This window comes from Rattus norvegicus, chromosome 19 (assembly GCF_021556685.1).
Source record: "Rattus norvegicus strain SHRSP/BbbUtx chromosome 19, alternate assembly SHRSP_T2T, whole genome shotgun sequence".
Lineage (NCBI taxonomy): Eukaryota > Metazoa > Chordata > Mammalia > Rodentia > Muridae > Rattus > Rattus norvegicus.
In genome coordinates, this window is record NC_141552.1 from 31,700,965 (window position 1) to 31,845,143 (window position 144,179).

Consider the following 144,179-nt stretch of genomic DNA (forward strand, 5'->3'; position numbering starts at 1 on the left):
AGGGTAGTCTGGGGATGCCCAGTGAACAGTGCACAAAGACTTTAGAGACTCCCACTCGAGCATGACACACCTGCACACACGTGCTCACACCCTTCGCTGGCTAGAGAAGCCACAAATCCGTGCCCGTGTTGCAGGAGGCAGGAAGCATAGCCACACCACCCTTTTATATTTAGCACTGGGCATTGTGCTTGCTGTTCTCCTGCTGTATAAGTCATTATTCTATAGATGAAAGACACCATGACCGAGGCAACACTTATAAAAGAAATTATTTAATTGGTAGTGGCTTACAGTTTCAGAGGCACAGTCAATTATCATCATGGCAGGCAGCATGGCAGCAGGTGCTGGAGAGGTAACTGAGAAATGCGCTACATTCTCATCTGGATAGAGAGGGGAGTGTTTGAGTGTTTTACAAGGCTACACCTCCTAATCCTTCTTAAACAGTGCTACTCCCTGATGACAAAGCATTCAAATGGATGAACCTTTGGGGACCATTTTTATCCAAACCATCACATCGTCCTTTCATTCTTTATCCCACTGCCTTTATTTAGGAGACCACTGTCCTCTTCAGGGTATACCCCATTCAGCATTGCTAAGCTTATATATAGTAAGGCAACATTCTGCAACTGGGTTAAATTCCCATTGCAGACAATTATAGCAGCATATACACATGTAAAATTTGCCATCATTACAATTCCATGAGTTGTTGGTTAATATCTATCTCCCACACAAGACTATGAAAATGATGGACATGTTGGTTTTGCTTATCCGTGTAAAGACACAACAGTTTAGCATCATTTCCGTGGTGTCAGGCAGGGCGCCCACTATTCTGCATAGTATCATTCACAGTGCTTACAAAAGTCATTTCCCTAGGTATCATCATGGCCACATTTTACGGGGATGGGGGGCACAGGGGATGAAAGCACAAACCCTTTCTAAATTCATGTAGTTAGCAAATATTGGAAAGCCAGGATTCATCCTGAAGCCTTTTGCCACCAGAAACATGCTGTCATCCAGACTGGTGTTGTTCACCACCTGTTATCAGAACGGGTGCTCAGGAAATACTTCCTGAAGTAAACCTGAATTGAATAGCACACACTTGGGGAAAGACTTTTATGAAGTCTTTCTCTGGCAGGTCAAAGATGACGGTGTCTTCAACAAACCAGGCTCATGTGGTCCTACCACCATTGCTTACCGAGTGGTAAAGTACTTCTCTGTGTCAGATTAGTATAGAGTCACTTTTTGTGTCATCCTTGGGAAGGAGTGGATGTGCTTTTCATATCTCAGGGTCATCCATGCTCCCCTTCATAAGCAATGAGGTAAGAAATGGGGCCCACAAGGATCCTTACCCATAGATGACTGGGGCTTATTTTTATGAATAGCCAAGTCCTGGGAGTGTGGTATGTCTTCCAGTCCTCTCTCTGTTCTGAAATTAGCTTTCTGGGGTCAGAAAGAAATGCCAACGGTGTTGAAATCCCCTCGGCTACACACAGTTGATATTAGTAGTGAGTCATTGTTTGGAATGGAAATGGCAACAGAAGCTGACATCGGGAGAGCAAATGACTCACTGAACTGTACAAACCCCACTGCCAGTTAACATTTCCTTGAAGGTTTGCAATCAGAGACCCACATAAAAACCCAGAGGGTGGTGGGAAATTATGAATCTGTCTACCAGGGTAGCTGGCTCATTGGGATTTCCAGGGAGGGCTGCAGGTCGAGCGTCATGCCATCTGTTCATCTTCCAGAGGTGTGATGTACCTCACATAGAAGAAAACACTCCAACCATCACCTTGATAATTCTTTTTGCCCTCAGGACTACAGAGAGCAATCTCAATTGCCCAGACTCCCTGAAAAGGAGGGAGATGGATAAAAAGTTTCGTTCAAATGCTTCTAAATGGCAGACTCATGCAGATGCAGGGTGGGAGGAAATACCTTTGAGGCTGAGACTTCTTTCCCCCAAGGAGAGAAGATCTAGCTCACAAGAGGCACCCTGTAATTACCCAGATGAACAAGAGTTGTGCCCATGGCAGCCAAGCATCCTTCCACACAAATGAAAATTTATTGAACCAAAGCCTGATGAGAAGGGTGGGGAGGAAGTGGGTCCCAGGGCATCTGGGGACACATCTGGAAGAGGGCCTCCCAGGAGGCTAGGAGCCTATTTCAACACTCCTCATCTTGATGTTCTATCCTCAAAAAGGCCCATGTTTAGACTTTCCATGTTGACGTCAATAGACTTCAATGTTAGGTGATTTGCTACCTGGAAATCAGTGGAGTTCAGTTCTCACCACAGCAATAGGGACAGGTCACCAGAGAAGAAAGCTATGGCTTGAGGCTGGAAAGTATTAATCTTCACCTCACCATGTGCCCTATTCCTGACATCTCTTTTTGTCTTTGATTCTGAACACCTGAGTGTTTGGAGACCATGTGGTGGGTGACTTCAGTGGGTGGCTGAGTGAAGAGTAGAAACAGTGAAGCAGAAGGCAGCACAGGGATCATTGTGGGGAGCCTAGTGTATGGTCAGTAATCTAGGACCAGTGTCCTTGACTGCAGGCTGTAGACAAACATTATTCATTTTCATTGCCTAATACATAGAGATCTCATTGCCTGACTTCCCAGTCTCCAGCACATTTGTGAATTCCTTCAATACACACTTATTTTATGCATATTGGCCAGATAAATTGTGTACTGTGCTTAAGAGGACACAGTGGTGAGTGTCCAGTCTCTGATCCTTAGAGGCACCTAAGCTTGGCCTAGAATGAATGAGGAAAGTCAGAAAATTCCTCAGTTGTCTAGAACATCAAGGAAATAGCTACCCTCAGGAACCCCCTACGTCAAAGCTGAGGTAAGTTCAGAGTCTCTTTTCAGGTCTGTGTCGTGGTTTGAATATAAATAATCCTCTGTCTCACATGTTAACTAATCGGTGGTGCTGCTCTAAGAGGTTTGAAAGCTTTAGGAAATGAGGTCAAAGTGGAAGGACTAACTTGGAGAGGAGGATGGGTCTTTAGAGTCTATTTCCTACCCCTGCTTGCCCTTTTCTGGACCCTCTGAAACCATGAGCCCAAACAAATCCCTCCTCCCTTTAATTGTTTATGTCATATATTTTGGTCACAGCAACGAAGAGTAACCAATATAGTCTGTGCTAGGGCTCCTTCCTCCTGGAAAGCCATTACACCATCATGTTACTAACAATGCCATAGCTGATAACTGAGCCTCTTAGTAAGCAGGTCAACATCTTCCACTTGATGCCCCTCCCTCATCCTGGAATAGGGCAGTTCTTCTCCAAGGATACTTCAGTTTTTGACCTTGTCATTTCTGAAGACGTGAGGATTCTTTCCTCCAGAAAAAGATGGTTCTCTTAATCCATAATATGGCTGCATAAGCTAGAAAGACACCTCTACACATGACTAACACAAACAAATTAGAAAATTATAGTGGAATGGATGAATGGGGAGCTATCTTCATCCACAATGGTAGGGCCAAGTGATTAGTTTCTGTGACTTGAGCAAGGACCACAACAAGGACAAGGGTAAATAAAAAAGGCACATGTGTTGTCCCTTTGCTGAGTTTGGACAACAGAAAGGTGAAGTATGATCTTTTAGATGCATCCAAGGTCTGGTGCAAAACAGACATTCTTTTGAGGCTAAAATGTGAGTTCATCCTCTGAAAGGCTTGGTCTCAGATCTGGGAAGTGGAACAAAGCTGAACAATCCTATTAAAGGGACAAGATCAAAAGTGAAGGAGCAATAACAACCAGAATTTTCTGAGTGCTTTTTTTCCCATCTGGCTCTACATGGAACTTGCCAGTTACTCAGATGGCCAAACTCTGAAAATACCTCAAACCACTTGCTTTACAAACAAGAAAACGGAAGCCTTGGAGGCATAAGACATTTTCTAAGCCATAACAGCAAGGGGGTAATGCTAAGTTTCCACGGTAGGGTTTGGTGATGATGCCAGGTCTACACTCTAAGGACTTTGGGCTGTGTCATCATGAAGAACCCTCATGGTGGGTATGGGAAGGACCTTGTACTTGACTCCAAGTCTGGTCTTCTCTCTCTGTTTTGGTTTTCACATTATAGCCTCCACCTTCCCAATGCTAACCTAGAAGAAGAGAGTCTGAAGAGACTTCTCCTTTAATGAGGGTGGCTGATGGGTATGACATCTAAGATACTCTCCATCAACTTAAGAGAATTATTGGGGTAAGAACTTGACTATCATAGGTAAGACCCCAATTCACTTGAATTTCCTGGTCTCATCTAAGAACTAAGAATCAGGAGGTTGATTGGGCAAAGACCATGCATTTAAAGATGCAGGTCCTGAGCTGGAGGAATAGCTCAGTAGGGGAGTGCCATCAGCATCATAGTACAAGCAATTAAATAAAGATGTACATTCTTCTGTAACCAGAGAGGGGGTCCTTAAGTACTCTGCTGGGTAATCAATAGACATCAGCGTTGGGGAATTGTAAGTTACCAATGAAGTATATTGACAGCATCAAGCTAAGTATTCTCTTTTTCATCTAAAAGGTAAAGACACTGAGGTACCTGAGGTATGACACAGGTCACACAGCTAAGGAGGCCCTCTGGGCTTTACACTTCATTTCTATGGTGACTGGAATCCTGTTGCCATTAGTTACCTGCTATTCCTGCCAGAATTTGAAAGGGAGCATCTCACTGTGGCTCAGAGTCCTGAACAAGCAATAAGAGAAGAAAGGCAGGGAGGATATAGATGGGAAGCAAGTCAGCTCTGAGATGCTGATGCCGATGTCCACTAGGGTATTTAATGCTTATTCTCAAGCCAGAATCACAAATGAACCAGATGCATTTGTGGAGGGGAGAGCAAATCTATGAGTTACTTTTCTATTGGTGAACCATCTGCTCTCATAATGGGCACTTGCTAACTCACTTGGAATTTGAATGTTGCAGGTTGAAAAGGCACAATTATTTGAAATTTTCCCTCTTATTGAATAGACCTATGTAAATATGTACATATCAATGCATTTTTGCTCGAGCCATGTGGGTGCTCCGATTCTGTTTGATTTTTCTAATTGCCAGAGTGTCTTGCTTCTACTGAGATCAATAATAATAAAGATGAAAGGCGTAAAAACGTGTAATCACTTTCTGCTTCTAGCTTCTATTTTACGAATAAAACATTGATGCACTCTTTAAGTTGGCCATCACTCATCTGGTAGGTTTTGCAGACAATAACAGTTCATTAGTAATATCTGGTGGGGAAGATGTATGATGCTGTAAATATTTAAAATCAAATTTGAAAAAGAAGACAGAGATGAATGCCTAGGATGGTGGCGAGGGTTGAAAACAGTGCCTGGGGCTATGGTTTTCATAGATACTTCCACTGGGCTCCTGTAGCTATTTTCTCATATAAGTCTCATGGAGGGAGACCTAGTCATGTAGCTGCCCAGAAGGAACAAGATGGTTGTCTTAGTTAAGGTTTCTATTGCTCTAAGAGACACCATAACCAAGGCAACTCTTTTAAAGGAAGACATTTAATTGGGGCTGGCTTACAGTTTCAGAGGTTCAGTCCATTATCTTCATGGTGGAAAGCATGGGGGCATAGGCAGACATGGTGTGGAGAAGTAGCTTAGAGTTCTATATCCAGATCATTAGGCAGTAGGGAGAATAAGACTATTACTGTATCGGAGTAACCAGGCTTAGCACTCTAAACCTGAAAGCCCAATCCCAGTGTCTTAGTTGGAGTTTTATTACTGTGACTAGACACCATGACCAAGGCAACTCTTATAAAGGACAACATTGAATTGGGGCTGGCTTACAGGGTCAGAAATTCAGTCAGTTATCATCAAGGCAGGGGCATGGCAGCATCCAGACAGACATGGGGCTGAAGGAGCTGAGAGTTGCACTGCTTATTCCAAAGGCAGCTAGGAGAAGACTGCTTCCGGGCAGCTAGCAAAGGGGTCTTAAAGTCTGACACACCTACTCCAACAATGCCATACTTCTAATAATGGCACCCCCTGCGCTAAGCACATAAAAATCATTACACCCAGTGACGCACATCCTTCAACAAGGATCCACACCTACTCCAATTAAGGCCACAGCTGCTAATCGCACCACTCTCTATGAGCTGGGAGCTATTTTTATTCAAACCACCACAATGGTCAATGCAGAGTTGAATACGTGCATGAAGCTGCTATCCTTCTAAACGTAGTTGCCTAGATAGAGACGTAGGTTCCATAAACTTAGTTCAAGGAAAACTCATGACAGCAACATGAAAGCTTAAAGGCTCATGCTAGAAAAGAGAAAGCTAAATGAAGATATATTGTTGATAAGTCATTGCTTGGGATAAGTGGACCCAGAGGAAGACCTTTGAGAAACTCAAGGGAACCCAAGGAACCTGGAAGCTGCAAGGTATCTTTTATTTCACTGGGAGCACTGTCCCTGAACTTGTGTTAATATTGACATTCTAGGGTGGTCCCAAACTCAGGTCTAAATTGACCTATAGAATGCCTGGTGCATATAGAAACTTCTCTGTGTCTATTCCCAGACAGGTCCTGAGTGGAACCTTGAGGAGGGCAGAAATTTGTATATTTTTCCATGCCATCTATGGTCTGGATCAAATTAGAACGTTAGATGTTCAGCTCTCATGGGTGAGAGGTGATCCTGGAATGGCCTTGTTGAGGTAGAACGGGTCAGCCAACTCAGAGTCTAGCTCCCTGCCAAACTACTTGATCTGGAACACGTAACCATGTCACTCCACTGAGAAGACCTTGACACAGTCACAGAGCATAAAATCCTAGAATTCTCCATGCTAATGAGAAATCTAGATAGGCCTCAAGTGTTCAGCCAATGAACTTCCCTTTCTGGGTATTCCTTCCTGTAAAAGGTGTTTAATCCCTGGTTCACCCTGAGTAAGGTGTACGCAATTACATCCACCATCAAATAAAACAGTTTGGACAAGCGATAACCATCTCCTTCATGAAGGACTACCTCAGGGGCCACACAAAAATCCCCTGAAGAAGGCCTTCCCTCTTCCAGCCCCTCTACTCTCAACACTTACTCAGAACCAAATTGGATTCTATCCCCATCTCGGGCTCAGCCTTCCCCTTCCTGCTTGGCCCAAAGATTCCCCGAAGTGTGAACCCTCCCTATTGCCCTCCCCAACCTTATTCCCAATTCCCAGTGGTAGTCCAGTGGCCTCTGGATACACAGGAGAATTGGAACCACAGCATCTGTTTCAGACTCCACTGTTTCTCACCCAAGGAAGCACCCTATTACAGAATGTGTTCTGTCTCCCCTGAGTGGCTTAGATTGGCACCCCAGTGGTGAGGCGGACATACAGCCTAGGACTACCAGGTGACAGAACTCAGTCAAGGAAGAAATTGTTTTTAAAAATGGTGTCTACCTAAGACTGTGAAGGCGTAGCCAGGAAAAGCCTTCAAGATGTCCCTTGTCTATTCACTTCCTCTTGGATATCTTTGAAGAACTAGGAGATTGACTGTGGATCGTCCTACCCAATCCTTTGTTTCTTGGAGCTGACCCAGTTCTTCAGCTCAGGCTAGCCCTTACCTCCTTTCTATTCTAAACTTTGTCTGAACATGTTTTACTTCCTGGAAACCTTACCTTCTACCAAAATATGAACCTGTGCCCTATGTTATTAACCAAGAATGGTGTGTGTGTGTGTGTGTGTGTGTGTGTGTGTGTGTGTGTGTGTGTGTGTGTGTGTGTGTTGGGGGGGTACATATTTTGATGGTGGACTCCAGAAGTCAAACTGTTTTAGCTAAAGGGATGAATTTCTATGGTCTCATCCAGCTCCAACCACTGAGTCTATAAAGTCACACAATGTCAGTCCATGAGGAGGTCAAGCCATCTAATTCAATGTCCTTGATTGGTGAAGTTTCAAACCGTGTCTCAGAGATAGAAACCTTGAGGTCATGAGAATGTTGACTTGCTATAGACTGGTAAAGGGAGATGGTGGCATAGTTTCTAAAAGATGTTAGAGCTGGAACAGAACCTGGGCATATCTGCTTAATACAGGGTACCAGACTGGGAACTTCTGGGACATACTCCCAGCCAGGCAGGGCAGAGCCAGCATAGACATATTCAGCACAGTTGTCTTTGTTAAGGGGGCCTGGGACAAGTCTCCATTAGACCATAAACACACTGCTGGCAGCATAGGCTCCATCTTTCTCCTATGCCAAGAAAGACATGCTCAAAAACATGGGGCATAAGCAGTCATCCTTTCTGTTTAAATGTTCCTAGTGGTGAGATGTTTATGAATGTCAAAGATAGATCATTCAGTTTTCTCATGGTTCTCACCCTCGGTTATCTTTTTATTTGTTTGTGGATAAACCCATTGACCTTTGCCCTCAGAGCTGAGTTTAGAGGCACCTTCCATGGTGAACTTTAACATTTGATTCCTACTGGACCTCACACATCTCTCACAGTATTGAGTCTATTCTTTTGTCCTTACTTTCCTCTGTCAGGGTGCTCGTTTGACCTTTTAGAATAAGGACTCAGAAATGATTATGTGATTCTGAGACAGTGGTCTGACAAACAATGAATGACCATTAGAAAGTCATTTAACCTTTGCATATCATCTGATATAAACTCAGTAGTCTTAGTGAACTCATGACACAAACTTGCATTAACTCAGAGGACAAGCATAATCTTTTCTTCTGTTATTTTGAAGTGAGTTTCTAGACAGGTCTCAGACTTGGGTTATGAGAGCAGGAGTCCCATTTTTGTCAGTATTTATCCATTTATTTTACATAATAGATTATTATATGGTAGCTTCATAACAATGCACTTACTACATTTAGATATCTAATGGTGTTGAGCAATAAGACTTGTTGAATCAGCATATAATCAAAATAAAAAATATATAATGGAGGAGTTATATTTTCATACAGAATCCTCCAGAACACACTGATGTTATTGTGGTATAGGATAATCAATAGATAGGGTGGAGTAGAAGGGTTGCAAACTTACTTTTCTCCTGTTGGTTGGAAATCAGGTCACCTGGTGTGTAGACTAAAAGTGTCAATGGAGTCTTTGAATAAATGATGAAATAAATCTGTAAAGAGCCAAACAAGAGTCTGGAAAATGCCAGGTCTAAAGATGACCTCTGAAGGGAAGGTTTCTTAGTCACTATTCTGTTGCTATGAAGAGAAACCATGAAAGGCAACTATTATAAAAGAAAGCATTTAATTGGGGCTTTCTTACAGTTTTAGAGGTTTATAGTCTAACATCATCTCAGCAAGCATGCAGGTAGGTTCTGGACAGTAGCTGAGAGCTACATTTTGACCTGTAGATAGAAAGAAAGATTCTTGGCTTGGCATGAACTATTGAAATCTCAAAGCCCACATCCTGTGACAAACTTCCTCAAACAAGGCCACACCTGCTAATCCTTATAATTATTTCAAATAATACCAATCCTTGGTGACTAAGAACTTATGAAAGACATCTTTATTCAAACCACCATATTCCATTCCCTTGCCCCTGGAGGCTTGTAACTATATCATAATGCAAAAATATATTCAGTCCAAATTCAAATTTCCCCATAGTTTATTACAGGGTTGATACTGTTTATAGGTCCAAAGTTCAAATTCTCTTCTGAGACATATAGCAATTTCTTAATTGTAACTGTAAAATAAAAATCAAAAGCAGACCACATATTTCCAATATATAATGACACAGATTATATACTAACCATCTAAAATGAAGGAAAGGGAGCATAACGGGGAAATGCTACATCAAAATAAGACCAAAAACCAGAAAAGAAAACTCAAAATTCTGCATCTTCATGTCTGATACCAAACAATTCTTTAGAACTTCCACCTGCTTCCAGCTTTGTTGGCCTCTCTCTCTCTCTCTCTCTCTCTCTCTCTCTCTCTCTCTCTCTCTCTCTCTCTTTATCTCTTTGTTGGCAGAAATTCCATGACTCTGTAATCTCCAACACACTGAGGTTTCCAACATAATCTAGGCTGCAGCATCACACAATGGCTTCTCTTGGTCTCCATGCAGGGACACCTCTGACAAACGTCTGGCCTTAGTGGTTTTCCTTAGAGACAGAAGAAAATTCTACAACCTCTCTCTCATTTTCTTGAGTCTAAAGGCAGAAACGTGTGGCAAAGCTACAATATTCTACTGCTTGATAGGTCTGGAACATGGCCCCTTCTTTATATTACATTTACATCGGATTTCTGTTATGGATTATTTCCTTCGCTGCTTAAGTTTTCCTTAATGCCCTTTTACAAGTTGGAAACTTAGCTGGGTAAGGTCTTGCCCTGAGGCTATCTCTCTTTTCATTCCATTTAGCATCAAGCTTTTCATTAAACTTGTATCTCCTTGAGCATAGGACTTAGCTCCATTATACTTCTGGTGCTCTTTTTCTCCTCAAAGTGTACAGTTTATATTTCTCTTTGTCTAGCTTGCTTCTTTTTTTATTAGATATATTTTTTACTTACATTTCAGATGTTATTCCCTTTCCCTGTTTCCTGTCCATAAGCCCCCCATCCCATCCCCTCCCATCCCCCATAAGGGTGTTTCCCCCACCCATCCCCCTACTGCCCCCTCCACATTCCCCTGCACTGGGGGTCCAACCTTGGCAGAACCAAGGGGTGCCCCTTCCTCTGGTGCCCCACCAAGGCTATTCTCTGCTACATATGCAGTTGGAGCCCTGGGTCAGTCCACGTGTAGTCTTTTGGTAGTGGTTTAATCCCTGGAAGCTCTGGTTGCTTGGCATTGTTGTTCTTATGGGGTTGCAAGCTCCTTCAGCTCTTTTAATCCTTCCTCTAATTCTCCCCAAGGCAGTCCTGTTCTCAGTTCAGCGGTTTGCTGCTAACAGTGACCTCTGTATTCTTTTTAATATAGATCTGCATAAAGTGATTACTAGTAACCACACAACAGAATCAATACTAGGCTGTCTTGAAATACCCTCCCCCAATGTTATTAATTCAAAACTCTTCAATATAGCCTCAAACATATTTTAATTCAAGAGCAAAAATCAGCAACATTTTTTGTCAAAATATCCCAAGAATGGTCTCTAGACCCTTTGCCAATATCTTTCCCCTATGAAATTTACTAATCTTTGTCCTTACAGTTCAAAGTGCTCTCAACACCACCTTTCATGTTCCTACTTTTATTGTCCATTAAGCCCTGCTTAAAGGATTCAACTACTTTGTTAGTCCAAACTCCTGAAGTATTCCATACTCTTCCAATAAAAACCATGGCCAGGCCTGTCAGCAATACCCTACTCCCTAGTACCAACTTCTGTCTTATTCACTGTTCTTTTTCTATGGAAAGAAACAATGAACAAGGAAACTATTGTAAAAGAAGCATCTAATGGAGGTCTTGTTTAAAGTTTCCGAGGTTTAGTCCACTATCATTATGGCAGGATGCATGGTGGCATACAGGCAGGCCCTGGAGCATTAGCTGAGAGTTACACCCTAATCTGTAGGCTTAATATGGGCTTTTGAAACCTCAAAGCTCACCTGTAGGGACATACTTCCTCCAACAAGGCCACACCCCTTAACCCTTCCAATCCTTTCAAATAGTGCCACTCTGTGGTGACAAAGCATTCAAATATATGAACCTAAAGATGCCATTCTTAGTCAATCTACCCCCACCAGTTAGGTGAAGAGTGATTGGCTGTCTCTGGGAATGATGCACATTAGATGCATGTGCGCGTGTGCGCAAACACACACACACACACACACACACACACACACACTCAGAATTGTGGTTTCTCTGGCAACATCCTCATATAGTCACCTAAGCCTCTTCCTTTATAAATGACCCCAACCACATGTGGTAAATGTTACTATAGACTGTTCACTTTTCAATTTACCTTCTTTTTAGAATCTGAAACTTATCATTCACTGACTTTGTTATTTTCTATGGGCTATTTAGAAATGACAATAAACTTGTACTTATAGGAGTGTCTCATTCCAAGTCATTGCTTACCAGAACTGAGACAAATCTGGTGACACCAAAATAAAGTATTCCTGTTCTGAAATTATGACTGGGTTGAAATTCTTCTAAACCATAGCCTTTACCAAAAGAAATCATTATTGAGTTCAACACAACTAAAGAAAATGTGTATTGCTTTTCTTCATCCCTGTGGAGAATTTTTTTGTTATTATTGACTACATTACAACATATAAATATTTCCTGAGCCCAGTGTATGCACTTAGGAAGATTCTAGAACTGGGATTGGGTACACATGGAAATTAAAAGCCTGTCATTATTTATGGCACATAGTACATAAGCAGAGTAACAGCAATGAGAGAAATGACCTAAACCATGTTGCTCATAATGCCCATTTTTATGTTTGGGGTCTCCCAGAGGAGACAAGAAGAATGTGTGAGGTGGAATAGATGGGAACATTTTCATGGGAATGAATGGGAAGAGGCAAAAATGCCAGCTCTTGACCGAAGGCCTCTGAAAACATTCCTTACCCAAGGGCCTGAGCTATAGAAAGAAATAGCAGTATAAATGAAGATAGCCTTTGTTCACTAGACTCATTGAAAATAGATGAAGCTTGAAATGTTAGTATAATTCTCATGATGCAGCTGGATTTTAGGTCAGAGCATTGAGTCCATATAGTCACATCTAAATGCAACACCTAATATTTGAAAGGCAAATGAATAGTGGGATTTTGTTAGTGTTGTTTTTGTTGCTGTTTCTGTTGGTGGTGGTAATAGTTGTAGGGGGGGCAGGGTATAACTGTGTACTGTATTCTAGTGCATGTTCATACATCATGTCACCTGAGTAGGAATTAGAGTAAGATTTCAGGTATCATTCCTCACCTTTCATTTTGTTTGAGCCAAGCTCTCTCTTGTTTGCTGAGACTGGCAGGCCCAACAGCTTCTGGAGATCCTCTATCTCAATGTTCCATCTCGCCATAGTAACACTGTGATTATAGACTGGTGGTACCATGCTCAGCTTGTCCTGAGTTGAGGAAATTCAAACTTAGGCCCTCCAACTTGCAGAACAAGTGCACTCCTCACTGAGCTATGTCAACAGTTGCCATGGGAAATTCCATCTTGACTGTCATCTCAGTCACTGTTCTATTGCTGCGAATAGACACCATGGCCAAGGCAATTATTATAAAAGAAATCATTTAATTGGTGGCTTGCTTGCAATTCCAGAGTCTTAGATTATTACCATCATGATGGGGAGCATGGTGGCACCCATAGTGCTGGAACAGTAGCTGAGAGCTACACCTTGATCCTCAGGCATCAGGCAGAGAAGGAGAGGAGTTTAATGTGGGCCTTTTGGAACCTTAAATTATACTTTCAGTTACATACTTCCTTCAACAAAGCCATACCTCTTCCAAAAAAAAGGATCTTCTGATCCTTCTAATCCTTTCAAACAGCTTCAATTTTCATTCAAATATATGAGCTTATGAGGGCTATTCTTATTCAAACCACTACAGTGGTCAAGACTTCCTGGCAGATGAGTCTCCTGGGTGCCCTAGAAGCTATTATTCTATGCCTAATTCAATATAAATGGCTTTTTGCCTGAAGTATTAGACAACTATAACTTGAGCTTCCTACTCTTGGTTGTGAGACCAACCTTAAAGTTCTGAGCCATCTCTTCAACCTTGGACTTCCCCTCTTACAATGACCTTTCATTTCTTCCATACTGGATTGGAAAAAAGAACAGATATACTCTAAGGGATATTTGCTTTTTGTCTGTGCTTCTGTTTGCTTGTGTTTCTGGGTAAAATCTCGTTCACTGTGAAAGAAAATTGATCTTCATTCTTAGTTTCAGCCTTGGAACTAGAAGCAAACTAAGTAAGTAATATGATTTCCCCTATTCCTTTGGAATATATCTCTGAGGGATCTCAACCCAAGTGTTTCCATACTTAGCATCTCTAAATCAACTCCCCACTTACCAGCCATCTTCTGTCAATCTGCTTTATCACTTTGGGGGCTGAATCTTAGCAAAAAGAAATGAGAAATCTGAGGTGGGTTAAGTCCTGTTGAGGACTGGTATATGGTGCAGTGAATGGGTGTTGGAATGTGGAATTCCCTGGAAGGTCAAGAAATACTTGCTGGAAAGGAGGCAGGACTATTGATCCTCAAGGTCATTTCCACAGAAGCAGAGTAAGGAACCAAGAACCAGAAAGAAAAGTCCAGGAAGTTACCTACAGAAGGCTGAGAGCATTGTTGGAGTTCATTAAATGTTCACTATTTTAGAGTCCCATTGTTGTATCAACCCTTCCAGAAACAGCACTTGCCCTAGAATGACAAACTCTACTAAATTCATAAGGTAAAATTAAAATATAAGTATGATTTGTAAATAAATCATGATCCTTCAGTTCTGTATAACTGTTAGGATAGGATGAGATAGTAATGTGGGCACCGTTGTTGAAGGAATTTCAAAAGCAAACTATACAGTACAGAAAGACATGTATACTTTGATCCTATGATCACATTAACTTCTCTTACACCCCAAAGCTCCATGCAAGATGGAGCTACCAGTATTGTGCTAAGAGTTTGTATCCCCTTCCTGCAGTCACTCTGCTGTGATGTGAGAGATGCCATCAAAGCACTTCACAGCATAAACATTTGAGGTTTTGGGTGGTCACACAATTCCCATTGTCATTCCAGAGCATATTATAGCAACCAGTTCATAGGTCAACGGTTCATACCTGGAAAATCTTATTCTCCTCACACAGCTTTATACATGGGGGGTGGCAACACAGGAAAGGGAGAGGGGGAGATAGGAGGTTTGATTTTATTGTAAATTTACATATTTCTCTATGTACTTGAAACAAATTATATATATATATATATATGTTTATAATTTTATAGATATAAAGATGTCCCTGGCATAAAAGAGAGTATATTAAATGGCCCTACCTATACAATAACTAAAGTAGGCAAGTCATGGAAACTAGAAGTAGATTAGAGACCTGGGAGCTGATTGCTCAGTTGATACAGAGTCTCTCTTTGGACTGTTGAGAAAGTTAGCATGAGGATTCTATGGTATTTAGAATATAATTTTATCTCTAAATTTTAAAAATATTTATTTAATTTCATTTTATATACATGAGTGTATTGCTTGCATGTATGTATGTGTACTATGTGTGTTCCTATCACCTCACAAGCCAGATAGGGTTCTGGGTTCCTTAGAATTAGAAATAATGATGGATCTAAGCCTCTGTGTGAGTGTGACCTGAACACCGGTCCTCTGTAAGAACAGTAAGTGCTCCTAACCACTGTACTATCTCTCCAGCACCAGGTTTCTGAATTTTTAAAAGGTTAGAGTAGCACATTTTATGAAAATGTTACTAGAAATAGTAGAAAGAAGGGAATGGGGGAGGAAGAAGGGAAGGAGGAAGAGGAGGAGTTAGATTAATTGAATTGGTTTGGATTCTGATAAACTAATATTCCTACTCTTCTTTCTCTTAGTGTTGGCCCATGGTCACACTGCTATTTAAGGTGTCCAAGGATAATCTGAGGTCCTGAGAAATGGCAGGCAGAAATCAACAAAATTATGGAAGATATCTTATATCTTTCCAAAAGCTGAGGATGAGATATGCTCTGAGGATTAATATACACAGAGCAGATCTTCAGATAAAGAATTAGAGACCCAGTCAACTACTCTATCCATCCATCTGTCCATTCACCTATTCATCCCTGTGTCCATTCTGTTGGTCATCAGTGGTGAGCCAGACCTCCATGTAAATTGAAGTAGTCACATTTCTCATTAGATTCAATCAGTATGGGATCCTGTCATTCTATAAGAAGTTAAAATAAGGCATGGAGAATCATGGCTACTTTTTACATCATTTTCGCCATGTGACTTTGGATATATTTCTTCTTTCTCTGAGTTTATAACATGACCTCAAAGATGACCCTTACTCAAATTTATTCATTCTATCCATAGAATTACTATCTGAATACCCATAAACACTTTAAAATAAGCCCAGAAGCCTATGGAAGATACAAATTTTCAAAATCAGAGGAATTTGTCCTCATGTTTGCACCAACAGAAAGGAATGGAGTTGTACCTGTCTCAGCCAGAACTTGGTGTTTAATGTCAGTGAGGACCATAGCAAGGCAAACCATCAAGGGAGCCTGTGATTATGATTCAGGGAAGTAAAACAAAGCATAGTTCTTCCAACAAAAAGGCTTTACAAGCACCAATGGAAAACCACCTCTGCCATGAAAGAGTGCCTAATAAAGGGGAAACAGGCTTTCCTGTACTGTGTGTATCTTTAACAAATATTGACCTGTCCATTAGTGTTTTATTTTAACATGTGAGTAAATCAAAATAAGGTGTCTTTTATGGGACTCTCTTGTTTTATTATCTGTCATTTAATTTTTAATACCTAAGAGACACCTGATGTATTACCTAATCAAAAGAAGAGAATTATACATTGCACATAATCAGTTATTTTTGCCATATCACCAAAATTAGACTAACAGATGAGGAAAATAAATAAGATGAACTTTAAAAATGAAAATGCTTAGCCTTTGGAATTTTAGTTGACAGCTTTTGAAAATTAAATTATAAGTCAAGTTCTGATAGGTTTGATATCTTCCTTGCAGCTTTGCCTGTGATGTATGGCAGTCCTAATGGAATATCATTTATCATCTGATAATAACAGATGTAGTATTTCTGAGCTTGTCATCTCTTCTGTGATGACAAATAGTCCAACTTGTAGCGGTGATAATGGAATTTTATAATGATCTGTCCTAAACTGACTCTGCTGAAGCCCAGCTATTTTTCTTAAATCTCATAATGCCAATTGCACAGAGATTATAACACTCTGTGCCTCCTGCTGAAGCATAAGAGCCAATCAGTGAATCCAGATTTTAGGCAAACAGCCTGGAAATATAGAACAATATTTACTCGTTTATTAAAATTACCCTGCTTAAGCTAATAAGAGAGCCTGCCAGATGCCGCCAGGAGTGAAGGACTGTAAACCTAGAGGAGAAATGGGAGAAGGAAACTGTTTATCTCTTAACCAATGGCAGAATATTTGGTCTGCGATCGCACTTATCCAATCTATCATTTTATAGTGACTTGTTTAATGAAGGCCAGTGTTCAGAAAATGAGTTAGAAAGCACAGTCACCCTTCCACTTTATCTTGTGGCAGGATTTGTTCTACGATGTAATCTGGGCCTGTCTGATAGGATCATCTTGTTGCATCTGTCCATTTCGAGGTCCAAGTCATTTGCCCTTGTAAAAAATTTTTTCTCAAAATTTCTCCACAGGTTGAGGCATCATAAAAAGGGTAGGTTTGGAGGACAGGAGCTTTTTGAAATGTTCCACTGTATGTGGGCATCCCTAATGCAGCCGTGACACTCCCTGTACAGTCAGGAACCAGTGCCAGAGTGCAAAATTCCCATCACAAATTGAATTTTCACTTCACAACCATAGCAGGCCAGTATGGGACAAAGAGACAAGCATTACTGTGAAGACATCAGTTTTGACATAAGAGGTATAAGAATTTACCAGAATAAAGGACAAAGTATATTCTATTAGTGGTAGAGACTCATGCAAATCGATACCTGCCAAGCGCAAAGTAGTCCCTTGTAGGGATGCAAAATATTATGGAAGGCATGATATTAAGATGCCCCTGAAGTCACAGCCACTCAGTGCTGTGTTTCAGTGTTACCTTTCATTCCATGAATCTTGCTTTTCCTTCTAAAGGAGTTTCACACTAGGTCCAACTAAAACATTTGGTGCCGTCTTTCATATTCACAGTTTTATGCAGAACTTCATTCTGCTGTGAAAGGGCTCTCAATGTCATCCCCTGCAAACTGAGTGATGCCTTCTGTTCCTGGATGACTGTGGTGATATGCAAAGAAGGTTTGTGAATTTAGATGCAACTGGAGAGTTCCATGGGGCTTAAGGTCTAGACCTTATCTTAGAAACGTGCCAACCAACCATTAACCAGTGGCCAAGCTAATCACTGGCTTCAGTTCAATCAGAAGTTTTCTATACCAATCATTGGTTTAGCCAATCATTATCCAGATCTGGTCCCTGGTTGACTTGAGTAAGTGTGAATCCAAAATGCTACATAATCTAGCTGGTAGTTTGATTGCATTAGACCTAATCAAATGAGTGTTTGATCAGATGTGTGGTTTGTTCTAATCCACAACCTATTTTTTGATCAATGACTCATCTAAATTACTGTTGGTCTCTACATGACTGATCTACCTAGTCAATAGAGGATCTAGAGTCGTTTATCTCTGCAGTCATTGACCTACTCAGCAACGACCTGATTAGCATTTAATCAGAGCAGCTGTTAGCATAGAAAGAAAACAATAGGTACAATCAGGAGCTTTAATGCAGTCAGGTGGATCTGAGGTGGGATCTAAGACTACATAGTGAAAATGTTAGATGATGGTGGAAAATAGTAGTGGCAATGGCTGATAACAGCAGCTTGAGGTGTACTCTGAGAAATACATAAATGACACCATATAAGATCCTTGGCACAGGACTATTCAAGGGCTCAATAGTAAACGGCCCCCTACACACAACAAAGATGCTCTGTCCTCATCCATGATTGCACTGATATCATGGCTTAATTCTTCCCCTTACTTTTTACTACCTCCTTCTACTCCACAATGGGGTTCCTACAAGATGAAAGGTCATCTCCTCCATAAGATGTAATTTAAGAACCGAGAGTCCACCCTGCTCTAGGGCAAAATATACTCCCCAGCTGGTTTAGCACCATGAATGAGCTCATTTGGGTTCATTCTGAATTCAGTGTTGCCCATCCTTGGGTTATCATTGGTCACCTAGGATGTTCAGCTAATGTCCTTCCTTGATCTACCAATGCACTGCTTCCTAGGTCCTATCCTGGCCCAGTGGGAAGTCCTTGAAAGACACATGCTCTTAACCTCAATCTAGACACTAGATAAATAGATGTCTAGATTCTACATCTTTGCTGTTAGAAGCTTCCACCTTGGCCACTCTTGGGCATTCTTCCCCTGAGTCAGAGACTATACTGGTTTTAGAAGATGCTCAAAGGTTAGCTTTGACCCCCACAAAGCTCTCAATGTGACATGTCCCTTATAGATGGGGAAAAACCCTACCTGTGGGCTCTAACTTCAGGAGACCCATTCTTTGAGTGTTATGATGGAAACATTCGAAGTACCTGCAGCCCATACCTATCCTGGCAGTGCATAGTGGGTCAGAATTTTCATGGTTCAATCTAGTCTCTTCCTCCATCTTTTCTTTGCTAAGGCCCCCAAGTGGATTCAGTCAACAGTGTTGCTTCCCCAAGAGTAGCCATGAAACAAACAAACAAAAAAACAAACAAACTAACTTGATTGCTCCTACAACAGTTGTGGTTTGGAATCATTGAATCACGTAAGATCCTACAGCTTGTATCAACACCCTTCAATTGGGTGGCAGCCAGATCAAACAGAAGATGTATGTCTAGCTACCCTGTCTCCTATGAAATCCTTGACCTTATCTCTCCACGTACACCACATCCAGATTTTCTACCATCCATGCTATTACTGAAGTGGTCCCTTGAGTCTCCTGCTACTCAGGAAGGCAGGCTTCGACCCTCACACCTAGGTTGGTCACCTACCATTTTTCCCACCACATTTCAGGGCTACCCCCACTTAGCTCCATCAAGGTCTCTATTGATTGTTGCTAAACTCAGGGATTTCCTATCTCCCACTCTTTTGCCTGGGTGGGCGTGGCAAAGATATGCCATTTTTAAGCAACCATAGAAAAGAAGCAGCCAGGCTTTGTGATGAAGTAACTTCTTATTGTCCTTGCGCTGGCATAGACATTTATCTTCTACCATGGTCTGAACACAGGTTCCACCCCAAATTTCTCATCATCCTATGCCTTCCATCATTTTAGAATGCTATCAACAAGAAGACTCTTGCCAGATGCAGCCACTTGAGTTCAAACCAGAATCATACTACAAATTCTTCTTCTACACAGGCTACCTGCAAAATCATTTGATGCATGTAACCTCCGTGAGAGAGTGGTGGAAGATCCTGGCAGAGGGAGTTAATATGAAAATGTACTCACAGTAATAATGATCTGTGATGTTCTCAAGAAGACATAAGGGAAAGATGTGTTGTTCTGCTCTTCACCTATAAAACTGAGGACAGAAAGGTTACAAGGTTAGAACAGTAACCACAGCAGACTTTCTGAGTATTTTGATAAGATTAATATTGATGGTAGCTGTTAACCAAGAACAGGGAGACTTACTGGATTTGTGTGAGGCACATGGGTTATGCAATATCACCATTTTAATGTTGAAAGTCATGTTAACAGATGGTGTGACAGGACAGTACCAAGCAAAGACCCATATTCTTTCAACTCAACAAGAAATGGAAGGAACCACTGCACTGTGAGCAATTCACCTTCTATGGTCTTTAAACATGGATGTACTGTTTCTGCTTAATTTCAAACCTTTGTTGCAAGGACAAGGTCACAACACAAGGTGTGAGCAAGTGGGAGGAAACAGTGCATCCATGTTTAAGACCATAGAAAGCTTCTGAGTGGGAAGAAAATCATAACAGGAAGAGCTGGTGCCCCTCACTACTGAGAAAGCTCATGTGTACAATCCCTTTCCTGCTGACTGATTATGGGTCTTCCCCAACAAGCCACTGTGGTAGTATTCCCTTCCCCACTGTTGATACCGTCTAAGTGGACATCCAAAACAGCAGTTAGCACCAGGCTCTCCTACAGTACTGTTTCTCCTGGGACACAGTAATAAGACAGAATAACCATAAAGTATAATATGGTGTACTACAAAAACTATCTAAAACTTACATCTAATTTTTGGAATTTTCATTTAATATAGTTGGGTAGTGGTTGACTGAATCTCCTGAAAGCAAAAATCATGCATATTTCACAAGAGCCTGAAAAATGTATAAAATTTTTTTAAAAGTCAAATGAATTTTATGGAGACCCTGAGAAGAAATTTGTCTGATGCCCCTTTGAAGTGGGGCCTGTCCTGGGATAAACACCAGTAGCTTATGCCAACTGGTCTTCCTGAAGAATGAAGAGACTTCCTCTCTCTCTAAAGGATTTTCCTCTGTTCAAATGGTGTTGGTGTTCTTCCCAAATGGACCTCTCTTGGCCAAACCCAATAAAAGACTGTGCCACAGCAAAACACCTGAGATTGCCAATGCTGCCACTTGACTTGATGTCAACTAACTGCCAGGTTTAGTTCTCATAGCAATCTTTGTTAATGGAGGCAGAAGTCCTAAGGATCTGTGTAGATGAGTGACCATGGCCAAGCTCAATAAGAAGTAGGTTTCTGTAGGTTTTACGACTAATAGGATCAAAGTCCTCAACAGACTCCCCTGGACCCCCACTGCAGTGCCTGTGAGTTCCAGAGGAGAAAGTATGGTCCAGCTTCAGAACTCTCTACATGTCAGTCCACAGAAAAGTATAAGCATCATTGCCAGGGGCCATTCGATCTCCTCATCTCAGGTGCCTGTCAGACCTACTGAAGCAGTGTGAATTGTAACCTAGTTGAAGGAACTTTCACAAGTTGATTAGAGGAAGAATACTAGTGTCCAGGGAGAGGATAGGATATAAGTACAGAGGCCCAGGCCCTCGCCCTGCCTGTATTATTTTTCCGACAGGGGGGTTTCTGAAACTTATTTTGTTTGGCATTCAGCACCACTGCTATTCACTGTTTCAGTTATCCACTGGGAAGAATTTAACAATCCAAGAAGCAGCACCGAAGAGTCAGTTAAAAAGTCTGGACCACAAACTTGGAACGTCTCTGTTACTTCCAATGGACGCTACCTTGGCTAAAGCAGATATGTAATAGGTATGAGTGCAGTGAGTGGACCTGACCCAAACCGTGAGAGCTGGTTTCTTTCATTCATTAACTAACCACTAGAGGTCAAACTAAAGGCAGTGTGAGCAACAGTTACCATTCACGGAACCCACTGTCTCACACGCTTTCCCCTGTGTTTTCAGGCATGGTGCATTGTGGTGACTCAGACAGACAAGGTCTTTTACTTGGTTGAACCTTCCTCATTGCTGTCTAGTTTACCCAAGGTCGGCTTCACTTGTACAGGTGTAGTTCTGGGCAAGAGGAGGTGGGGTTCAATAACCTGGAACTTTGTACATTTTCAAATCAGCTATCATTGAAGAGTCACAGAGATCCAATGTTCTCCCTCTTTTCCTTTTCTTTTCTTTTCTTTTCTTTTCTTTTCTTTTCTTTTCTTTTCTTTTCCTTTTTGAGCTTTTTAAAAAGAAAACAGTATGTTTGTTGAGCTGCTTCTACAGGAGGGCACTATCTGGCCAAAATGTAATACCCACAATTCCGGTACTTGGCTTTTTGGCCACTGCCCTAACATAGAAGGAACTTGGCTTTCCCTGTTTTAGGCCTCTTGGACCTGGAATATCTCTTCCTAGTCCTTAATGGTGTCTGTAATTTCCACTATTAGCACTGTATTTCATTACCTGGTGAAGCAGCTCTTGGCCCTCCGATGTGCATGCACGACCACATGATGGAACATATTGAGCCAGGGCAGTCTGAACATCTTGCTTTGTGCTTCCTAAGAGTAAGCTATGTCATGGGTGATGGCTGAGGCCATTCAGGGTCAAGCACCTTGGGAGCTAAGGCAGGGAAGTCAAACGTCTTCCATTCACATCTGTAATGTGAAACTTCTTGGTTTACTAGTATAACATTTGCTTATGTGTTATAATGAGGCTGGATCTCACTGATATACATTTTATCATGTACATTTAGTGCTTAAACTAAAGCTCCTATTCATTAGTTTTAATTAAATATTAATATTCGCTGAGCTTTGATTCTGCCAATATCATCCGTGCTATTTTTCCAGTGCTGTCATGAGAGCTTTGAGTGTTTTAATAGGTATGAATAATAAAAATGTCATGCACATATAAATCATTGGAAACATGAGTTAAGGAATAACCACATTTAAATTGGTTTTGAATTAAACCCCATTTATGATTCAGCTCTGAACATTTCTAAAGTTCCCAGTTTCGGTACTTTTTCTTTCTAAATCACAAGTATAACAGTTACTTTTCTGTTGCTAAAAAAAAAAAAAAGAACAAAAAAAATTTAATGAAGAAAGGGTTTATGTGAACTATGGTTCAAGAGGAATAAAAGTCCATCATGGTAGGGAAATATGGTGCCAAGCATCAGGTATAGTAGTAAGAGCCAAGCTAAGAGACCACGTCTTCAACAGCACACACCAAGCAAAGGAATCACCAAGAGTGACTGGAGGCTTTAGGCCCTCAAAGCCCACCCTCAGTGATGTTCTTCCTTCAGCAAGGCCGTGCCTTCTAAACCTCTCCAAACTGTGTCACCAACTGGAAACCAGCTGTTCGGATATCTGAGCCACTGGGGGAGATTCTCATTCAATTCTCAGTCACCACAGCAACTTAGACATATGATTTATAATGAATTAAAAGCAAATACTTAAGCCAGAGAGATACCCCAGTGGATAAAAGCACCAGTCATGCAAATTCCAGGGGACAGACCAGTTCAATCCCAAAAACCTACATTAAAAAAAGCTCACCGGCTACCATATGCATTCCCGGCACTACTACCCTGAGACAGAAGGCAGAGGCAGGGAGACAGCCAGCTAGACTAAACCCCTCTGCAGCTGAAATAATTGGGACCCTGCCTTAACAAAGTAGAAGACAAAAACTGAGCCTTGAAAGGTTTATTGTGAGCTCAATATGTGACAGCATGTATGAGTATGGATGCTCGCACATATATGTAAATTTAATATATACCACATTATAATAGTATTAACATATTGTAATATATTATAATAATATATATTAAATATTGTTTATGTAACTCTTTACATTACCCCAGGCAGCATGTGGCATGAGGGTATTGCCTTGACACCTAGAAAATACAGTCTTCATCAAGATACTCTCTTAGAAGTTGAGCTCCTTTTAAAAACGTATGTGTATAGAAGGGTATCATTAGGTGAAAGAGATGGACTGGGATCCTAAGAAACTTGGGCTTTATCCAAGCTCTGCTAAAAACCCGTGTGACTTTGGTCGGATCCCTTCCCCGTCTCTGGGCCTCAGTTTCTCTACCTGCTCATTGCAGGAGGAGGTGGAGACCTTAAGACTTTGAGTCTGTGCTCCAGATTGCTTATTCCCCTGCAGTTGACTCAAATGTGTTTAAGTAAGCAAGCCACCTCCTGCCAGCCTCATCGGCCTCTTATCTTAATAAGTAATGAGTGTGCCAAGGGCTGACAATGACATATTTTGAAAATAGTTTTAATGCATGGCTGGCAGAGGACCTGTTGGGCGTTGACAAATTACACAAACAGATGATGAGGAGCATCAAATATTAACAGCTCTGGGCCCAAGCGGTAATGGAGAGCCTACCTGTGTCTTACATAAGCCTGTTCATGTTCGACCCAGACAGGCATTTTTTCAGCCTACCCAGGCAACCACATATATAGCTTTCAGGGAATCGAAGCAGCCAAACTTATGTCTTGTTGGGTGACTTTTGCCTTTAGTCCAATTTATTCTGGGAGGATATTTGAAAGCCAAGCTCTTTTAAATGGGCCCCTTAATTCCTTGTATAAAGAACACAGATTGGAATCCTTTCTTGGGTGCGATTCCCATCTTGAGGGTTCAAATGTTGCTGAGAAAAGAATTTAAATGAATACAGTTTCACACACGCCCGCGTCACCATGTGCCTGTGATATGTTCCTCAATGTTTTAATGCACAACAGGAAAGCAACTTGTGTGGATTTCCAACCCAGGCTTGATGAGCATCAACTCCTTAAGTATTAGTACTATAAAATTTAAGTCATTTTCTTATGACTGTTTAATTAGTCTTTGTCACTCCAAGTTCCTTTCAACGGAGTTCAAATTTAAAGTGAAGGTTTCTAGAATGATCTCTGTTGATTTGATTTGTAGTGATAGAAATACTTTGCTTTAATCCGTATCTCTTGCTCGTCCATGTTAATGAGATATTGATGGGTTTTTACTGTGAGTAAATGATTGCACTTTAATCTAAATAGGGTGGCCAGATTTGCCAATAAGAATACAGGATGCTGGTAAAGGCTCTTGTCACGAAGCTCCAGACCTGAGTTCTATTCTGAAACCCACATAGTGGATGGTAAAAATTCCTTCAAGCTGTCCTCTGATCACAACACACACTCTCTCTCTCTCTCTCTCTCTCTCTCTCTCTCTCTCTCTCTCTCTCTCCCTCCCTCTCTCTCTCTCTCTCTCTCTCTCTCCACACACACACACACACACACTCACTCACACACACATAAGCACACTCACACACATACTCATATACACATATATAATTAATTTTTAAAGACATCTCTGCTCTTCTGAAATACAATTTAAATTACTTTTAGTTTAAGCATATTCTATACTATTCATTCTTAATTAGTTAGTTAACTAAGTCCATGTGCTGTGGCACGTGTGGTGGTCAGAAAAGAACTTGTTGGATCCAATCATGTCCTACCTTCCTGGTTCTGGAGATCAAACTCAGGACGAGAGGGTCATCAGCAGGTGTCATACTCACTAACCCACATCCACGACTGCGCTTTTCCTTCACATATTTTTTTCTTAAGGTTTTGGAGACATACTAAAATACTTGTTATTCGCTCTATGTAAAAATTCAATTGGGTGACTTATATTTTATCAAGAGACCTTGATTCCAAGGGTTGGCAACCTTCCCTTTAACTAACGTATAATTTAGGCTTTGTGGGCTAGAAATACCTGCCTGGCTGGAGTATATTCTGTTGCAGTGAACAAGTGGGTGGCGGCTGACTTTCAAACTGCCAAAACTGAATTCCATTCCATTCTCCTGTGTACGAAACAAGCTTTAAAAACCCCTCTAATCCTTCAAAAGTGTGAAAGCACCGTAGCTTCCAAGTCTCTACAAAATACTCAGTGGCCTGGCCGTGGTCTAGGGTACTGGTCAGCCATTCCTCTGACACATCTAAAGACACAGCCCACTTGGAGAAGGCCACCCACCCTTCGGAACTCCTCTGCCCCTGGGTGGACAGGGTTTGCTATCCTGTCCTGTGGCTGCCGAGCATCTGACGTGTGATTGGTCAGAATTGAGAAGCGCTGTCTTCTCGACACATTTCTAAGACTTTGCATTCATGAGAACAAAGGAAGGGACAGCGCTGCCTCACTAATCTTTGTTTTACATTGACTGCTGCTGAAATGACGATATTGTGGTGATAGACACAAAAATAGACACAAAAATACTCAAGTCCAATGGCTGAAACGAATTTTTCTCTTTTTCCCTTTTCCTTTTTAAATGTGTTTGCTAAACGATGTGGGATACCATGCACAACTCTCTTCTGTATACCTTCCACCCTGCTTTTGGTCAAGAGCTCGTCAGAACCTTCTCAGTACAAACCATAGCCCGATCCTCTCTTGTTCAAGCCTTCCTGCCCCGAATGTTCTTGCCGTGGAGGACATGAGAAAAAGAAAGACATGGTTTATACTCCCTGGTCACTTGTTCTCTAGTATCAACCGACCACATAAGCTGAGTGAAAACCCTAACTATGAGAATCAAGGGAGGGAGTCGGTGCTCTTAGAGTCTTAAGTAGGAGACCAACCTGGGAGGGCTGCAAAGAGAAAGTTACCAATGGTCGAACTTCTGAAAGAGCAGCAATGGACAGAAGGGCATACTTAAGGGTAGGGCAACTCCAAAGAGGCAATGATAATGGGGGAGGGAGGAGGAATGGGGGAAGGGAGGAGTTGGAGGACGGCCATGAGGCTACAACATTGGGGTACTATATTGCAGTGGAGAGGAGGCTTGATGGGAGCTGAAGCCAACTACTTTTTCCCCCTGTATTCCAGAGGACCAATGAGAAGCCACTGAGGATTTCAGTCACTGGATGGAGATGGTAGTAAAGACATCACAAGATTTGCATTCCATTGGCTTCTGTCTGCACGATTCTCTGACTCTTGGGAAGGTGGATTGCAGACAGGTTGCTGTGTGTGTGACGCCTCAAATCAATAAACTCCCTCATGACGGTCTTTAGGGGATGGCAAGATAAAGGCAATGCCTGTTCAAGTACTGTGTCCTCTTTTCTCAGCATGCTTGAGATCTCACCCCTGAGTGTGTGGTCTGTGAAGCCTTTGTGGTAGAAATCTTTAGCAGTCCAGAAATTGGAAAAACAAAACAAAACAGAATGCCAACAGAGAAATGTGTCAGGGTCACTTCATGATGGCCATGGTTGCTTCATGATGGCCTTGTCAGAGCTGGGTGGGAAGCAGGAAATCTAGGAGGTGGAAGCTTTAGATAACTGTAGACTATGTATGAAGTAGCTCAAATGGTATTCTGGAAGTTTCCACCCTAAGCAAGCCCAGGAAGAAACTTCAGATGGTAGATTAACCATATCACAACTTCACCTTCTACAATTTTTTCCCTTTGTAGCAAGTTAGACATCCCCCCCCCCCTTACCACATGGGACCTGACCTGGTTTGTGGGTAGGACCTTGTGTTCCATGACTCCTGCACTGAATACAGCAGTGGCAGTGACCAGGGAAATGATACATAAATAACAACTTTAGACTTTTTCCTAAATGCAGTTGATTTTGTCACTGGGATATCCTCACGGTGTGGACCATGTGTTCCCATGGTACCAAGAGTCGCTGCAGTGAGCCAGTGTTCTTAGAATTCTGTAGGCTATGATCTTATCTTCCTGTGACAGGTACTGTGGCCTTCTTATGTGTTTCATGAGGAGAAGTTCTCTTAAGTCATTCATAGTCACGGGCACTTTTCAGAGACCACAGCCAAGATCTCTGTGGAACCAACTTTTGCCGGAATGATGCTGTTAGAGAGGTCCAGGAAGCCACAGATGATTCTTCTTTAAAATGATAGACATGGAAAACACATGGAGAATTCTAGCAGCAGCTGAGCTGAAAGTTTTCACATGAACTGTATGTATAAGAAGTCTGGATGGAGCGAGACTGAAGTCTGCTCATCTGTGACCTGCCTCGTTTTTCTGTGATGTTGAATCCAGTGGGGCATACACTGAGAGGCCTATGAGTATCCAGGAGCCTCAAGGTAAGGTGAGCATGTTTCTTTTCCGTGTGCATAGATAGTTCTGAGACTATCTAGAACCTTTTCAACTAAGTAAAACAAAATCACTAATAAGGAATAACAGTCATATGGACCTGTGTTTTAGCACCTGATACATATCCATATCCATATATGTATACATATCCATGTACATATACATATCATCATCATATACATATACATCATCATATACCTATATATCATCATATACATGTACATATACATATACATCATCATATACCTATATATCATCATATACATGTACATATACATATACATCATCATATGCATCATCATATACATACATATACATATATACTTATACATCATCATATACATAATCATATACATACATATACATATATACTTATACATCATCATATACATATACATACACACATTTATGTATATATATGTATATACATATGTTTTTTGAACTCTCAAAGGTCCTATCTTCTTACGTACCTGGAATGTAAGAGACCCAGCAATAATATTAGTGGAAAATTAAGGCAAGCAAATGTAAGGGTGCTCCCTTAGTGCCCAGCACACATTGTCTATTAAACAAATGTTCTTTCTCTTCGAAAACAAATTTTCTTTAAAAATTATTTTTATTGATTAATTTTATGTGTGTGACTATTTCACCTACATGTATAACTCTGTACCACGAGTGTCCAAGCCTGGTGCCCACCTCCTCAGGGAGGCCAGAAGAGGGTGTCAAATCCCCTGAAACTAGAGAGCGGTGAGCTGCTGTGCGAGTGCTGGAAATTGAACCCAAGTCCTCTGGAATAACGGCAAGTGCTCTTAACCACTGAGACATCTCTCCAGCCTCCAAATGCTCTTTCTAATCAGAACACAGATAGCTTCCATCTTCCTTGCTCAATGGGAAAAAGGAGAAACAAACAAGTTTTATTTAGGATCATTTAGATTTGTAGCAGGGTTTTAAAGTAGACACAGACATTCCCAAGTTCCCTTTAGTTGATGTCTCCTCATGTTGGGTTCTTACAGAACATGGTGCGTTTAATATAAGTGAGATACACACATTGCGGTATTGCTGTTCACTTAAATCCTGGCCCTCTGTTAGTGACCCTTTCTGTATCAGGAGCCTGTATATTCCACTGCATTAGTCACTGTGTCCCCTTTCAGCTTGTGACAGTTTCCAGTCTTGTTCGTTTGATTTTGGCTTCTCTCAGACATCTGTCTTCTCTGGAAAGCATGGTTTTTATGATGCTCCCATGCTCTAAATGACAGGAGGCCACTGAAGGGTGTGTCTGCCCTGTCACTACCCGGGCACGTTCTGAATGCTGCCATGTAGCATCCTCAGTCCATGTACGATCCCTCCATCTGCAACCACTTCCCTTCTCACCCTTATCCTCTTAGAACTTCCAGTTTCCATTCCCAGTCCCACCCACACCCTAAGGTAAGTGCCCACTTATCCAGCTGTCTACTCGAGGTCTCCTTTTGAGTACCCAAAAGACTTTCCCAAAGACATGTGGTCAAAACCTAACTTTTCCTAACCTCCCCAACTCGCTTGTCTACACAACGGAATCCTTTCCCTATAATAAATGACATCACCATTAATTCAGATACTTTCTGGGGGTTTCTGAGCTTTTTTACTCTCACACCCTCAAACAATACCATCTACCCTTCCTTCAGAACAACCAGCCTCTAGGACCCCCTTGTGGGGCGCTCACTTGGATCCTGGCCACTTCCTGTCTTAGGTGGACAGTCCTAGAGGATTTCAAATCCTCTCCTTGTTCCCAGTTCTCTCCTGCAGTATAATCTCATCACAAGTCGTGGCAGGCTGCTGTCTTGTCCAGATTTTCTATGGCCCATACACTCTATGCCCAGGACACCTTGGCAGCACGGTCTCACTGCCTGCTAGCCTCCTGCTCTTGGGACATTGAAGTTGCTTGGCTGTTCCTCCGATAAACCAAACACACTCTTTTCTTAGAGGATATGAGTATGTAATACTTTCTGGATGAAAGTCTCTTTCCCGAGATGTTCATATGGCTTGCTTTCTCTTATTTCATTTATGATTCTTAAAATGGAGTCACCACTCAGAGTCCATGAGGATGCAGTTCACGATCCCTCAAAGATACCTGAATCCTCAGATGCTTACGTTCATTAGATAAAATAACTTAGTATCTGAATATTATTTTTTCATAGAATTATATTATTCTGAGGCTATTGGTGATACCAAACACAATGGCAGTGTTCTGTAAATAATTGTTACATTGTATGTGGTGTGGATGAGAATGGCTTGGTCTCCATTTGTTGGAAGTATTTGGGAAGGACTAGGAGGATTTGTTAGAAAAAAAAATGTGTCATTAGGGATGGGCTTTGAGGTGTCAAAAGCTCAATCCATTCTCAGCCAGCTTTTTCTGCCTCATGCTTCTGGATCACTATGTGGTCTCAGTACTGCTCCAGCACCATATCTTCCTGCCCGCTACCATGCTTCCTGCTACGATCATAATAGACTTTTACTATTTGAAAGTGTGAGCCCACAAGAAACCCTTCCCCCTATAAATGGCCTTGGTCATGGTGTCTTATCACAGAGATAGTAAGGTAATTAAAACATAGTATATTGTTCAGTAATAATGATAAGAAAGAAATCTGAATGTCAATTACAGATGCAACCATTGTACTATGTTTTCAGCCTCAGTTGAGAACATGTCTGGAAGCTACATATACAGGTTGTCTGTCTGTCAATCTATCACTTACACCCTTCCCATTTGCCTTTACCACATAGTGCATTGTGAAATTGTATTTGTTTAGAGTCTGTCTTTTCAACTTTTTAACTGTCTATAAGTCCTTTTAAACCAGGAAATGATGGAGGTCTTTTTCTTATGGCACATATAAACACACACAATTGAGTGAAGAGGCCACTGTACATCGCTAGAGGAATAGTCCTGGTCTAAACATGTACTATGCCCACAGGCTCATGTAGGACCTTGGCTATCTGCACACAAGCTTTGGAAGAATGGTTAGATCCTGAGAGTCTGACCTACCCAGTGGGTTGATTCCTTGATGGTATCATAATAAAAGGCATTATTGGAGTTGTGAAAGTAGGACATAGGCCTGATTGGAGGAAGTGTGCTTTGGGGAGGAGAGTGTGTCTTTGACCAGTGTTTTCTTCAGGCTTCCTCTTATGTGTCCCTTTCTCTATGTCCTGCTCATCCTGAAGCAAGCCACTTAACTGCCCCACATCACCCCACCAGGATTTGTATTTTACCATGCACGGGCTCATAGGCAACAGAACCAAATGGCTATAGGAAAAAACCTCTGAAACCATGACCCCAAATAAATTCTTCCTCCTTAAGTTGCTTATGTAATGTACTTGTGACAATTAAGAAAAAAGGCAAACATGGTAGGCCGTAGAGCAGGTAGAAGTCAGGGAGGCTGGTAAGAAGCCTGCGGTGCACAGGGAAGCTCCCACTTAACAAACCACATGTCCCTACTGTCAACAGTGCAGAGGGTAAAGAGCCCCAATTTGGCATGCAAGTTCCTTGCGCTCATATATTTGGATGCTTAGTCTCCAGTTGGCAAAATTGTTAGAGAATGTGGCCTTGTTAGGGAATGTGTGTCACAGAGAGGTAGACTTTGAGGCCTTAAAAGCCCAGCTGAGTCCCAGCCTCTCTTTTTAAACCTCCTGCTTATGGATAAGATGTGAGCCCTCAGCTATCACTCCAGCACTGTGCCTGTCTGTATGCTGCCAATGCCTCCTGCCATGATGATCATGAACTTGCTCTCTGAAGCTATAAGCAACCCCTAGTTAATTAAATGTTTTCTTTTATAAGTTGCCTTAGTCATGGTATTTCTCCATAGCAGTAGAACAGTGGCTAAGGCAGTAGTTCCGAAGAATTGTTTTTGCTATAGCAATAGCACAGTGGTTAAGAGAGCAGTTCTGCAGAATTATATGTTTGTTTGTATGGACACATACAATATTAAGTAGCTTACTGTCAAGATCGCCCTTCGTGATTCACAAGAACTGACAATTTCAAAATTAAAGTTAAGGGGTTGGGGATTTAGCTCAGTGGTAGAGTGCTTGCCTAGCAAGCGCAAGGCCCTGGGTTTGGTCCCTGACTCCAAAAAAAAAAAAAGAACCAAAAAAAAAAAAAAAAAAAAAAAACCAAAAAAAAAAAAAAAACCCAAAAATAAAGTTAAGCCTGCCATCTTTGGACATAATTTCTTCTTTTCCGGGGGAATGTGCTTTCCTCCAAGGCCTCTGAATGAGACCCTTTTAGCTTATGAAGGGGAACCTCCACTGAGTAAAATTAAATGACCACCCATTGCCACAACTACACAAGTACCTTCCTAGGAGTACTTACACTCGTGTCTCATCAAATAACTACTGTGGACTAGCCGAGTTCTACATGTAATTATTACATTTAATAAATGGCAGACTCGGAATTTAAGTCATGTTTTCTCTCTTTGATACATTTATTTGTTTGCAGCTGGCAGATGACATTCTTCCAGAGAGGGCGAAGGCAGGCCCTCCAGTAGGCAAGGCCACCCTGACATACACCTCTCACTGAGCACCTGATTTCTAAAGGCCTGAATCATGGAGTGGGTGCTTCAGGGTGGAACTGAAGCAGTTTCAAGAGCTAGCTTTGAAAACCACACTGTCACAGCTCAGAGAGCAGCATATCATCTGACCCTCACCTTCAGAGGAGGAATGCTTGAGGTCCAAGCTCCACACAGTGTGACCCTGATCCAGAAAACTCAGAGAGAGAACTCTTTGTACCTCCGGTCCCAGCTGGCCCTGTTGTTCCCGGAGGCCATTCCTCAGAAGCCAGCTGTTGTGAGTGAGAAGAAAGGTGTCAGTTCTATTCACTGCTAACTTCCAGGAGGCAGTCTTCTTTTGCTTTCTCTCTTCCAGAGAAACTGCTTTTCTGACAGGGGATACCATCTTCCCAGTCCCCAGGTAGACAGAAGAGATTCCTTAATGAGGAGAGAATCTTCTGCTCCAGGTTCACAAGTGACACTGTTCTGCTTTTCACGGGTTCAGACGCTACGAACTCCCCACAGAGGGCAAGAAAAAATGGCATCAAGTCAGCCTGAAGGCCCAAAAGAGGCTCACTGAGTCACCAAAGAAACCTGGTGGAGTTGCAGAAGGAGAATGTGAGGGGACTTCCCGGAGGGAAGAGGTGCCTTCTGTTTAGAAGCAGAATTCCAGAGGCTTTTACTACTGCTGCGTGCAATCCGCCTTGCAAGTCTCCTTCCTTCGTCTGGGTGTGTGTGATTTACTACAACTCCAAACACTGTGTTTCATGACAGACCTTTCTTCATCCAGATTCTGCGTCCACCTCCTCTTCGCCGTTGCCTTCCGAGGTGGGGGCGGCATCATCTATAAGCCATGCCTTGTCTCCATCCAAGGAAACAGGGGCATGGGGTGGGGTTGACCTCCTCTGGTTCGCGCTGATTGAAGGCCCCATGCATGGTGGCACATGCGCCTTTAGAAGAAAGTTCTTAGTAGCGTATTATTAATAATAAAGCAGAGATTGTAGGCATGGGGGATCTGAACAGATTTTTAAAAATAACAAACGCGTGTGTGTGTGTGTGTGTGTGTGTGTGTGTGTGTGTGTGTGTGTGTGTGCAACTGCCTGTAGGGAGGGAACAAAACTTTGGACTTAACAGCAATTCTAAATTATTAATGGCTCAGCATACTTCCTTTTATTAGAAAAAAATACTTAAACACATTTACCAAGGATGACTGGAAGGTCATGGTTAAGCATGAGAGAACACAACATAGCCACTTTATAACGTGTTTAGTTATACTACTGGACAAAATAAAGTTTTTGAAGGCTCAGGTTAGCAAGAAAGGCAATCTGTTTTAGGAGGGGAAAAAAGTCACCTTTCCCAGACGGTAGAATCAATCCACAGGAGGCTTACATTTTAAGATACACCTGACAGGAGAGCCTGCTTGTGTTTCTTCCGTGATTAATTGGCAAACATTACATTTGTTCATTTCCTTAATGAGCGTGTTTTGAACACTTACTGTGAGCCAGGAGACGTCTGGCAGCTGGGGAGGGAGCAGAGCCACTAAACCAAAAGCAAGCGCCACACTGAAGGGCTTGGAATCCTAACCTAGGTGTATTCCTTTACATTTAAGTCTGAAGCTTTCTGAGAAAGGAGCATGCGCGCTGCCTTCAACTATGGAGTCCAGCGGATCAGGAGGGGAAAGGAAATCCTCAGGGGTGGGGGAGGAGTGGCTGGCGGAGGAGCACTTGATTAAAATATTCCGCTCACAAAACGAATTTTCGGGAGGCTTGGTGGTGGAGCTGGTTAAGTCCCTAGAACTGAAGGAAAGCGTGTGCAAGGCTACCACTGCCACACATTCCTACTGGGCAGGATGTAACGCTTGTTGAGTCAAAGGTCAACAAAAAGCTCGGACTAGGAAGGAACTCATCACTGATTCCGTTTCCAAATTCAGGGTTTGTCAAATTCTGTGAACTTTAAGGAGGAAGAGGAGGAGGCACTCACCGAGTGAGGCGAGAGGGCACTCGAGAAGGACACACTAGTCGTTCAGGCTGAGCTGAGCTCTGAGAAGTGAGCCCAGTTCTTTCAGGCTTACTGAACAGCGAAAATGTTTTTCCTGCTCGTATGACATAGCTGTCCTGGAACGGCGTTGTGTTTGCATTCCAGCTTCTTCGTTTTAGAATCTGCTGAACAAGAGGCTCTTGTCCGGAACAGGCTGGGTCCTTTGGCAGGAAAAGGAAAGACTAGTGGACCATCGCTTTCAAAGCTCTCGCTTGGCAATAGCATCCGCTGTTTCTGCCCAAGTTTGTTGGTTAAGACCAAGACAGACATCCAGACTTGTATCAGTGCACTTAGAAAGCATTTTTTTTCCTCCAAGGAATAGAAAAAAAATATGTTAATTAATGATGTCTCTTTTGTTATGGGGTTCAGCAGTTACCAGCCCCCCACCCCAGCTTCAACCAGTGCTGCCCTGTAAGAGACCGTTTTACGTGTTGGTACTTGGTACCACAAGTGTGGTGGCTTGGTAAAGTTGTGGCAAAGGATAGCACTTATTTGCTGAGGTCTGTTCTGTGTACTCTTGCCCCTACATCTAGGTGTGGCTGTGAGTCTAATCCCTACCAACTGTCCTCATCACTTTCTGGCCATGACTTTGAAGCAGCATGCGGGAGGTTTCTCTGCTGTACACAGCAAGGTGTGGAGAGCGTAAGAGTCCAGGCGACGGCTGCAGGGTGGAGGGAGCCATGTAGGTCTGGCCTAATTAAATTAACTAACCATAATGACTTCATAAAGTCCGTGATTTGGCTTTCAGGTATTAGGCCACTTGCTGATGTCATTGCAAATTATTATGAAAGTGTATCCCAGAGCTACTGCTATGATGAAAAACATTTAATTCCTGTTTTAACGCTATCCTGGGTGGTGGTGGTAGGGTGACAAGATGGCTCAGTGGGTAGAGGGGCTTGCTGCCAAGCTTTCCAACCTGAGGTGTTTATCCTCTGACCTCCACAAATGAGCGCCCAGCACCCACACACAGATAAAACTGAGTAAACGCTACCCTACCCCTCATCATACCTGTTAGAAGACTGGTTTGTGAATTATAGATGCAGAAGCAAGATGGCCTTCAGAGGCATCAAAGGTCAATGGTTAGTGCTGATAATCTTCCTCCAAACAATAAGTTAGCTCATGGAAGAAGTCAGAGGCTCCATGAGCCAATTGCCTCTCAGTAATGGCCCACTAGCTTACTAACCTTTAGCACATGAGCCCTTTAGGAGAGACACTTCATGCTCAAATCTTTTCAACTACCTTCTCAGCTTGTGAGGGATCAGTTTGTAAGTCAAGCACAAGCCATAGTCACCCTTCACCCCTGCTGTGCTGCTGTGTACTCAATAATTTTTCTTTAACGCAACTAAAAATTTGCAGTTTTATTGTCACTTAAAATTATCATCCCCTTGCATCTAAGAAGTGTTAGGACGCAAACATTCTTAAATATCTCCGTCTATCTTTGATATCCTGGAATATAACATTCTTATAGCTCTAAAGGAACTATTCTGAGCCATTACCTAAATTCCTTTGGGCCCAGTCTCCTCAGCAAAGTCGTTGAACACTGGAGAAGCCTGAAGCTTTTGTCTCAAAGGTACCTTAGAGGCTGTAGTTGATTCCTAGGTAAATTCTTAGAAAATAGTTGGCGACTGTGCCACTGTGACAACTCCCCCAAGGGATCTGACCTGGGTGCCTGCCTCCTTGTTATTTATATTTACGACTTCGAATGTTCTATGTACATTTGTGGCATGATACAAGTCTGAATGCTTTATACCACACGCTTGGGGCTGAAAAAGAAACGAAGGCAAGGTTTTCCAATTGCCCACTAGAGGGCGGCAGAGTAACGGGAATCGGGATGCTCCCGGGCTTCAGAGTAGACGTGTTGACATGTGATTTCGCAATTGAATAATTTTTGATACTGTCCTGACACATAAACACCTAGAAGCAGGTTTTCAAAGGTTATTTGCACACTAAAACAGGAATTAAGAAAACGAACTTGCATGCCAAAAGTCATTTTCAATATTCTACAAAGCACTGCGGCCTCGTTATGAGATTGCTTACACAGACTATTCAGCTAAGTCAAAGACGAACGGCAAGTACACGCGTTCAAGATAAATTAGGCTGAGTGGACTCAAGAACATAGATCCAATGGCTAGTAAAACTTTCTCTGGGACTTGGGGACCAGCCAATTTGCACCCCTCCTCCCCATAAAAAGAAACTGGGTTTTACGTGATTTTGTTTACCCCCAAGTCTCCCAGACCTTGGGATCCCCAGACTCAGGGAATTGCGGTAAAACCACTGTCCACGTGCTCTCTGGTTGAAGTTTACTTTCGTGGAGATTTACTTTTAAGCCATTGCCATACACTGGCCATGAGAAGTCAGCAGAAGATCCCACGTTTATTCTGTTGACATCCTCTAACCTTGAGAAATAGCCCATTTATATTATCACGCTTTGATGTATTTCCCATTTGCGGAGCTTCTTTGGTGAGTCGGCATTTTAATTTAATTATACTTTTTACTAATGGTCTTTATTTTTCAGTGTCTGAGTGCAAAACGCCCGTAGGTTTGATTATCTGGCCCCCTCTTCCTGGTGCAGAGGCGCCGTGCAAATTTATAAACTGACAAAATGCAGTGTAAAACTCGGGGAGGTGAAGTTAGGAATCTGTATGGAAAGCCTATTTGAAAACTGAGGCTTTTCTTTGCTTGCAGGGTGTAGCCCCTCTCTCCCCCCCACACCCCGCTCCCCACACATAGCTCAGTCTCTGGTCCCGCTGTCCTTAATAACAACAGCATCACAGTTGTAGCTCAGAGAGCGTCAAGGACTAAAAGGAGCTCGGGTACTCAGCGGCTCTCTTCTGAGCCTCTGCAGACATAAAATCAGTCACTACAGTATTTATTTTTCTTCTTCAGCGCCCTCCCTGAACTGAGGATCAGACTAGAGTCTTGAGCTTGCTAGGCAAGCCCTCCTCTACCCCGAGCCACCCCTCCCCCAAGCAAAAGCTTGACATGAGCTCTAGCTGTGTTTAGGTGCGTGTTGTAGGGAGCTGACTCTCTGAGGACGTTGTCAAAGTCTCTCCCAAAGGCTCTCCCAGGACCTCGGAGCTGTGCTACTGTGCCTTTCACAGCAGAGAGGAACCAATGATCGGCTATCCCCAGAGACATAGCTGTACACACCCGTGGTCACATTTCACGAAAGTGTGCTCCCTCTCTCCTGGATCCTAAGACACCGCTGACTGAGATGCACACCAGTGATTCAGCGATAGCCTTTCAAGAAGAAAAGAAGGCGGGGCGTGGGGAAGAGAAGAAAGAAAACTTCCGGGTTAATCGTTTGGAGGGTACATTCTAGTTTCGGAAGGCTGAAAGGGAAAACGCAGAATCTCATTTTAAAATCGGAAATCCAGTCAACACCAGTAAGAGGTGTATTTTAAGATCAAGTTCACAGGTCCTGATTCTTCCTGCCCATTCTTAGGGATGGGGCAGATAGTGATGTGTGTGGTGGCATTCTGGGAGAATGGTGGATTTCGTTTTTATAACCCGCTGGCATGAGCTGTCTTTTTCTTCTTTTACTCAGCCTGAGGTCCACCTGTCCTATTACCCTTGTCTCTATGTCCCTGTTCCATTCACATGGATGTGGTTTGCCTAATGGTGGTGAAGCCACGGCTGGCCCGTGTTATTTGCTGGAAGTCTGGGTGAGAATGTGGCAGACACAGGAGAGAGGACACAACAGAATGGTGGAGGGCTCTCCTAAATCAGAGAGTGGGGCAACAGGGAGAGGGATATGAAGGCCCCAGGAATTTGCCAAGTACATGGACAAGTTTCTAGCCATGGGACCCATTGGATCCATCTCCATCAGGAAGGAGAGAAAGGAACACGGAGTGAAAAGAGTGCTAATTACCTTCCTCTGGGGATCTTAGAAATGGGATGTGGGTGGAAATTGCCACGATGAATATGATTACTGCAGGATCTAATTTCCCTGCTGAGGAGCAAAGGGAAGGAGACAGGGACTCTTTGATCTTCTTCTCTCCTGCCACCTTCCATGTAACTGCCTGCCTTCTCCACGGCTAGCCTAGTTAGGGGTAGCACTGCCCCTCAACCCCCAGCCCCCATCTCTAAGTACATTTTCTCCTCAGTTCCTTGAATTCGTGAAATCTTTTTGCATCATGAGAGAGAGGGTGTCAAGTCAGAGCGCAAACAGGAACTGGCTCTTTGGCCGGGGGTGGGGTGGGGTCTAGGATCTCACCCTGGCAATGTGAGTTAGGGGCACAGGAAGGCAGTAGGAAATAGAGAAATTTAGGGGTGGGGTTGGGGGAGGGAACATATACCAAAGGCCTGGAGGAGGAGGACATCTAAATTAGGGGCTTGATATGATGTTGACAGTAGCGGCAGGAAAGGGTTGACCTGAAATTTTGCCCTGAGCAGACAGAAAAATGAGGCTGTGATTTTTTTAAATATAATAAGGATATTTATTTTTACATCAATAATTTCTTTCGCAGAGGCAGGTGCGGAATCCAGGACCTCATGCACGCTGACCAAGCGCCACTTCTCAGGTATACACTTGGCAAGTTCATTTTTTCTTAAATGAACGGGCTTAATTTTGTGCTAGTCAAAGAGGAAAGAAGGAGACGCCGTGACAGAATAAGGCTGAGCAGCAAAAAGCCAACCAGAACTGTAGAAAAGACGTGGGGAGAGAAACTGAAATGAAGAACCAAATACCGAGAGATTCAAGTCCTCCAACAGACTCCAGGCTGGGCAGCAGGTGGGATTAATGCTAACCAGGAAGGACATGTTTGCTTAATTACCTAATTGTCTTCAGGTTTGCATTATCTTCCTGAGCTGGAAGCTTCTTTCTGGACTCTGATGTGAATTGCTTTTCAGGGAACACTCCCTACGTGGCTGGAAGGAAGATGCGAGCCCCATGCGGGAGGAGCATGGATAGAACCTTTCCTGTTTGTTCACTCCCTTCTGCCTTTTCAGCTTCTGAGGGACGTGTCTCTCCCACCCATGCAGCACCCTAGATTCTCACTCACCTGGCTGGTCTGGTACAGAGGGTCTCTTGGATAAGAGAGTGGTACAGGTTTCCCAGTGAACAGCTTAGCCTTGGGGGAGGGATGTACCTTGGTGGAAATGAACAGGACGAATTCCCAGGATCAGTTCCACAAAGAGAAACAAACTGGAGTTAAATGAACAAAACAGATGTTAGCCTCAAATCCTTGGCACCTTAAAGAAAAGAGACGGGCGATGGCGGTGGGTGCAGCTCAGGACTCTAGGTTCTTTTGTGGTGTCTGAAGGGGCTATATTCAGGAACTTACGGGTGGCAGATGGGACATTAGAATTTCCTGTTACATGAGACATTGGAACAGTTTGCAAACTAAGAGAAAGCCCATGTCACCCCCTTCCCCCCATTCCTCAACCCCTGTGTTTCCTCTCACAAATCCACTGGTGGAGATGGCTACAGAGACTGATGGCATTCACTTAAGCAGAAGTATTGTCTGCCCAGGGTTTGCTCACTTTAAGGGCCAAACCCAAACAGTGGCACTCTCCTGGAATCAACTTCCTTGTTTGCTCCACACACCCAGGACCCTGTCATCCAACGGCTGGTCAGATGGTCTAGGTTTTGTGCATGAAGACAAGAACAGCCCTCCTAGATCCCCAAACAAAGCAAATGCCCTCTACAGGAAGAGTGCTTTCCCAGGGCCAAGTAAGGGCTAAGCATGGCTTTGCTGTAGCCCCTGTGCCACCACTTTGTACCTTCTTGGGTACTTTACTGCTCTCGTGCACCGAGGCAGCAGCTCTCGATGCACACACACAGTCTCTAGGAGTCTAGCACTGGCTGTAGAGTACAAGCTGGCTTCAAACCTAAAGTGATCCCGTTGCTTCTGCTTCTCCAATGCTGTGATTTCAATGCCTAACTGTGGTGAGTCCTGAATGGGAAATGTTCTATAAAACATGGCAAATGCATGGAAGCCAGGAGCTGGCTTTGTGTAGTTGCTCTTCTAAAATAGACATCGAATGGCAATCCATATGAAGAAAAAAACATGCGTTACCAGAAATGGACAAGTGCATTTTTTATTTGGTATGTGCTTCTGTGAGCTGTACATACATGTACATGGGAGGGACATGCCCATACATCCCCATCACTCTCTCTTTCATTTCCTTGAGACAAGATCTCTCGATTCACTTAGACTAGCAGCCAGCTAAGCCCTAGTGACCCTCCTGTCTCTGCCCCTAATCTAGCATTGGGGTTACAGGCATAGACTGGCCTGAGTCATCTTTGTAACCCATTGTTTTACATACTTTGGTTGTGTGCATTGGACTTAAATCTTGGCTCATCCACATGACCGTGTAGAAGTCCCTTAAATGCTTGTGACTTGTTTTCTCAATTCAGAAACTGAGCGGAAGTATAGTGCCCATCTCCAAGTGTCAGCGAAAACTAGAAATTATAATGTAATCACAGGGGGTATAGAAAGAGTTCAGCATTCGGTGGCATCCTGCCGTCATGGATGTGGTAGTGACACTGTCATGGCCACCCAGTGTTGACGTGGTCATAATGTTGCCATGGCTGAATGTCCAAACTCAGAGAAGTGTTTGAATTTTACTCTTGAAGAAAGACCTGCTGGGGAAACAAAAGAAAACTCATAGAACATGGATGAGAGAAAAGTCCAGGTGAGACAGAGCGGTAATGGCGGGCAATGGTGTGAAGCCTTGAGCTCTTCTCTGTGGTAAGAGGAGCTGGTACGAACCACAAAGCTGCAATCCTGAGCATTTGATGTCTTTTACCCACTGTCCTTTCTGCTGGTCCAGGAGGCTGATGTTGGATGCTTTTCTCTTTGTGCCTAGTAACAATTGTCTGCAGGAGGGAATTCCAAAGGGCCAGACTCCTTTGCTGCTAGAACAATCTAGAGCCAATGCTGTGTTGCAGGAGTCCCAAGTGTGCAGTCTATGTGAAAGAAATGGAAGAGAAGGCAGAAGGAACAGAAAGCCCATGCTCTTTATACCCTCTCTCCTCACTAAAACATGCCGTAGAGCAGCAGTTCTCAATCTGTGGGTTGTGACCCCCACAGGGGTCACATATCAGATATCCTGTATATTGTATATTTACATTAAGAGTCATAACAGTATCAAAGTCACAGTTATGAAGCAGCAGTGAAATAATTCTATATTTGAGGGTTACCAACACATGAGGGACCATATTCAGGGGTCACAGCATTAGGAAGGTTGAGAACCATTGTCTTAGCGTATCTGGATCCACCATTATGGGTTTAATTATTGCCCTTCCCAAATAATACATTAAAATTCAAGCATCCAAATTAACAGAGTCTCACTTTCCTGGAGATAGGGTCTAAAACAGATTAAGGGATTTGGGGACAAGATCTTATCGAGCTAAATTTAGACCCAGGCTTGGTGGTACACACCTTTAATCCCAGGAGACAAAGCCAAACAGATATCTGAGTTCAAGGCCAGCCTGGGACAAAGCAGGTTTTCCGTGAAGGAAAGTTTAAATCCAGGCATGATTGTACACGCCTTTAATCCCAGCATTACAGGAGACAGAGCCATACAGATTTCTGAGTTCAAGGTCAAATTACAGAGCAAGTTCCAGGACGGGCAAGCTTAGGCAGAGAGGGAGTTGGAAAACAGAAAACTGGCAAGAGAATATGGAGTGGGTGGGGGAGTGTGTTCCAGCCCCAGGAAACAGCACAACAGGACAGCTTTGGCCATGTGGCTCGGGCCAAGGGACTACTGGGACAATTGATACTGTCTAGCTGGAACTAAGAATTCAGTGATTAAGAAGAGACCAGCTTATCACTGAGGTGAAATCTTCTGGGAAATGTTTTCTGAGAGCTCAAAGAAGCTGTGTTCCAGAGATGGCCAAGGGTTTATAACTCACGCCGCAGCTGTACTTGGTAATGTCAGACTCACCCAGGTGGTACTGGTTGTGAAGGCCTGAAGGGATCATGAAGAGCAGCTGAGGCTTGACACTGTGAGAGGCCACAGAAGGCCACTGGTGAAGGTGCAACCTCAGAGGCAGTTGATAGCCCAGGACTGACGGGGTCATGCAAAATAGTTGAGGCTTGGCACCATGAAGAGAGCCTCTAAAGGCTATTAGTGAAGCCTAGTTGTAGCAGAAGACTCCAGCGTACTGAAGATGCCAGTACCACGGCATGACACCAAGAGCAACATAGCAGCAGAGTGGATCAACCTGAGCTTAGAGTGCTACAGAGGCAGAGCTGGAGAAGTGACACTAACCCTTTGGAGGAGCTCAGAAGATCATATATCGATCCCAGACATTGAAACAAGAAGGTCTCCACTACGATTGACATTTCTATGAAATGGGACATTCATACAATTCATACAATGAATACAGTGTAACAAGATACAAAGAGACGAGAGTCACCAACAAACCAGGGAGAGATGGGAACCAGGTTCTCCTCTCACAGCCATCAGAAGGAATCAACTGCCAACTCTGACTTTGAATTTTCAGATTGCCACTGTGTGAGGACACAACTGCTGCTTTCACCTCCTAGTCCATGGCTCTTTGTCACTGCATCTCTGTTGAACTGATCTGTGGTATTTCCTACATCTTGGGTTGTTTCATGGATACACTCCGATGTGTCCACTGACTACCTAATAGAATCCCTCAAGGGTGTAGATTGACAGCATAACCCCCCACAGGCAAATGAAATGGATCATGTAGCATGGTTTGCAGTGGCAAGCATGGGGGCTGCAATTTGGGTATTTGTCTATGTATTCGCCTCACATGTATGTAGATATTAGAGAGTGAATGGATTATCTGAATTATGAAACCATAGACAAGTTTAATAGAGCACCTATAGCCACCCTTCTCTAGATTCAACTGTACAGCTTCAGTTAAGGTCAACAGAGTCCAGACAGTCCAAGATGGCGTCACCCACAAGTCTGGCAGTGGGTACTGCCTGGACTTTGCACGTCAGTCATAGGGCTCCGAAGAGCTTTATGTGCTTCTTCAATGGGTTCCTCCAGACAGTTTCCCAGAAGTGAGACCGGCCGTGCACAACTTTAACTTCTGCCTGAGTTTTAGAGACAAGTATTCCCTTAACAAATATTATGTCTACTGCTCTGTACAGAGTAATTCCCCTTTGTGAATGTCGCCTATCCCTCGTGTTCAAGTGTGGAAAACAGCCAGCTGCACTGTCTACCTGAGTGCATTCAATCAACTCCTAAATTAAGTAGTTCCCGTGGGAATGTAACTCAGTGTTTGTGTCCCAAGACTCATGGACCATGCATTTGTTAGGTGGGTTTCATCCTCATTACAAAACACATCCCAGGGCTCCTACTTGGAGAAAGCAGAGAGCAAGCATTTTGCCTTAATTATATTCGTATCATATTAAAAGAAAAACAAAACAAAACCTTGTATGGTTTCCTTTATTCGGGAAAAGCCTTACATTCTGTAATCTCTGCATGTATCCCAAGTGAACTGGACTCCTATTCATCTAAAGGCCAAGAAGACATGTCTGGCCGCTATGTCACTTTGAGAGCTCTAAAGAAACATTACAGAGTTTCTGTATGGCTCTTGATGGGGCTAAAGTTACAAGGTGCTTGAGCAGTGAGCCCCAGAGATGGTACTTTGGTGCATAAGAGGCTCTGTAGATCGCCATCCCCTCTAAGAGGAGACACTGATGGGAGGGGCACATACAGTTCACAGGCAAGCCGTTGGCAAGACCTGGCATTCTCTCCACTCACTGCTCCTACAAAAGCTAAAAGGAGTCAAGCCTCTACAAGTGATTCAGAAATCAAAATCTTTTAAAAGAAGTTGCTCAGGGTATCCTCAGGTGACTGCTTGCGGCTAGCAGGGATGATGGCTGGAAAGCTTGGTGCGTTCTGATTACTTGATTGTGTCTGTATTACTTTTGTTCAGGGTCTGACATTCTGAGCTATACTTTGAGGGGAGCTGTTGATGTCTATGTTTCTTATAGAATGGGGTGCGTACACTATCTCATGGTGGGCAAAACTTCACACAGAGAAAGACGATGCTTTAACCCAAACTGTTCATCAAGTTCAGTTTCAAACTCACACGTGTGTCTTCTATTAATAGCTAGCTTTGACATAGTCCAGGCACCGTGGTCACAGAGCCTTGAGGTGCAGTGAAGACTCAGTCACATGGCCTGCCACCTGACAGGCATATTCACCTACTCACCTGTAGGAATGACAAGCGCTACCTCTATTCTTTCTAAAAACTTTAAAGCTATGTATATGCATATGATTGTATGTGGATATGTGTGTATCAATTCAGATTCCCTCCAAGGCCAGATGAGGACATTGGATCCTCTGGAGCTGCAGGGGTGGGCAATTTTGAGTCACCTGCTATGGGTGCCCAATTCAAGTCTTCTACAAGAACCGCAAATGCTCTAACCACTGGGCCATCTCATCAGCCCCATTCCATCTATTCTAAGGGTTCACTACAGTGCAGGTAGATTTCAGTTATACCTAAAGCATTCCACATCAAGACTTGTCTACAATGTAGGCTTTAACTGATACGAGCCTCCTGATTAGTACTTTACCTCGTTACATATCTCTCTTGACCTTTATGATCATGTCAGGTATAATTGCCACCAGGGAACAACGTACAGAACAGAAAAGAAGTGTCTTGGGCCCCTACTGCAAGCTCTAAAATCCCGGCAAAATCTAATCCACACAGCAGCACTGGCCAGAAGCTGCATGTGATTGACTGAGCTACTAAAATCGAATTGTTCACGACCTCTTCTTTAGGCTAAAACACAGCATAGTATTGATTTTTTTGATTCAAAAAGGAAATAAGGACAAACTCTGAATATCCAAGTTTAATAAAAGCAAATCTTCCTTGTTTCCATGATGACTGATGTTGCTATTAGATTTGAAATTAGCTTCAGGGCATGGCTCTACCACACCCCAAGTCTATGTTATCCACTTTTATTTCTCGTTCACTCCCCTCCCTCCCCACTTCTCTCCTCCCTTCCTTCTCTCTCTCCTTCTTCCCTCCCCTCTTCCCTCTCCCCTCCCCTTCTTCTCCATCTTTCCTCTCCCTTTCCACTCTTCCTCCTCTTCTTCCTTGAGGAAAACACCCACTAGTGTGGCCGTCCTAACCACCACCCTCCTGCCTCAGCTTTTCAAGTGTTGGTGTTACAAGTGTGCACCTCCCTGCCTTCCTCAAGTTAATTCATTTTTCCTTTCTGTGACTGAGCCATCTGAGTCCCCAGCAGATCAGAAGCAACATTTCTTTTCCATGTCACCCAATTCCCGCTGCTCATCTGACCTCGGGAGGTCCTGAGTGACTCTCCATGTAAGTGGCGACTGAACTTTCACACCTTCAAGGAAACTGGAATGTGAGCTTCGGTTGGTCAATGTGTGCTAGAAACTCATGTTTCTTTTCCTTGGTTAAATATAATTATTTCTTTTCTGCAATATCAGAATGAGCAAGCCACAAAGCCAAACTCAGAAAGCGCCAATGAATGTGGGGAACTTGGCGTTGTTGTTGTTGTTGTTGTTGTTGTTGTTCTTTTACTGCCAGGCAGAAATACAGTGGCCCTATTGTGACATTGAGATAATATACCAGTGTCAACCACCTGAGCTGGGAGTAAACTATCTAAAAGGTCACTGGACCACCAAACAAGTCATCAGCCCCACCCAACGCTGCTGCCCACACATCCTGAGCTGTGCCAGCAGTGTTGAGCGATTGGCAGTGAATGTGTTCCTCCCAGAACCAACTGACAGTTCCAGGAAAAACTCTACTCACTGGGGTCAGTATCACAGCTGAAAACAGTGATCACCCAAGGCCCAAGTTTCTGTAGCAAAAAATGTCCCCTGCACATAAAAATCTCCGACCAAGTTCCTTGATTGGGAGAAAAATCTTTTCCAAACAGTGATTCAGCAGTTCAGTGTCATTCCATTTGATGGTTCTGGCGGTTGGTATCCAGAGTTATTCCGTGTGGATTTCCATCTGGTGGAGCAGGAAAAGCAAAAGCACATGAGGGACAAGAGGGACATTGGGTGTCTGTGATCCTTTCCTAGAGGCACATGTCACTTGTCTTTTTCCCGTTGAGAATTAAGTCTCTTGGTCACAGATAACCCAAAGGAGGTTGGCTATGCAGGCTTGGTGTGTGTCACGGAGGAAAGGGTGTGGTGTTGGTAAAAATCCAACTGACGTCTGTACAGCTTCTGCTCTGCATCCTGGGACCTTAGCACTGGGGACCGAGGTCCTCACTTTCACATAGGGACTTACAGTTTTATGGTTTGTGAGTGGAGATAGGCAACCAGGGTCCAGCTTTCGTTCAGTAGGGAAGGAGAAAGGGAAGATCATGAGGTGCCAGGGTCAGGATCGAGGTATCAAGTTCTCCTTTTGAATTAAAGTGAGTAGGATTGAGGCATCCAAAAATCTTGGGAATAAAAACTGGAATCCTCAAAGAAAACCACCGACAATGGGCCTTTAGTCAATAATGACCCTGAGCTAGAGACAGTTCCAGGGACACCTGACAGGAGGAGACAATGGAGCCAAAGCTGAGCTAATCTCTGAAATTCTGCAGGGTCTGGAAAAAAATAATAGAACCAACACAGCCACCAATCAAAATTGTATTAATGTACTGCTTTGCCCCTACCAATCATATTAGAGGTTACACCTAAGCCTTCTAGAAAATTCCCCTGGCCCTGTATAAAAAAGGGACCTGGGAGTCCCTTAAGTGGCCACCATTTTGATAAATGGTTGGCCCCTGCATGCTGGTAATTTCTGCGGAATAAATGCAATTTGTCTTTTCATGCTATTGAGTCTGGGGGTCATCCTTCAGTGATTCTTGGACCCTAACAGGGTATGAGGAAAGAAAAATAACTTAAATTTTGGACCTTCGAAGCCACAAATTGCATACAATTACAAATAGGGATGGGTGCCACCGCACATCTTACCCGGTCCACAGTCCTTCAGCAGTTGGTTGCTTATTATTTCCCTCAAGTCAGGAACCTCCTTGTCAGAACTGCAGTGTGCTAGGTAAAATTATCCAGGGAACTTACCCTTTCCTACCCTCCCCTAAAGCCACGTGCCTCTGAAATCACTGTTGCTGGCCACCCTTGCTTTGTTCCTCATACAAACATCAACTGCACATTAATTGAAATCTGAGGACACAGTGTGTTCTGGTGTGTGGGTAGTGCCTGATTCATGCATACGTATGGCTCAGAAGTTTGATTCTCTTACCCTTCAAATTTTCTGCACAAACACTCCTCCCTTTTTAAAAAATTTTGCATTTATTATTTGTGTGTGCATGTGACTGGGTCTGTGTCTGTGTGTCTGTATGAATGTATGCCATCTGTATGTTGGTTCCCACAGAGGCTAAATGAGGACAACAGATCTCCGGGATTTACACATGGTTGGTGGTAGGTACATCACCTGGCATGAGTGCTGACAACAGAACTTGGGTCTTTTGCACAATCAGTTATGTGCCCTTAAATAATGAGCCATCTCCCCAGCATCCTTCTTTTTACTTTAACTAATACAATCAGTGGGTTTCAAATTCTCAGAATCTCTGCATCTCCTTAGGAAAGTTTGAATTAAGCTTTCCCAGATCTGTGTAGTGGTTTGAAAGGCTGGTGGATATGGAGAGCCCAGGTGTGGGCTGTGGACTCAAGTAGGCTTGGGAATTATACCCAGCTCAACTATAGCTTTTCTGTAATGTTAAACTGATACCGACTTAGTCAGGATGTGCTATGGGTTGGAATGTGCACGTGTCAGGCTCTTTGCATTTTTTAATAGTACATGACAGTCCATCACAACACTTCTACAAACAGTAGGAAGTAACCTCAGCCCGTAGTTAAGCTGGTCCTTGGTCCCAGCTTCCCCTACTTCTAACTAAACCATTTGCTTCCCAGCATGCTCTTCTCCTATGCCCCAGATTCTAAGGAGGTAAATTAACACAAGATGCTTGAATTCCACGAGTATCAACTCCCCACTGCCTCCTTTTCTCACAATCTACTTATTCTATTGTACGTGAGGGATTGCTTAGATGAACTAAACAAAGGAAGTGAGCTAGCCAACTAGGCTTCTTGTGGTCATCCACATAGAGAGAGACTATACTTCGGGACCATCTTCTTAGACTAGCTGGGTTATTTGAGAGAGGTCACATCACCCCTCTTCTCTCCAGATCTCTGTGTTCTGCTCAGAGAGGTGAAAGCTGAACGGTCTCACTGATCCTTTCTACTACTCAGGCTCTAGGGCAAAGTGGGTACGGTGAATTAGAGTGAGTTAGAGAATGCCAGTACTCAGGAGGCTGAGGATGGAGGGTCATCCCATGTTTGAAGCTAGCCTGGACTACAGAGTTAGAGCATGTCTCAGAAAAAGAAAGATAAAAAAAAGAAAAAGAGAAAGGAAGGAAGAAAAGGAAAGGAAGGGAAAGGAAAGGAAAGAAAAGGGAAAGGAAAAGGAAAAGGAAAAGGAAAAGGAAAAGGAAACGGGAAAGGAAAGGAGAGGAGAGGAGAGGAGAGGAGAGGAGAGGAGAGGAGAGGAAAGGAAAGGAAAGGAAAGGAAAGGAAAGGAAAGAAAAGGAAAGAAGAGAAAAGAAAAAGCTGTCACTTAAGCAGCAAGGGGAGTCATGGAGACCACACGATTTCCTTACCGACCAGGCAGGTGCTGGCTGCCTACTTTTATCTTTGGCTTTTTTCCCACCATTTCATGGAGCTGTTCCTGTCTGATGGATGAAGACAGAAGCACAGTAAGTTGCTGAGGCAGTCATTGGTGCAGTTTGGCCAAACAACTTGGATGTCCCTGGTAAGCTAATGTCTCAATAACTGTGCCCCCCCATACAATTTCGTGCATAGTACATGTTTGAAAGCATGACTTACCTACTAATTAAAATTCCCTATAAGTGTATATTAGTATGCCTCTGTCTCCTCATAAAATGAGGGATTTATGAGCTGGCGAGATGGCCCAATCAGGGAACATGCTTGGCATCAAGGCTTACGTGAGTCAATCCCTACAACACACAGACAGAAGAACAGAACTCATTTCTATAAGCTGACCTCAGGTTTCTACCTGTGCCCTGTGGCGCGAGCAGAGCCCAGTCAACAAGTGCAATAGCTGAGTTTGAAAATGAGAGACTTAAAAAGAGCCCTTGAAAGGATCTTTCTTTAAAAGGTTTGCGCACTAAAGTATAAGTAATTGTAAATAAAAATCTGCTGTTCGCACAAAATCTAATGGTCCAAACAGTAAAAGTTACAAGAACTCAGTTAAAAAAAAATTAACAGGCCAGAAAGGGTAAGGCACAAAGGACACTCTCCATCCCATTGGCTACTGTCAGTAATTTCTCAGGAAGTATGCTCTACGTTTACTAGTACTTGTGTGTGCGTGCACTGATCATGAAGGGCATGGAAGCTTCTTATTTCCAGGGGACTCACTCTGTATCTTATCATTATAGCTCGTGTATCCCTTTACTCTTAGCTGTATAATATGGGCCTTTGAACAAGCTATCTCTCACGTTTCCCCTTTGTCCTCCCGATCTGACCTTCCTGGTGGTAAGATTTCATTATTACCTCTCATCTCCTCCAAAGTTCTCCCCTGCAATTTTCTAAATCAGACATCTTCTTGGGAGGCATAGTAAAAAGGTCTAGAATTTGGATAATAAAATCAATTGCTCATTTCCTGTAAACAGCGTTCTGGCACTCACTACTCACCGTCAGAAGGATCTGCATTGCAACGGCTGACCTCAGGCATCTGCGGGCATTCTGTTCGCTGGGCGCATGATAAGTTAGTGATATTTGGGTGGCCAGAGGGTATCTGTGGTGCTTTTACGGAAGAGTTTAGTTTTTCGCACTTATCAGGGCAACTGTCCACTTCTCTGGGACCCATCTATGTCTTATAAACTCTGCAAGAATCCCATGTGGAACCCTGGACTAACTGGAAACACATTGACAGTCAGGGCTGGGAGTTTTCTGGAATTTCCAGCAAAGCACCCTGGACAGCTGCATGATTGACCTGACCCTAATCAGATTTTCCTCAATGTGGGAGACCAGAGAAGGCTATTTCTTCTGTGTAAGGGGAGAAGAAGAATGAAGAAGTTTTGAGAAGTATCCGGAAAGTTCTGAAGAGAACACAGAAGCACTAGCAACCTCAACTAGCGGCATCAAGCTCACCTCAAGTAGCGACAAAGAGAAGCAAGGGGCGCAGAGTCCAGCTCTCTCACCCACAGATGCATAGCACCTCACACCCATGCCCAACACCTGCGGGCCATGTTTTGTGATATCCAAGAAAAGTGACCTCTTGAAATGGGATGGGCACACAAGAGTCATTTAACTTTCAGAAACACAAAAAGCACAAACTGCCTCATGTAAAATTACAAATCAGTTCATAAAACTGAAATAGCTGACCTGTACAATGTGGATTTCCTGATGTGTGTCCCCAAATTGGGCACTGGGAAAGGGTAATGAAGGGGCTTTATGGTGATGACTAGCAAGGGCCTCCATGTTTTATTAGACTCATTTTGCTAATCCCTAAAATTAAGGAATTCCAGGTGTATAGGGCCAAGTATGCAAATGATTTCCTTCCGTCTAGCTGCTGGTTTCATAGAAAGCCCTCAAACCGAGAAATAAAACACAGAATGGGAAAGCTTTATGGGGCAGTCGAGAATACTGTGCCTTTAAATAGTTCAGACAAGCGGCGTGTGCTGTAAATTCACCACAGAGACAAATTTGTGCAGAGCTATAAAAAGAACAGACACGAAGCAGAGAGAAGGGCTGGCTGAAGGGGGTCTGGAGGAGGAGCTCTGACTAAACCTGGTTGGTGGACATGGTGCTGGGAATATGGTATGGTGCCCTGGCTGGCTCATTCTCCATGGCAACACATAAGGAAGAACTACTTCCTGCAGCTCAAGAGTCAAGAGCAGTTCTTGTATTTTAAGCACTTTGCAAAAAAAAATCAAAAGAATATGAACGCCAGTGTCCATCAATAAACTTTTACTGAAACATGGTATTCCATGGCTTCTTTGTGGGAAAGTGCTAAGAGTTGAATGGCTGCACCAGAGTCAGATGCCTCGGACACCCTATCACCTTTACGATTTTGGCTTTACAGAAAAGGTGTGGTTGCTCTTGTTCTGGAGGAGATGTTCTTGAAATGGGGTCTACACTCTCTGGGAAGTTGGTGGAGAAAGACTTATTTCCACATACCACCCAGAGCTGTGAGTAAGAAATTCTGTGTGTGAGCCTTGTGTTTTCGGCCCCGTTGCCCATGTGACTCTGATGCATACTGAGGATAGGAAGTGTTTCTACAGAGTGCTGTAGAATGGCAATCAAATGCAACACAGTGTCACACTGAATGGTGATAGACACTAGGTCTTTGAGATAGAGGACAGTTCTCTAGAGGGATGGCCACAGCCATCTAGAGTTTCCTGGACCAGCTTGTCGACCTCTTCCTTACCAAACATGGTACTGCTAGGCACTTGGCTACTCCAAACTTAGAGCAGGCAGCAGCCTGACCACCATTGCTTACCTCACAGGCTTGGTGTTTATTTTTCAAAGTCACACAGCTGGAAGAAAGAGCCTTTATGTCAAACCTGTGTGACCTCAGGTTTGACTTGCTTCCCCATGGGACAGCGTCCTTGATTGAGACACAATAACCAATTCTGTAGGGAGCCCTGTGGTTCAGGCTCCTGGTACTTCATGGGAATGATTTGTCACCTGAATGCTGGGTCCTAGTGTGCTCAGTAGCTGTGTTTCTCCGTGCCACGGAGAGTCTTTTGTAAATTGCAGAAAGTCATTGGCCTCTTCGGGAACATGTCTAGTTATTTACAGTATTTATGTGTGGAGAGCACAAAATATTCCATCGTGAAGATATCCAGATAACAGCTGCTTGGGGAGCATTCTCAGTGAAATATTTACTTGGGAGAATGGGAACCATGTTTACCGATAAAAAAAAATGTAGGCACATCGGGACAAGCACTATTTAGTTGCATGTGTTTTCTTAGATATTTTTTAATATACATTTATGTACTTTAAATTTATTTTATTGGGCAAAGTAAGGACTTTGGGGAGAAGAGCTGGGACAGAGTTTTAAATGTTCTAGGCAAATACGTACAGCCTGCCGTGTGTGCTGAGGCTCCCAGCTGCTTTGCTCTGACAGGATATCCCAACGTCCTTCATTTTATTGTGGTACTAAAGTAATGGGTCTGCCTGGAACCGTTTGGTGACAGGTGAGTCTTACTCTGTCACTGAAACCCAAGAATTTAAAGGGAAGGATGTAGCAATTCACGTGGCTCCCACTTATTACCTGCACTAAAGGGCAGGCGAGGGAGGGTTGAGGGGACTTCATTTTCACCTTTGACAAAGAGATTTCATCTGTTTCCGTGGAGAATGAAGGCACAGACAGGCAAGTGCGCTTCTCTAGCCATCCCACCATCACGTTAATCAGATTTCCTGTGTTTCTGGCAAAAGTTCCCTTTCTTTAGACATCTCCTGCTGCTTGAGTTGGGATGCTTATAGCAGACAGAAGACAAAGGGAAGGGCCTCTATGCAGAATGATCTTTGGTTGTGGTTTTACCTTTTGATTCTAAAATGCAGATGGCAATCATAAATATAGTTTCAAATACAGCACAAACACTCCCCCCACCTCATTCACCCAAGTGCCCCAATATGAAGACCTGAGTTTGAATTATCAAACCCCGGAAATCAATATCTGTGCAATATAGTTACACGGAAGGTGGCCTTTACTTAGAGCGTTTATATTTACAGATGCTTATTAGCATATGACAACATTTGAGATTATCTTTTCTATCTTTAATCGTCAAATGAGCCAGCAATCGCAATGGTATATAGTATTGTAATGCTTGAAATAATAAATCAGAAAATGTGTTGCCTTTTGATCTACCACTAGACAGACGTGTGTCCTGAGAGCAAGGGAGTCCGATGCACCCTGCCACCCCCTTTACCTCTCTGAAAACTCAGTGAGATAAGGAGAGAAACATACTTGAGTCTCCCTGGTAGAGACTGAGTGTTAACTCAATCTTGTTCTCTTCCGTTTTTGAGTCACAGGTCTTTCCCACTTCCTGAAGTCCTGCATAGCCACGTGGCTTGTTCCTGCCATTGGTACAAGGTCTGAAGTCTCCAGGGGGTTTGCCCTGCCCTGCCACAGGTCATGCAAGAGGTGACACAGAGGCACCATAAAACCAAAGCCATTGAATGTTGTGCGCCCACCTCCAGAACATTCCCCAGCCAGCAGCAGACTGCTTTAAATTGTCTAGCGTTTTCTGAATGAAATTACAGAATTTTCAGAAAAATACTGTACGCAAGGTAGCCCGGTTTCAGAAAGACAGACATCTGAGATCATGCTTGTGACTTTTATGTATGTGCAATATGTGGGAGTGAGTGGGAAGGAAGCACCAGAGGGAGGGAAATAGAACACGACGGTGACAGTCAAAATATTGGAGGGCAAAGGGTATGAGTAGAAAGAGCTGTTAGAGATATAGGAGCATGGGTGTTGGGGTTACGAACTAATGTTGAAAAGTCACAAAACAGTTACTCCATATGCTGATCAAACTAAAGCAATGTTTTAAAAGATTTATTCATTATATATGTATATCGGTATATTGTACCTGTCTTCAGACACAGCAGGAGAGGGCATCGGGTCTCATTACAGATGGTCATGAGCCACCATGTGGTTGCTGGGAATTGAACTCAGGACCTGTGGAAGAGCAGTCAGTGTTCTTAACCTCTGAGCCATCTCTCCATCCCCAGTAAATTTTAAGAAAGGGGAAAAAAAAACTACCTTGTATGAAGTCATGGATTTGGGTGTGGCTTCTCACCTAATCTGGCCTTTTATCTTGGTTCTGACGTGGCCATGAACTTTCTGGTGTGATTTTGCTGAAGGAGCAGCTGCTTCCACCTTTAGGGGTTGCAACAGCTCTGGTGATCCAACTGCATCCTCCAGGCCAAGGAGAACCAGACTGAGGCCCATGACCATCCACACCGTGACTCTGGGAGTTGAACAGGAATCTGAGCTGGGTGGCCACTTGGCAATTCTGTTGCCCATTTAAGTTTGAAGGCTAGTGGTCCTGAGTCTTCCCCAGTCCCCTTCTCCTGGTTTGTTTGTTTTTTTTCTGTTTTTGACGTTGGACATCTTGGTGCACACCTTTAATCCTAGCACTCCAGAATCGTGGGCAAGAGAATTGCAAGGGATGAGGATTCATTTTGGAGAGACGTTGGGGTTGGTGGGGAGAAAGAAGGAAAGAAAAGGGAGTCGAAAGGGAGCCGCTGAGGCTAGAAATGATAAGACATGGTTTCCTGTCAATGTACAATATGAACAGAATATACTCAGTTCTATCTTTCTACTATGTGAGGCCCAGGACTTGAACTCAAGTCCCCAGGGTTGGCAGCAAGTGCCTTTATCCACAGAGCTATACCATATGCCCTGATTTTCATAAGCCCTTCTGGTTTTAGGAGAAAAGGAAGAAAAAGGTCTTCTACTTGGAGTGAAGCCTAGAGAGCTCTCCTCTTACCCAGAAGCCTTTGCTGATGTTCCTCTTTCTGTCATCTATAAGGGTTATTAAACTCAGCATAGATGGAATGCTTGGAGTTCATGATGGGCTGTTTCATTGGGGTTTTCTAGCTTGACTCTGCTCATAGATATGAATTGATATTTATAATTTAAAGGGAGAGAGATGTTTGTCCGAGTGGGAAGGCATGTTAGCTGTGTTGGTGTCGGGAAGTCAAGGCTTTATGTCATGTTTGAAGGTCCATTTGGTCTGGGAATGGTTGACTTTGGCTCTGGTGTTAACATTGTGTGTTAACTCTCTCTCTCTTTCTCTTTCTCTCTCTCTCTCTCTCTCTCTCTCTCTCTCTCTCTCTCTCTGTGTGTGTGTGTGTGTGTGTGTGTGTGTGTGTGTGTGTGTGTGTGTGTGCTCTTCACTTGGACACCTAAGCTCCAGTCTGCTCCTGGTCTAAGCACAGAAGCAGGTTGTTCCATGACATGCAAAGCAGTCCAGCTCTCATAGGTTTACTCACTAGTATCACTAGCATGAAGGCCTGCCTGAGCCCCACAGAGCCCATTGGCAGTACCAGCTGAGGCACAAACTGACGTTGGCAGCTCAGAGTCCAACAATCTGGCTGTGTGTGGTCCTAGACTCCTTGCAAGGAACATTCCAGTCACAGAAGCTACCTTCTAGGATCCATACAAGAAGGTTGTTGGGCATCTGTCTGCTAGGCAGAGTTTGGGATATGCACCATGGTGATGCCTAGAGTGACATGTGTACCTCATTGAGAGAAGTTACCACAAACTCCCAGGAACTAAGCTGCAGGCCTGATTGAAGCCGTAGAGAAGGGAAAATCCCCAGTAACTCAGCAGTCACTATGGCCCCTCTGTGTATGTGGTAGGCTCTGTGGAGTCAACCAATGAGATGGGAAGTATGGAAGAAAAGATTGCACCCGTACTGGACATGCTCAAGCCTGTTTCTCTTGTAACTGTCCTCCAGACAGTACAGTGGAACGTTCATGAAACATTTGCACTGCATTTAGATGACGTAGACACAAAGAAGGAAAGAAAGAAGGAAGGAAGGCGGGAAGGAAGGAAGGAGGGAGGGAGGGAGGAAGGGAGGAAGGAGTACTTAGGGGTTATACAGGAACCTCAACATATCCTGTCAGTCACATGAGCCTCCCTAATGTTGGTCTCAGTGGGGATTTGGAGCCAGTCCCCCGGGAATGCCAAGGTACAGCATGCTAACCTTTGTTTAGATGCTGACTTCTCTCAGTGTCTCTCATGCTTTGGGTCATGTCGCAGGCCAAAGAAACGACACTGACAAATCCCGGAGTGTCTCCACATACTAGCCCTGTAAGCACTGTGGGAGTCAGGCTGAGGAGACACCACTAAGCCCCTGTCTTCAGTTTCAATGATTTACTTGTTAGGAACTGAGTTCACAGCACAGAGAACATTCAAAGATAAACATAAATGGAGAAAATTACCCAAACTCCCAAAAGAGCTTGATACTTTTGGTAACATATCTACGAGTATTATCAAAGTTGTATACACACAATGCATAATAAAATGAGGCCGCGCTGAAGAGACACTATCCTCTTAGGCTATTTTTCTGTGAAGAGCAGAGTGTGACTCATCTACTTATCTCATGGTAGCATCAGAATGAGTGGAATCCCTACGCGAAATCTCATCATCCTACTGTGATTTATTTGCTCATTCGTTCCCAACCATTTGTTGGGCCTCGGCTTGGCTCAGTAGCTGTTGTACTGGCTCCAGTCAGTGCAGAAGTAAAGAGAAGCTTCTGGGCTGACAACCACACCCGCCTCAAATTCAACCTCAGATAGTCTGAGGAAAGGTGGCCCACAATCCTCCCCTCCCCGTTCAGGGTGGACCTGCTTCTACTTTGCAGTTTTCAGGATTTAACTTGCTGCAGATAAATTGAAAACTGCTGCTTGGCAGCCTGCAGGCCCAGGCCTGATGCCTGCAGGTTGCAATCCACGACAAGATGAAGGTAGGGAGCAGACTGCCTCAGCTCCTGGGGGGGAAGCATGGCTGATTCATGGTACCACATCCTGGGAACCCTCAGCTTAAGGCTGCTTGCTGAGCCTAGCCATTTATCTTTGACAAAATCCTCACCTGAAGCCACCAACCCCAAACTCCAGCATAGTGCGGGCATCCCAGACATGAGGACAGATGCATTCAAGGGGTGAGGGGCCGAGAAGCAGGAATCTGCCTTTAGAAATGCCAGCCTTTATTTTAAGAACACAGGATGCTGGGAACGGGGTTTTGATGCTAGAACAAAGGGTAGACCTTTCCAAGATGGTGATTCTGCCTGTCAGAGAGTCTAAGCTCTTGCATATGGCCCCCATGTTAGTCACTTGCTTAATTATCCTGATCCCTCATGTATGGAAAGCATGTCTCATGGTGGGCAATATAAAGCACCAAACGTAATCATGATACAGTGGATGTGTCAACCACCCATGTATATATCAGTAAATACTTACACTTGTGTTTCAGTTCAAACCATGGGGTATTTTGAGAACTTCAAATCCACCTTTCCAAATTCATTCAAAATTATAAGTAGAAACACTTCATAAAGATGTTTTTCAAAGCTACCTTCCTGGCTGTATTGAGATACACTGTGCAGAGCTGAAGGCTCCCTTGCTGTGCATGCAGAAGTCAGTGCTTCTTAGCACTGTAATTATGGATTTACAGAGTCGTGCCATGACAGCTGTGATCTTGTTCTAGAACATTCCCACCAACTCACTGTCCACTGAGGGTGGCAGTGGCTCTTCATGTTCAGCTTCACGTCTGGGAACTTGCCTGTTCTGGACATTAAGAGTCGGAGTCATAAGGTCATTCATATCTGGCCTCTTTCACTGAGCATTAGTTATTTAAGTAATTAAAACTCGATGCCATCCATACACTGTCGTTGTAAACAGCCCACTGTCTTCTCTTATCCCCTCCCCCCTCGATAACCCTCATCTTCCCAAGTGACCCCTTCTATCTTCATGCCCCTCTTTTCCTTTCTTGCTTCCTTCCTCTTCCTTTATCTCCTTCCTCCTTTGCTTCTCTTTCTTAGGCTTCATATAGGCCATCATAGCCAGTGTGAGTAACTGCAAAAGGCAGGCCATACTGAGAAAACAGCAAGCCCCCTCCCATGCCTTCTCCAATCTTTAGTTCACACAGCTCTTTCACTGCCTCTTCTGTGATGTTTTTTGACCTTGGAGGGGTGAAAAAAAAGACATCTCCTTTTGGGTCAGGGTCAAGCACTCAACAGACACCTATTCTCAGCACTTCGATAGGCTATGTGTTCACACTTTCGTTATCGCCCACTGCTGAGTCTTTACTGACAAAGACCTCATTGGTCTAAGGAGATAAACATGCACAAGGCAGTCTAGCTACTTACTCACTTGTATGTAGCACCTGTAATAAGTGTCTCCATATGGCCTGTAGACACACTAGTCACAGCCCTTTGACCAATTCTACAGTGTTAAGCATATATTCCTTCCCATACAGTAGACAGTCGTCCTCAAATCTAATTATGAAGTAATTGGTTGACCCTAGAACAAGCATGCCACTATTGTAATGATGAGGACCTCTCTATAGACACTTCAGTACTGTGGCATGCATCATCTAGAGCTGCGTGTGAGCACTGATGACTTTTATCCCCTACTCAACCTGCATAACACCTTTTGACATCATGGAAGTAGGTGTCATGGGGAAACTAGCAGCTTGGCTTTTCTTGTGTGCTATATTCTGAGTGTGTGGTGTCTTGAACAATAGCGTCTCACTGTCTAGTTCTGATGGGCCACCAAGAGCAATAACAATATCCTGTGTTGTTTGGGGGAGCTTCTGTGACTCTTGGCCTACAACTCATAGGCCTACCTGGCATTGATATTTTAGTTTGTAAACATATTACTGGGCATGACGTTTAGAATTTCATCTAGCTCGTAGTGTCTTGATAGTCCTTCTTTTAAACTACTCCATAACATTGCATTGTGTTACTATCTTGCATTTGGTTTGCTCAATCATCCGTTCATGTATGTTTGGGTTACTCAGTCTGAAGATATTATGTACAATGTTTCAGAACAAGCTTTGTACTAGCTGCTGTAAAGATTAACATATTACAAATGTCATCACCTGAGCACCTTAACTTGCCTCAAAAACTTGAAGATGAGAGTTCCCGGAAGAAGTTAGCTCTCGTTAATCTAACGAGAACTAGTTGGCATTCTCTGATGACGGACGCAGAAAATCTGTCTTGCCCTTCCTGCTCCCCGGGTATGGCTTCTAGTCCCCAGATCTAATGTAGCTCCTGGCAAATAATTACCATAACAATTAGAAGAAAAATAGTGCTACATCTAATGATCATGTACTAATCAAAAGCAACATATTGAACAATTCATCTGTGATACTTAATCCTCATAAAGATTCTTAGTAAATGCTTGTATTTTTCCCCCAATATACATAATAAAGTTGAGCTTAAGAGGGGATAAGTAACTTGCCTCAGGTCTCATAATTAGTAGCAGTAAAGACAGAATTTGTAATTAAGAGCCATCTATATTAATCCAGAATTCCTCTTTGTGAAGGAAACGCAGGGACAAAGAGTGGAGCAGAGACGGAAGGAAAGGCCATGCAGAGACTGCCACACCTAGAGATCCATTCCTCCTGCAGACACCAAACCCAGACAATATTGCTGATGCCAAGAAGTGCTGGCTGACAGGATCCCCAGGATAGCTGTCCCCTGAGAGGCTCTGCCAGAGCTGGCCAATACAGATGCAGATGTACACAGCCAAACACTGGACTAAGCACAGGGGACCCCAACGGGGAAGTTAGGGCAAAGACGGTAGGAGCTGAAGGGGTTTGCAATCTCATAGGAAGAGCAACAGTATCAACCAACCAGACCCCCCCAAAGCTCCCAGGGACTAAACCACCAACTAAAAAGTACACGAGGAGGTGGAGGGGACCCATGGCTCTAGCTGAATATGTAGCAGAGGATGGCCTTATCCGGCATCACTAGGAGGGGAGCCCCTTGGTCATGTGGAGGCTTGAAGACCCAAGGTAGTGGAATGCTAGAGCTCTGAGGCAGGAGTGGGCAGGAGGGTGGGGGAGCACCCTTATAGAGATAGGGGGACAAAGAGGGGATAGGGGACTTGTGGAGGGGAAACTGGAAAAGGGAATAATATTTCAAGTGTAAATAAATAAGATAACCAATAAAAATGAAAAAATATAACTGTAGACCCTCAGTTAATGTAGAGTATAATTAGTGCATCAGTATATAGCAAAGAAAGAAGAGTGGAGGAAGGAAGGGGCAAAGAGGAACATCTCTTCACACCTCAGCTTGCATTTACATCTTCCTTAGAAACCAATTCTTAAACCCGAACACTCACCGGAGTCATTTGGCTAACCTATAAACTTGCACGGGTGCCTGTGTCCCTCCCCCACAGTGCCAGTTTAATTGGTCTGGTCCAAGGCTGGCACGAGTGTGAAAGCCCTTGGAGAATAAATACCAGCATGCAGCCCATGTTAAACCCCCACCTTAGCAGGAGCATTCCCCTGCCCTTCGAGGTGGCCAAGAACAGTTTTCATTAATACACATGTGCATTTCCTGTGACCTCTGGCAGCTGTTCCCAGCAGCTCCTGGTGCAGGTGTGCATGGGACTTTGCACAGGGCAGGAGCATCTGCAGAGACGAAGCGGTCCAGCCACAGCCCAGAGGAGAGCAGAGTTCAGGAAGTGGATTTTTATTACAGTCCAAATGACAAAACCTTCTGTGGAGTGTGGCAAACGTGCACATGGACAGTGCTCCCACTGGAGCAAGGGAACCAGTGCAGTCCCCTCTGCTGAGTGTCCTCCTCACGACAGTGACAGGACACCTTAAGTCTGGGATTCCCTGGTGATGATTTTTCCAGCTTGTCCCAACATGAATTCTGATCTGATTGAAGGCCTTGATTTCAATCTTTTTGTGGATAGGTTCTGGGAGAGCCTTAGTGAGTTGGGCAAATCGTGGCTAGAACTTGTCTCTAGGAGAGACAGGAAGACATCCACCCCTTGGTTTGATGTCCAAACCACCTTGGGAGTTACTGAGATGATATGAACTGCCATGGGGTATAGCATATTTCTTTGACTCAGAAGGAAAGGAGCCTTTTACTGTGAGACAGGAATAGTCCACAGGTTCATTGCCAAGCCTGGAGCTGGGGGCTGTCAGGCTGCATGTTTGCCACACTCCACAGAGAACCAGGCAGGCGTCTGTTCTCTGTCCCCTGGCTGTCACGAAACTCACCAGCACATGGGAGATCTGCCCTCTGCAAAAAGAAACAAAAAAATAAGCAAACAAAACGGCCATTTGCCACGCTTGGCCCAGCCATCAACTCAAAATGTTCTTGAAGCTTGCAATAGCAGCTGTTGTTTACAGCCTGGACCTTGTGTCCCAGATCATGTGCTGAGTGCTTGACGTTATTAACTCATATAACCCTCACGTATTCTCCAGTCAGCAAATAGTAGTATGCCCATTTTATTAAAAAAAAGTGATTGGGACACAGAAAGGCAAAATAAACTGGGTCAGAGAATTTGCTAATAGCTCCAGTAGGTCTGGTGTCAGCTCCCCTTGATTCTAAGACTCGTTGTGTGTTAAAAGACTTTGATACATTGTTTCAATCGGGATAGACTGTGTTTAAGATCTCTTTGAATGTCTGGAGCCTTCTACTTAGACATCCAGCAGGTGCACAATAGCTTGCTGAAGGAAGGAAGGAAGGAAGGAAGGAAGGAAGGAAGGAAGGAAGGAAAGAAGGGAGGGAAGGAGAGAGGGAGGAAGCCATTGTATTATTCTGAAGCTGGCTTTCCCTTAGTCAATAGGGGTTATAAGGCCAAGAAAAACAATGCTGGGTGCCCTAAAATTTTTGAAGATCACACAAGCAAAACTTGTAATACTAATCATGGCCCTCAGAAAATTATGTCCAAAGGACACGATTTCCTGATGCAGCTGTTTAAATTTGTCTTATCATTTCCTTTCATTGGCCAACCACCCCCCCATGCAAATAACAATTTGCAGATATCCAATAGCAACAGTCTAGAAAGTTTTCCATTTGAGAGAGAAGTTGAGAGGGGAATATATTTAAACATTCTTTTTACCCTTGCAATTTTGTGCTTACGCGGCGGACTCGAGGATTTGAAAACGGAGAAGCAAGCTGAGACTTAACTGTGTGATGGCTTGTCTTAGGGACTAGGGAACTCAGGGACACTTAGAAGTTCCTAAAGTTGCAGAAGAGCCTGTGCCAGAGCCAGATCTGGCCATGTGCACAGCTCACCCTTTCCTACCATGGCTGCTAGGCTCCAGAAGAGAGAAGGCTCGTTTTCTCTGAGCTGTACCTCAGCCAGGCTGGCAGGTGACCAGAGGTGATTGATTCATTGTTCCACTTTGTCATTTATTTCTCTTGCTTTTCTCACTTCCTTCAACAGGGCTGATAAGGAAAGGTCTGTCTGAGAATCCTGTATCTCTTTTCTCTCCTCTTGGACCAGGGAGCTGCTTTTCCCATTATGTCAGCCACATCCAAGGGCAAGCACACATCATTTAACACTAAAACCAAGCCTCGGCAGAGGCTGGGCAGAGAAAATCTTAGTGGCAGAAAGCTGTTCTGTTTCTTTGGACCCAGGGGAAAAAAAGAAAAGAAAAAGAAAAACCTTTATTCGAGTGATATTTTCATTACATGCTATTGGGTTTTGTTCTCGCAGGGAGCCCGATTTGGAAATTGACAGTTAATTTCTAGAAACCTCTCTTTCCAGGTAGTGTGTTGTAGTGGCATCACCATGAGTCCAGCAAACAGGTGTGAATCTAGGCCCCTGTCTGCTATCATATTGGGCAGGTACAGGATACGGCAGCCACCATGCTTCCCTGACCGTCTCCAAATTCTGGATCTATTTCTGCATCTCCAATTTCTGGATCCACTTCTGCATCTCCAAGTTTGGGATCTGGGAAGGTACCGGCATAGCACATGAACAGAGAGGAGGTGCCTTTGGTTCTGTGTATGATGCTGAAACTAACTCCCTGAAATACTTCCTCTAGGAAAATGCACTCCTTTCACTGTCTTATCCCTTCCTGGGTGAGATGGTGAAGGTAACAATCTCTAATCTAACCCTTAAAAGAGTATGATCCATGCCACCATTGTCTGCATGCACATGAACGTTGGAACACATGCAAGGCAGGCACAGAAATACATAAATAAAAATGAAATGTTCTTAGAGAGGGAAGAGGGAGGGAGCAAAAGGAAGAGAGAGAGGAGAGAGAGAGAGAGAGAGAGAGAGAGAGAGAGAGAGAGAACATCTGTTAATGACTGTAAAGTTTCGCAAGCAGGAAAGGCAAGCTTTTCACCCTGCTTTCCAACCTGGGCTGGAAAGCCATGTGAGTATTCAGTGTGATGCTTGCCGTAGCTGTTCTTCAGTGGTGAATTCTGCAGCTGACTTCCCATCTCTACCTTGGGGCCTCTAGAGGCATACGAAGACCTCGACCAGTTACGGAGCTGGAAAATGTATTTATGGTGCTGTCATATTTAAGACAGCCAGCTCTGACAAACCATATTCAGTGCAAGATCTGCCCCATAATGAAGCACCATGGACTAGGACTACCTTTGTTGGCTAAGGAGTAACAACTCGTGACTCAAGACAGAGGCAGCCATTTCCCTGGGAAGATGCTGGACGTCTGCCTCCATTCACAGAAAATGAATCAAAGAAATTCCTTTCAGTGTATTGTCTTGTATTTGTATTTGGCCGCCCTTGTCTGAGTTTCCAGAATTTAGGGTTCTTTTTTGCTGTCTAATTATAAAGCGGGTATTTTATTATTAATTTTAAAGAGACATATCTCCCCGCTCCTTCTGCTGTATTTCCAGTCTCGTTCTGCATTCATTCTGTCGTGGCTTTGAGTTGCAAGAATTCCATTGCAACTCCAGGGTGGGAAGAGACTGATGGGACCTAAAGAAAGAGTCTTTGCCGTCATGACAGTATCCAAGCGCGATCTCTTCATTTCCACAGAGAAGTGCAATACAGCCAAGCGAGCAGGCTTTATATTAACTTTGGGGGATGACTGCGAGAGTGTGAAATGTGCTGTCTGAGGCTGTCCAGGTGTAAGCTTTGTGGCCACAGTATTGTGTTTTAGGATTTTTATTTCATTTCACTCAAAATGACTTAAGGAAAGGGGTTTTTGTTTGTTTGTTTGTTTGTTCATTCCTTTCTTTTGGTTTGTTTTTGTGATTTGCTTCCATTTGCTGTTACGTTGATTTGTTTTATTTCGTTTGGCTCCCCCATTTCAAAGGTTCACTCCAACTTCAACTGTGGCTGGATGCAGGGTTTTGAGCGTGAGACAAAGCAGAAACATCATGGTAGGAGTCTGTGGCAGAATCCGCTTACCCCATGACAGGAGGAAGCAGAGAGAGAGAGAGAGAGAGAGAGAGAGAGAGAGAGAGAGAGAGAGAGAGAGAGAGAGAGGAGAAGAAGAAGAAGAAGAAGAAGAAGAAGAAGAAGAAGAAGAAGAAGAAGAAGAAGAAGAAGAAGAAGAAGAAGAAGAAGAAAGGAAGAGGCTAGGCAAGATATAGCCCCCAAAGATATCTTCTAAGTGACCCACTTTCTCAGCTAGATCCCATTTTCTAAGGTTTCCAGAACCTTCTAAAATAGTTCCAGCAGATGGGTTGTTAAGCATAGTTGCTCAAGTATTTAATAGGAGCCTGCAGGAAACACTTCATATTCTAACAATGACACAGACAGTTATTATGTGCTGGGCCTGGGCAGAGAACACGGATCTGCAAGATCATCCAGACTCTGTCCTTCCTATCCCTTCTCACTCTCTGATGTTTTCCCAGCCCAGGGTTGAAGCCACTCCATATAAGTGAACCCAGAGAGACCTAGGTCCTGAGACTCTTACCCACTAACTCTTTCTCTCCTGACTTCCCAAGCAGGTATAGTGGACACTGGGACAGGGGCAATAGCAGGGAGCGAGAGAGGGGCTGAACCCACGAGCTTCTGTGTGTTTGCAGTCACCTGGGCTGCCTTGGATTTTGTTCTTCTCACCTTGATGTAGGGGTGCTAATGTCTGAAAGGTACGTGGAACCAATGAGGCACAAGTAGAAGAGGTGAAAACGCAGGTAAGGATTTTTTTTAATGTGTGTCGATACAGTGTATGGCGGGATTGGGCTTACCTGCTTCCAGCCCAGGTTGGTCTCCTTCAAGATGATATCTTGACTTCCTAGGCTCTCTCTTCTTGGTACTAAAACGAGAAAAACTAGCCAGGACTATTTGCTTCAAAAATAACACTATGAACGTGTACTAAGTCATATCATATACCCAGCATCCTTTGTGCAGAGTTCCACACTGTTAATATATGCTGGTGTGGGATGAATAATATTGTTTATTGCTACTATTAGATTGGCGTAGATGCCCCACACATGGAGTACCACAGCTATGAGACCACACTTTGGGGTAGAAGAGGCTCGGTGACTCCTGCTTTCTTTTTGAGCGCTTTTGGCTGCCCGAGCTCTGTGAACACTCACGTGGGCTCTCGTGAATGCTGGGTGGAAAATTCCATGTCTAGCTGCTGCCTGGGTGGCTGACTCTATTAACCATGAATAGTTTACCTTGAATCTGATTCTGATTATATCCAATTTGCTCGCTCAAACCCCCCAACCCCTGCTTCCCTGGCTCCTTTCTAGAATTTACATTAGAAAATGAGCAGCCAGCCCATCTCATTTGTTAGTGTTGGATCCCTGGCCCTTTCTGGTGTGGGTCTTACCCGGGCAACCGTCCTGCTTCTCTAGCTCACTGCAGCACAGTATGTGAAGTGAAGGAGACCTTTCTGGACCTTAACTAACCAACCCGAGAAAGAAGACGGGTACCGTCCATCCATTGCCGCATGATTTGGGTTTTGACAAGGACTCACCAGTGATGGATTTGAGACTTCTCGGTAAAGAAGCGTTTCAGAAACATGGAATACAGCAGTATTTGCTCTCTCCTGGAGGTCAGCTGTTGAAGACTGCTGAAAACACCAGGACTACTCAAAGTCAACGCTTGGAGCTATTGTGAATTCTTCAACAGGAAAATATAAACAGCGGGGATTCTGGGATGGAGCTCAGGACTGACATGGTGCCCAGTTCCAGCTCCGTGAGACTGTAACGGCACTTAGAGTGGGTACCACCCAGCGGCTTGCACTGCCACTCAGGAGCTCTACAAATAGAGCACGGTTGAAGTTGGATGTTAAACACACACCTTTCTCTCTCTCTCTTTTTCTTTTGTTTTTTTTTTCCTCCTGAGTGTCAGTTTGCTTTTCTTAGAATGGAATTCTCTGAAAAGAATTCTCTGTGAATAGTTAGAGTTTGGTTCTCAACTAGCACATAGCATTGTTAAATGAAATCAGCCTTGGGTAGGTGAGATGGTTCAGTAGGTAAGCACTTATGGCTAAGCCTGAGGACCTGAGTTTGACCCCTGGACCCTACATGGTAGAAACAGCATTGACTCCCTAATGTTTACTGACCTCCAGGCACACATGCTAAGGTGTCCAACACACACACACACACACACACACACACACACACACACACGTGCACACACACAGGTGTGCACATGTAAAATAAATAAATAAGATGTAATTTTCAATGTGGGAAATGCACCTTTACAAGAGCCCCACAGTCCAAGTGCAAAAGCCAGCATGGAGAGAAACTTCTCTTTTGTTTTGTTCTGTTTGCCCTGCAATGGTCTCGCTATGTAGTTTGCACTGACCCCATACTCCAGCTCCTCCCGTCTCAATTGGAGTGCTGAGAATGTAGGTTCAACCAACCACCATTCCAGGCCAACTCTTTCTCATTCTATTCTGCATAGCCATAGAACACTACTCTTAGGTAGTGGTTGAGGAGGACCTTTAGATAAACATGCTGTGAAGACTCCTAGAGATTCTTAAGTCTAAATCTGCCCAGGGCTGGTGACCCCTGGTTTGTACTGATATGATAGCAAGGAAGGATCTGTTTTCCTTTGTTTCACATACTCTGGTTCACGTGCTCTCTAGTGCTGTCACATTTGAACTAAGTGTTGTTTCCAGATTCCCAATAGGAAACTGTTAAAAGTCCCAATGGTAACTGGTCCTAGATCACATAGCTCAAAAACACAGGACCAAGAACACATATGTGACCAGTCTCACCCCAGAGCCAGTGTTCTCAGGACGCCCAGGACCTAATCGATTCATCCTAGCCCCTCCACTTCAAATTTGGGCAAGCCATTTTACCTGTCCACATACATTTTCCCAGCAATGCAGAGGCGACAGTGACTGATCTACCCACAGGAATATAGAATAAAAGTAATGTAACAACGTGTGTGGTGTCATGCGGCTTTAGAGATACAGAAAGTTTGCAGTCTGCATTAATTGAAAATCTCCTATTGTGTTGGTTATGAGAGCCTAGCTTTGGGTGTTGTGTCCAACGAGATGAGTTCAGGGAACAGTAGTCCACATCTATGCTCAGGAGGGTTCCCCACGGACGGCAGCATCTCTTTAATCCACACTTCTTTTCATATTGAGGGTGCTGCTCCATTTTTGTTCTGATCTAAGGTATCTTCAAGCAGCATCCTGACCCTCTATTCAGGAAGGACTGAATTGCCACCTGTTAAGGAAATGACTGCTCTATCAGTTAAGTTGAAAAATAAGAAAAGATTCCTGCCTATTAAAGTCATTGCTTCCATACCAATTCATCTGCGAGAAAGATTGCCTTAATAATTTCCATTGATCTCAAGAACAATGAGGCAGAGAATAAAAGAATAAAAGAGTTCCAAAGCCGGAGAGAAGAGACGATAGGACCCGCGGCATTCTGGCATTGTCACAATGTACGGAAGCATCCTGACATGGGGGAGCTTATTAAGAAAGCTAAGATAATCTTGCGTCTGTCAAGGAAAAGCTAAGTAGCTCGGCTTGTTCATACGACCTGACAGGGTGGTGGGTAAGGTCCAGCTGTGACCAATGCCCACCGAGCCAGAAGCCTGCTGGGGGATAGGGGCTGGAAGTCTGGGTCTCAGCATTGGTGACTTTCTATGATTTGGGGAAAAGTGTGGCCAGAAATTCTGGATGTTGGGTTATATATTTTCCCCTCAACTCTCCACGCCTTGCTTTCTAAATGTCTCACTAGACTCCTGGGAGACACAGATCAGCTCAGCCACAGTACCCTATGACCTGTGCAGAACATTGTTTTGAAGAAGAATAAGTATTTGGTTAATGTTCATTAAGAACACATTTATGGGAGGTTACCAAACTTATGGGTACCAGGATGACAATAGACAGATGATTAGTTGCTGGTTTTATGAAATTTGTGTGCAGCAGCAGCTGGGGAGAGAGAGAGAGAGAGAGAGAGAGAGAGAGAGAGAGAGAGAGAGAGAGAGAATACAGAAAATGAACAGATGTATAACCAGTCTCACCTCATGTAACATGGGAAAAGGGAGAGAAATGGTAGCAGATTGTTTTAAAGATTTATTTATTTTATGTGTATGATTATTTTGTGTCTATGTATATCCACAACACGTGTGCCTGGTACATGGAGAGACCAGAGGGAGGTGTTGGGAAGCCTGGAACCAAAGTTACAGATAGTTTTGAGTGAAAATGCGGGTTCCGGGAGCAGATCCAGGTCCTCTGCAGGAAAAGCAGTAGTGTTTAACCCCTGGTCCAGTCCAGCCTCTCTCTGAGTTTTCATTAAGACTGAACAAATAAACTTTCTCCCACAGGCAGAGTCCATTTCACTTCTGTCAGAGCATCATGACATACAGGTATGATAGGTTGCAAAAGTATTTGAGCCTTATAACTCCACACTAATGTTAATTGCAGAGTAAATTTTCAAGCAATTTTATATGAAATACTTTATACATAGATTTGATGGATGCTAGTTAGATAGATAGATAAATAGATTAGATACCTCATAATGAAGCTATTTTCAAAAGCAAGTTCAGTCGAACATTGAATTTCTTGGTCCAAGGGACTGGTTGACGATCATCTATCTACTCACGGCCTCATGTATCCACTAATAGTCCTTCCTGGAGTACCGTACTGACCTAGAGATGGGGTGCTGCCCTCATGCTGGCTCACCAGTAGTTCTTAGAGGGTTTTGTTAGCTCCAAAATGCCACCCAACACTTCTTCTGTTGAGGAGAGCTTTGCAACCAAGCCCTGGGTCCTTTATACTACTCAGATTGGCTGAGGCATGCGGTCTAAAATCGGGAAACTGAGGCTCAGCCTGCACTACATAGAGGGTGTGGATCATGAGTTCCAAACATCTCAGAATGCATTTTGTTGGTGGTACTAGGTACCTATGAGTTGGCCTCTGATGATGGGGAATGATCATGTCCTGTAGTAGAGGCCTGCTATTTTGGTCGGTCATATATAACCTTATGAGCAATAATTTGAGTTTATCCAAGGGATGATTAAACCTCCAGAGAAATCCAAGGATGCACAACAGTTAGTACAGATCCAAAATGTGATCTCAGGTCCATTGGCCGTAAACTCCGTGCTCACCACATGCAGTGGAGAGAGCTTTAACATGCCTGCTGCAACCTAGGAAGATAAACAGACCATTGAACTCTTGCCTTTTAAGGCAGTCGGGCTACAGTGGGCCCATTCCCTTAGAAGTCTCTGAAATGATGCCACCAAGGGATCCTAAATCTGCCTTTATAATATACTTCCAGGGTCCTCCTTAGACACAGCTGCTTTCTTTACTGCTTAAGCCAGTCAGATGCATGGTTTCTTAATTTACAAAGCTATGGTCTGGTTAAGCCAGCAGAGAGTGCATAAAATGGCCATCTTGGAACATATATTAAAATTGGGTACATTTATTGTCATAGTTAAATGACAACAAGGTAGTTGACCTGGTAGGAGTCTAGTGGCTCATGGTGAACATTCCCTATGTATAAGTTGAAAAAATTAAGGGATGAGTGAATTAATAAGTTTTGAGCCCCTACAAGGTGAATAGGGTACCTTGTTTACAACACATACCTTCTAAGGCATCTCTGGGTTCTAAGGCAACTCTATAGATGAGTAGGTGAGGGCAGCCAGGTACAAGTTCCTGTCATTGCTGGCGTCTTTTTCTGGAAAGGGTTAGAAAGGAAGTCCGGAGAATCTCGACTGTTTGATCTTATTTCTCCTGCTGTAACCAGGTATACTAAAAAAGCCTATTTGATTCTAGTCTTTTCTAGAGCTACCTGCAGTTCTGGGAGCCTACACACAGCCCTGGCTCCGGACAGCTGAGTGCAATCACAGCTCAAGCTTCCTTTGCGACAAACCATAAACTATTCCGTCAGTGAAGAGATGCCTTCAAGGTACTGCATCTCATTTATGACTGATATATAATTAATTCCTGCTAGTCAGATAAAAATACTCCTAAGGCCTGTCGTGTGGGGGCTGGTTTTCCTCTTGTGGTTGATCTGTGAGAGGAATCCCGTTTGTGTTTTTTACCATCTGACGGTTGATGAACAAGCTTTTGCTGTGTGAGATTCAGGAAGCCTGGCCTTTATTTTTTAATTGAAGGTATTGTAGTCCCCAGAGCCAAGGGAAAGTGGGAGGAATCCTGGATAGATGGTTCCAGATAGTACCCACCCAGGCAGTGGCCAGTGAAAGGTCCTGCTGTCCACAGCTCTCATGGCAATGGCTACAGTGACACATCTCTGTAGTTTCAGGTCTAGAAATCTGACTTTATTGAGAGCAACACTATCTCTTTCTTTTCTTTTCTTTCTTTGCTTTTCAGTGTTGAGGAAGGAACCTAGGGCCTTGTATATAGGGAGCACACAGGATTCCACTGAGCCACAGCCAGCCTATGTTTCTCAGCATTCTCACTACGTCCAAGATGGCTAATTTTCATTTCATTGTCTTAAACTGGAAGACACAAAAATGTGGAAGCAAAATGTCTCTACTGTCTCCTGAAGCAGAGCTATAAGAGGCCAGGTAAGATAAGCCTGTGGTTCTCTAGAAATTCAATGTTTTGTGGCCTTGGGGACTTTGAGGTGCTACATAAGGTGGGGGCGGGGGTGAGGTAGCAGATGAACTTTTAATACTCAAAGGCAAAAAAACTACAAACCTGTGGCCTCTGCTCTCTCTGGCTAGCAGGAAGGTTTACTCTGACTCTGTGTGACCACCTCCCCTGCTTCCCGACCTCCCACGAATCCCTTTCATCAAGCAGTGGGACCTGCCCAGGGTCTTGCTACCTGCCAGACGCAGTAGTCACTTGAGCGCTATCTCCTTCTTTGAGCCGTTGGTTACTAGCATCCTAGGGAAAAGACTGTGTATGCAGCTGGACTGGAGGCTCTTGGTAACAGGACCAAGGGGAGCAAGCAGGCCCCCAGCCAAGAGCAGAGGAATGGAATACTTTCTCCATCCAGTTCACATTTCCCCAAGTTTCTCCACCCCGTGGCATGAAAACACACAAGGCCCCAACATCTCCTGCATATTTTGTCCCCTGGCCAAGTCCTAGTTAGCCAGTAGACCTTAACTTCTCAATCTCTGAGCAAGCCAGAATTATTCTGCTTCCATGTTTCAGGAAAGTCTGGGGGCAGCCCAACTTTACTCTTCTGGAACTTCCTATTGAGTTCTCTGAAGCCACTGGATACTACAGAGTGGGGCCATGCACATCTCCTTGGTCCCTCCCTGCCCAGGAAGTACTACACAAGTAGTAGGAATGCTAAATGTTTAATAATTAAGGGAAAAAAGGCCTCTTCAAAGCTGATACCCATGTGCCCTTGGCAAGCTGTCTGACTGTTAAGCTTCTCCATGAGCGCTTTTCCTTTGGAAGCTCTATCTGAACAGGCTGGGCATGGAGTTCTCCATCAGCCTGCACTGAGTCTTCTGTGATCACTGCTTGATCATCCCTGGCTCAGAAGGGAGGCCGGGCTGGATGAGGGTTCCAGAAAGCCAGTCTGGGGGAAGGGAGGTGCCAGGGTAGGGAGCTCCATGGGAACTTCTCCTTCCCACCCTCCCAAATCGTAAATTAGCAACACTGGACCTTGTTAAGTGCGGCCTCACAAATTAATATGAAATATAGGGCTTTTTCATAAGCTTGAGAACCAGATTTAAAAGCATATTGGTGTTTGTACACAGCAGGCCATAATGATCCATTATCCCACAGACAGAGAAGCTCCCAGCAACACATAAAGAAATGCAATTGGACCATCTGCTTTGATTTCTGCAAAGTCCCTCGAGATTCAAGGGAGGAGCTGACAGTCCTCTCCATCTGCCCTTACATTATCAATTACACTTGAGTTATGCCGGGTGCTGCGGGGCTGGCAGATACGGATGGGGGATTGTGGCACCTGAAAAATATAGACGAAAATCCATATGTTGGGAAGCAGCTGTTTATTTACAAGCCCCTGACATATTTCCTCACTTTTCTCGGCTGCTGCCTTTTTTAAGGTTCCTAGAGACATTTCGGTTTAGTGTGAACTTGAGAAGAAATTAGGTGTAACAGCATAACACCACATGAATAATATTTCAGTTTCCTTTTTTACAGTTGAAATGCACACGGAGCAAAAAAAAAAACCATCAGGTCGAACAGATTTTAAATTATGAAAAAAAAATAAGTTGTGAAAACATCTGGGGTAGCTGTTATAGCTTGTTATGTTTATAAAACATGTCGGAAGAGGGGGGGTTGGGCTGTCTGTGTGCACTGTACATTTTCCGCAGCTTAGGAACTATGTAAAACTGTAACCTTCATGAAATGGTGTTTATGAGGGAGTGGGGGGCTGGGCAGGAGAGCAGAGTGACTGACCTTCTCATGGAGTCTCTTATAATAACTTCTAGGAATGCTAGACGGCAGGATCTGTTTTCCTTTGATTTCAGCAAGGGTTTCTCTGGTCCTGGTTCTAGAGTGTCCAGGTAGAGGCTCCATCTTGATCCCCTCTTTCTTGGTTTCTTTTCCCTGCGGTGGGATTTGAACTCTGTTCTCGTCTCACACCACACTTTCTCTTCACATCTTAGGCAATGTCTCAAATGCCTGTGTGTGTGGTAAGCTGAGAGGTTCCTCTCCCAGACCTCTAGAGGCTAAGGAGGAAGAAAGATTGCAGTCTAGCAAGGATCAAGAGGATTCCACTAGCTAGGAAGGACTCAGAAGCAGAGCTGCTCACGACATCAAGGAATAGAGAAAGGTAAGAGGCCAAGCTTCAAATATCTGCCCGCCACCCACCACACAGACCCAGTGGAGTGGCCTTTTGTTCTTTTGCACAATAGTTTCTGTCTTCAATTGTAGTTTTGAAGCATCTTGCCTTTTCAGGCCACTAATTGAGAGATTCCCAAAGGAAGGCTTGGGCTTACTTACTTTTGTTAAATCCTTAAGATGTCATGGTCCCTGGCATTCTCAGAGCATTAATAAAACACTAGATAAGTGAATGAATGGATCAATTAATGCTTTTAAAATTGTGTGTGCACTTGTGTGTGTGTGTGTGTGTGTGAGAGAGAGAGAGAGAGAGAGAGAGAGAGAGAGAGAGAGAGAGAGAGCGCCAAGAGGGCTATACAGAGAACAAGGAGGTGTGTGTTAGTCCTCTCTGCCCTTTCAGGCTTAACAAGTTCTTCTCCCTTCTCCCTTCTCCCTTCATGGTTCCAGGTTTCTCTTGTCTATGTACAACTCTCACTCTTGTTCATCTTCTCAGGAACATGGAATCACATGACGGCGTTGATCTCCTTGGGCTTCGGAGTAAAGCTCAGTGCCCAAGAGTTTCCTCGTTCCTGTGTGAGGATGCTGTTTCTAAATTTGCTGGCCAAGTCTAGAGTTCCTTGATGAAGAATTAAAACCACCAGTGGAGACAGCACAGGTGGATCAGGCTGAGCCCAGAGCCTTTCTGAACTCGGCCTCCTCAATCCAAGGACAGAGCCAACCGCTTCTGTCTCACGCTCTTGAAGCAGGCTCTGCTCATCCTGCCCTCGATGGCTCCACTAACCCTGGTTCTTATGTTTCCTCACTGTCTCTGTTTCTGTTGGTTTCTTTTTGTCTGCCTGTCTGTCTGTCTGTTTCTGTCTCTCTGTCTCTTTCTTTCTTTTTTTTTCTTTATTAACTTGAGTATTTCTTATTTACATTTCGAATGTTATTCCCTTTCCCGGTTTCCGGGCCAACATCCTCCTAATCCCTCCCCCTCCCCTTCTTTATCGGTGTTCCCCTCCCCATCCTCCCCCCATTACCGCCCTCCTCCCAACAATCACGTTCACTGGGGGTTCAGTCTTGGCAGGACCAAGGGCTTCCCCTTCCACTGGTGCTCTTACTAGGATATTCATTGCTACCTATGAGGTCAGAGTCCAGGGTCAGTCCATGTATAGTCTTTGGGTAGTGGCTTAATCCCTGGAAGCTCTGGTTGCTTGGCATTGTTGTTCATATGGGGTCTCAAGCCCCTTCAAGCTCTTCCAGTTCTTTCTCTGATTCCTTCAACGGGGGTCCTATTCTCAGTTCAGTGGTTTGCTGCTGGTATTCACCTATGTATTTGCTGTATTCTGGCTGTGTCTCTCAGGAGAGATCTACATCCGGCTCCTGTCGGCCTGCACTTCTTTGCTTCATCCATCTTGTCTAATTGGATGGCTGTATATGTATGGGCCACATGTGGGGCAGGCTCTGAATGGGTGTTCCTTCTGTGTTTGTTTTAATCTTTGCCTCTCTATTCCCTGCCAAGGGTATTCTTGTTCCCCTTTTAAAGAAGAAGTGAAGCATTCACATTTTGATCATTCGTCTTGAGTTTCATTTGTTCTAGGCATCTAGGGTAATTCAAGCATTTGGGCTAATAGCCACTTATCAATGAGTGCATACCATGTGTGTTTTTCTGTGATTGGGTTACCTCACTCAGGATGATATTTTCCAGATCCTTTCATTCATCCTGTTTGTGTCTCTTTCTCTGTCTTGCTCCCTCTCTCCTTTTTAATGTACCCTCCCTTTTCTCTCTTTTTCTACCCTTCCCTCCCCAGACATCATGCAAGACTCTTTTCCTGCCTTCTGTCTCCGCCTTTTTTTCAAGCCCAACTCCTGTTTTCTCCTACTCACTTGTCGAGCAGACGGCTCTTCCTTTTTTCCTCTACTTGACTCTCTTGCGGTTGACTTGATATACTGTTTCTTTGTTGAGTTAGAAACTAAGGTTGCCCATTTTGAGGGTCACATTGTTTGCCTTGACAACTATTCAGTCTCTCTCTCGCTCTCCCTCTCCTTGGAATGTCCTCAATGCTCACAGAGCATTAGGCATTTGCATCCTCACCAGGTCCTCAGGTTTGCTCAGGTGACTCCATCACCTGCACAGGTGGAATCCTTGGGGTTGGCCACTCTCACCCTGTGTGCTATGGTATTCACCCTCTTGTCATTTTGTTGTTGTTGTTGTTGCTGCTGCTGCTGCTGCTGTTCACTCTCAGGCATTTGTTTATTTACTGTTGTGTTCACCCCTTTGCCTATACAGTCTGTCCTCTTTCTCCTATGCCCATTTCCTTAATCCTTATACAACAGTTACCAGAAGGATGCTGAAGTGAGATTTGGATCGGCTGAGATGCCCTTGCAAATGAGTAGCAAGGTCAGGATTGAAGGACAGACTCTGCTCTTAGCGATACTCTCACCAAGCAGATACTGGAAGGGCCCAGAGATGGTGGCCAAGATCTCCACTTCACCCTCTATCAGCTACAATAGAGCCTATAGCATAGTCAACATGAAAATAAACCAGTCCTTAAGGAACAGAGGAAAATCATTCATGCCCCATCCAACTGTGTCCTAGTCAGTAGTGGTTTGTGTTGTGTATGGCCATGTTAACAAACACCATGTAATTTGATGGCTTAAACTAGTGACCGTGATCTCCAGTTTGAGCCGTGCTCAAAGGCAAGAGGGCATCTCTGTTTTGTGTGGCCTCATCCATGACGACTCTGTTGTAGCTACAGAATCCAAATCATCCAGATGTGAGGAAGCTGTGCTGCCATGGTTGGGAGCTCAGCCGTGGCAATGGCTGTGTCTCCTTCCTCCTCCATGGAATAGATTTATATGGCAAGGCCGAACTTCTTACAGCATAGTAAGAAAACATGTTCCCATGCCCAAGACTACACTCCTGATAGAGTGTGGCAGTCCAGGAGTGGAGGTGTTTAGTCCAAAATGAAATGCAAGTTCACGCTGATTGTAACATATATACACCTGATTTGAAACCACACCTTGAAATTAAGAGATGAAATAACACAAGTAAAACAGTTAAATATTGTTAGCTATTGAAATATTGTAGTTAGGTACTATATACTATTAAAATCAATCTTATAGGTTTACTTTTGAAATGAAGCTATTGGAGTGTTGGGCACATTATGTGGTTCACTTTATAGTCTGTTGGGCTCACCGAGGCTCTGCTTGCCTCGCACTTGTTATCCTTCCTCTCACCATGTTGGTCATGGGACTGAGCTGTAGATATCCTGGAAAAGGGATACAGTGAGGGGTGGACAGTAAGGGGAAGGGTGCAGTGGGACTCCTTGTGGCCATCTGCCACAACTGGCTTTCCATTTTGCTCAAGTTATAATATGATGCATCACAGCTCTACAAAGCTTCCTGTTATAAAAACCTCTGTAAAATGACAGGGCCACTTCCAGCTTCAACACATCACAATGTTCTGTATTTAGATGTCTCCATGGTGATTCTACAGTGTCTCCTAAGCACCTGTCAAGTGTGAAGCACCGAGGGTCAGGCACCGAAACAGCCAACGCTCTCTCGTGTGTGAGGCTTGACATACACACAGTGTCTGCAAGGACAGAACAAAGGGCAGAAATGGTGCTGGAATCAAATGTAGTTTGTGTGGCAAGTAAAGGTAATGTGGTCAACATGCTCATCTGTGCTCTTGCGTGCAAGGCACTCCTTCTTCTTGGGTGTTCTCTTTCCCTATCTCCAGGCAAAGGTTCCAAATGGAGGCAGTGAAGGGTGGTTGCTGAGCGAGGATCCATGCACCATGGCAATGTGCCTGTGTGAGTCTCTCTGGGATCACAGCACAGCATGGAGGTCCTTGTGAGCAAGATGAGGAGCCTGATGAGAAGCCAGAAATCCTTAGATCATTGGCAATGCTATTTAAAACCAGCTGACAAAAGCACTTTGCCCTCTCTCTTTCTGACCAACGAGACCATTCTCTGGTGGTGATTTTGACATTGCCAAAGAAAACCGAGAATTTGGGGACGTGTGGCTTATGTGCTGCTATGACTATAAACGTGTCAGGGGGCCCTGCTGGGGTTGTGCATTTCTCAGAAGCAAGGCTTCAATGAAGGAGACAATCCCCAGGCACTGAGCAGACAGTCTTCTCTGGGAGCCTCAACAGCGCAGGGCGTCATCGCTGGACATCTCAAATTCTGTGAAGATGGGCCTACGTTCCTTGTGATTTGGAGCCTTTAGGCCAAATAAGAGTGTGGATACTTCTATCTCTACCCAGGGCTCTCAAAATGAACTAAGGTGACTCCATTCCAGAAGATGTCTTTCACGCACCCTCACATTCTTGAAGGATGTGAGTTAAGGAAATAGCACCACCACATCTAAGAATTATCAGAAGCTATATCTTATTCTTCTGCAGGAGGAAACACAGTGACAATCTTGCCCTCGTTGCCTTTTTTCTGTCTCTGCCTTCTTTGTCAGAAATCTTATTTGGAAGGCTCCACCGAGATGTCCTGTATCTGTCGATGACGGTACCCTTCCTCGGAGGGCCTACCCTATGGAAGCGCCTCTCTTAAACCTCAGGAAAGAAAACTGGAGGTCACCTGCTCCTTAGCATGAACCCTGTGAATTCGGAATTTCTACCTTTGTCCTCTAACCTGGGGGTTCCTCGGGTGGCCCCATTTCTCACTTACTTAGTCTTCTCTGTGCTAATGCCACGAGAACTGGGCTCCCCAACACCCCAAGAATAAATGTACATCTTCAAGCTTGTCTTGTAGCATTTTGAGCATGTCTACAACGAAGTTTCACACACCCTTCCTCCTCTGTTTATCTTTCTCTACCTCTGCTTCTTCAGTCGTTGAGGTAATTCCTCACTAAGTGGTCCATTCTAGCATCAAACTTGAGGTCCTTCTGCCTCAGTTGTCCTGGGATTACTGGCTCGTGCCATCATTCCTGAACAGATTTGGGGAATATTTTTGAGCATGGAAAAACCAAAAGCCTTTTCAAGATAAAACAAAACCAAAAACAATTAAAAAAAATAAAAACAGACAAACAAAAAAACCCAACGACCTCTTACAAATGCACTTAACAATGGAAAGTTGACCATATCGCCTTCTGCATGAGTTTAGAATCTTGGAGTAATATTTCAGGAATTAGGTACAAGGGCCAGTGTAAGGTGAAGGTCTGTGGACTCTGAATGTGCTCCAGCATCCAGGCCTTCACTGTGTACTGACACCCCAGGTCACTCTACCTTCCTTCCTGCCACCTTTTATGTTGTTCTCCCTTCTTCCTGGAAAACACTTCCCTCTGTCTTAGTCACGTTAACTCAGCCTTAACCTTGAACTCACTCTCTCTCCCAGAAGTCTCCGGTGGTCTCATATACCTCTATTTTATAGCTCACAGCATGTTTGCAATTCTGTATCAATCTCTTCAGCACCTGGTCCCTGTCATTTCTCCCCTCAGAAGAGAGTTTTATGTACCAAACAGGCACAGAGACATGGCTTCTACATTTATTTTCTCTCCTTCCTGTTTCTTTCTCCGCCTTCCTCTTTAGCCTTAGCCGCATTTTTCCCCTAACGGTTGTTGATATAAATGGAGTAAAATCAGTTAGGATCATAAATAAGGCTCAAGACTAAGAACTCACAGAGGTTTGGGGGCCAATTGCTTCTCCCTCCTCTATAATTTATTGTTTTTCTTCTGTAGGAAGCCAAATGATATTTCTCTAATTAACAGACACAGACAACGATCTTATAAATCAACACCGCAGCCTTTTTAGTGATGTGATCACTTTATGATCAGGGGGTATAAATTAAACATCCCAAATGCATCTCAAGCAGAAAAACATAATGGAATGAAGAGAAGTCTGGCCTTCATGCAGGGACCGAGCAGCCAGCTCAATGAGCTAGCTGTGCTCTGGGAGCTGCAAACTTGGGTTAGAAGCTGTCTGAGACAGGAACAAGATACATTCTTGTATTTCCTTCTGTGTGTTGCCTGGAGGCACAATTGGATGAATTTAATGGAATAGATCAGGGCATGTGTACTTGTACCCTAAGTAAAAAATCGAAGGAGTCGCTTTCCTTCAGGATTGCCACCCTTCCAGAAAACAGAGTTCCACCTTCCAGGTATAAGTCAGAGATGAGGAAAAATGCAGACTTCATAACCCAATGGTGGAGATGAACACATAAATTCACAGCCAACACTTAGGATGCCATCCCACACGTAGAGCAGTTTAATGACCTTGGGAAATTAACAACCGTCATTATCGCCAGTCTCAAACTTGGGCCTCTACATTTTAGTATGCACGGTGATTCAAAATGCTGATTTCTGGGCTATAGCTGTGGTTCAGTTCTCACTGGGGATGGAGTGGGGGATACGGTCTTCTTAACAACATCCTTCGTGCGTCTTCAGGAGCCTTCGACTCACATGTGGAGGTCCAGCTGTGGCGTGCATAGAAAATGGAGGACTTTCCCTGGCTCAGTCTAAATTGTATCCCTCTCCTTAGGAACAAAGCGGTGTTGCAACACACCCAGGAAGTAGATTTGAAGTGGATTTGGGTATTTTCTTCAAGGAACTGGACCTGCAGGGTATACCTTCCTTCCCGGACTCTGTACCTGAAAGCCTGCAGTAAGGTGTGGATGCCAGCTACCCTTCCCGCTCGCTCTGGAGGCTGAATGGGGAGGATTTGCAGTCATGCCGCCTGTCTGTTTGCAGGCATGACTCTGTTCCCTTCCTTTCCACTCCATTTCCCATGTTTGTTGATTCTGCAAATACTTCTTTCTGGCTGAAAACTTTGGGGACAGAATAACATGTTACAATTTCTAAGGCATGTATCTCTCATGATTGATTATGGAGTTATCAGTTTGGGGAAGAGGTGACAGTCTCCATGCAATATGTGAGAAGTCAGAGGTTGTGGAACAGCGGATGCTTGCCCAGTGCCACACATTTCCTAAGGGCTAAGCAAGTCTTGGGTCCAGAATGCTTATCTCCTACAGCTAACACTTCTCTGGCTTGAATAGAAAGCCTCTGACCTTTCCCCTTGCTTACAAGCCAATCGCTGTGAGACAAACCACACAAGAACAGTTGCATTGAGCAGGCGATAAAGCTCTGGTGCTTCTCTGCGTATGTTCTGGGGTTAGGGCTGCAATACCTCCCCGCTATGGCTCCTGACACCTTAGTCAGTGACTCCTGGCACTGTTCCATTCGCCCAGTGGGAAACTCTATCTAGAGACTATTTCTGACCTTTAAGTATGTTCAAGAGCCACCGTCCTTAAGTCCCCAGGCTCTGTTTGAAATGCTGTGACAAAGGGTCATATGCTTGAAGACGTCTGAGGTATTTCCTTTTCCTCTTGAGCCTCTGCCTACTCCTCCACCGAGGCAAGATGCACTCACTGTTGAAGGAATAGAGAGAACAAAAAAGGGAGGAGTCCCACAGTAGCTCTCAAAATTCCAAACTGCTAGCTGCAGAAGAAAAGACCTGTGGGAGCGGATGAAAGCAGTCATCTAGTGAGAGTGGAAAATCAGGCAAAAATTACTGTATCCAGATACCGAAGAAGAAAAGAGAACAGAGCTACCATAGTGATCTCATGAAAATGTTAAAAACAAACAAGCAAGAAAACAGCCCATGCTTCATGAACGAGGATAGAAATCAAGAGGGAACTAAGAGGAATGGAATAGGATGAATGTTTATGCCATATTTGTATAAAACCTGAATATGGACACCATTGGTTTCAAACAAGCACTTGGAAGGAAAACTTAAAGTGTGAGACCCCTCTATTCTTATTCCTGCTGATGCCTGGCTGATGTCGTAACCCCTGGCAACAGATCTGGAAAGAAGTGCCATCACGTAACAGCGACTAGAAAGGCCCAGTCTGGCTTGTGGAGCCCCCGTTCAGCGGCTGTGCTTCAAGAATCCTTGTTCTACCTTTAAGGTCATATCTGGCTCTCTTACAAACCTGATGTCAGATGTGGGTGACATTCACAACAGGGACAAATGCAGGAGCAAAGAGTGGGCTGCGAAGGTGTCCTTTCGAAGGTTGTCCCTTTGCAGTCAGAGGAAGCGTGTGATGCCCTTCTTTTTCTGAAACATGGGCACGATTCGTGAGCATAAAACTATAATCTGATAATATATATGTAATCTGTATTAGCGCTACAATCTGATTCGTCCAAATGCTAAGCTTACTAGGCTTCCTGAGGCAACAGAGATGGCAGCTTTAGTGGCCAGGTCTTTTCGTGCCCCCTGCTAGTCAGACTTCTGGATCCCATCCTGTGTCAGCAACCTTCCTGTTAAGGGTTATTGACCCGCAGATGGAGTAACTCCGTTTTCCTTTCAAGGTTCGAAAGCGGACTTGGTCCTGGCACTTAGCTGAAGGTGGGAAGAAGTGGGCTCACCTCCCCCTAACCCGGCCCACCCAGATAATTGACACGGAGTCTACTCCCTTCTTTGATGCGTCCATAAGTGTTTCACAGACAGGAGAGATGTAGCAAGTTTGCAAGACTCTGTTTAAAGATCTTCGACATCTGAGAAAGCCACAGAATCCAATAACCCTCCTTTCAGAACTCCAGGGTGTTCGCTAAGATCAATCTCATATCTAAACATCACATAAAGAGAGTGCATTGCATTATAGATGTGCTGCTATCGAACGCCACCTAAGAAGCAGCATTAGACAGCTTTCCTTTTCCTTTTTTTTTTCTTTTATAATGCAGTCTGTGTCCAGGAGATGGAAAAGGTTGTCAAATTCTGGAAAATGTCCCCCTTGATTAAAGCCGCACTTTTCAAAAATTGCTATATCATTAACAAAGGTCAGTTAACTTCCACTTTACCATTCTGGCCATTTTCCTGATGGTTTTTAATGCTGGGAATAAACCGGAGGGACGATCATGTTTCTAGGGAACAGACGACCCTGCTCTGGGTTTTCAGCTTCCCAGCAGCACTAACACCTGCACAGAGAGGCCTTCCCAGGGAGGTCATTTGTGCTAGAGACCGTTTCTTCTTGATGGTACCTACAACTGTGTTCCTTCTGCCCTGGGTGCCTTGGCGTAAAGGGTACTGGTTATTTCCAAGCCAGCAGAGTGCAGGTACCAGTAATAGGAGCAGAGATTCTGAAAGACTGTGAACGATAAATTAAGTTTTGGGGAGGGGCGGGCTTCTGTTTCTGGAGTGAGATGTCTCTGCTCTTACGATCAGGAATGAGTACTCCAACGGCTGCCTTCTGAGATGACATGGACAGGAATACCCATCCATTCCCTTTGAAATCTAACATCACCAAGTTTTTCCCTGTTCTCCTTTAGGACAAGGACAGAATTTGCTTGACTACTGTGTGTCTTGTTTTTTCGTTCCCGGTAGTTGACTATCGCTAATATTTCCAAAGTAGAGCTCCACAGAGTCCTGATTTCCTATTTTGGAGAAGGAAGCATCCTTGTGGCTAATGACACTTGAGAACTGCTGGCAGATACTCTTTCTAGAGGTTTCTTTATTGCCGAATTCTTTCGGGCTGTTGCTCTCTGAGCTGACAGCCAGCTGGAGAGGGAAGCTAAGGTTGAATTTCCAAAACACCATGGTCATGGGAAGTGTCCGCATCCTTCTCCTTACTAAAAGGAAGGGCTACACTTTGGAAACTTCTGGTTTGTCTGGACATCTAGGTATACCAGAACCCTGTCATTTAGTCTGAAGGAAAGCAAATCAGGTGAGCTAGAATTTCAAACCCCAGATATTCTCTCCACTCTTCTGGTGCTCCCTCAAGATTACATTTTCAGAACTGCACCAACTCCTCGAATCTCTAACTTAGAAGCCATTGGCCACTGGCTTGTTTTAGCTGTCCTAGATCTAAACAAGAACTTAGGTTTTTAGTAAACCAAGCACATCTGTGTCTGTGGGAGATTGGCTCACAAAACCTCTTCATCTCCAGATGCTCAAGTCCCTCAGTGTGGAAAGTGTAGCATTTGCTTGTAGCCAAACTTCATCCGCTTACAACCTGTCAATCATCCCGGACATATCTAACACTTATAGAGTGCAAAGATCGCCCACCCTCAACACAGAGACAAACAATTGTTAGAGTGCGCTATTTGGTAATAAGCAGAAGTCTGTCTGTGTTCAGTAAGGATGAAAAATTAGGTAAATCTTTACAATGCCTATTTGGTTGAACTCAATGGTGCAGATATCCCAAGTGTGGAGAAATTATTCTAGTTCTTTAATAACTCAGAAGTTTATCAGATCTCTCTCTCTCTCTCTCTCGCTCTCGCTCTCGCTCTCGCTCTCTGTCTGTCTTTCTCTGTCTCTCTCTGTCTCTCTGTCTCTCTCTCCCTCCCTCTCTCTGTCTCTCTCTCTCTCTCTCTCTCTCTCTCTGTGTGTGTGTGTGTGTGTGTGTGTGTGTGTGTGTGTGTGTTCAGATGGTCTTGAGAAAATCTCCAAGAAATCTTTTGCATTGTATACATCTCTAGATGGAAAGTTGGTCTTTTGATACCCATGATATTTTCCTTACAAAATGATTCGAGTGCCACCCTTTTTCAGTGCTTAAATTGCTGGTCCTGATGCTCTGAACATCTACAACATCCCCCTTCAGAAAGGGGAGTCCTGAGGCAGAGCCTGGCGAGCCTACTTTCCAGGGGTTTCTGTCTATATCACGGTTGCCATTCTAAAGATACCTAAGCAAACCCCTCCATTTCACGCTTCCAAATACCAAGAGTTTTCATTTGGAATTTTGGGTTTGTAAGATATGGTCTGATGCCCTTGGGACGTAAGCACTGATACAAGATCTTAGACTAAAATAGGATAGAGGAGAGTGTGATTCGAAAATCCCGATGTGAGAACTTTATTATGTCTTACTCTGACCTCGAATTATTTTGTACTGGTTCCAACTTCCATTGGTTCTGTACATTCCATTGTGTTCAGCTGGTGGGATACGAACTCTTTGATGGCAAAGCGAGTTAGTGTGTTATTTATATATTTTAAACTCAGTTAGACCCTCCCTTAAGGCTCAGAGCCAAGTCAATAAAGTTATGTTTGAAGATAGAGTTTGAAATTCTATTTTCATTCATTTTAATGGTTTACAAGTAAATTGCATCTTCTGGTTCATTCTGTGACACGAGTCAATAGGTATCCAATGGAAATGTAGTTCATTTATATTTGAATTGATGTTCTGTCCACCGTTACCTTATGTTTCTAATGCATTCTGATACATTAGTAAATAGGCTTGTCTGATTAATCATTAGCACATGAAAAGAATTAGCTGCCGCCTGCCAAATGGAATTATCGACACTGATAAGAGGACCACGGATGGCATCACCTGGAAATGGGGTATATGTGTCACTAAAGAAAAAACAATCTCAGTATATATGGACAATCTGAGTGGCTTTTATGAATTTTCTGTATAATAGATATTTAATGCATTAGTTAAACGTTTCCATGAAACCCAAAGGAAAGGGGAATCGTCTTAACTTGTTTTAGCAACTTTTACTTTTTGCCTAGCATCAGAAAGCACGCGTGTGGTAGGTACATGTACACGTATTTGGGGTGGGGACAGTGTGCATATACTCGTGTGAGTGTGGAAGAGGCAAAGAGCAGAGACCAATGTTGAGTGTGCTCCCCAGTCACTCTCCACCTTATGTATTTATTTATTTTTTGAGGCAGCATCTCTCATTGAACTTTTAGCTCATCAGTTCAGTGAGACCAGCTGACCAGTGAGCAGCACTGATCCTCCTGCCTCTGCATTCTCGCACTAGCCTTATTAGCCCTAAATGGTGATTCCTGATTTTCTATGTGTACAGTAAGAACTATATTTACTGACTTGTGTTCTATCCCAAAACACCATTTGTTTTTGTTTTTTTATGTACACACACACACACACACACACACTAGATAGAAGATAGATAGATAGATAGATAGATAGATAGATAGATAGATAGATAGATAGATGGAATAATACAGCTGTATAATGGATCACCTTCTTGACCATTTCCAAGAGGGAAGAGAAGGCTTTAGAACTTCTGAAAAGCAGAGCACAAAGAACACATCTAAAATCCTCCCTCTACAGTGACTCAGTTTGATCATCCTTCATGATCAGCCCTACTGAGACAGAGCAGGTCGAACTAGGGCCACTTGTATACAAAAGCATGCATGTATACACACACACGTGCGTGCGCGCACACACACACACACACACACACACACACATAGGCTCAAATTACATTTTTGAGGAGGAGTTCATGTTGTGTGAATTGTTCGTGTATTCAGTCCTATGTCTACACTTTGGCAGAGAGAAGAGCCTGAATATGGTATACCATTTGAATACATGACATACCTCAGATCCAGCGTGCTTCATGGATGAGGTGGTATGGCGTACCTAAGAGGGTCGCAGCCCATCATTTTAAAATGCTCATGGAATCTGCCTCATTTTTTGTGTGAGCCATTAGATTTAAAAGCCCTTTTGAGTGATTGCCAAGTACATTACTGTGAATAAATGATAAAAGTCTAGCTGCCAGAACTTGTGCAACGATGAAGCATAGTATCTTAGTGTGATGCTGTGTTGCAAAAGGACTTGCTCCATTCTGAGCTTTAAAGGGACCACTGAGGCTGATTCAAAAGAAATAGACCTGGACCCGAAACCAAGATACTGGTGCTTTCAAAATGTGGCTGATGAACTGGCATCAGGGAAGTCACTCCTGGGTGACTTCTCTAGTGAGGAAGGACTCTACAGAATCAGGAAACTGATTTTAGTGTGTCTTTACTAACTTTCCTTTCGTTTCTCAACTTCTCCATGGATCAAGTGGTGAGTGTGGGTGTCCTTTTCTCCTCCCAGTGTGCTTGAACTTGATACACACTGATGCTTATGATATTGTAAGAAAGAATTATCAAATACCAGATGGCAGAAGTCCAGGTTTTATAATCATCTAATCTTTCTCTAAAGTCATAAACTACCTACTAGTAGCACTATGGCGAAGTTTTCTAGTCACCATACAGTGATCAAATGTTAATTGAATTAGGTAAAAATGTCTTTGTATTCACTCTTTCCAGTTTTCTTTTTCTTTCAAAGACACCTTGAGTTTCATGTCCATCAAATTCATTAGACAACTGTGGGAAACACACAAGTTTTTGTTGGCTTTTCATTGTGTGATATAACAGAATGACATGAGAGTGATGTGTGTTTTTTTTAATCTTGGTTCCGATTGGAGATTTTCCCAACCCAGTAGTATAAAATTCTTAGAGAGCCATAGTTTGTATAAAAGATAACCTTCATAAATTCCTGTATTGGAAGGTTGGTCCCTGGCTATAGTACTATTTTGAAGGGATCTAGAAACTTTAGAAAGTAAGGAATACTAAGAAGTTAGTAGCTGAGGGAAAAATCTTGGAGCACCCTTTTATCTTATGTCTTTCTATGTCTTGTTCTCCCTGATTCCTGTACTCCACTGATGTGGGGAAACGCTTACATACAGGCTTAAATCGCCATGGATTTTTGCCGAGGTGGCCATAGAACAAATATTCTGAAATTATGGGTCAAAAGATATCGTTTTTCCTTCAACTTGTTCTTTCATATGTTATGGTCATAGATATACAAAAGTAAGTACCACGTGGCTTAGGATAAAACCCAAGGTGGACCCTTCTGAAGGGCCATGAAAACGCATGGTTCTTTAAGATCGCTCTGTTGTGAGGATTCCTCTGGAGCTGTGCGAACGTAGATTGAGAGAAATACTAGTCACTCAGGAGCCCAGTTGCTTGTAGTGGCATGCTGTCTGTTCACGTTCTTACTCATTTCTAATATGTGTCTGCTTCCATTTGTAGAATGAAGAATAAAGCCTAAGCAGGCAGACCCTATTGCTGAAGACGTCGTGTACCTTGAATAAAGGACACAGAGAAATGAAGACAGAACTGACCTGGAAGCTTCCTTCCCATTGGCTAGTGCTGCTTGTACCAGAAGGTAATATGTAGAATGTAGGGTCCAGGGATTAAGAGTCGTCAACAGTATCAGTCTCCTGGCAACATGTGCCTATTTGTGCAATGGTGGCATGGCAGTTCTAGCCGTAGTCAAACACTTGCTGACTGGAATGAGGCCTACTCTACGCTAGTGAATACACGGTTGACTCTGTGAGTCTTGTCAACATCCTTTGGCTAGGGAGGCCACATGCCATGGTGGTGGGGGAACTTGTTAGTAGTGTTCTGCTAAATGGATATGCTCTTAAACTGCTTGGTAAATATTTATATTCATAGATGAGTGCAGCTCTCGGCCTTAGTCAGAGAAACCTCTCTTGGCTGTGGTGACAGAGATGTATAAGCTAGTCAAAATGCTGATAATAAATGGTGTTCAGTGCCCAATCCTAAATAGGATGTCCACATTACCCACTGAAGTCCAGGAAACATCACTGAAGAGGAAGAGAGAGGGCTGTGAGAGTCACAGGATCGGGGGAAGAGTACTGTGGGCTACTGCCTTCTGGCTCTGGTCTGAAACAGCTGTGAGCATCTGCACACACTGGTCTCTCCAAAACAGGAGGATTTGACAGTAGGAGGATGACAAGAGTTGGGGAGAAGAAAGGATCAGCAGAAGTGGGAAGAGGGGAAGAGGAACAAATGGGTGTGTTTTAGTCAGGGTTCTCTAGGTGGAGGTGCTATGATATTATATCATAATATATATATGTGCGTGTATGTATGTATGTATGTATGTATGTATGTATGTATGTATGTGGAACTTTTAAAAAGCAATGGCAGCCAAATCACCCCTAAGATGCCGGGAACCTGGTAGTTCCTCAGTCTGTGACGCTAGTTGTCTCAACATTCTGAGTAGTCCCAGAACAGCTGCCTCTCATTGCTGGGATAGTGACGATAGGTACACAAGAAGTGCCTCCATAGTCCCAATCTGGCACAGGGAGCCAGAAATTTCTGAAGAGCCAATGGTCCCTATGCCACAAAATCTTGGAGATGCTGGTTCTGCTGTCAGCAGAGGAATCATCAATATCATCATCACCATCACCATCACCATTACCATCACCATCACCATCACCACCACCACCACCACCACCAACATCACCGTCATCACCATCACCACCACCACCACCACCACCACCACCACCACCATCACCACCACCATCACCACCAATACCATCAACATCACCATCACCATCACCATCACCATCACCAGCAGCAGCAGCAGCAGCAGCAGCAGCAGCAGCAGCAGCAGCAGCAGCAGCATTCATGCATGTAAAACAACACGGTAGCAACAGGGAGACAAAGGAAGCAACAGGCAGGACGAACTTCCTTTCGAAAGACCTCTAACAAATCCAGGATGCTACTTGAAGGAACTACCCAAAATCTGGGAGGGTCTTCCCACATCAATCAAAGCAATCCAGGCAATTCGTTATGTGAGACTTTCTACTCAAATTATAATTTGTGGCAGACTGACATTAAAACCAACCATAATAGTATAATAGTGTGTATGTGTGTGTCTATGTGTGTATACACATGTGTGTGAATATGATTATAACACATTTCATACAAACATTAAATTGCTCAAAAGAATATCCAAAAGAAAAAATTTAAAAGCTTTAAAAATGATTATTTTACTTCAGATTAAAAAAAATTAAAATAATGATGCTGTTGACGATAGAGATCATTGAAGAGAACAAAGAACTAAGTCTTGTAAATCACTGGACAAGTTCATGATGCACTTGGAAGAACGTGAAAGTGCCAAGTTCTAGCTGAGGATAGTGACGGGGAGGAGGAGGACTATGCTAATTGCTTGTCATATCCCTGTGACCAATTATTCCAATAAAAGCAACCTCAGGAAGGAAGTTTATTTCAGCGCACAGTCCAGGGTACAGAGAGTGCCATGAGGAAGGCACAGTGGCTGGAGCCTGAGGCAGTTGGTCCCATTGCATCCACAGTCTTGGAGTTGAGGAATGTGAACGAAACCATTCATCAGCCACGTCCCTTTTCCATTGTATGAAGTCCAGGACCCCAGCTCAAGAAATGGTAGCACTCATATCAACTGTGTCATCCTACCTCACTTTACCTGATCAATGGAATTCTTCATGACCACACCCAGAAGTGTGTATGCTAGGTGATTCTAGCCCTGTCAGGTTGATAAGCAGTGCTCACCCTCACAAGGATGGTGGGGAATTACTATAGGAAGTGTGTGTCTGCCTACAAGACAGGCTGTGAGTTTGATGCCCTGTTGTTGTATCTCCTTGGGGTTGAGAATGGAAATCCTTAAGGTGGCCAGAGTCTAGAAGGTAAGCCAAGATCTCCCTAAATTTAGGTATCGGCTTCTTCCATTTATTGGTAGCTCCTATCTGCTCCATAGCCACCTCACCATGGCTAAGGACAGTTTCCAAATGTCCTTCGGCACTCAGAACTTGTTTATTCACAGATAAATAACCATTTCCTTTGAAACCAAGCCCTCCGCCTTGGTTATTAAGTGTGAGAGTCATTAGGTAAGTTCCTCAGAGATAAGTGAGTTCCTGTTCCTTTTGCCTAATGTAAGGCCACAGGATGATTTTTCTCTTACCGACACAGACACTTGCAGCATTTTGACACCAATCTATAAATAGCAGTCTCCAGGCTGACAGCACCATGCATTTGGTGGCCCTATGCAGCTGTCCCGAGATGGAATTCGAGGACAGTGCTTTGCTCTCCTACCTGAAGTGGGGCTCCCCTGTAATATCACTTCAATATTCCTACAGCAGCACTAAGAAGTGGGTAACGAGACATTCTCTAGGCCGGGTGAAGGAGCCAGGAAGTGTGACACTTTATTAATTATTACAAAAATAAACCACGAGGCTGAGAGTCGCTACTGCAAAGCACAAGTGTGAAAATCCCACTTCACTGGTGAAAAAAAAAAGCTCCTCGTTAATGTTAAGTACAAAGATCTTCCCTCAGCAACACATAAAATAGGAAGAAAGAACCACGCACAGACACATATCAGCATTTTGAAGAAGTTTCCCTCTGAGAGGTGATGGTGTAAGTCAAGTCTCCTTCTCCACACGGCCGGGTTCCCAACCTTGTACATTCTCCCATGGAAGGATTTCCTCCATAAAGGAGTCTATAAAGCAGGCTGTCCATTGATTCATTTCTTGCAAGATGCTCACTATTAATAATGTTCCCGGCTTATAATTTTTCCCGTCTTTGCATGCATTCCAGATGTTCACTTTTGCAATCATGAATCCCAAATTCTTATCTTTGCACTTACTCGGCGTTCTAGAAACTTTATACAAGCTCACTTCCCTCTTCACTAGAGCTGAGAGAGATGGAGAGATTGAGAGATGGAAGGGAAAGAGAGGGAGAGAGAGAGAGAGAGAGAGAGAGAGAGAGAGAGAGAGAGAGAGAGAGAAAGCTGTGAACGGAGACAGAAATGAAAATGGATCCTGTATATTTATGCAATGTTTACTCCTTGGCTTTTTATGACTGTATGTGTCTCTATGTTTTAGAAGAGATTAATTTTATTCTTATATATTTCATAACTATGATTTCAAAGAAACTGGCAAAAAACATTCATTACAGAGAAGCATTAACATATAACTACATTGTACAACTTGTCTTAAGTACTGTGTAGCACATAGCATATAGCATGAATTGGGGGTGTGCTTGGATCATTGCAGAAGTGGAGAACAAGATCTATTTCTTAGATAAATGACCTATTACCCATTACCTCGTCATTGGATCAAAACCAGGATAGAAGCTTTGATCCAGTAAGACTAGGTACCTGTGGTTAGATCCACAGGGTGAGTCTATATTTTATAACATTGTTCCTCAATTTCTGGTTTGTTTATGGGTATTATGCTGGCCTGGAATAATAGCTCAGAAGTTAAGAACATATCCTGCTCTTGGGGGGACCCAAGTCCATTCTAGAACCCATGCCAAGCTTCTTACAATCACTTGCAACTCCAACTCCCAGGATCCAATACTTTCCCTTGACCTCTTGTGGGCACTTGCATGCACACAGACATCTATACACATGCACACAGGAATACACATAGCTATGAATCATAAGTTTCAGAAAATAAATAAAGCTCTTCACATACATCCATTCACTCTGCTAGTTAGATAGCAATTTGCTGCTGTAACGCACGCGCGCGCGCGCGCGCGCGCGCACACACACACACACACACACACACACACACACACACACACCATGTCAGGGGGCATACATAACAAAGGAGTTTGTTTCTTCTTACGAATCATATCCCACATGATCAGTGCTGCTTGACAAGAAGCTCTGGCTCTGTGTATAGCTGCATGGATCTATGTTACTGTTCTTTAACACCCAGCAACTATTCTCATGATGGGGATGACATGAGGGGCCAATAATATCCAGGTCCCTGTCAGTGTGGAGATGATAAGAGGAAGCACTTCTCATATCTCCAGAGCAGGTCCATATCTGCCTGTCACATCCCACGTATTAGAATATTGTCACCTGGCCAACCAATGGAAAGAGTTCGGAGAATGTGTCCTTTCAGTGCAGACAGGTGCTTGGTTGACATTCTGATCCTTTAAGGGAGAGGAGGAGAGAGAGCTTGGAGATCTAGCATACTCCATCACAAACAACCCCTTCTTGCCTGGCCCAGGGCTTCAGCCTCTGCATTCACAGGTTATCTCTCTCATTGGGCCAGCAGTACTGGAGAACTTACATTGAGCACCCAGGCAGCATCTGTAAGGATTTTTCTTTCCTTGAACTTATGTCAGGTCCATAGGAACACAATCTCAGCAATTCAGCTTTTCTCTTCCTAAGTTTGTACATCAAAACAAACCACTAAAACCCATCCCAGCCATACTTTAACCATCTTCCTTCCAGAGAGCCCCCAAATCCCTCCTCTCTGGGCTTGTTTTCCATAGAGTCAGGGTCTGTCTTAAGATAAACTAAAGAAATCTAAAGAAGATGCTGGGTGGTGATGTAAGTTTCATGCCCTCATTTGCTTTGACTTTAAAAGAGAAACTTGCCCACACTCATTCTCTGAAGCTCATAGTTTGATTCTCTGGGTCAAATGGGACTGGGGGAAAACATGAACCACTCTTCTTCATTGTGTCTGCTTCTTGAATCAATATGAGGGTTTTCATGTGAGCGACAGAACATAGTGCTGGCTTCAGACTCACACTGGCTTTGGCAGGAAATTTATTAGCTGATGACCACAGCCCCATTTCTTTTTAAATTCAGTACACTCACTGTTTCCTCATTTGTGGAATAAAGATAAATCCCCCCTTATTTAGTTGTTCAGAAGACAGAAAGAGCTTGTGGGCAAGTGTAACCCATAGCTAAGACCTCCTAACAGCCATAGAGGTTATCATGGGAGTTTGGGAATTGGTAATCTCAATTCCAAGAGCCTCTTTGTGTTGGTTTGTTGTTTCCAATTAGTCAAAGCACATCACCTCAAACCTTGTATATAATCAGGGATCTTGCCCAACCTCATAAAAAGTGACAAAAGGAATCTATCTGCAACCATCAAGGGTTGGGCCAACAGAAACTCTGCAGTTTGTTAATGCTCATCAATGCTCCCAGGCAAGACATTGGTCATTCCAGTTTTGCATGAAGGGATCCTATACTTCTAAAGACTTCAGATATGTACTATAGGATCCAGCCTGAGGAGGATCTGTCTGGGAACTCTTGAAGACATCACCTCAATCCTGAGTCCCATCAACCTAATGTATTAGTCAAATTAATTTGATGATTGCTGCCATACTGGCCCAATGTCTTCAGCCTTTAATATTGTTCAGAATTGACATTCTCTGTAGAGACAATTGTGGGGAGAGAGCATACTGGTGAGAGACTGACAGAATGTTTCTAGTAGATCAGATGGCTACTCAGTATCATGATCATGTCTTGCTGTCTGTCTTTCTGGTGATGACATACTCACGAAGTCAATGGAGATGAGCAGGGATGCAATGGCCAACCATTTGTCTCTTCCCTCCCAAGCTAATGGTGGCTTTTGTGTCTAAATATGACAAATCCCCACAGAAAGGGAACTTACTTTTTTTTTTCTTTTCTTTTTTCTGGAACTGGGGACTGAACCCAGGGCCTTGCGCTTGCTAGGCAAGCGTCCTACCACTGAGCTAAATCCCCAACCCAGGGAACTTCCTTTTATTTCTTTGGTATCCAACTCAGATCTGTCTAAGGCAATGGGCAGTATCTCAGTCTGACTATTTTATTCTTTGAAACATTATCTTAGAAGAACATTTAGATCAGAATCCCTGCTTATTTGTGTGTGTGTGTGTGTGTGTGTGTGTGTGTGTGTGTGTGTGTGTGTGTGTGTGTGATCTATGTACAAATTGCTTTCTGAGTTAAGGCAATCTGTTTTCACTTCACAGCTTCATGTTTGAGTAATCATATGCTCATCACTACACCTCCATTATTTTGCCAGTTATGTGAAGTCACCATGCTCCATGTTGGAGGTGCAATGTCAAGAAGACAAGGGCCAGATGGCTGCCCCCAGCTCTTAGGGAGGATCTCTACAGTGAGAGGGACACTTGCTACGAAAACAATGTCCCATAAATATAAAAATCCAACTGCGGCTAGTGTTGATGCCAGAAGACAGATCCAATCTGTTGGCAGGAAGTAGATATAAGTGAGGTCCAGGAGTGCATGCAGCAGGTGCATTTTAACTATGATGTACACCATGGGCAGCAGCTGAGTTGCAGAAAGAAACGGTGGAGGAAGTCTGGGGTCCAGAGAAAACCTGGTAGATTCATAAAGTCAGAAAAGTGTGATGGTCAAGTATGGCCTGCAGTAGCGGGTCAAGTGTTATCAGCCTTCTCTGAAGAGGAGCAAAAACCAGATTTGCATATCAAAGCAGCATTTTGAAGCAGAGTAGAGGCTTGGAGGCTGCATGCATGCACCTAGGGTATAGTAAGAATTACTATGTCCATGCTGCACACAGACACAGATTAGGATGTGGTACAGAACCTCAAGTCAGTGGGGGAAGAAAAGTATTTGGAGAGATGTTCAGCGGTTACCAAGAGGTCCTTTACCGTCCACAGAGATGGGAGGCCATAGCATGGAGAATGTTTATTCCAGCTGGCACACCAGGAGCTGCCATGTTGAACGGTCCAGTGGATGATTTGCATTGTGATTCGGATGTCAGGGTAGAACAAAGCAGTATAGCAATAGGTGCCCAGCAGTATCTTGATTTTAGGGCATGCTGCTCTGTTCTCTTGCCCAAACACACGAGAGGCACCAATGAATGAACCCAATAAAGGCTACACTTCCGTCCTCCAAATGTTTTCTCTAGTGTGGAGAATTTATGTAGCTTCTGAAGGCTGTTCTCAGAACCTCCTGACCATTCCTACAGCCACTCCATGGCCCCACCAAATTTGTCACTTTACTATGTTTTACCTGGCTCAGTGGAGGAATTATAATAGCTTTTTATGATATAGAACTAAGCCCCAAAATTGAACTCTGGGCATCAGACATCTGGCTGGAACATTTTAAGCGGCCCATATGCTTGAAATAAAAATAAGAATTCCCATGTGATTTATGAGAGAGGGTCATAAGACCTATATCAGTGGGTGACCGGATGTCAACTCTTTGCTGATTTCCCTCCCTAAATGCAAAATATATGTTTCCAAACGGGTCTCGCCCCTTGTGTATTTTCTTTAATTCCATAGATCTTTATGCAGTCTGCAGTAATTTGTTGACAGTGCAAGTCAAATCCATGATAAAACCAGAGAATGTCTCCAAAGTAAATATTTGGTGCTACCAAATAGGGGCTCTTTGCACATTAATCCAATAATAAAATATGGTCTGTGGAAGGAACAGGGAGCATTTGCTAATTTCCTAAATTGGTGTAGGTCACAGGCACTTCTAATTGACTTGGAAAATATTTCCTTTATGGAAAAGTAACATTCCTGGTCAGCAGGCCAAGCTCCTTAAGGATTTGGGCTGCTGCACGATCCCAGATGCCAGTCACATGGGAACAGGATTCTTAAAGGCTGCACGGAGATAAAGCCAGGGGAGAGATGGGAATGGACAGGGAGAATCTACCATTCTGCCAAAAGCATGAGATCCTGGAGCAGTCAGGGGTATCTCCAGGTCCTGGGAGTCTACTCTATCCATCCATGAGCACAACCTTTATTTTGTCTTAAATATACACATAATCTTTGCATTTGTCTTGGAATGCAATGTTCAAAGGTATGAGGTGTTGAACATGGGAGTTGGCTTTACTGAGGAAGATGCACTCAAATCCATAGACAAGCTCTACTAGGATGTTCCTGAGAGGAAAACTCAGTCATACTGGTCTAGAGGAAATGATGCTATCAGACAGATGAGGAAGGGCAGAAGAAGAGAGTTCCTTCCACAGAAGGAGAGACTCACCATTTGGGGGTTGGGAATCTAGATTCACAAAAAGGAAGCTTATTCAGAGAATAGTCAATTTAAGCAGCTTGAACAGGCTTATACCTGCAACCATCTTACATCAAGCTGATGTAAGAGGAGGAATGTCACAGGAGACACAAAGAACAAACAGTATGAGAACAATAAGTTGCCATTTTGTAAACACTGTGTCCAGTATCCTAGGCCAATTGTTTTGAAGATGTTGTTTCAAGTGATACTTAAACAACACTGGGAAGGTCATTATAGTCTTCCCTGGTCTTGGGAAGAAGCTGAGGTTTTGTGATGTTACTCGTAGACCCTCCCAACCAAAGTAGTTTGGAAGGTAATGGATTTGAACCAAAGCCACCTGCACATACAAACTTTGGTTTAACCCAAACCCTCTACTGTCCTTCGAGCTAATGAGCAAATGTAATAGGAAACAGATGAGGCAAGGTGTGCGAATTTCTCACCCAAAGGTTTTATAAGCTAGCTAGCATTAAATGTAGTTACCACTCAGCTGCAGGAAGTCTGTGACCTTTGATGGCGCTCTCCAAAAGACAGCCATATTGGACTGAGAATCATTGCAACTCTGTGACAGTGAGTTTGCAGCAACAGTGTAAAAACTACCAAGAAAGGACATTTTTTTAAAGATGTTCATTTATAATATGAGGTTGGTACTTCTTCAGGTCTAACCTCACCCTCATTAATGGCATATTAGATACATCTTCTGCCTTCCTGTCTTCCTCTGTACACACTACAGCGTTATCTCAATGGGAGTTAGGGGGAGTCATTAACCAGCTCAACCAGTACAGGGCATCACAGGCAAAATGGACCTAGGCTTTTGAGTCTCCAATTTCTCTATAAGCCTAGGAGCCTAACAGCTTGATTTGAGATATCTACCTGTTTACCTCTGATAGAAATTCAAAACACACTTCTTTCTAATACTCAAGCTCTTTTTTCCCCCCTCCAGAAATTTTAGTTAAGTTTCTCAACAGTATTTCCCATGCTCCTTTGGACCAGGAGGGAATTAACTACGAGACAAATCAAGGCATGACAATAGAGGGCCAGATGCCACACCTTGTAAATAAATAATAATAAAAAACCATGTGACACAGCCAGCTGCACCGTATAAACTTAGGGTTTTATGTACCACACCATTGTGCTCTGTACGTCCTCATTTGGCTCCAACATCTGTTCGTCCCTGTCCATCCCTCCCATATATTAGGTATAATTACAATCACAGGAACGGGTCTGTGGGACTGAGAGACTGACCCAAGAGCAACCAGCATCTGTGGGTCTCCTTTTCTGTCCCCTAGCAGTCTGAGAACCCAGGGCCTTGCGTATGTTTCGTTAAACCACCGAAATAGTATTTTTCTTCACTACTATCTCTTGTCGGATTCTGTTTCTTTCTTGGAGTAATTACTTATGGTAAATTTTTGAAAGTAAAATAAAAATTATGGACTATCTGTCTGCTGTTAGACATATTGCAAATAATTCTTTGACTCATGTCCACAACAGATCTTAAAATAATTCAAATAGGGATGCGATTCATTTTTTAATCTGTTTCTGAAATTAAAAACTAAAGGAGGTTGACCATTTTTGGTCATGGGTAACCTAAAGATGACATGTAAATGTATCCATTTCTGATTTCCCTTGGTAAGTCTGCAGAAGGATGTCTATATGATGCAGGCACACACTTCATGATTCTGGGTAAGGAGCTGGGGATTGTGGGGATTGGGCCAGTGCTGCACTGAAAGTAAAGGCAGTTTAGACCATGTCTGTTACAGGAAGAAACCTTTGGGATTTTAGTAGATAAAAATTGAAACTTAGAGCTTGCAATGTAGCCAGATTGTGGAAGGATGGTCAGGGTTCTGTAGAGGAACAGAATACAGAGAGAGAGAGAGAGAGAGAGAGAGAGAGAGAGAGAGAGAGAGAGAGAGAGAGAGACGTTAATGAATTTACTCTTGTTGTTTAAACCTTTAAAACAATGTACACTCATTGTTTTATGAGGCTCATACATGAGAACCTGTAGATACTCAGTCTTCAATACTAAGTTTCTCAGTAGCCCCAGTCCTCCCACAGTACCTGCTTCTTACCGCAGGGACAGGTGAGCAGGGTTGACAACTGGAAGTTACTTAGTCCTCAAGGCTGGGTGCCTTAGCAGTTTCAGTCTGGCTACAGAAGCCTGGAAGCATCCAAGAGAGCCTTTGGTCCCAAGTAGACAATGAAGCTTGGAAAGGCCATTGGTTATGGTAACAGTGAAGGATTCAGCAGCAATATATCATCATCATCATCATCACCATCATCATCACCATCATCATCACCATCATCACCATCACCACCACCACCACCATCATCATCATCATCATCACCACCACCATCATCACCATCATCATCATCACCATCATCACCATCATCATCACCATCATCATCACCATCATCACCATCATCATCACCATCATCATCATCACCACCACCACCATCATCACCATCATCATCACCACCATCATCACCACCATCATCACCATCATCATCACCATCATCACCACCACCACCATCATCACCACCACCACCACCACAACCACCACCACCACCACTACCACCACCACCACCACCACCACCAGCCTTATCAACAGGGAAAATCAACAAGGCCACAAGAGGGAAGACAAACCCAGCAAAAGGTATGATTATCTTTCTTTTGCCACAAAACTGACAATCAGGGTGGCTCTCCTCACATCTATCAAGGCAATCAGGACAGCTCCCTGGATGTGGCTTCCTATTGGAATGGTTCTGATTTCTGTCAAGCTGCTATTAATCCCAACCATAATAGAGGACAAATCTACTTAGATGAGGGAGTTGACAATCAGTCCAGAGTCTTACATGTTATACAAATCCTAAAGGGATAAAATGAGGGATTGGGGGACAAGATACATGGCGCGTGCTTATATAATCTTAGCACTCAGGAGGCAGAGGCAGGAGGATTCCAAATTGGAAGTCAGACTCAGTTACACATGGAGACCCTGTGAAAATCACATAAATAGGACGTGAGAGCTTGCAAGTAGAGAAGGAGATCAGGCCAACTTCCTGATTTTCAGCAGGCTGCAAACTTCTGCAAACAGTGATGGCTCAGATGCTTATCCAATTACTACTGCACTTCCTTCAGGACTAAGATGATATTCCACCTGGCAAGGTGAAAGAGAACCTCAAAGAATGTCATTTCCCTCACCAAGAGCTTCTGTAGATTTCCCATGTTGCTATGTCCATACATAGACTCTAAAATTTCTGCAATTATTTTACTCAGCAACATGGAGAACAGAGCGAAAGCATCACCAACGAGCCAAATCCCTGTTAAAGGGATCAAAGGGAAATGAAGAAAACTAAGTTTCTCAACAGAGAAGCAAGATGAAGATAGCATGAGCTGAAGAAATAAGTAAAGGAAAGAAGTCACTCGTGGATGGACATCGAAAATGGGTAGCACACGAAGTCTAGCATATATACTTGGGGATTTACTCTTTAAGAGAGAAGTGATATAAGAAACGTGCTTCAGAAAGGGTAACAAGAACCGTTTTCAAACTGAAGAAAGCATCATACTACAGGTTATGAAGCTCTTAACTCCAAAAAGAACTTGAGCAAAACTGATGCAAAGCCAGTAGTTATTCTGCCCATTTTATAAACACTATGAATCTATGCTAAATCCATTTAAAATGCGGAGTAAGAAAATTCATTTAAAAAAAAACTCAATAAAAATGACAGAACGGCATACAAGGAGCCCCATGTTTGCTAAAATTTTATTCACAATTAAAAGCTTAATTATAAAGGAAAAAATCCCACCCATAATCACATACATACACATACACCAAGAGGCAATGTCCAGACCCATACTGCTTCATGGCTGAATTTTTTTTATTATTTTATTATTATTTATCACTTTTTATTTACATTTTAAGTGATATTCCTTTTCCCAGTTTCCTGGACATACGGCCCCTATCCCATCCCCTCTCTTCCTTCTATAAGGGTGTTCCCCTCCCCCAAGTACACCCTCCCCTCCCCAACATTCCCCGACACTGGGGGGTCCAGCCTTGGCAGGACCAAGGGCTTCTCCTTCCATTGGTGCCCAACAAGGCCATCCTCTGCTACATATGCAGCTGGATCACTGCTGAGTTCTAACATTTAATAAATAAATTAAAATAAATAAATTCATTTTCAATAAATTTCTTCAGGAACAAGGATGAGAAATGCTGTAATACTAAAATATAAAAGGTCACTCAGAATAGCGACTACCAGATTGTTTTCTCTCATAACAGTGAAATCATTAAAATATTAATAATTTGAAGTTACTGAAATATAAAAATATTCCCTGTCACAATAAGGTAATTCCATGAATGCAAGCTGGATTTGCTGTTGAAAACCACTGATCTACAATTTGAAAGTATGAGACAGAGAAGAAAAAAGTACACTATCTCAGAAGTAGAAAAGGATTAGATAAAATTATTAGCTTTTATAAGATTCACATTGCAAGTAATTGCTTTTATAATGAAATGAATAGCTCTTATGTCAACTCTTTATCTCTAGAAAAGGAGGCGTTCATCTATGGAAAAATCCACTCATTCATAGCAAAACATTAAAAGCTTTGCCACCAAATCAAAAATAGGTGAATGGGCCAGCAAAATGGCTCTGCAGGAAAAGATGTTTGCTTAAAACTGGACAACTTGAGTTCCATCCCAGGGATCTATGGGGTAGAAAAACTGAACAGACTCCTGGAAGTTGGCTTCTGACCCTCCAGCGTGCCCTGGCAAGTGGTTCACATACTCACATAAATACACACAATAAATGAGGGAAGGGGAGTAAAGTCTATAATACCCATTGCTCTGTGTGTATTTCAACAATGGACTAAAAGGTCTGACAATACAGTGAGGACATCTATCTAAAGGGACAGGGTGCAAGTGCTGATCCAGCATGCACCGGGCCCTAGGGTTGATCTCCAGTATTATAAAAATATGAGAAAATAAATTTCAAGACTGCAAAAGTATAAAATAATACCACCTTGCTCGTCTGATTTTGTATGCACAGTGTGTTAGACATGTATTACAAATTAACTACAAAATTGTGAGTTTAATCTTCAATTTAGAAATTAAATTTTAGAAGGCATTTTTAAAATTCTTTTAATATATTAGACATTTGGTAACACAGCTAATAAAATATTGGTAAGACCCTACAGAAACACTGTAACAAATTAAAGAAATTAAGAAGAGATACATAATGCTTATGAGTTAGAAAATTAATTAGATAAGGATATAAATGCTCCCTACTTGATTAAAAGAATTGATTCAATATGAGTTTTAAAATGACAAGTTTTCTTCAGGAGAATTTGACAAACTTCTTAGAAATGTATACTGCATTGCAACAGTTGAGTGAAGGAAGGCCTCCTTATGAAAAAATAAGCATTATTCTGGGGATGTGGATCAGGGTCCTGTCATAGAAGTAGAGTCATTAAGAGAGTTTAAAATTTTTTTCATTCATAGATATTAAAACAATAAGAAAGAACTGAGCTCCTGCACCCAAATTTCAGACCTGCATTTGTAAGTATTGTGAAATTTCAGTGCAGAAGGAAGTGTGTGTGTGTGTGTGTGTGTGTGTGTGTGTGTGTGTGTGTGTGTGTGTGTGAAGGAGTGGTAATGTGTGTGTGTGTGTGTGTGTGTGTGCAGGCCCATGCACAGGTGCAACTGGAGGTCACGTGCAGACTTGGGTGTTGTTCCTTTCCTTCCTCCCTGTTTTAAACAAGCTCTCTCTTTGTTCACCACTGCACACACCAGGCTAGGTGGTCCATGCACTCTCAATGGTTATCTTTTCTCCCCACGGTGCAGGATGGGATTACAGATTTCCCCACTCTGCACCCAGCATCCCTTGGGATCTGTGCAGCCCAAGTCTGGTCACCAGACATGGGCAATGAATGCTTTATGCACTAAGCCATCTCTCCAAGTTTTTAAATAAGGGGTGAGGAACTGGTTTCATTTCCATAATGGAACTAGAATGCATTCCAGATACATTAAATAGCTACTTTCCAGGGAATATTCAAGGAGAATAGTTTTGTGACTCTGGAATAAACTAAGATGGGTTTAAGAAGGCACCAACCTTACAGGGAAAGCACTGATGGATTAGAGTTTTAAAGTTACGAGGTGGAGGGAGGCAGGAGACACGTCAGGGAAGAAGCTCCTCTCCATCCCTGCGTTCCATGCAGCGATCACACAAGCCAAGTCTTTAGCATAGTCAACCACTACAAGTCACATGCAAAATCCAATCACATAACATACAAGAAAGTTTTAATTAACAAGCACCCCAGAAAAGGGAGAACCCAAAGGTCACCTCACAGACACAGTATGAACCGTATCCAACACCAGAGGAATGCAAATTTTTAACTACAATGAGCTCTATCTATAAATACTGGAATGGCTAACTTCGAAAAGCCAAAGGACGCTTTCGTAGATGTAACATACAAGTCTATTCTCCTGCCTCGGGATGCAAGAGGTTGATAGGATTACTTTTGGCAACTGTTTAGCAATTTCTACTAAGCTGGCTATATGTAAATTTATAGACTTGATAGTCAACGAATAGACATGTATGTAATAACACACATACAAAAAACAGTGGCTGAACACTATTGTCAGTGTCACTCGTGCTAACAGCTAGACACCACTTTGAAATCCATCAATAGTAAAATAGAACAGAATATCCATGCAAAGAGACATCTGCCAGTGAGGAGGATCCAACGGGCGGCACTACATGCGAAGACTTAGATGATTTTAGGGACATAAACCAGCCTCCTTCAGAGGGGAAAACAGGAGACATAAGCCTGCAGCTGGGACCACAGGATCATGGACCTGAGCACAACTTTCCCAGGGCTTGTGGGAACCACTCCACCTCCCGCCTACCGTTTGCTCCGTGTTTCCTGGACTGAGTAGTTCCAATGGTTGACACTGAAGAATCCTAGTTGATGAGTCTCTGCATAAGAATCCTAGGCTTTTCCTAGGCAGGGTCTATCTGAAAAGTGTGTTCAGAGAGGGTGAATGAGATACAGAGAGACAGAGAGACAGAGACAGAGAGACAGAGAGGAAATCTCCTCTGATATATACTATTTCTCCACTAAAACCAATTCATCAAATGCTTTGGAGAGAAGAAACTCCTAGTTAGTTTTGGGATATATATACATAATATTTTATATTATAATATATAATATTTGGGATATATAATATATAATATTTTATATATAAATAATATATATTATTTTATTTATTTACATTTCAAATGTTATCCTCCTTCCTGGTTTCTCCTCTGCAAACCCCCTATCCCATGCTTCCTCCCCCCTGCTTCTGTGAGGGAGTTCGCCCACCCACCCACCACCCAAGTCCCGCCTCACCACCCTAGCATTCCCCTACACTGGGGCATCGAGCCTCCACAGGATCGAGGGGCTCACCTTGAGCTCTTAAAGGAGGGGTCCTCACACCATGACATCTCCAGAGAGGATACATTGATGGCTAAAAGTGGCTAACAATACTTTAGGCTTGCAGCTTTTGAAAAAGAAATGTTTTGAAAAGGGCCAGCCTGGATTTGGGTGTTTCCGTTCTTAGCAGTGGGAAGCTCCAGGTGAGGGCATTTTGTGCTCGGGTCTGCAGTTGCCGTGAGCACTAAAAATAGCATCGGCAAACCCTGACGCCATGTAACAGGCAGCATGCTAGGGTTTCTATGGACACCATGCTAGGCTGCATCATCACATCCTCCCAGGATCTTACTACACAGAACACAGTTGCAGATTCACGAGAGCAGGGATCTCTGTGTTCTGTGTCTCCAGAACATAGAGGAGTCTGTTATATACAAGACAGTCATTGCTTAATACATTTAATCAGAAGAACCTGCTTCTCATCCCTGTCCCACTCCTAACATGGACAAGGGATGTAAAGCATCCTGTCTCAGCTGCAAAGAATGAAGCTGGCATCTTGCTTGAGGCTTTCAAAGACCACAGTCTTAATTACTATCGGGTTCTGAAATTTTGCAGAAAACAACCAATGTGGTCGGAGTATAAAGAAGGCCTGGCCACAAGGTCACATGCACAGATGGCACCATCCCACGTTGTCCATGCGTTAGCACAGGTATCCTTCACCTTCCTGACAAGTAGGGATGTCTTGAGAATCCTGAAGAAGGGATCCGAGGAGCCACTCCACACTCACTGAAGGACTAGATTACTGATCCTTTGCATGATTTCCAGGAGTCCTCAATAGAATGTTTTTTATCTTCCCTTTTAAAACTCGTGGAACACTTCATATTTAGATTAATTACAAAAGCGAGGGTCCTATGGATTTAAGTGAAACCTGAATTCCAGTAGAGGAAGGCATGCATGCACACACGTGTGCTTGTTGCTAAGTAACCATTTCCTTGAAGATTTAGCTCGCACTATCCAGATCGTTGGCAATTTTACTCTCCCACGAGATCACCACACTGAATTAAAAAGTTGTACCATCGGCGAATGGTCGATTTCATTTCTTTCTTTTGTGTGTGAGTGCCTTTCATTTCTTGTACAGTTGCTTTCAAACCCAAACAGGATTTGAACCCAGACAATCAGGCCGGGTTCCATTGCTTCTTTCCCAACTTACCTAAGAGAGAAAATGTTTATATTCCAGTCAGAACTGAGCAGAGGGTGTGCACTGTGTCTCATCTTCCTAGTGAAGGTTGAATCCAGTAAGTTCTTCAGCAATGAGTTGGCCCTGAGAGGAAGTATGTCTTCTAAGAGCCTCTGTTTCAGTTTTAAGACTTTCTGCTACTAACGAAGAGACTAGTCGTGTCTCACACTGCCAATCACACACTGAAGCCTCAAAGCTTTCTAATGAGAGAGTCATAATACAGTGTCATTGAGCTCGTATGAGACAGAATAGTGACTTGAACCCATGGTTCTAAGCCCTGAAGGGCTTACTCTTCATGGTCATCGGATACCCCATGGGACATAAGGAAGGCCACTTAGAGTATATGACAAATGCCTTTCCCATGCCTGTGATTCCCATGTTTTGAGTCTACATCAAATGTGTCACTAACTGGCTCCTTACATGTTGGAATCCACGTAAATGGAACTTACCTTGGTGCAGTCAGTAACTGTGTGACCCTCAAGCAGGTGATCCCTTTGGAACTTCTAATCACTTTTGTTCGGCTTTGGAGCCTTGCCTTTCCTGGCTGAAAGGTTTATCAGCCTTGTCCAAACAGAAGTCACTGAATTGACTATAGGACATGTTGTCAAAGCTATCCTTATCCCTGTTGCCAAATTAAAATAAGATCCACGATGCAGGTACCTGCAAAACAGAGGACAAAGAGATATCAGGTATTAAAAAGGAAGAATAAATGCGAGCTGGCCTTTCTTCCTGATGGGGGCCATTCTGCCATCCCCAACAGCCTGGGTGTGGAGTGGATGGGGAAGGTGAGGAGAGGTCCTGGTCTATACTAAGTAAACACTGCAGACTGGGTAGCTTACAAAAAGCAAAACTCCATTTCCCTTAGTTTGAGAGGCTGAGAAGTCTAACACCTATTCAACTAACACCAACTTCTTGCTGTGGTAACTCAGAAGAAGCTCACTGTGTTTCCAAGATGACACCCTGCTGCTTCATCCTCTGTGGCAGAAGATGGCAGACTGAAAATCTGGTTGCTGGTTGGGGACTCTTAGTTGTGCCCAGTGCTTGCTTTAGTTTGTTTGTTTGTTTGTTTGTTTGTTTGTTTGTGTTGTCTCAAAGCCACCACTCACACTTCCCGGACAGGGTCCTTACCCTGTGCTACACTTTCACTCTCAGGACCCCCTTTTATTTGTTTATCTTTTATTTATTGATACTTTATGCACCCATATGAGTGTGTATGATATGTGTGCATAAGCATGGACAGATGCATGCTGCAGTACGTATGTGGAGGTCAGAGAATGACTTTGGGGAATTTGTCTTTTTCCATTATTGATTATGAGGATCAAGTCCAGGTTATCAAGGTGTTAAACAAGAGCTTTCAGCAGCCGAGTCTCTCACTGCTCCAGAAGCCTTTTTGATAATGTTGTTCATGAGAGAGGAGCCCGCATGCTTTGCCCTCCTTTGAAAGCCTCAATTTCTTAATGTGACTGTGTTTGGGATTCGGTTTCAACAGGAATGTGGAAGGAACACAGCAAAGCTGACTGTAGAAATTGAATCCACAAATCCTGGACCACCTGAGAGACGAGTCATCCTTTGATTTAAAGAACTAAAAAGGCTTCACGGAGGCTGTGAAGAAATGTGGTGAATTCCAGATGAGGGAGTTAGAATGTAGACACAGAGCATGAAGGTAATAATACTTCACCAGCCAGATTTGACCACCATCAAGAGCATCAGAGCTCACTAAGAATGAGTCACAGTTTGTGAAGGACTAGTTACCCAGTGCTTTCTAGACTGACTGAGAACTTCAACGTTTACAATGGATTAGAAGACTTAACAGTTTAAAATCATGTTTTCTTTTCCAAAAAAGAATGTACGTGTGTGTGTGTGTGTGTGTGTGTGTGTGTGTGTGTGTGTGTGTGTGTAAAAATACCCTCCATTCTGCTAAGTTTCTGGCCTTAAAACCTCACCCTCCCTTGTCCCTTTTTTTCTCATTTGTTTCCTTTTCTTCCTCTTCCAACCCCTGCTGTCCCCTTCCTTTCTCTCATTCTGTCTCCCTTCCTCTGTTCCTTTCTGGGGCAAGAGCATGTACACCCAGGGGAAGAGAACAGGTAGAATTCATGCTCACAGTCTGAGAGCATTGCCCTAGCCTTGTGCAATGTAGAGTGCCCTGCCATTGAAGTCTGGGGCTCTGTGGTCTGGGGTGACACGACAGCTGAGAAGAAACCAAGAAGCCGCGGCATCTCAACTCTCTCCCACCCACCCTGACGAATCCCAACAGAGTCTGTAGAAAGCACACAAATATAAACTATTCATCCACTTCAAATCTGCTGGTGCCATCGGGGAAGTTATCGCATATAATCTAGTGTTAGTCTACCCACTGAATCATAAAAATTAATTTGTCTAATTAATGGCATTAGTACTTTTATACATGCATAATTCATATTAATTGATAGGTCTGCCTAAAAAGAATACCTTTCGGAAGAAAAATGATCCCATTAGCACAAGTTTAATCCAAATCAGGCCTGACAAAGCAGGGAGCCTTCAAGGCGTATCTTCTGCTTTGTTAATTGTCATAAGCATTCTAAATTGATTATTCTTACATTAGCATGAGACGTTTCATTCATCAACACTTTGCTGTAAAGGAAATTTGTCTAATGGATTTGGGTAACTCAACTAAATAAGTAGTATTTTTTTTTCAGGGTAGCTTCAGGGCCATTTGAAGCATATTAATTCACTAATACTGGAGGGAAGAAAAATTAGCAATGGAAATATATAGAAATATCATACAAAATTAGATTTCTGACACTGAATAATTTTTGTGATATCTATTTCAACGGTAATTGAGTGAGCGTGCCTACCCATTTATTGCTTTTCTGCTTTGCAAGCTCCGTGATAAACAGCTAATGTTAATATTTCTCTTATGAGTTATGTTCCTATACCAGGGAGGGCCACAGGGGTATGAAGGAGAGGATAGAGAAGATGAATACAGGGATTGTATAAGGTTTGACCATAATACCAAGCCTCTGAACTTCCGGAAAAGCTGATGCTATAAGCATGTTTGGTCCCTCAGTCAGAGTAAGACAGAACACAAGCATGTGTTTGGTTCTGATCGTGTCTCTGGTCAGAAAGCACAGAGATCAGGAAATGCATGGTGTTAGGATGTTGTCTCTTTTTAAAGACACCACTGAGCTTCCTTTAGTGATCTAGATTAACATTATTAGCTGATGCTGGTTGAGGTTCTCTGGTAAAGGAGGGTTGAATGTTAAGGGGGTAGCCTGATGTGTATGCTTCTTGTCTCCCCTTGACTGTGAAGAACTTCTACATTCTATCTCAGGCTCCTTTGAGAAGTGCAGTCTAAACACAGCGGCCTTTACACCATTAGGGTCTTGGTAACAAGAAACTTCCATTGTGGCTTCTCCTTCTCCCAATCACGGTTTGATGTATTTTCATCATAGTCACTAAGTCAGCAGATCTGCTGCAAACAAAGGGACCCAGGATAAGCTATTCTGTGACTTTGAACATCACATTTTTTTTTACATTATATATTTTTCATCTTTATTAATTTGGGTATTTCTTATTTTTTTTTTTATTAACTTGAGTATTTCTTATATACATTTCGAGTGTTATTCCCTTTCCCGGTTTCCGGGCAAACATCCCCCTCCCCCCTCCCCTTCCTTATGGGTGTTCCCCTCCCAACCCTCCCCCCATTGCCGCCCTCCCCCCATAGACTAGTTCACTGGGGGTTCAGTCTTAGCAGGACCCAGGGCTTCCCCTTCCACTGGTGCTCTTACTAGGATATTCATTGCTACCTATGAGGTCAGAGTCCAGGGTCAGTCCATGTATAGTCTTTGGGTAGTGGCTTAGTCCCTGGAAGCTCTGGTTGCTTGGCATTGTTGTACATATGGGGTCTCGAGCCCCTTCAAGCTCTTCCAGTTCTTTCTCTGATTCCTTCAATAGGGGACCTATTCTCAGTTCAGTGGTTTGCTGCTGGCATTCGCCTCTATATTTGCTGTATTCTGGCTGTGTCTCTCAGGAGCGATCTACATCCGGCTCCTGTCGGTCTGCACTTCTTTGCTTCATCCATCTTGTCTAATTGGGTGGCTGTATATGTATGGGCCACATGTGGGGCAGGCTCTGAATGGGTGTTCCTTCAGTCTCTGTTTTAATCTTTGCCTCTCCCTTCCCTGCCAAGGGTATTCTTTTTCCTCATTTAAAGAAGGAGTGAAGCATTCACATTTTGATCATCTGTCTTGAGTTTCGTTTGTTCTAGGGATCTAGGGTAATTCAAGCATTTGGGCTAATAGCCACTTATCAATGAGTGCATACCATGTATGTCTTTCTTTAGCTAACGTGGGTCAGTGAAGGAATAGAGAGCCTTGCTTTCTCGTTACACACTTATTTGCTTCTTCTTTCTTGGTGTTTTGACTCTAAGAGGCACAGGGACTAAGCCACTACCCAAAGACTATACACGGACTGACCGTGGACTCCAACCTCATAGGTAGCAATGAATATCCTAGTAAGAGCACCAGTATAAGGGGAAGCCCTTGGTCCTGCCAAGACTGAACCCCCAGTGAACTTGATTGTTGGGGGGAGGGCGGTAATGGAGGGAGGATGGGGAGGAAAACACCCATTTAGAAGGGGAGGGGAAGGGGCTAGGGGAATGTTGGCCCGGAAACCGGGAAAGGTAATAACAATTGAAATGTAAATAAGAAATATCCAATTTAATAAAGATGGAGGGAAAAAATCTAGTAAAAATAAATAAATAAATACCGTGTGTGTGTGTGTGTGTGTGTGTGTGTTTGAAGCAGACTCTCCCGGTCATGTGACATTACAGGAAATCCCAAGGAGGGTAATATGAATAATCTTTCATTCAACTACCAGACCACTACCCCAGCAAGTCTTTCAGGGCTTCACACACTTTGAGGTTCCGTACTTTAATCAAGGGAGCTAGCTCTGTAGCTAAGATTTTAGACTTCAATATGCCTAAGATGAAAACCTCTGTCATCTACTCCTTCATCATTTACCTAATGAATGTTGAACGTCACCCACTGAATCCCCAGCACTCTACAGGGTTCTGGAAATATTAACAAGAATAAAAACTGTGCCGTGTGTTCAGAGAACTGACATTCTGGTTAGGTGTGCAAGCAACTTGTGGATAAGAACACGTTTAGTGTCAGTCAGCTCTATTTCACTGTAGCAAAGTACCTGAGAGATTCAACCACTAGGAGCAAAGGTTGGTTTTCTCCCATAGCTTTGGTAGTTTCAGTGGATGAATGATCTCATTGCTTTGCGCTTGGACCATCAAATGTGTTTCTTTTGTTCTGGTTTGATGTGAAGTAAATCCCCAGAGACTTGAACACTTATTCTCCAGTTGGTGGCATTGTTTGGGAAGGTTGTAAACCTTCCAGGTAGAGCTTTGTTGAAGGACATATGTCACTGGAGGTGGGTTTGGAGGTTTTACAGCCTAACTCAACTCATTGATCTTTCCCTTCTTCCCAACTGACAAGATGGCCTCATGCTCTTGTTGCTATGACTTCCTGTCATAATAGTCTGTATCCGGTCAGGTACTGTAAACTCAGGTCAACCCTTTCTCCTTTAAGTTGCTTTCCTCGGGTATTTTACTGCTGTGACAAATAGGAAAGCAATACACCTCCCAGTGATTCTGTGATGGTGTATGTTTCTGTCAGCTTGACACAGGCTAGACATATCTGGGAAGATAGAATTTCAGTGAGAAAATGCTTCCTTCAGGCTGGCTTGCAGAACAAGTCTGTGAGATATCACTGATCGTGCCACCCCTGGGCAGGTGGTCTGGGCTGTATAAGCAAGCAGACTATGCAAGCTATAGAAAGCCAGCCAGTAGGCAGCAGTCCGCTATGGTAACTGCTTCAGTTCCTGCCTCCAGATTCCCACAAGAGTTCCTACCTCTCCTTTCCGTCATGATGGACTGTGAGCTAGCAGATGAGGTCACCCTTTCCAAAATATACTCTACTCAATCACTAAACAGAAAAAGGAGAGCAGAAAAGGATCTGCCCTTCCCACTACCCCCATTACATAATCATTGCACCTCCCTATGTAGGGGACACGGGCTCAGCATCTTAGAATCATTTGCTACTGGTTGTGATGTTTTCAATATAAACTTCTTCAAGATCTCACCTGCTCCAAAACCTGCTTCCTGGTTCTTCAAATATGGAGTACATTTTGGTTTGGATGGTTAAAATACCTTCTGCTGGATCATGTTTTGAATCTTAGGGTCATTGAAGTGAGCGGACACTGGTTACTGAAGGAGCACCTTTGAAGGTTACACCAGATTTCCAGTCTTCTTTCTCTGTTTCCAAGTTGGTCCTACAGAAACGATTTCCCTCCACCACATACTCCAGGGCCGCAGTGTTCCAATCCAGTGCACGAGGCAAGTAACCATGGTCTGAACTCTTTGAAACATGAGCCAAAATAAATGTTTTTTTTTCATTAAGCTGTTCCAGCAGGTATCTTATCAATCTGTCAAGAAGCTAACAGACGAGGCTCACTGAATCATAGGACTCTCGTCCCTTTGTTCCAATAAATGCTGGATTTCCACATGCATTCTCAGTCCACCCACCAGACTCTGTTTATGCCTCAAATTTCAACAGAAGATGAAACATTTCCTAAAATTGTTCAGTTTGATTGCTGGCAGACAGAATTTGGGTAAGAACAAGATATTCCATATCCCACATCTAAAATATACCAGATGCACAGTTTTATTCTGGTTTTAACAAATAACAATTCCTTTTCCTAAATGCAATTTAATATTGCCTTCAACATGGAATAAGATATTCCAATTAAACCAAACATAAACCATACTATGTTCCAGATATATATTTATCCAGAGACTAATGGAAGGGGCTAGGATAAATGATCTGGTAGATATTCTAAATGTGAAAACATGCGGTTTGTGGGGATAAATTTAATAGCTATTGGGAGAATGCTTACAATAATTGGTTATTGTTGAAAAGAAATGTCAGATATTGTTATTGACATTTACAATTTTAATTAGCTTGATCCCTGAGTCCAATATATTATGTTGCCTTTTTTTTCCAGTTTTTTTTCTAGAATAAATACAACTAATAGGCCTTCACAATTATTTGAGGAAATGTTTATTAAGACCCATGATGCTAGGATGTACTAATAGTTTAATGGATAAAGAACATAGGCCATTTTTCACGTTAAAACAGAGCCTGAAATGAGATATGTAGCCTACTTCCCACGGAACCAGAAGAGTAGCATGTAAGATTTCCTCAAAGTTAATGGGTTAATGGAGGCGCCCTGTAATTTTTTTCTGTCTTTTTGCCATCCATCATCTGTTCTTCTATTTCTATTCGGAACTGTAGAAGATTTCGAGTGAAAGAATAGACTGTGGGTGAGGAATGACTCTAAAGCTCTTAAGTTCTGAAGCTCTGAAGCAATTATCTTTCTTCCAAGTACTTCCAGATCTAGAAGTTTCAATGTGTGGACACTAAAGGACCAAACCAGAGATAACATAATTTTTGCAGCTTGGAACATTGTCTCGACTTTTGTCTATTTGTGTTTTCTTTTGTGACTCTGAGCACAGTAGATGACATTTCCTGTAGGTCATTTTGTCCTACCCCATATCTCTAATCATTGTCAAGTGGAGATGTGGCTGATGACGTAGTTGCTACCTTTCCCTGACCGTGAAGCCTTCTAGTGGATGTGACTGAAGAACTCAAAAGATGATTGACCGTTTCTTGAGCCAAAAAGGGCTATGAACATAGATGGTATCTCAAGGAACATTTCATTATGGATACTTGTCCCTCCCCATGGCTGGGATGCTGATGCTAAAATTCCACCCCATGGATATAAAGTGTTCAAATGCATTTATCAAGACAGCATTTGCATATAAGCCATGTCCATCTATCCACATATTTTGAATCATCTCTAGATTGCTTATAATTACCCTCCTAAAGTTGTTGATATACAATATTAATTAGGGAATGCTTATAAAAATAAGAATGTACATATTCAATATGTGCATTTTTCCAAATATTTTCAAACTGGGATAGCTGAAATTCAAAGACATTGAAAACATAGTTATCAAGGGTCAACTATACATGTATGTTAACAATTATACACATGAAAATATATATTGACCCCATCGGTTATGCTTGCTGGTCTTGAACAACTCAAAGAGAGTATTAGAATTGATTACATGAAAATTTGAAGCTAGGTGCACAAAAGTATATAAGCCACCCTTGTTTGGGGACTGTAAGTATTTGGGGATGACTGTTCCACTAATAACAGATAGTCTAGGATTATCTAGCCTAGACCCTTGAGCTTCATTTATAACATTCACTGATGTTCTCAGAAGAGGAACAAAGGGGGGGGGCACATAGAACACATGTTTAAGTACTTAATATTGATACCAAGCTACTAAACTGTTACATACATGTTATCCTTGACAAATACACCTCTCAATTCCTGACTTGCATGGTGCAAAGTACCATTCCTCCAGGGTGAGACTTCAGCACCTGCGCGAGGAGCTCTTCCCCACCTCTTTCCACAACGACAGCCTCTACCCATGTTTTTAGGAGCCCACAGCTGGTAAGTACAGATGTCAAGACCTCTACTTCTAATCTATGTCGAATCAAAATCCTCTTGGCTCTGAGTGGCACTATTTATATTATGGGAAAAACTCAGGCCTCCAGGAGGAGATAGAGCCAAGCAAAGTGGTCGAGGCTGGTTAGTCAAAGCTCATTAGGATACTGGCTACTTGGAATTTGATGAGAGGGAGAGCAGGGCTCCTACAGACAGCTTCCTGCCCCATGGGTATTTTGACCAGTAGGCCAATGTGTAGACACTGAAGGACCAAGCCAGAGATAACATACTTTTTGCAGTTTGGCACATTGTCTTGATTTTTGTTTGTTTGTTTTTTTATTTTGTTTGTCTTGTTAACGTCCTATAAAATAAGTGATATCAACAAGTTACAGCTGATTTTAACTTTGTATATTCATTACAGTATCCAGAAAACAAGTTACTTCTTCATTATCCCTTCTTCAAACAAATCTAACCAGTGCAGTTTTGAACCATTTCTATTGTGATAAGAAAAGATACCATTTGTCTTTTCTGGAAAGATTTACCATGAAACCTTAACTGGAGAAAAAGATAATGTGAGCCAATGGGGTGGATCCTAACAGTGATCCCAACTCTTGGAAGGCTAGGGAATGGGTGGAGTTTGGACTGTACCACAGTTTATAAATGAGTAAAAGAATCCACCCCCAAATAAATACTATGCCTTTAATTAGAAGAGAGTGTTAGAAGACTTTGAAGAGCAACTCACTGGCTCGTGTCTTATGCAACTCAGTTGCATGGGTTTTGATGGAATTTCTCTGCTCTGTGTTACATGAGGCCCAAGGAAATCAAGCAAAAGTTGTTTTATGGCCCGTGGCTGGTTTTTGAACATTAATAATATTTTTCCCACTGTAATAGACTGAACACAGTCTGTTCTTTTAGGGTGTCCAATCATGTTCCTAATGCTCAAAGAGAATATTTCTCCCTCCACTGGTTCCTGGCAGCATCCTTCTATCCCTGTATTCTGTGTTTTGCTTTGTTTTGCTTTCTGGGAGATAAGTGGAGAAGACATGTGGTAACTTCTTATCCATCCTCCTTCAAAATTAGATGCAGCCGGCCTGGGATCCCCAGTTAAGTGTAGGGGCTGCTGGTGTCATGGTGGGTATTCCTGGGTTACCTCACTCTGATGAGAACACAGGGTAGAGTGAAAGTGGAAGCAAGGGCGCACAACCTGGCCAATCTGTGGGGCATCTGGCTTTTGGTGCTTAGCCATGAACCACTGAAGGGAGCAAACACCAGAAGGAATATTTGGGTTAAATTCTTTCTCAAAGAGGACCAGCAATCAACTGTAGAGCAGCCACTGTCCTGGCCATTCTTTCTTCAAATCCTTTTCTTTTCTCGATTAATCATTTTATTCATTTACATTTCAAAGCTTTCCCCCTTCCCAGTTTCTCCTCCACAACCCCATATCCCAGTCTCCTCTCCAATTTGCCTCTCGAGGGTGCTCCTCCACACACTCACCCACTCCTGCCTCACTGCTCTAGCATCCCCCCCTACACTGGGGCATCGAGCCTTCACAGGACCAAGGGCCTCCCCTCCCATTGATGTCAGGTAAGGCCATCCTCTGCTACACATGTATCTGGAGCCATGGCTGCCCCATGTGTATTCTTTGGTTGGTGGATTAGCCATTGGGAGCACTTGGGGGTCCAGTTAGTTAATATTGTTCTTCCTATGGGGTTGCAATCCCATTCAGCTCCTTCAGCCCTTTCCCTAATTCTTCCTTTGGCAACCCCCGACTCAGTCCGATGGTTGCCTGGGAGCATCTGCATCTGTATTAGTCAGGTGCTGGCAGAACCTCTAAGAGGACAGCCATACCAGGCTCCTGACAGCAAGTGCTTCTTGGCATCAGCAATAGTGTCAGGGTTTGGTGTCTACAGATGGGATGGATCCCTAGGTGAGGTGATCTCAGGATGGACTTTCCTTCAGTCTCTGCTCCAGTTGTTTTCCTGTCTTTCCTTTGGACAAGAACAATTCTGGTTTAAAAATTTTGAGATGGGTGGCCACATCCCACAAATAGGGGCTGTGCCTATCTGCTTAAGGTGGTCTCTAGAAGTTGTATCTCCTCTTTGTTGGGTATTTTGGCTAAAGTCATTGCTGTTGGGTCCTGGGAGCCTCTTGCTTCCATGGAGTCTGGCACATTCTAGTGGCTAACCCCAGTTCCCCATCTCCAACTGTTACATATTTTTATTCAATTTCCTGACCCTCTGATATCTCTCCTGTCCCCTCCCATAACTGATGCTGCTACCCTTTCCCTGCTTCCCCTCCTCTCTCCCTTTCGGGTCCCTCCCCCTCTACCTCCTGTGATTATTTTGTTCTCCCCTCTATGTAGGACTTTGGTCATGCTTCTTTTTAAACTCTATATAGTTTGTGGATTGTACCATGGGTATTCTGAGCATTTGGGCTAATAATCAATTATCAGTGAATACATACCATGTGTGTTCTTTTGTGTCTGGGTTACCTCACTCAGAGGTAGTTAGTTCCATCCATTGGCCTGTGAATTTCACGAAGTCATTGTTTTTAATAGCTGAGTAGTATTCCATTGTGTAAATGTACCACATTTTCTGTATCCATTCTTCTGTTGAGGGACATCTGGGCTGTTCATATTGGAACTTAGCGTTGTTGCTGAGTTTGCATTTTCAAGTACTAGCTTTGGGGAAGGGGTTATGTCAGGAAAATCCTTGGGTTTGACTTTTTTTCTTCTCTGTAACAAAATACTTGAGAAACAGGCTAATGGAGGAAAGGCTCGCGTTGGCTCACAAAATCAGAAGTCTAAACTTACCTAGATCCATCACTTTGGGTCGGAACTGAGGAAAGATATCCCAGGGACTGCACCATGTGGCCGAAGAGGATGTCCACTTCATGGCAGAGGGGAAGAGAAGGAAAATGGAGAGTGGTCAGGCATCTACCCTCAACAACCTGCTTCCCAGGTAGGTCTCTCACCTCCTAAAGTTCCCATAATCTTCCAAATTATCACCAGATAGGGACTGAGAAAATGCTTGGGTGAAGGGGCTGATTTCACACTCAGATCAAGTATGTCTGGATAAACTTATAAAGCGCCTCGAGCTATCGTAGTCTTCTGCTCTTCAGTCCTATCTGGTCACAGATTTTGTTCACTCCAGAGTATGCAGCCACGTCTTGGAAGTCTATACTAGCCCTTCTCAGACATTAATCCTGCTCATGCCGTAATCTGGAACAACAGCCAAAATGACACAAAATTTATTCCTATTCCCTACAGATTAACCAATATGTGGTTTTGTTATAGCAGGATAGCCTCTCTGGCTGAATGAAAGAGAGTGCTCAGGAAATCTCTGTTCCCAAACTTGGTCTTTTAACTACAGGATCCTGAATGGAAGAGGCAACTGGACACTATAGTGGACACAGGCCTCCCTGTCTCTCGCTGTAGCATTTTGTTCCTTGTTTTCTAATTCCTAAGAATGTATTCCTTCCTTTACGCAACTGGACAGGCTGTGCCTACTTGTGTCCCAACACCTTTGTGTGACTGGTTTTGTCTGAAGTGATCATATATTTTCTGTAGCTTTTCCCAGGAGGGTAAGAACAAATGTCTATTTCTGTTATTAGACTGCAGAAACTATCCTATCTAACTCTAGCTTGGTGAAGAAATGTGCTATCGGTGTTACCTCCAGGAGTAGGAGTGGTGTGTGTGTAACTTACAGAATTATGAGTGAGTCACAAGCATAAGCATCCCATCTCAGCAGAGATGAGAAGCTCACAAAACCTCTGTGAATTGCATCCCGCTTCCTGTTCGTCTTCTATAGCCTGGATGCTCTAGCACCCATTAGGACCACAAGCCTTCCTCTTACTGCAGAGTGCTAATAGCCTACTTACCATTATCTCTGACCTAGCAATCACTATATTATTTTCATGAATGTTTTGCCACAACAAAGAAGTCATCGAAACCCGTATTTCATGATGGTCATGGGCATGTAATGCTGAAAGCAGACAGCTATTCCACAGCAATACTTTTCTTCCTACTTTGCCTTTACCTTCTGACTTCCCCCAGCCCAGGGGTGTGTATATGAGCACGTCCTCCTCCTGCTGCGGTCCATCTAGCGTCCTGGTGTTACAATAGGTCCCTGAGGTATGCTGATGCTCCAGTGTTCTTCCTGAACATTGCCTTGGTGTCTTTTTGGACACTTACAGTTTCTCAGTTAAGGTTTCTGCTTGTTTCTGGACTGTGTACCCCACCAGACCATGAGCACATCAGAGGGCTACTGTGCCCTGCTGGGTGTACGTTCCTTAAATTGATGTCTCAGTCACATGCATCAAGGTAGAGAGAGTGGTAGAGAAGTCTGTGCCCAGAGTCAAGACTCCAAGGTCTCTGGATTAATTTTCTTAGGTATTTTTGAGGAATTATAAAAAGGCTTCGACTTTTTAATAAGTGGCAAAGGAAAACGAGATGTAAAATTATTACCCCTCAGCCTTCTAAAAGACCCTGCAGTTAAGTTGCAGTTAAGAATGGTTTCAGAAGGGAGAGTAGAAGTCCCTCTAAAATGCCTGGGTCTTACCTAAATGAACTGAGGAAAAGCTCACTCTGTGTGGGATGAGGAAGCCTATTCCTGATTAGCTCTATCCCGCAAAGATGGCAGGCTGTGCTTACCACTGTTATCAAGCCACTATACCCTGCACCTTTTCCTCAGGCCCGACTCATCACTGGGAGCTGCTTTGAAAAGATTATCTTTCTCCATGTTCTCACGCCTGCCCCTCGGCCTTTGTGAAGCAATTTCCTCAGAAACGATGGTCTGCCACCAAATAAGAGTTACTAAGAATAAAAATTGAATTTCGTCTGCCTGTTGACAAGCTGATTGATCTGGGGGCTCTGGTGACCGAACCCTCTCCAAAGCACATTCTCATTTATCATGTGTGAGGTTGTTTCAAAATCAATAGCAACCCTGCGTGGACAACAGTCTACTGGGGACCATCAGGGCCCACAGCCTTCCCTGCAACATTGCTAATTTTTTTGACACGATTATTTCAACAGTTAAGTCATGCTATATATCCCCTCCTTGCACTGAAAAGGTTTGCTGAGGTGATCATTTTTAATATGCTCCTTGTAAACATTGAGCATTCAGGAGTCTGCCCTTCTATCATGGGGTTAATTTCTCGCCTTCTTTTCATTTCCTCAATAATCTGCACCCAAGTGGTAATACAGGTCTCGTTTAGGTATATTAGAACACAGATCCACATACAACATGCATGAGGCAAGTCCCATAGAGGTTCAGGAGTAAAATAGAGGAGTAGTCATTGAGGGCCTGACTTCTGGAGTAGAAGAGCTGTGTGATTCTAGCAATTTATTTTCCCTCTCTGGGCCTCATGTGATGAACTTGGGTCAAATGAAGACTCGAGTACAATCTATTTGGTTGTGCCTCTATCGCTGAGTGAACGGTCCACATCAGTAGCCGCAAAGTGATTGGCTTTCTGACTTGATTTCATTCCACATTTCTTCTAAGCCTTTAGAAGTTCACTTCTTACTATTATAATTTTAGGTTAAAAATTACCCGGTTTAATGTCCAATTCTTTGAGCGTTGACACATGTATGAAATCTGGGAACATAGTCTATGCTTCCTCTTGGTATTAAAAAAATTCTCCTGGTTCTGCTTTGTATGAAAGTCCTCCAAGTCCTAACTAAGCCTGAATCGTCAAACCATTAGTAAATCTTTCATTACCATGCGTTGCCTTTTCCTAGATGACAGAAAAACGAAACTTAGTGTGTCCGCACATGAGCACACTCTCTCTCTCTCTCTCTCTCTCTCTCTCTCTCTCTCTCTCTCTCTCTCTCTCTTTCTCTCTCTTGGTTGTGTTTATATCTATTCTTAGCATGGACGGGGCATTGCACATTTTTTATTTCTCTGTAGTACTCCATGGCGTCCATGTTGCATAACTGGTTTATTTGTTCATCCATTAAAGTGTCTTCAGGCTGTTTTCAGTTTGTTTGTTTACCTGTTTGTTGTAGCTGTAGAGATGGAGGCATTCGGACCATGGTAGGCAAGAACTCTACCAACACAGGACCATTCTAAGCTTTCTAAGTCATTGCCACAGTTCAATGCATCCGCTCCCTAGTTCACTTCCGTCACACAATGTCAGGAGATTAAGAGTTGAAGCCTTTGAATTTGCTTGGCCCTTGGTTACCTCCTCCATGCAGAGGTTTGTGAAAGGAGCTTCATACAGTGAGTGGTTTCTTCGGGGCGTAAGGGTTGTTTTTGTTTTTGTTTCTTTCTGGTTTTTGTTTTTTATTTTTGTTTGGTTCTTTCTCCTTTTGCCAAAGAGCGCCAGCCCAGCAACAAGCTACATTGATGTGGCCTGAATTCGGGTAGCCGTGGCTGTCCTGGCTCTAACTCTGCAGTCCCAGTTGTCCTTTGAACACACAGAGATCTGCCTGTCTTTGCATCCCTAGTGCTGAGATGAAAGGTGGGACCCACCCCTCCCTGGCTGTATTTAGCTTCGTAATTAGCTACTTCTCTATTTCTCTAATAAAACACAATGATCAAAAACACTTAGAGGAGACTGTGTACATTTGACCTTTCAGTTCTTCGTAGGATAGAGTCCACTGTAATGAGACAACATGGAAATAAAGGTAAGAAGTTAGATGATTGCATTTTTTCCGCAATAGGAAGCAGAGAGAGAGACAAAGTAGGAGTAGGCAGAAGCCTTGAAGCCTTCGAGCCTGCTTCCCGGTGCACACTTTCTCCAGCAAGGCTGTGTGCACCACCTCCTCAAACAGCCTCTGACTGGGGACCAATTGTTCCATGGATGAGCCTGTAGGGGACATTTCTCATTCAAGCCACTCTGGGGACCTCGAGAGTGTTCTCCAGAGCAACCAGGACACTGTGCCCATGGGAACTCCTGTCTGCACCCTCATGGCTGCCTCATGTTGTTATTTAAAAAAAATCAGTTATTCTAATCTTTTCAGTACACTCTTCTGATTGCAACTTGTATTTCCCTGATGACAAATGGCAGAGAGCATTTTTCTGAGCATCCATTTGATGGCACAGGTCCTTTCTGGAGAAATTTGGTTGGACTCTTTTGCATGTTTTTAAAGGCAGGTGTTGTTTTTTCACGGTTATATTTTAGGCATGTTTCCAAGAACATAAACACATATGTGGCACATGGGCTTTATAAATAGTTTTGCTGATCTGTAACTTGTCACGTTTTTCTCTTCATCGTGCTATTCTCAGAGCAAATGAGTTTTATTTTGGTCCACTTTAATACTTCTTTTATGACAACCTTTTTAATGTCATGCATTGTGCTTTTGATATCCTAATTAAAGAGGCTGTCCCTGAACCAAGGTCAGGAAGCTTCTGTTTCCCTGTAAGGGTTCCATAGTATAAGCTCAACTTCCTTATCCTGAAACATTCCAAACTCCAGACTTTTGAGCAGTGACATGACACTACAAGGGGACATTTCCACTGTATTGGTTGGCTTTATGTCATTTTGACACGTTTGAGTCATCATGGTGGAAGGACCACCAGCTGAGAAAATGCCTCCTTCAAATCCAGCTGCATGGCTGTGTGATCAATTAGTGATCAATGTGGGAAGGACCAGCCCTTTGTGGGTGGGGACATCTCTGGGATGGTGGTCCTATGTTCTGTAAGAAAACAGACTAAGTAAGCCATGGGAAACAAGCCAGTAAGCAATACTTCTCCATGACTCCTGTACCAGCTCCTATTTCCAGATTCCTGCCCTGAGTTACTACCCTGACTTCCTGAGGTGATGTACATGTAAGCCGATATGTCAACCCCTTCCTCTTCAACTTGCGTTTTGGCCATGGTGTTTTGTTGCAGCAATAGAAACACTAAAGCACCCACTACTATGGGCATCGTGGGGAGAGTCGTAGTCAGACACCCTCTCTTGTCTCTATGAAATCCCATTTAGCCTCGACATTTACATACAAGGTGAAGCATATGTGGATCTTGTGTTTAGACTCAAGTTCCATCTAAGATTCCTTGTCTTGTAGTTCTCCTAACCCTGAAGTCTTTCTGGCCCCATGTTTCCAGGTAAGGGATCCCTATTGGGTTATATCTGTTTATTTTCTATATGGATCTGTAATCTATTACAAGTGTTTATGTGAGATGGGGAGAGGGGGTTCTTTTAGCACAAGGATTTCTTTGCCAACAGCATTAGTTGGGTGATAGAAAAGTTCCAAGTTAATTGATGCTTGGGTGTACATGTCACCGGATTTTCAGACTCTCCTCGTCATCATATGCACCTTTTTAACAAATCCCACTCTCTGTTAGAACTGGACAGTGAGTCCTCCAGCTTTGTGCCTTTTAAAGGCTATCTCAACTGTTATAGCTCAATGATCTTTCCTTATGCATTTTGGAATCTGCTAGGGTGTGGTGTGTGTAAGAAATTCGATTGAGATTTTTGTCTAGTTTGCTTTAGACCAGTACATGGGGGGGGGGGGAGATCACTACATCTTAACTATGAAAGATAGCTCCCTTCCTGCAGTCCATTAACTCATTCGGGTCTTCCTTTGTTAAAAACATTCTATTTTCATTTGTATTTATGGCTTGTGTGTGTGTGTGTGTGTGTGTGTGTGTGTGTGTGTGTGTGTGTGTGCGTGTGTGTGTATGTGTGCATTTGTGAGGATATAAAGGTGAGTACAGGTACTTACAGAAGCCCGAGCAGATAGTCCCTCAGATCTGGAATTATAGGTGGTGTGAGTTGGCACAAGTCAGTGCAGGAAATAGTACTCCTGTTCTCTGTAAGAGCAATATATGCTCTTAAGCATTGAGTCATTTCTCCAGCCCCAGTATTTAGGACTTCTTGAGCTCATCCTGAGAGCTTAGCATAGAGAGTCTTTGCCCATGTCTTTTGGTTGGTAGCTGCGACTCCTTCTGGGGAGCTGTTAGGAATGAGAATGCTTTCGGCATTTTATCTATGCTCATTCTCTGCTAGTACGTAGGAACAAGATTGATTTCTGCATCTCGATCTTTCTTTTCTACAACCTTGCTGAGCATTTTGCTTGCTTGTTAGTTAGTTCTGGGACTTTTCTTATAGATTTCTTGTGAGTTTCCATTTAGAGAAGTGATTCTCAAACTTCCTAATGCTGTGACCCTTTCATACAGTTCCTTACGCTATGCTGACCACCAACCATGAAATTATTTTATTGCTACTTCATAACTATAATTCCACTACTGTGATGAATTGTAATGCCCACATCTGATATGCAGGATATCTGATATATGACCCTGTGAATGGGTCATCGTTCGACCCACTGAGGACGACTGTGACCCACAGGTTGAGAAATACTGATGTAGAAACTCTTATTGTCTGTTGAATAAGGATAGTTTTATTTTTCTTTCCAATTCAAATGCCTGCTATTTCTTTTTCTAGATGTACTGAATTTGCCAAGGTCTTCAGAACAAAATAAGATAGGAGTGATGAAGGCTAGCATCTCATGTTAATTCCTGGGCTTGTGGAGAAAACACTCAATATTCTGTAGGCTGAAGGGCCTTTCATAGCTCCATTCTATTAAACTCCTCTCCAGCATTAGGGGTTTTTTGAGAATTTTATCATAAATGAATGTCAAATGTTGGCAGATATTTTCCTGCATACATTAATATGATTATAAAATATGATCAGCCACATGATTAATGTAGTTAGATGTAGATATAGAATTAGACTTTCAGACTTCTGGTAGACCTCACCTAGTTGTCAATATTTTTAGTGTCCCAGCTTCTCAACGCCAGTTTGAGTTTTCATTCAGAAGATCTAGAGACTTTGAGTCATTAACCCTGCCTGCTGAAAAGCCAGAGTTGCTTAGAAACTGCCTTCTGATGGCTGGGCATATACCTTCTGAAGACCACTGTGGGGACCAGAGTAAAGAGATTTTATCCTGTTGTGTGTACACTTGACTTTTCTAAGGAGAAGAAATCTGTGAACAAATAGCAAAACAAATAGTGAAAAGTTAAGGCAAGAATGCCACTTTAGGGGAAGCACAGGGGTGCATGTGCCACAGAGGAACTGATTAAGATACCCCAGCATTTTCCTTATCTCAACTGATGCCCGGGTCAAATGTCTCTGATGAGCGTTTGATTGTGTACTTCTACTTTAAATAGATATTACAGACATTGCTCCCTGTCTGTGGGGGACACAGTCTCATTGGAGCCCAGGAGGGACACAGAGGGACACAAGGAGGAATCAGCAGTGTGAATCTTGTCTGGTTCAGACAGATGTGCAATGGGGATGCAATAAGTCAAATTTCTCTGCTACAAACCAAGTACTCAATACCAGGTCTAATGAGCTCCTTCCGTTTCAATCCAACACTGTTTGATTGCCTCATCCTTGATTCCAGAGCATCTGTGTTTCCTCTGGAATATTCTCTTAGGTCTAAAGTGGGTTCTCTCCAAATATATGTGGTTCCTCCTTTGATTTGAAAGGGTTTCTATTTTTCTCCTGAGGTTTCGACTAACTCCTATGCAACTCCAAGTTCCATTGTGACACTCAAAGGTAGGGCTACCCTCGTAGTCCCTTGGTGTCTTTCTACCCCATGTCTTCCTTTGAAGTGCCCCATATTTTATCACCTGGCAGGCTTAATCATAGTTCCTAAAAACAATCTTAAAAGATAAAATATGTGCAAAGTATCTTAAAGCTTTCTGAAGGACTTGCACCACAGAGAAGCCTCCCACTTAGAACCCCATATAGCTTGGTACATCCCAAAGAAGACGAGTTTTCTCAGTCTCTAGACATTCCCTCTGTGAAAACTGTCCACTGTGGCACTTAGTCCAGAGAGGAAGATGCTTCACATAAAACTTTTGTAACTTCAGAAAAGATTGAAAATATATCATTTGAATAATTCTACGTGAGCACATTCATTCATCCAAATTATACAATTAATACCTCCCACACCTTTTTAGTCTGTAAGAACATTCAGCAAAGGATGAACAAACCATTACTCTAATTGATTTACTCCACCCCTTTTAATGATAAATTGACAATTCCAATCAATTTTGATCAGAAAATCAAAACATGACAAAATAAATATTGCATGGTCTATCAGATATTACATGTTATGGTACCAAGTATTATGAAAGAAAAAGAAAATAATGAGGTAAAATTATTATTCTGCTAAACAGATACATTATTAGAATGATTCCTAATGACTTATCAAGATACCAATAGACTACCACATTTTCCAACCCTTATTATTAGAGAAGTTTCTCCTTGTATCATAACAATTCAAATAGAGATCCACAGCTGGACAAGGTGCAGAGAATGAGAGACACATAGTTCTCTCAGACATAAATAGGAAATATCTCCATCTCTCTCTCTCTCTCTCTCTCTCTCTCTCTCTCTCTCTCACACACACACACACACACACACACACACAAACACACACACACACACCACCCTCCCAAAGCTCATGGGTCATGGTGAAGAGGAAGCAGGAAGACTGACCATAAGAGCCCGAACAGGTAGATGATCACAGGGACATTGTATGTTTCAGATACAACATGGCAGTGCACATCTCTCATATAAGTTGTGACTTACATGCCCAAGCTCAACAAGGAAACAATAAGGATGGGCACTAAGTCCCAATCCTAGGTAAGGAGTTACTAAAATATGATAACCACTGAGAGGGTGGAAGGTCAGTTTTCTTGAGGCATGCAATCCTCAGTCAGGCAACCACCCTTGGAGGTAGCACAAAGCCCAAGAGTTCTGGGGCCACAGCAATTGGACTCAGTGGGGTGGTACAGCAGAATAGACCATCGAGATGGCAGGGCAGGGAAGTAAAGGTGGATCTGGAGGCAGTTGGAGGGAGAGGTGCATATGATCAAAGAATATTATATGAACTTCTCAAAGAAAGGAAGTAAAGCCAAAAGTTTACCAAAAGTAGAATCATAAGTGTGTGAATGTGTGGGTGAAGGATGCCTGGCATGTATGAGTAAGTTTCTTCAAAGCATATCATAATGTTCTAAGTCTGTAGTGTGCCTTGGTATAGTAGATGAACGATTATTAGTTTGTCTTTATCATTGGCCAATCAACGGTTCTATAGCTTTGGAAACAGTTTTCCATGTGTACAAATTTAACAAAATTTAACTTCCTGTGTGTGTATTCTTGTGCAGTATATTTTTTACTTATTAAAATCTTTGTGGATTGGTTGTGTGTGTGTGTGTGTGTGTGTGTGTGTGTGTGTGTGTGTGTGTGTGTGTACTCCCAAGGCATGACAGTATTCTTGTGCAATATATTTTTTACTTATTAAAATCTTTGTGGATTGGTTTTGTGTGTGTGTGTGTGTCTGTGTCTGTGTCTGTGTCTGTGTGTGTGTCTGTGTGCTCCCAAGGCAGCATGCATGTATGTGCAGGGTTACATATAAGCCTAGGTGTAGAAGTCAGAGGGAAACTTTCAAGAATTGTCTCTTGCCTTCCACCTACCCTAAGCCAGGGTCTCACATTTCTCTGCTGCTCTTCTGTGTACTTCAGGTTGTCTGGCCTCAGACTTTTGGTGACTCTCTTGTCTTCCTTCCCATGACATACAGGTGCTACCAATGCAGACGCACACCACTGCATCAGACTTTTTATATGTGCATCCCAGGGGTTCTAACTTGGCTAGCGAGGCTTGCACGGTCTTACAGCTATCTCCTCAGTCCCAGGAGTGAGGGAAACTGAAGCACACAGTTGTTGTTGCATCGTGAGAATTGCCTGTGCACCATACATACATCATCTACCAGATGACATTTCTCAAGGGCACGGACTTTATCCTAAAGCTCCTTGAGCACTAGCATCTCACAGAAAGAAGCAGGCTGCTTTGAGCATCTTCAGCCTTTCTGTAAGTGCTCAGTTTCTCTTAGCCTCCAGATTTTCGTTCTACATCTTCAGTAACTACCCCTTGGAAACCGCAGCTGGCACGCCGAGCTTCTTAAGGAAACCTTTCTATGATTCAACGTGCAAAGTTCCTTTTAGTCCGGACAATAATTTTTTTTCTCTTCCACATGGAATGTTCAGCCACATAAGTTGCATCCCACTCTAAGAGCTTCCACACATACACAAACCTCCTTCCTCAAGCTGTTTCTTTCGAGTGTCCAAAAGTCTATACATATTCAAGGTCGAGTAAACTAAGAAAATTGGAATACTCTATCGGCTGTTGAGTGTTTAAAGTTAAAGGCAGACTGGAGGACATGATGGATATATAGCAACTTAGGGCTCCGATAATATTTCCAAAGGATGTCAGAACATTTATAATTATTCATGCCTAGAACTCATTTGCTCCTGGCGTTATCTTTGTCCACGTCATAAAGGGAAGTATCCTTGAGGCGCATAGGGAAAGGTCAGCCTGTAAATATACTCAAGCTCTTGGCTCTTAGTTGGGTTAGAGAAAGTAAGAAAGGAAGATATAAACAAAGAACTCTATGATAAACGGCTTGACTGGCATGCCCAAATGTGTAGGACATGTGACTCTTGCCAATGCCAAAGTCCAGTGTTCCCAAGCACAGCACCAAGGAAAGATTTCTATTAAACCCTCATATCTTATTATTTTATAACAGAAATTTCCATCAGGCACTCCTGAGGCGTACGATGATGATAATTTACACATGCTGGACAGATAAATGATTCAATTCTTAGTTACAAGAGACTGTTGACAGTGATTACTGACGCTCATTTCTTTCGTGCGCATTATGTGGAGCAAGAAACTTCAGGTTTAGAGGCCTTTCATGTTTTTTTCAAAGTAAATCAGTCACTCACATAATAATTATTTATTATTTCACGTTGGCAGGCGGCTGAGCGCGTTTATGACAGTAAAGAGCTTCAGACGAAATGCCGCAAAGTGGAGTAACTGATAAACTATTTTACAGCACTGAGATAGCAGCCATAATTAGAAGGTTCTGCTGCACTGAGAGAAACAAAAATGGAACAGGGGGGTTCCTGCCGACTGGTAACCCCTTTCACTCTACCCTTTGGCTTGTTCAGGACTGGGAGGCCGCTGTTGACCTGAAGTGTACACTCAGACACTAACCACTGTGGACTTTTCCTCAGCACAGCAGTCCCTACACATCATTCACCCACACATTTGTCTCTCCCTTCCTGCATTCAGTTTGAGTGAAACCTTTCCCTCATGGGAAGTGCTCTGCTCAGTCTTCTGCACCAAACCTCAATGAAGAGGTCTTTGACAGCGAGGCAGGGGTTCTTGCTTTGGTTGAAACTGCTATCTTCTACTTCTGTGCCCAGTTACAGTCTACCATAGGGTCATCGGAATTAATTAAATAGCCAGGAAAACAGCAAGTCTTAGGAACAGCCTTTTTATTTCTTTTTGTTACTTTGTCATCTTGCTTGGAAAGTATAGCTTCATTCCTAAAATCGATTTCGTTTTTCAAAAGCATTAAAAAGAGAACAGCAAGAAGCATTTCACAGGCCCCGTACAAATTATGACCTGTACTTAACTTCTCTCAGTACCAGCTTCTCCCCGGTCTCTAGGAGGTAGTCCATGTATGTTGGGTCCTGCTGGGATTCAACATACCTTAGCTAAGGGTCAGTGCACTATGCAAAATCACACAGTGGAGACAGCAGGCCTCACAGAAAACCAGAAACATGTGTGTAACACTCTAATACGTTGGCGCAGTGTTTTTAGAAATAACACACACCATAGGAATCTAGTAAAACCTCCAGACAATTCTACAAGTCCAGGGGCTTAAGAAAAGCATAAATGCCACAGGAAGGAGGGCATTTTCCTTGAAAATGACATGGATTCTGTATGTCAGAATGGGTGGTGAGAGAACTGTATCTTGCTTCTACATTCTGACAGGCCCTGGTGTGGGATGGAAATGTCAAATATCAGATCTGGATGGACATGACCCCTGTCGTAAGAAACTGAAGAAGCTGGTGCATGTTTGAGCATGTGCCTCTGTATGTTTCTTCATGGCTTGGGTTAGCTGGCTACACTTCTCTGTACTCATTCCAAAAGTGATGGTGCATGACACCATGTAAAGTTTTCATGGTGCTCAACTGAAGCTGTCAGTGGGTCAATGACAGTGTGGGAAGACACTTGTGTTCCATAGCATGTATGACAGGACTCAAGGCCATGAGAATGTGTCTGGTCTCCAAGAGAATCTTTAATGCAGACTGTTTTCCATGTTGACAATACGTAAAGCCAAAAGCGTTGTTATCTATAATCTAATTGGCTGCACTGATTTTACATCTCTTTCTCGTCTTAAGGCATAAACTCTGCACAAGTGGTTGATCATACCTAAGCGAGGTTGTCTACAAAGGGAATTTGATGAATTTATTCCAAAATGTTGCTGTGATAAATCCTAGCACTTGGTTAAGAGTCAGTGTCACTGTGTATGGGAAACACAAAATGTCTACAACTGACGAGTGCATAAGCCAAATGCTATGGGTACACATCACTGCACCTGGGGAAGCGAGATGAGAGAGCGCACACGTCACACTGAGGGCACTGCTGAACAAGGCAGATGCAAGAGGCCACACAGCACAGAGAAAACAGGCAAAGAGCTGCTTGGAAGTAAGAGTGGGGAAGAGGAATCGAAGCTGTGTGTTTTGGAGTTTCCTTTGAAAGAAATAAAAATGTTCTGAAATGGACTGTGGTGATAAGATATGCCTCTGCGAAGAACACTGTAAACCATTGGACTTTGTTTAGCTCTGTGCCTCATTTTTAATAGCGGTGTTTGGCTCTCTGGAGTTTAACTTCTTGAGTTCTTTGTATATATTGGATATTAGCCCTCTATCAGATGTAGGATTGGTAAAGATCTTTCCCCAATCTGTTGGTTGCCTTTTTGTCCTAATGACAGTGTCCTTTGCCTTACAGAAGATTTGCAATTTTACGAGGTCCCATTTGTTGATTCTTGATCTTAGAGCATAAGCCATTGGTGTTCTGTTCAGGAAATTTTCCCCAGTGCCCATGTCTTCGAGGCTCATCCCCACTTTTTCTTCTATTAGTTTGAGTGTATCTAGTTTTATGTGGCGGTCCTTGATCCACTTGGACTTGAACTTTGTACAGGGTGATAAGAATGGATTGATCTGCATTCTTCTACATGCTGACCTCCAGTTGAACCAGCACCATTTGTTGAAAATGCTATCATTTGTCCACTGGATGGTTTAAGATTCTTTGTAAAAGATCAAGTGACCGTAGGTGTGTGGGTTCATTTCTGTGTCTTCAATTCTATTCCATTGATCTACCTTCCTGTATCTGTGTCAATACCATACAGTTTTTATTACTATTGCTCTGTAATACAGCTTGAGGTCACAGAGGGTGATTCCCCCAGAAGTTCTTTTATTATTGAGGATAGTTTTTGCTATCCTGGGTTTTTTTCTTCCAAATGAATTTGCAAATTGCTCTTTCTAATTCTATGAAGAACTGAGTTGGAATTTTGATGGGGATTGCATTGAATCTGTAGATTGCTTTTGGCAAGATGGCCATTTTTACAAACAAAGAATTCTGAGCTGAGGAATATAGAGTGGCTGAGAAGTACCTAAAGAAATAGTCAACATCCTTAGTTATCAGGAAAATGCAAATCAAAGCAACCCTGAGACTCCACAATACACCAGTCAGAATGACTAAGATCAAAAACACAGATGACAACAGATTCTGATGAAGATGTGGAGAAAGAGGAGCACTCCTCCATTGTTGGTGGGATTGCAAGCTGGTACCACTCTGGAAATCAGTCTGGAGGTTCCTCAGAAAATTGGACATAGTACTACCTGAGGATCCAACTATGCCACTCCTGGGCACATACCAAACAGATGCTCCAACATATAACAAAGACACATGGCCCACTATGTTCATAGCAGCCTTATTTATAATAGGCAGAAGCTAGAAAGAACCCAGATGTCCTTCAATAGAGGAATGGATACAGAAAATGTGGTACATCTACACAATGGAGTATTACTCAGCTATTAAAAGCAATTACTTCATGATTTTCATAGGCAAATGGATGGAACTAGAAAATATCATTCTGAGTGAGGTAACTCAACCACAAAATAACAAGCATGGTATGCACTCACCGATAAGTGGATATTAGCCCAAAAGCTCAGAATATCCAAGGTACAATCTGCAGACCACATGAAGCTCAAGAAGAAGGATGACCAAAGTGTGGATGCTTCAGTCCTTCCTAGAGGGGGGAACAAAAGTATTCATAGGAGGAGATATGGAGACCAAGTCTGGAGCACAGACTGAAGAAATGGCCATTCAGAGCCTGCCCCACCTGGGGATCCATCCCATATACGTACAGCCACCAAACCCAGACAATACTGCTGATGCCGAGAAGTGCATGCTGACAGGAGCCTGATATAGCTATCTCCTGAGAGGATCTGCCAGAGCATGACAAATATAGTGGCGGATGCTAGCAGCCAACCATTGAACTAAGAATGGGGTACCCAATGGAGGAGTTAGAGAAAGAATTGAAGGAGCTGAAGGGGTTTGCAGCCCCATAAGAACAACAATATCAACCAACCTGAGCTCCCAGGGACTAAACCACCATCCAAAGACTACACATGGACAGACCTATGACTCCAGCTGCATATGTAGCAGAGGATGGCCTTGTTGTACACCAAAGGGAGAAGAAGCCCTTTGTCCTGCCAAGGCTGGATGTCCCAGTGTAGAGGAATGTCAGGGTGGGGAGGTGGGAAGGGGTGGGTAGTTGAGTGGGGGAAAAGGGGATGATATTTGAAATGTAAATTAAAAACTCCAATAAAAAATCTAAAAAAAACCATTGGACTTATCATTTTTGAATAAATAAATTGCATGCTGTGTACATCATGCCTTAGGATGGAGCTCAATTTTGGCTTTTCGTCTTACAACAGAGAAATGGACATTAAGTTCTTAGAAGCTAGGGGCCTGAGTGTGCACAGCTCGTGGAGCTCAGGCACAGCAGCCTGAAGGACATCCTCAACTGTGTAGAGACCAGCACAGTTGCCATCACACGGGGAGGTCTGCTGGGCCCCTCCAGCTGCCATGTTTTTGCTGATTCACTGTCCATCTTCAATGGGGTATGTCCCTGGGCTCTCGATGCTATGTTCCCTAGAAGAGAAGAGCACTTTAAAAGCTTCCTTTCTGAACTCTTCCAAACTGGAGAGCATCTCTCTCCTGCCCCTGCCCCTGCCCCTGCCCCTCAAGAACTCAGATGGATAAAATGTGTATTAAGTTACACTTGCCTTTGAACTCTCCAATTGCTATAGATTTTGTGACATTTTCCCAGGGCTTTAAAAGTTTCAAAGAAATTCGAGAAGAGCTTACCTTTGGTCCTTTGAAGAAACCATTAGGTCTTTGCTGGTAGGTTGATTTTATGTGGTTCTGGGAAATTTAAAATGCTGCTGTGTGGAGATGTAGTTTTGGTCACTGCTGCTTTTGACCCTATGTGTGGTGAGCCTTACGGAGCCCATTCATGTTCCCTGAAGCTGCTGTTGGGGTATCTGGAGTTTTGCTTCAGTTCTAAATGTGTTCATGCCTTTCTGGGAACATCTGTACTTTTACTGTTCTTCCTCTCCCCTCCGCAGCTGTTCCCATTTGTTACTCTGCTGGTTATGACGTCCCGCGTCTCACACATCTGAGGAAGGTGCTCTACTACTGAAGCCCATCCCTAGACACACACCTGCAGCTATCTCCAATGTGGGCCTTACCCCGAGTTCTGTCAGCCTCTGCTCACTGATGTAATTTCATGAGGCTCCTATTTTTCTAAACCACCTCTTAGAAGCTCTAGTGGTATTTAATTTTTATTTTTCCTGTCATCCTAATCCATTGAGGGCTTTATTTGATGACTTAGCTTCACAGAAGTAATCCCTTAGAGTTACATTCTAAATAGAAAAATCAGTGCTGGAGAGACAGTGCTTAAGATCACTTATTCTTGCAGAGGACTTCGGTTCAATTCCTCGATCGTGACTTCATAATTCCAGTTCCAGGTAGCCCAACGGCCCCCTTGCGCACCAGGAATGCCCTTAGTTCACATCCATGCACACAGAGAAAGCAACAGATGAGAGGCAGGTACAGGATAGAAGGAAGCCTGTCATTGGAGGAGAAGGAAGGATGGGTGGGAGAGAAGTTTGAAGGAAGAAGAGGAGACTAGAACAGAAAGGAGGAGACAGGAGGGAGAGAGAGGGAGAAGCTGTGGCAGGACGATGGAGGCTGACGTAAAGATCTTGCTCTGTGTATTTACAGGTTGTTATTAATGTTCTCAAGGGATGCATGGTACCGGGCTTTGTATGTTGAAGTGGGCAATTATATCTTATCAATTGGGTATAAATAAATAAATAAATAAATGAATGAATAAATAAATAAATAAATAAATCTAAATTACAAAACAAGGTTTTAAACCAGCATTCAAAATTTTGTTTGTCCTTTAGATCTTCAGGAAAGTAAAGCTGTGTTTTCTCCTCATGATTTGACAGATTTCATTTTTCCTAGACACTCTATCCTAAACGAGTCAAGGTGATCCTGGGAAGTCCAGACCAGACTGATGCGTCTGCGTACAGCTCCTGCCCTTGAGACTCAGGAAAATGGAGGAAGAGGGGGTGGGAAGGTTGTAAAAGGCAGAGAAAGGCAGAGCAGACACAGGAAGTCAGCTATGACACTGTTTCCTAGAAACACCAGAGAAGCTCCATGCTCCACTCATACAGTCTCAGCAACATGGTTGCCTAAATAAGGCCAGAAGGACATGGATGGGCATGCTGAAAAAAGGTCATGGGCCTCAACTCTACATATGCACACACACACACACACACACACACACACACACACACACACACACCCTCAGGAAACTAAAATGAGATGCAAAGAAATAGTCTTCTCCAAGGAAAAGCCCCCAATTAGTTATCTAATGCCAATCGGCCTCGGAAAAAAACTGTGTGTGTGTGTGTGTGTGTGTGTGTGTGTGTGTGTGTGTGTGTGTACATATTAACTGAAAGTATATATATAAAGTATATATATAACCATACATATGTATGTATATATATGTATATATATACACTTAAGAATACATAAGTGGGTATAGAGGGGTGTGATGTGTGTATGTGTGGAGGTGTGTATGGAAGTGTGTTATGTGGGGGTGTATATGTGGAGAGGTGTATATGGGTGTAGGTATGTATATGTGGGTGTGTGTAGTGTGGGTGTGGGGAGAGTGTGGGAGGTTGGGAGGTATAGGTGTGTGTATGTGGGTATGGAGTGGTGAATGTGGGCATGTGTTTGTATGTAACAACAATTAAGGAAAAAGAGGCCCTGAATTTGAGAGAAAGCATGGGAGGAGTTGGGGGAAGAAAGGGAAGGAGAAATTATATAATTATGCTTTTAATTTCAAAATACAAACTTATTCATTGATAAAAATGAGGCAAGAGCTAGGGATTCAGTTTGGTGACAGAGCACACACCCAGTATGAGCAAGGATCTGGGCTAAATGCCCAGCACTAAATTAAAAATGGAAAGTTTTTTGAGCTTTTAAAATTGAAGGCTTTCATATTTGGCAGACTGTGCATAATCCGTAGTTCTCCAAATTATTCCTTATGAATTTGGAGGCTAGATAATTATACCCGGGTAGCTTAAATTTTATTATTGGTCAAGTATGAGTGTTTATATGAAGAGTAGTGCTGGTTAGTACTAAATAAAATAACCATGGACAGCTCAGAGAGCAGGCAGTATCTAACATAATATATGTAAAGACTAATAACAATGATAATAATAATATATTTTAGCAGTGAGAAGAAATGACTCCTCATGTGAGTCTAGAGTTGGTGTTGTATTGACAAGTTATCTGCTCCAGCTCGGCCTACCTTGGGTCTTTTCCTATCATTAATAGGGAATGCTACTGTGCTTACAATGAAGGGTTTAGGTCCAGTTATAGTCACCAGTCTTCCTATTGCTGCCACAGGAACTTTCTGAGTTCAGGTATCCTTTCAAGTCTCGATATCCTTTTATACCCAGCTGTCGTGCAGAAATCACAGACTGTGAATACAGACAGGAGGGCCATCCACAAGAGCTAACAAAAGCAATTTTTGTTTCAATTGAAAGTTTATATATTGAAAACCTAGACTTCTGAAGCAGGGAAAATGGAATAAGAAATCCCATCCTTGGGTTCTTCAGCCATATAACAGATCTGCTATCCTGTAAAAGCCTTTTCTGGGTTCCAGCAGCTGCCCGTTGTGTGTGGTTCTTGGTGGTAGGGTTCCTGCCCTCCATAGTATTTAGCACCAACCCCAGCATATTTTTGGTGTTTGGTTGGTTGGTTGGCTAAATTCAAGACTGTAAAACAAAAGATGGTAGAAACTAAACACACTTGATCTTTTGATGCTTGTAGAAGCCTATGAATTCTTTTAAAGGGTGGAATGACTCTCACAACAGTCCACAGAGGCCAGGTTTATGAATCAGAGAGTCTCATTAGAAATGAAACAGAACAAAAAACTAACATTCAAATTCCCTTCACCATGCCTCCGTTCTGCAGTCAGTCCATTCTCCCCTTGAAAGGTCTTCTGTGGCATTAAGCTTGAACGCTCTCTCTGTGGTCCATTTCATTATGAGTCAGCATCCCAACCCCAGTGGAAATTGAGTCCTTATGAATGTGCTTGGAGATGAAAGAGAGAGCTCTTGTATCACTGGAGACCTGTGCAGGAAGCAGAAAGCATTCTTGATGGGACAGCCATTGAGGTCATTCAGTACAGGGAGTGAGGCATCTTCAAACCTGTTGAACACTTTGGAATTCAAGAAATAGGTTTCCCTCTCTCCTTCACTTTTAAGGCTCCCCCACCTCTGTATTCTAGTGCACAAGTAAAAGAAGCTATTGATTTTAAGGTCACCAAACAGGAAAATGTTTCTACAATTGCTTCCCCGTAACTGTCACACACCCACTGATCCAGATGTCAGTTAATCCTACCCACTGTGGTGTCTTAACAGCCAGCATCATCTCAGAGATTCTCCAGGTCTCGATGTCTGCATTTCTTTCTCATACTCATGCTGAGGGCTCTGGCTCCAAGGTGGGCTTTGGCACTTAGTTGCATTTTATCTGCCTCCATTTTATGAAGATAAATATAGCAAGCCATGAGAGTGCATCCCAAAGGGCTACCCATGCTGGGAAGAAAACTGTCTAGCTGTAGATGGACAGAAGTCTTTCTATCCAAAGCCTTTAACCATAACCTCTACAGATGCAGGGTTCAAGAGCAAAAACCTTCACTATGTTCTTACAGTTTTATGGGTTAAAACAATGTTAAGTCATTATAAAACACAAACATTCAAACTTGGAGTCTTTTATAGGTTTTCATTAATCAATTATCAGGATCTGATGAGTAAGCGATTACTGGTAGTGTCCTGAAATTCAATATTGAGACTGTGAGGAGGACAGGGAAAGGAGAATTAGATACTAATGAATATAAATGAAGTCTTATGACTCAAGAAAGTCTGGCTTCTGGTCATCAGGGAGAAATAGAAAAGCAAGGACTAAGGACAGCAATGATGAGATTGCCCTGTAGGGTCTCAAGAACATTCCACAGCAGTGGGCAAGTCCTTGGTTGTGTAGCAGAGACAACAAGGCCACCAAGAATGACATACCATGTTCACACGTGATAAAGGAAAACAGTGGGATGTGTGGGATGCCAGGACACTGGCTTGTTTCTCTTCCAGCTCCCTGGAGAAGAGCAGAGGTTTCAGGAAGTTTATTCGCTTGTAAACACACCTTATTTTTAACGTCGTAGTCATATTCAGCCGAGTTATCATTGCTTATGTTATCCCAATGACTCATTTCCTCTTGCAACTGGCAGATATTAGACATTATCATATCCCATATCCGTCTCATCTCTTGTAAGCCTGAGAACTCTCATTTAGTTTACTCAAAAAAGGATAGTGGATAAATGCGAGCAAGGGAAGAGTGGATCGCGCACGTACATTCTTATACAAAACCTCAGCACAGCATAACGGCTCTGTTGGTGCTCAGTGGAGAATGCAGATGGATGGCGGTAATAAAATCCGACATGGGGAAAAGCAATCAAACCCTTGAGCAGGTCACATTCCAAATCTATCAGGACAGAGGCCCCGCCTTAGGGCATATGTTTCCTTCCATGGATGGCGCTGCTACAGTGTGTTCTTGTACCGTTGCCTTAAAGCTCTACATGCCCCATTCAAACTGCATTGCACAGGCTGGGCTCTGTACAGACTGCCTCTTTACTGTTGAGTGAAATCTCCTGGTTAGCTTCTCCATTTTTGTCTTTGATGCTCAAAGTAGGTGTAAGTGGGCTTCCACTCACATCCTCCCTTCCTGTTAGTGCCCATAATTAGCTACTTGATGTTTGTCTCTTGTGCACTCTCCTACATCCTATGAAGTCTCCAGACCAGAGTCCCTTTCAGTGGACTAATACTCGAATCAGACTTTAATTAAAGATATCCATAGCCATTAACCATCTAAGCCATTTAGCGGAGATTCCCATAGATTTTCCTGGGGTCTGGAAAAAACTAAGTTTTCATTTAGATGTATGCTGTGTGTGGGGGGTGAAATTCTTGAATGGTAAAACTGTGGTTCCCTCTTGAGGGAAAACAACAATAACAAGAGCACATTTCATTTTCGAATAATATCAGATGCACTTGCTTACATTTGATAGGCTGAAAATTGTTAGTGAATTAGTGACTATGCTTCACCGCTGTGTGGCATTGCAGGAATTTTCAATCAGCCACTGATGTGCTGTCATCTGGGGCTGTCCATTGGGAGGAATGGGCTGTTCTATGCACTTTGGGATGGTTGGCAGTATCCCCAACCTCAACTCATGGTCATGACATACATGAAGCTTGCCCACCATTATGATGATTAAATGTTCCAGGTCCTTCCAAATGTCCTGGCTGCGTGAGAAAAATTACTCCCATTAAAACTTCTGCCTTCTGCTGTTTGATGTACTATGGTCTCTTCAGTCCTAGAACCTGGAAGGTCAGAAGGGAGCTATGTATGATGAGCTAGAGAACAGACTGGGGAAGGTTAAGTCTAGATTTAGCCACACAGTGATGAATTTGAGAACCTCAACCGTCAAAATCCACCTGGTGCCAGCTTCTTTGCTCCAAGGTAATGACGAGCCCCACTCTGAGGTCCGCTAGACCGGGTGCTATTTGCAGATGGAGGTAAGAGGATTTATGTGGGCAACCAGCCTCTATCCACACCAGAGAGACCCTTGTGATTCTGCTGAGAACATACAAGGAGCTGGCCATGTGTTCCTCCCCATCATATCTAGAACCTGATCACATCTAGAATCAGGACTGGTTCTAGAATAACCAAGATCCTTCAGTGGCCGCCCCCTAGCCAACCATGATGGGTACTCACATAGAAACACTTCTTTTTCAAGTTCCAGATCAAAGCTCATCAGAGTGGCTCCTACTGAGGGACAACAGGCTCACTGCGCACCATGCCTTCATCTGCAGAACACTGGGCAGGGCTTGCAAGGAGATGGGAGCCCTGGGACCTAAGGCTCTGTTTATGACATATGTCATATTTCATGGACCATGTCTGGACCCCACTTGCCCCTTAATCTCCTGGGAATGCAGACATTGCTCTCTGAACCATGTGCAGTTCTGATGGCTTGGGCAGGCTCCAATTTCCAAACTTTTCTATTAAAATTAATATTTGGATTTTATAACTTTAAAATGGGAAGAATGATGGAGGCGGTGGTGGATGTTTATGTCTCTCAGTCACGAAAATCTTCCCCCATTTCACTCACGCCAGGCCACACACATGTAGTCACAATAAATAGCATTTACCGTGTTTACAGTTCGTGGACGATGAGGGGGATTTCTGTTTTTATATTGATGGACTCAGCTGGGCTGAGGATACTATTGTTTACAATGAGCTACATTTTTTGTTGTTCTGATTTACCCTCAAATTAAATCTTTATTTCAGAAACTAACCCCAGGGAGTCTCCTAAAGGAGGGACGGTAATAAACAGCATTAGAAGAGGCCCGTCGTGGCTGCTCCCTGGTAATTAGTCCAAATGTCTCAATCAGAGAGGGTTTCAGAGTTTTATGGCAGTAGTTTGGACGCAGGTTTATTTATAAAACGCTGCTTTGGCATTTTGTACAGCCTGGCCTTTGCCCTTTGGTTGGGAGGGAGTTGAGGAGCTGGCGACAAGAGCAGGATGGGGAGGCAGCCATGCAGGTTTGCTGACTGTCGCCATGGTTCCTGGTGTCGTTAGTTCCCAAATTACAATGTATCTAAATAATGAATATATGAAATTTGGGGCTTAATGCTGAGGGCAAGCAAAGAAGGGAAGGGCTCAGTCTGAGACCGTGGGATGGTGGGACATTCCAATCCAGGCAGGCAACAAACCTGTAAACCCCAGTAGGAGACCCCAAGTCATTAAATAGCCCCAAAGTCACCATACAGCTTAGATCTGCCTAGGGCTTGCCTCCTGCAGGTCTGGCAAGAAGCTGAGAGCCTGAGCTATAGTGACCTTCTCCAGAAAAGTTCCCTAGGGCCCTGTAAGCTGCTAGCACCACCATTTACCTCCAGAAGGCTGCCCTGTTGCTATACTAAAGAGCCCAGGGCACCAGGGGCAACCTTGGCCACACCCCTTCCTCTTGTAGCATGCAGTCTGAGTGGGCTCATGGACTCTTGGTGACAGACTGTTCTGCCTCTTGCCCAACTCTGCAATGGCAGCTAAGCCAGTGTTTCACGATTATCAGGATGAGTATAGAGAACCAGTTCATCTATCTGTCTGTCTATCTGTCTGTCTGTCTGTCTATTTTTGAACCATCTGGATAGACAGAGGACAAAGGCCTATGAAGGAATGAGGCTCTTCAGAACAAGATGAATAAATACATTTTTAGAATAAATCTAAGACACCTACTTTGTCACTGGGAATCAGCTAGGCTGGGTAAAAAGGCACTGGTAGGCCAAGTCAGGGACACAGGAAAATCAGGCACAAGTAAAGAGTCCATCATGTAGGGCCCCTCCTGACCCACATTGCCACACTATTTATTCTTAGGCTGATCTATCACCTACAAAACTATCAGTCAATGATAGGTTGACAGCTCTGATCTGGAATGGGCTGTATCTTCCACAGCTACTCTTCTGGGGTGTTATTATGAAGGTATCCAGAGACCTTGTGTCATCTAGTAAGCCTGGCTGTATTGCTATAAAACTTTATTTCCAAATCAAGTAGTACATGGGATTTGGTCTGCACTTGGAGCACCTCATGCCACCATCTCCTCCACTCACTAATTTTACCTTCACTTCTCTCTTTCCTTTCAGCATTCATTGCCTCCCGGTTGTTTACTCCCTCCCTCCCTCTGTTTGTCCCTCCCCCTCCTTCTTTCTCCCATTTCTTCTCTTGTTCTGGTCCTCATTTCTCCTTTATTTGGCATTTAGGGCTTAATCATTAAAGGTTCAAAGAATGCAGCAATAACAGCAATAGGCAGGTCTACACTTCACAGACCCCAAACGGGAAGTATTCACAAGTTAAATATCGTAGTAAATGATTTCAGTTACTCAACATCCACTTCCATTTGTTTCTCGGTACTGGAATCCTGTTTTTATAGCATAAGAATGTTCAGGGGCTTCTTAAAAATCCCTTCTGTTTACACCATGGACTGACGTGGGCTCTGCTAGAAGGCACATAGGCAGAAACAACTAGATAGCATCCTTTCCCAAATGGAAAAGAACAGCCTTTTCTTCTCTTTGACTCTACTCTCATTTACTTTTTTATTTCTTTTGCTACAAATGCTGCCACAGTTCCCAAAAATGTAGTAACTTTAATTCGAATAGAAAGATAAAAATCCTGTACCAGAAAACGAAGCAAAAAGACGGTCAAAGCTTGGTCTGGCGTTGTTGATTTCTGCCCCATCTCAGGACTACTGACTTCTGAACATACCTATTACAAGAGCAAATGAACCTACCACTTAGGGCTACTGTAATGGGCTTTCCTGGTAAAACTGATCCAATGCCATAGTAATACACAAATTTATAAATGATAAATGAATGCACAATTAAGCCCTTGCAGACTCCAGAAAGTAGGCACAATGTGATGAGTCTGTTAAGGTGCTGGCTTGCTCTGAGAATCTTTACACATAGCTCTCCAAGACTGCGGGAAGGCTGTGGGGAAAAGGTACCCATCCTCCAATCCTCTCCCAACATTAAGAAATGACATGGGGAGGTGGGGAAGTAAGTTATTTACTAAGTTTACATAGTTGATGCAGTAAATGTAGGTGGGTGATAAGAGAGAGTACAGGTTTTGAAAATTCTCATTGCAAAAAAAAAAAAGTTCCTTCTTTGTGCAAGCGAAGGCGCTCAACTATGTAGCCACAAGTTCAGCTAGTCTGAAGCATAGACACAAACGCTTGACTGTGGTTTGAATCTTAAATGAGTTTCATGTTAGGGGACCTTAACACTTGGCATGGGTCATCAAGGAGGCCTTTAGTTGACACCTCCATCAAAAGACAGGAAGAAGATTTCGGATGGCTGACCGACATCTATTGTTGGCGTATGTAATTCTCAGGGCTTTAACTGAAGCTCAGGTTTGCCTAGGAAAGGATATGCCAGTTTCTGTCGCTGAGCATGGCATGAAGTGGCTCATGAGCCACAGGGATTTACTCCTCAGTTCTGGAGGTCAGATTTGCTGTCAGGTGGCTATGTGCTTCTTGGTTCATAGTGTTTAGAGCTCTTTGCCTGTTTCTTGCTGCATCACCTAGAAAGAAGGCAAGAGTGTTCTCTTTCACAAAAGCATAACCCTCCTGATGAATCACTACCCCCTCCCCTCCCTTACTTCTAAAACCATCCTCTTAAAGGTAGGATGACAATACAGAAATTTGGACGGTGCGACATGGCCTTCAGGCTGTAGCAAACGTGTCTTGGGGAAGGGACTCAAGAGTCTGAGAACTAAGTAGAAGACTCCATGAAGGTGCTTAGCCCAGCGGAACTGCATCTACTGCCTTCCATTGCTCTTCAATCAGGAGTGGGCACCTTTGTCCCTGAGCTGTTTTTTTCTTTCAAGGTAGGAACTGGTACTGGCTGCCGCACCTACACTGTCTTTCCAGGCTCTCTAGAAATTTCAGCGCCATTTGCTTTGGGGTCAGCATTCTGGAAGCAAAGACAATTGATTCTTTCAGTCTTGCTGATGCAATTCTTTTTGATGTGTATCAAGTGTATTTTGACACAATCCCTTGGGTCACTGTGGTTTTCAATATTCCTGGGCCTGTAATGAAAGTCAAAGGGAGGGAGGTCTTTTCACTTAATGTTGATTTCTCATATTGATGGTACATTATCCCGTTTGTGTTTTAGGAGCTACAAAGGAATTAACCCCTTGGGTCTCAGCTTAGATGCATTCCTTGTACAATGGCAGCTGACGGAAGAAGATGCTGACACTGGAGACAAAGGTGTCATTCTTATGCAGGTAACAGGTTTTTTTTTTTTTATCATGATCAATTTCATGGTAAATACACCAGCTGCGGCAGAATTCATAGGGTTCTTTTTTTTTTTTTTTTTTTCCTGGCTGTAAGGCATCGTACAGAGTGTTTGCCAATTTTCTGTCTCAAAAAAAGGTGTCTTCGCATCTTGATTTAGCCCTGAATAATTCAACAGAATCTCTAATAACAGACTTGCATGTTGCAAAGCCCCAAAACATGTTGTAAGCTTAAAGAGGCAGCAAGAAATTCAGAAACAGAAGTGAAGGACAAAAAGCCAGGAGGCCTTGAAGAAGGAGCCAGCATCTCACAGTGTACTGGGGCTTGTTTTCTCTGACACTTCTCTTGTTTGCCTCAGAACTGTGGCTTCTAAAAGGGACAAAGAACCTCCCTGGAGGTCTGCCTATTGTTCCTAATCCCCCTTTTATGAGAATCCCCTCTTAGGGCTCTCTCCTTCCCTCTCTCTTTCCTTCCGTCCCCCTTCCTTCCATCTTTTCTTTTTCTTTCCAGTAAGGGATTCTTCCAAACACTGTGCTAGGCCTTAAGCTTCAATGACTGATAAAACAGAACACTTAGAAACCCGATAGGTGGTGCACAGCTTAAATCCCAGCACTGGGGAGGCAAAGGCAGGAGGACAGGAAGACAGTGAGTCCAAGCAGACTGGATGATATATTGAGACCCAATATCAAACAAATAAACAGAAAAGCTAGAGCCTACCCCTCATCTAGTTTCACATCCAGCCATGTTCTGTCTCCCGGAGACCAGGCATCTGTGGTCACCTCTCAAGCCGAGGATGTCTTCTCTTTTCTTTTTTCTTTTTTCTTTCTTTTTTTTTTTGTCTTCTCTTTTCTATTCACCCCACTGCCCCTTCCCATTTTTTTTAGAATCTGGAAGTGGTAGTTACTTTTTCAAATTGCAACTTTCTACCAAAATTGTAAGGAAAGCACTGAGAATTCTGGCCTGTGCAGGATGTGGAGAGAAACTAGAGACGTTTTTGGTGGAGGGACTCTACTTCAGGAAGGGACTTCATATGTTTGTTCCCCAGACTTCATGTAATTTTCCTCAGAGGAAATTTAGCTGAATCTGTCTTCCCAGGGGACGTGTCTAAGACTAAACGGAAAGCCTATCTCTGGTTCGAGAGAACCATGTCTCTTTGTGTCACAGACGGAAAGGGGGATTGTTTCTTATACTGTGCAAATGGCTTGGGTGTTTCTGTTAGTATTGCTACATGCATATATCTCTTCTATACTCCTCACCGTTCAGATGTGCCCAGATGAGGGGCTGTCCTGCACCATGCAGGATGCTTAGCCCTTGCCTCTGTCCACTACATACAGTATCCATATTGCCCTGACCCCACTTTCAAATAATCCAAGTTACGTGCAGTCATTGTTAGATGTCTTTAGGGGGAAATTGTCTCCAGGTGAGCATTAAATATATGTATATGTTAACATCCACGACCACACAGGCAAACACACACACCCCTATTTGAGGTTAAGCTAGGATTTTGAATTAAAAATCCATGATTTTTTTTTTTAGCACTCCCCGTAGTTTGGCTTGGTGTAGAGAGGCTTCTGAGCACCACAATCATTGTCTAAAGTGGTCACGAAATTGTCAGGTGTCAAGGAAGGGAGTGGGGCCTGGTAATCCATAAGGTCCCCATTTCTAGATAAGAGACTTGGTAATTCCACAGACCAAGGTTGGATTAATGAAATTGGTGTCAATTGCTGAGATAATGCAGCAAACTCCAGTTATGACAAAGTCCCCTGAGTGCCCTTTGGGATGTGAGGTAAAGTTATGAGGTGGAAGAGTGCAGGAGGTGGAGTTTGTTGGAGTTTAATTGGCAATCAAAGCCACGCTTCTTCGGTGTAGGCATGTCAGCCTAAAGCACACCCAGGGCCTTCCTTTCTTTGACTGAAGTTATTAATATATGTTGATTGATGTCAAAATGGGAATTAAATCATAAATGTGCATGGGCGCTTTGGGCCGGAGGCTTGGCAGATTCCTTAGCTCTGTCATTTTGGAGAGACAACTTACATGGCCCTGCCTCATTTTTTTGATGATTTCCTAAAGATTTCACTTTATCATCGTTTGTCTGAAAGCTGGCTTTGTATCTCTTCCTATTAGTAGGCCCTCTGTCATGGCACCTTAAGAGAAAAGTTGGTACTCACCATGGAAGCGGATGGGTTTTCGCTCTGGGGCGAAAACAATGGGCTCACACACACAGGATAAACAAAACAAAGGGAGTCAAAGTGTCCCCAATTAGTGTTATTTACAGACATGCAACACCATGGCTGCTGATGGGGGGAAGTGGTACTCTCCCATGGGAGCCCCAAAATTTCCAACATCTGCTCGCAGACATTAAAAGAAAAAGCATGGTCTTTCTCATTTTCAAGTTAATCCAATCTGAGTGTAGACTGAGAGGGAGCAGAACTTTCCAAATGGCCTGGCAAAGCCAGGCAGCTCACGCCATTACAGACCACACACGGTAGATTTAATAGCCAGGCACCATGCCGAGGTCCAGAGAGGAGAAGAATCCATGCAGTCGGATTGCAGAGCAGTGGGCAGGCCCTTTCTCTGCACATGGGAGCCTCTGACTCAAGAAATCTCTCTCACCTGATATGAGAGCTTAAATGGTGTCAATGACTCTGGACCCTTGGCTTATTCTAATACAACTTCTACACATCGGTGAAATGAATCCATTTCATTCAGCTTTACTCTGACCACAGTCTACCCTCATGTCAAAACGACATTGAAAAGAGGAGTTGAAACAACATGTTTTGGGACAAGTGACCCTTAAATAGTGTCCCTTGCCTACCCAGCCTCTGCCCTCTGAACCATCTGGTTAGATCTTACCATGTGCTACACTTTTCTTCTTGTTTTTAATGTAGCCAAGGCTAGCCTTGAGCTCACCATTCTCCTGCCTCTGCCTCCAGAATATTATAAGTTTGAAGAAAACCACGCTGCCCAATACATGCTATTTCTGATGATTAGATTCCATTCTTTTTTGAATCATCTCAGAAGCTCCACTTACTGTGAAAGCTTAGCGATGCTCCTCTTAGGAAGAATTTTTACTTTCCACAGGTTCCTCAATGAAATATACCCGACTCACAAGATAGTCGCGTTTTAGCTCTTTATTGATTTTGTACTTTTCTGCTTTCTGTTTTAAAAATTGTTTTGTTTCTCCTTGTGTCTGTGTGAATGTATATCCATGTATACTGGTGCCTAAGGAGGCCAGAAGAGGGTTTCAGAGCCCCTAG

The 144,179-nt window shown here is 43.3% G+C and overlaps 3 long non-coding RNA genes across 5 annotated transcripts; 1 reads left to right on the forward strand and 2 right to left on the reverse strand.

Moving 5' to 3' along the window:
- Positions 1–32,402: 32,402 nt before the first annotated feature.
- Positions 32,403–34,543, reverse strand: LOC102549581 (uncharacterized). The gene is made up of 2 exons (XR_015644316.1): positions 34,476–34,543; positions 32,403–33,445 (listed from the first exon to the last, which is right to left on the reverse strand). It is a non-coding gene; the product is annotated as an uncharacterized LOC102549581 (long non-coding RNA).
- Positions 34,544–36,786: 2,243 nt separating this feature from the next.
- On the forward strand, positions 36,787–43,892 carry LOC120098536 (uncharacterized). The gene is made up of 2 exons (XR_015643560.1): positions 36,787–36,992; positions 39,002–43,892. It is a non-coding gene; the product is annotated as an uncharacterized LOC120098536 (long non-coding RNA).
- LOC120098502 (uncharacterized) lies at positions 40,559–103,639 on the reverse strand. Of its 3 annotated transcripts, XR_015643556.1 has the most exons (5): positions 102,811–103,639; positions 102,269–102,377; positions 65,135–65,202; positions 61,234–61,255; positions 59,113–59,266 (listed from the first exon to the last, which is right to left on the reverse strand). It is a non-coding gene; the product is annotated as an uncharacterized LOC120098502 (long non-coding RNA). The 3 variants fall into 3 exon arrangements; XR_015643558.1 differs by lacking the exons at positions 59,113–59,266; positions 61,234–61,255; positions 65,135–65,202 and adding an exon at positions 40,559–41,121; XR_015643557.1 differs by lacking the exons at positions 59,113–59,266; positions 61,234–61,255; positions 65,135–65,202 and adding an exon at positions 45,513–46,458.
- Positions 103,640–144,179: the final 40,540 nt, after the last annotated feature.